This window comes from Lithobates pipiens, unplaced genomic scaffold, assembly GCF_037356315.1.
Source record: "Lithobates pipiens isolate NorthernLeopardFrog02 unplaced genomic scaffold, aLitPip1_a1.2 Scaffold_27, whole genome shotgun sequence".
NCBI classification, from domain to species: Eukaryota; Metazoa; Chordata; class Amphibia; order Anura; family Ranidae; genus Lithobates; species Lithobates pipiens.
In genome coordinates, this window is record NW_027507788.1 from 153,893,142 (window position 1) to 154,003,541 (window position 110,400).

General features: G+C 44.2%; 1 protein-coding gene, 1 long non-coding RNA gene and 1 pseudogene across 3 annotated transcripts; all 3 read right to left on the minus strand.

The window, feature by feature from the left end:
* Positions 1–976: 976 nt before the first annotated feature.
* Positions 977–74,599, minus strand: LOC143934245 (carotenoid-cleaving dioxygenase, mitochondrial-like). 2 transcript variants are annotated; one of them, XM_077457687.1, is made up of 12 exons: positions 74,477–74,599; positions 50,052–50,247; positions 41,548–41,762; positions 38,616–38,731; positions 35,881–35,983; positions 34,769–34,897; positions 29,327–29,487; positions 19,629–19,796; positions 13,818–13,946; positions 10,132–10,311; positions 4,972–5,082; positions 977–1,273 (listed from the first exon to the last, which is right to left on the minus strand). In XM_077457687.1, the coding sequence occupies exons 1-12, from the start codon at positions 74,514–74,516 to the stop codon at positions 1,154–1,156; spliced, it is 1,668 nt and encodes a 555-aa protein (XP_077313813.1). In that variant the 5' UTR covers positions 74,517–74,599; the 3' UTR covers positions 977–1,153. The 2 variants fall into 2 exon arrangements, with proteins under 2 accessions (XP_077313813.1, XP_077313812.1); XM_077457686.1 differs by lacking the exon at positions 74,477–74,599 and adding an exon at positions 69,212–69,404.
* On the minus strand, positions 19,805–29,320 carry LOC143934247 (uncharacterized). Its single transcript, XR_013263234.1, has 3 exons — positions 28,646–29,320; positions 24,317–28,452; positions 19,805–20,604 (listed from the first exon to the last, which is right to left on the minus strand). It is a non-coding gene; the product is annotated as an uncharacterized LOC143934247 (long non-coding RNA).
* On the minus strand, positions 61,938–65,243 carry LOC143933327 (uncharacterized; annotated as a pseudogene).
* Positions 74,600–110,400: the final 35,801 nt, after the last annotated feature.

A 110,400-nucleotide genomic window follows, 5' to 3' on the forward strand; every position in this document is an offset into this window, starting at 1 on the left:
CATGGATTGTAATAGGGATTTTTAAATAAAAGTGGGCTTGGGGCACACAGAGCACTATTCTCCCGAGTCCACCCAGCTGTGTGACCATAGCAAATTAATATTCGCTATGGTCTTCCTGATTCTCCTCCCAGCCAATCAGGAAGGGGGTCCTGGGACCCAATTGGCCAGGGAGTCTCAGTAACCATATCCTGTTCAGCCGGGAGGAGAAGCATTGCAACTCTAGCCCTCTCCGTACCTCTGCTGGAAAAGGGGGGTTCTCCACGGTCTGCCTCCACAGCTCATTCTTCATCCTGCAGAGGTCTCCATCCAGGAATCGGGACAGGGAAGTGGGTGTGATCGGCGGCCCCTCTGTCTATGGCAGTGAAGGAAGGAGGCGAGATGGAGACCGGACCCTTCTCTGGGAAACGTTGCCTTCTCTGCACTGCTTTCAGAGGTTCGGCCTCGGCTCTTCCTTCCCCCGCCTCCTAAAGTAACGAGTCTGATTGCCACCTTCCCACCCTTCTCCTGCCAGGGGGCGTGTTGTCAATTACCACTTTTCCATCCATCTCTTGCGGGGGGGGGGGGGGGTGTTGGTGTGATTGCCGACTTCCTGACGGTCTTACGCGGGGGGGGGTTAGCGTTAGTTTGCCACCCCCCTCCCCCAAAAATAATGAGCACCAGCCACCACTGCCTGAGACTGCTGCTGGGTGCCACCATCTTGTGTTATGTCAGCAGCCCCAGCTGACAGTTCAAAGTATTCCACTTTGCTACTCCCCCTACAGCTACCAAAAAAGTTTATGCAGAGAGGTGAGGGGTGTAAGAGTTGGGTTAGCATAGATGATAATCAGACACTCCCAGAGAGGAGAGAACTGTGATATGACAGGATGGAGGGGTTGTGATAGGTAACTGGCACCCCTGAAGAATTCTAATGTTCTCGCAAGTTCAAAGGTACATTGTACGCGAATAACATTTACAGAAAGGAAAACCACTACAAATAATCATTTCAAAAAGTTTATTTTCTATGCAATTTTAGTGACAGTAAGTAAACAATACAACTTTGTAATCCAATGTTATAAAAGCCTGTATTTGGTTAATATACATTATATAGTTATGTTCTTCACAGTTATAATTAAAAGTGCTATGTAATTATAAGGCACTATTCATATCTTCACATTCAGTTTCTTTGAGGTACAAAGATACCATGGAAACCATAAGGAATCTGCAAAGGCACTTCCGCTCTGGCAATTTCTGTGAAGTCTTTTGCATTTAAGATTAGAAGGAATGTACTTTTATCCTAAAAGAAAAAAAAAAGAAGAGAATAAGAAAATATAAAATAGGATCAGGTTTCTTGTTCACTGATGTGAACTGTAAGTTCCTACTTCCCCCTCTAGTGGAATGTAATGGAATGACACCATGCTGGCAGATAACAGGAACTCCTATGCGCTAGGGTTTTACAACGTTAATATGCGCTAAAAATAAGTAATTTACTGCATAAGAGGAGGAGACTGTCACATGCTCCCCCATACACAGAATTACAGAATATTTATTTATTGCAGGTATTTGCTCAGTGCCGACAATTAGTGTCTGCCCTTACAATCTAAGGTCCCTAGCTCACATGCATATATACACATACTAGAGCCATTTTGGAAAGGAGCCGATTTACCTACCATGCATTTAGATTGTGGGAGGATCATGGAGTACCCAGAGGAAACCCATATAGGCAGGAGAACATGAAACCTCCATGTAGATAATGTCCTGGTTGAGATTAGAACCAAGGACCCCAGTGCTGCAAGGCAGACGTGTGCTGCTCTACTTCACAGAGATCTGGCAGATGAACAGAGCTGTGGGGGCAGAACAGTAATGGTCCCCTCAATATAAAAAGAAAAAAGTGTACTATAAAGATCATTTATAGTAGCTTTGTACATTATTTCTTTTTAAATATGGTCAGGATTAAAAAAAAAAATATTAAACTATAAACATTTTTTAGTCACATATTTTAATTCTCAAGGACTTATACGTTGTCAAGTGGTTCAGTCCAATGTTTCAATTAGACAAACTGTGCTGTAAATCAGCAGCTGTGCTGTAACCTTAGCTAATCCACAGTGCTCTGGGAAACCTTAATCATGTATATTTTATTTATTAGTAAAACAAAGACTGTAAAAACAAGTTTAAGTATATGCTTGCTAAAGTTCTTTTCTTATAGTTGTATATTATTTCTTAAATTAATGTAATTAATTTATCTGTAATTCTGGTGGGCTCCCTCCAGGCTCACCTGCCCTCTGTCCATCCATTATAATGCATGGGCTTCTACTATGGAGGCTTTCAGAAATTGAAGTTAAGACTACAGATAATGCTGGGCTGCCATGAAGAAGCTCTGCAGCTTACACATGTATTTACAAATGTGTGCAAACTAAACCCCTGCTTTAACCACTTACCGACCGCTGCACGCCAATATATACATCGGCACAATGGCAACGGTGGGCAAATGGGCATACCTGTACATCCCCTTTAAGAGGCATGGCTAGAAGGCACGCACACGCCTACAGCGTGACCAGCAGACTCCAAGTCCGCCGGTCTCCTGGCAATTGTGTCACAGAGCCGCAGAACGGGGAAGTGCTTATGTTAACAAGACATTTCCCCGTTCTGGCTTGTGTCATGACAGAGATCTTTGCTCCCCATCATCAAGCCCCCCCCCCCCACAGTTAGAATCGCTCCCCAGGACAAACTTAACACCTTTATCCCCCCTAGTGGTTAACCCCTTCACTGCCAGTGTCATTTACACAGTAACCAGTGCTTTTTATAGCACTGATCGCTGTATAAATGACAATGGTCCGAAAATAGTGTCAAAAGTGTCCAATGTGTCCACCATAATGTCACAGTCCTGATAAAATTTGCAGATCGCTACCATTACATTACTAAAAAAAAAAAAAAAAAAAAAAAAAAAAAAAAAAAAATTATAATAAAAATGCCATAAAATTATCCCCTATTTTGTAGATGCTATAACTTTTGCGCAAACCAATCTATATACGCTTATTGTGATTTTTTTTTAACCAAAATATATGTAGAAGAATACATATTGGCCTAAACTGAGGAAAAACCTTTTTTTTTTAAATATATTTTTGGGGGATATTTATTATAGCAAAATGTAAAAAATATTGAGTTTTTTGTCAAAAATTACATTCTTTTTTTGTTTATAAAGCAAAAAATAAAAACTGCTGAGTTGATCAAATACCACCAAAAGAAAGCTCTATTTGTAGGAAAAAAAGAACATCAATTTTGTTTGGGTGCAACATCGCACAACCACGCAATTGTCAGTTAAATCGACGCAGTGCTGAATCGCAAAAAGTTCTCTGGTCAGCAAGGGGGTACAATATCCCGGGGCTGAAGCAGTTAAACACATACTGATAGACATGAAAATTCAGTTGGTTGCAGGCTGGTCGGTAAGTTGAGCTAGGAATTTTCTTTGGCTTTGTTTGACATGCGTTACCCTTCCATGCGTTCTTTGCTGCAAAGTTCAGTTATAGGTGGGGGCAGTGGCCATTAGTTTGTACTGTAAAAATACTGGTGATGGGACACACTGTACATCTTTGCTGCCAAACTATTGCTGGTTGTCCAGTGCACCCCTGCGCCTTTAAGGAGGGGTGGGCTGATAATACTGGCATGCCATGAAGAGCCTCTGGTGTATTTGCAAATGAGTGCAAATGAAACCCCTGGTTATAACGCCTACCGTTAGGATAATTTGTTTGGTTGCAGGCAGGTAAATTGAGCTGGTAATTTTCTTTGGTTTTTGTTTCCCTATCTGTAATCCTGAACTAGGATTGAAAAATACTGTCCTGCTTGGCTGGGCTGCTCTTATGGGCATCTGTCACCAAGGGCCAATTCACACCAGTGTGGTGTGGTTTAGGCACCTTACCATTGAACGCTATGATATGCATTTTCATGAAAACGCATTAATACCACTTCAGCCCCGGAAGAATTTGCCCCCTTGCTGACCAGGCTATTTTTTGCAATACGGCACTGCATCACTTTAACGTCACGCTGTACCCAAACAAAATGTATGTTCTTTTTTTTCCCCACAAATAGAGCTTGCTTTTGGGGGTATTTGATCACCTCTGCGGTTTTTATTTTTTGTGCTATAAACAAAAAAAATTTTTTTTTTTACTTTTTGCTATAATAAATATCCCTAAAAATTTTTTAAAACAAATTTCTTTATCTGTTTGGTTCCATATATATTCCTCTACATATTTTAGGTGAAAAAAAAAAAAAAAAAAAAAAAAAAGAAGCAATAAGCATACATTGGTTGGTTTTCACAAAAGTTATAACGTTTACAAAATAGGGGATATATTTATGGCATTTGTATTTTATTATTTTTTTATTTTTTTTTAGCAGGACTGAGACATTACGGCGGACGGATCAGACACTTTTTTGGGACTATTGACATTTATACAGCGATCAGTGCTATAAATAGCCACTGGTTACTGTATACTGGCAGGGAAGGTGTTAACCCTAGGGGGTGATCAATGGGGTTAAATGTGTGCCCTAGGGAGTGTTTCTAACTGTGGGGGGATGGGACTGCCTGGAGGAGGAGACAGATTGCTGTTCTTAATTACTAGGAACAGCAGATCTGTCTCTGTTTACATTGAGAGATCTCTGTTCTGTCTCTGTCAGGGGGCGATCACGGGTGCCCAGCGCATTGGCTCCCACATGTCGAGCTAGGGCGCGCTAGGGCGCGTGCGTGCCCCCTATACCCCTTAAAGTGGCCGCCGTACAGCTACGGCGATTCGCACAGGGGAGCCAACCTCCCATTGTATTACAACGGCGGCTGGATGACAAGTAGTTAAAGATGCACCCAACAGGATTTTTTTTAACACACTGTACATAACACACAGGTGTGAATGAACACCAAGGAAGTGTTACAGAAATAAGGAGACAGAGCTATGGTTTCCATTATCATACGATATGATGAAACGGTACAAAAGTCCAGTCACCCACCTGATGAGGTGTAAGGACAGCAGAAAGTAAGACTCCATCATCTTCTTCTACAGAATCTGGGGAAGGCACAAATATTGGTTCTGAAGGGTAAAATCCATCTTCTTTCCATATCTGTGACATTTAGGAGACAGACAATTAAGATTTCAATATGCACAATATAAAACATTGGCTAAAAACAGAAACTGTATGGCTCAGTAAGTACATATTTTGACTTATTATTAAAGTCTTTACTTATTAAGGTGGTTCTAAAGTAATTTTTTTTTTTACTTTAATACATTAGGTAAAAAATCTTTGTCACAGGATCTTCCCCTCACGTTATACTTACCCAAGTCTGATTTCGCTTCCTCCATTGGCTTCCACTGCTGACGATCAAATTCTGTGATGAGGGAGCGGAGGGTGGGGCCGAGCCATGGTCTGTGTCAATAGATGCAGGGAGGGTGGCTCAGGAGCAAGCCCTCACAAGTGCCCCCACAGAAAGCTGCTTTCTATGGGGCACTGGCCGGGGGGGGAGTGCCAGCAGGGAACCCCAAAAGAGGAGGATATATACTGCTCTGTGCAAAACTATTGCAGAGAGTGGGTGAGTATAGCGTATTTGTTATTTTATTTAAAAAATAAAAAACATTTACAAATCAGCAAGTTTCATTTTGCTTTCAGGGAAAATGCTCAATATAAATTCAGTATGAAGGAAAACAAAAAAAGTGTTCAAGCTCTTACAATTGTCTCTATAAACACTAAAATCTCATGCAAGGTTTAACATGCTAAATGTTATTTTAAATGTCATTTTTTTTTTTAACCACCTCAATACTGAACACTTAAACCCCCTTCCTGCCAAGGCCATTTTTCAGCTTTCAGCGCTGTCACAATTTGAATGACAATTGCACAGTCATGCTACACTGTAACCATGTGAAATTGTTATTTTATTCACACATATAGAGCTTTCTTTTGGTGGCATTTAATCACTCATGGGTTTTTTATTTTTTCCCCAAAAAAGAAAAAAGACCAAAAATTTTGAAAAATAAAAAGTTTTTTTAGTGTCTGTCATTTTGTAAATAAGCAATCTTTCTCCTTCACTGATGGGCACTGATGAGGCAGCACTGATGAGGAGGCACAAATATGCCGCACTTATGGGCACTGATAGGTGGCACGGATGGGCAGCAGTGATGGGCATTGATAGGCAGCACTGACTGGAATCATTAATGGCCACTGATTGCTGGCACTTGTGGGCCACAGCCAATCACATGGTTAAAGAGCCACGGCTCTTTACATAGATCGGGGTCTCGCCGCGTCCTAGCAACCCGGTGCGGCCGTGATCGCCGGGCACCCATGGGGGAGCGAGAGCAGTCGTTCTGGGAGGCCATCAGATGACATCCACCCAGAATGAGAGCCACACCACCCAGCGATCATAATACCTGGTAGTCCTGCCATGAAGTTCCTGCTTTAGGCACTTCCTGTTAAATGGTAACAACTCCTGCCTCCAATCTCCCAATATTACTCCCATGTTGACACCCTGTCACGTGGGCTTTCAATATAGACTACAAGAGGTTGTTCCAACATACATTACACAGGCATGTCCACTATTGTCATCATCAGGAAACTTAACCTGAAAAAGCCCATGCAGCCATCTTTGAAGTCAAGATGAAGTGAAAACAAGTTTTCTTTTCTTTTAAAGAACGATGGCAATTACATCTACAAACCAGTTGATGGGCTCATGCATGAGCCTTCTTACAGCACAGTCTTTGTGTCTAGCCACGATGGTTAAACCATTGACATAGTATGGTAATTTCCCTGACACTGCCAATGCTACCTGTTTTATAGGATTTATAGGCAAGTAATTTTAGAGATGCCTTCCCAAATAGGAAACAGTGCATGTTCGTGGTTGCTTTTACGAATATAATTTTCCTTGTAATAAGTTCACTTTCATCCTAATCTCTTTCACCATTTGCCGTCTGCCCACAGTACATTTGCTGCATGCAGGCGGCAGCTCCAGGCTGAGAGGCGGATTTGTCGAGGTTTACTTCCTGGTTTTTGGGAGCACTGTGCACTCTGATCTGTACTGTGACTGACCACAGCACAGGTTACTGCCAATGATTTTGGTTATGGCCAATCACAGCACAGACGTCTGTGTGTTTGTAAAGGATCTGGATGGTTTCTAACTCCCTGAGCTCTTTTCATTCAGGAAGAGAAGCCAGTCAGATTCAGTGTGAGTACAAGCAGCACATATATACTTGCATACACATGTTAGGCACATTTAGCCCCTCGATTACCCTCCACAGTTAACACTTTGGTTGCCCCGTCACCCAGCCAATGTCATTAGTACAGGGATAGAGCACAGTATCATCACAGATCACAGTATTAGTGTCACTAGCGATGTCAGTTTCAGTTAGTACTAGATTGCCCACCACAATCGCAGTCACATTAGAAGTCGCTGATCACCGCTATTACTAGTATAGGGTCTGTATGGATCAGTATTTTGCTCACAATTAGAACTATAATAGTGTCCCCAAAAACACTATAAGAAAATCGGGCATTTTTGTCCAAAAAAATTTCGTATGATTTTCGTATAGTGTGTACACAACTTTCAATAGCAGATTCCGAATTTCCATACGAAAAATCCCAAAGGGACAAACGCCAAAATTTTTCTCGTATGCAAACAGAACGCCCGATTTTCCTTTAGGCTGGGTTCACACCACAGCGATGCGGGAACGCCGCGAATCTGCGGCGTTCTCCTGCATCGCATGACTCCCGCCGGCAGTTCACACTGCCCTATGCGAACGGCTGGGAGTGTCAATGAAATGTTAATGACACCCCCAGATCCGTCCGCATATCGCAGTGCGATCTGCAGACTCGCACAGGAATCGGATCGCATGGTGTGAACACCCATGCGATCCGATTCTGCTGCGGACCAAAAAAAGGGTCCCGTGCGAGTTTGCTGCGGGAGCGATGCGAATTCAGCCATACTATCTGTATGGCTGAACTCGCATCGCTACGGAGATCGGATGTGATTTGCACTGCAGTGCGGTGCGAATCCCATCCGGATCTCCCCCCGCAGCAGTGTGAACCCGGCCTTAATGTGTACCGTTTTTGGACAAGAAAAATCTGAACAGAAAGACTGTGCTTGATCAGAAACAATAAACGACAAAAAAAAGCCTTTGTCGTACGAGAATATTCGTAAGAATTTCCATATGAATTTTCTTTCAGCAGTTCCGATTTGCTGTGAAACGTTCACCTGTTTGTTTTTATAGGGTGTACCCCACTTTAGATGTGGGATTTTTTATTTTTTTATTTTTTACCAAAGACATGTAGCAGAATACATTTGATTTTATTGGATATGTTTTATAACTGAAAGTAGAAAATTTTGTTTTTTTAGAAAATTTGCAGTCTTTTTTAGTTTATATAATTTGTGTATAGTGTTGCTTGACCAAGCAATTGCCAGGTAAAATTAGCGTAGTGCTGAATAGCAAAATATTTTTACATATAGTATTTTTATACAGACATTTTAAAACAGGAAAAAAAAAAAAAAAAAGAAAAAAATTAGGAAAAAAAATAGGTATAGGAAACAAACCAGAAAAACAGCAAGTTGACGTCTAGTTTGTTATTTAAACGAAATCTTTGATCAATAGGATACTTTTAAAAAAATCTGTACCATTTTTTGTCATTTCTTATGCCTGCATTGGTGGTACTATATTGAATGTTAATATAATTTTCCATAAATATATATCTCAATGTGATATTGTAATTCTAAAACTCTTGGTGCATTTCTCCCTGTCCAGCTGCTAATAATTACCCCAACGGCCATCAGGATCACTAGAATTGCTTTTTCCTATTTTTATTGCATCATCAACAGAAATAATATAACCTTAAACTTCAGAAAACACATCTATCTACTACACTACCCAACCATATAGCCTAGTTTTCCAAAATTTTCTGATTGCAAAACAGAAAGAAAATTCAAATCAGGGCATCCCGACCTGCATTTCAGCCATTTTCACTCCCATACTTCTGCAAATCTAGTATATCTATTAATGCAAATATACAACCTGTTGGTTAGTTTTAAATACCCTTCTCTTAAATTTAGCATTTTAGTTCTACTTCTATATCAATGTATGATTATGTAACTGCAATAGGTAAGCCTTCTATTTGTGTTCATAAAGCTTTTATCACTTTGTAGATCTTAAAACATATCAGACTCTGTGTACTAGAGCTGCACAATTCTGGCCAAAATGAGAATTACATTTTTTTTCCCCTTAGTACAAAGATCACGATTCATCTTTCACATTATACAAAAAAATTAATAAAAATGAGCTATCTTTACGCTTTCGTTTTTTATTAATTAAAGTGTATTAATTCCCAAAAAATTGTTTGAAAGACTGCTAAGCAAATACAGTGTGACATAAAATATTTCAACAACCACCATTTTCTTTTCTAGTGTCTCGGCTAAAAAAAAAAAAATATAAATGTTTGGGTTTCTAAGTAAATTTCTAGCAAAAAATACTGTCAAAAAGGTTTAGTCTTTAAGTGGCTAAACTGACCTAATTTACAGAACGAAGTTCATTCCTTTGATCTAAAAGAACTAAATGTTACAATGTTTCTTTTTATCTCAGTGATGTCAGCACTGAATTGGGATATACTCTATTAAGCTTGCTGGGGGAGGGGGGGGAAATCGCAATTTTGATCCCTTAACAATTAATCCTGCAGCTCTGCTGTGTACGATACTACCATGTGACTTATGAAACCATTTATGACCACTTAATACAGATCTAGTAGTTCACATAAAAAAGCTGAGTAATACAGGATATATAGAATCTGATTGGTAGTTGCTATGTTCATAAACTCATTTTTTTTTTTTTTTAACAATTCAGGATTTGTTATTATTTTGTGCACAGCATGCCTCCAGGTAGCCATATTTCATTGCATTTTACAGAAAATTGTACAGCTGCAGATTAAAAAGCAAAGCTTATATTTAATAGCATTCAATTGCAATATGACTTCTATAGCAACAGTATATGACATTTAAAAAAAAAAAAAAATGTATATATGTGTGTGTGTATATATATATATATATATATATATATATATATATATATATATATATATATGCAATATATTTTTCACCAACATTTAGTGCATCTTACCATATAACCAGTTCCCTTAATAACTAACCTTTGCTTTCTTTGTCTCCACATCAACTTTAATCAAACAATCCCCAACCAGGTGCTGAAAGCCACAGCCATAAAAGAACTGGTATTTTTTTGTGTTATACTTGGCATAATTTATCTGAGGAAATTCTAATCCACATGAGTCCAACGTGTGGTCATGGAGATTTTCATGGGTACACCACACCTACACAAATGACACAGGTTTGTATAAACAAAGTATCTACTGAACATGAAAAATACAGAGAAAATAATTTTGTAATCAATAAGTGGAAAAAAAAAATTGTGAACAGGCAGGATTTTTAGTGCAGAGTACATACTATGGGGTTGATTTTCTGAAAACATGAAAGTGCAAAATCTTGTGCAGCTGTGCATAGAAACCAATCAGCTTCCAGTTTTTATTTTATTTTTTTTGGTCAAACTTTAATTGAGCAAGCTGAAGTTAGAAGCCGATTGGCTACCATACACAGCTGCACACACTGTATACTAAACTGTGCTCACACATCTTGGTATACAATTTCAGCAAGGCCAAGATAAATTAAACTCCCGTGCATGCCAGAAAGTAAAATGGTTAAAGATGTCAGCGGCCAGCAGGGAGCTCCAGGACACCACAGTGCTAGAGAGAGGGGGAGTATATATCCACTTAAAAGTGAACCTACGCTCTTAGGAATGTCCAAGTGCAAACACCACAGGATCTATTAACTTTATTAGCCAAATATGCTTGTTAGTTGTAGGCCTTGTTTACACTAGTGGCGGCACAGTGGTGTAGTGGTTAGCACTCTCACCTAGCAGTAAAAAGGGTCGCTGGTTCAAATCCCAACCACGACACTACCTGCCTGGAGTTTGCATGTTCTCCCTGTGCCTGTGTGGGTTTCCTCCGGGTACTCTGGTTTCCTCCCACAATCCAAAGACATGCAGGTAGGTTGATTGGCTTCTGTCCAGGATTGGCCCTAGTATATGGATGGGGACCTTGGATTGTGGGCTCCTTGAGGGTAGGGACCGATTTGAGTGTTCAGTGTGCAGAGATAGGGGCAATTGTGGACACTCACTCAGGTTGAACTGGATGGACTGGTGTCTTTATTCAACCTTACTAACTATGAAACTATGAAACTATGAAACTATGAAACTAGTGGTTAGGAGGCAGTAGTAAAACCACACATTTCAGCTGTTTTACCACCCCCTCTTTAGCTACAAAGGCAGAGAAGAGGGGAATACATATGTTCACAAAGCTTTGTATCCCAGCGTCAAACATAATCACCACTGTCTGTATAGTACCATTTGCAGAATGCAACCCACTCAACTGAATGGCGATGTCATGCAACCAAATTCTATGGCCATAATTCCGGATAACTCTAAACTGAACTATAAAGGCTTTTAAAAAGTGACCTAGTGAAAATGTTGAGTACAAGCGTTTTTTTGCGATTTCATGGGAGCACACACATTTAGGGCTTGACATATTTGGTATCCATTTACTCAATTCAACCCGATCTTTTTTTTACCATAAAAATTGGTATTATAGTGTTTGTATGCAATAAAATCCATTTTAGTCTTTTTTTTGTGTGCACAAATAATATGCAACATTAAAAAAAAAAAACTCAACTGTTTATGCTACACGGCATTCATCTTTCCAAATATATAAACATTTGGGGTGTAAGATAATTTCTAGTAAAAAATGCAGATTTTAATGTGTGGCATTTTTTTTAATTTCCCTGGTAAAGAAGTGGTGAAACAATCAATATCTTAAAAATAAACAAACCTTTAGGATAATACAATTTTGAAGTCAGCTACATGAATAAACAAATGTCTGGCCCTGCCATATACAAAATGTTCTTTACAGCTGAATTAATTTCAATTATAGCCTGGCAAAATCAAAGAAGATTCAAAAAGGACCCCAAGACCCCTTTCACACCGAGGGCGTTTTGCAGGCACTATAGCTAAATGCCCCATACACACTATCAGATTTTCTGCTGATTTTTTCCTTCAGGTTTACCAAAACCATGTAGTGCAAGGGCCTGCCTGATTGCATTCAAATTGAAACGCCTAAGGTTTGACTTCATATTATATGGTTTTGGTAAACCTGAAGGAAAAACTCAGCAGAAAAACTGATAGTGTGTATGGGGCTTTAGAAATAGCACCTGCAATCCGCCCTCAAACTGCTGCACCATTGTCTCCAGTGTGAAAGCCCTCGGGCTTTCACACCGGAGTGGTGCGGTCGCAGGACGTCAGGAAAAGTGCTGCCAGCAGCTTCTTTGGAGCGGTGTGTTTACCGCTCCTCCACCGCTGCTCCCCATTGAAATCAATGGGGCAGCGCTGCAATACCGCTAGCAAAACGCAGCTATTGTGGCGTATTGCGGGTGGTTTTAACTCTCTCGGCCGCTAGCATGGGCAAAAGCGCCCCGCTAGCGGCCGAAATGTGCTGCAAATCTGACGGTAAAGCGCTGCTAAAAATAGCGGCGTTTTACCGCCAACGCTATGGGCATGGCAGTGTGAAAGCCCTCTAAAAGACTTGTTGATGGCCATAAGGCTGGAAAGAGTTACAAAAGGAATTCTAAAGCCACTTACCCCTGGTGAAATAGCTAAAATTCAGAGCTATTACAGATATCTCATCCTAGAAAAGGTCTCTTTGGGTGCTTGCCCTACAGTATAACCCTTGGATGTGTAACAAATGACCCCAGTAAGACAGCTAAGGTTTGGCAAATATCTGTAGCACTTGATAAGTTCTATGATCACAAGTCCACCATAAGAAAACCAACCACTGCTCTCCAATTAAAAAAGCACTGCAGCCTATGTGATTAAAGTGACAGGCAAACAGGGTAATTGCCCCGGCACTCCACTATCTATGGAAGAAGGGGGGGGGGGGGGGGGTTTCCTGAGTGCTGGAGAGCAGGGCAAAAGTCCAAGAATGCAAGAGTGTAATTACCGGTGATTTTGTTTAGTGCTTCCCTCACCCTGTCATTCCCAGCTCACACTTCAGATCCTCAGTGACCTAATAGATAATGGAAGCAGCCATAGGGGATTATTTAATAAAGGCAGATCCACTCTGCACTACAAGAGCAAAGTGCACTTGAAATTGCACTTGGAAGTGCAGTCACTGTAGATCCGAGGGGGACATGCAAGGAAAATAAACTGAATTTTAGCTTGCACATGATTGCATAATAAAATCATCAGCTTCCCCTTGTTTCAGATCTACCCCTTAGATTTACAGCGACTGCACGTCCAGTGAAATTTCAAGTGCACTTGTAATGCAAAGTGGATTTGCCTTTCGTAAATAAACCCCAGTGTCTTCTTCCAATTTCAGGAGTTGATGTTACTTACTAAACTGCCGAATGCTTAATAAAAGCGTGCAGTTGCAGCATAATAAATGAGAGGCGCTGTGGTGTCATCTGTGACATCATTAGTAATTCTTATGGTTGCTATTTAGCAGCATTTCATCAGCTTCTTTTATCTCTTTGGAACTTTGAATGCAAGAATTCTGCCCTAAAGTTCCTATTCCTCATAATATGGCAAGATCATAAAAACAGCGACACACTTTTGCTGCTGGATTTTTCATTTTACAAATAAAAGTATTTCATAAATAAGAGAATTCAGCAGGACTAATAACGACTATTGCAAGCTGCAAAAAAGAATATCTCAATGATCTCAATTTTAATAAAACAAGTAAAATGACTCCTTTCTGCACAACAGATTGCCTACCTTTCCATCAGCTTTTTTTTCAGCAGTAGCGGTAGAGTAGTTTAGGGGCTGGGTAAGGTCTCCTTTAGCACCAGTGTCCAGAGGAATAACAAATCTGCGTGGGTATGCCTTAGCCACACTGTTATACACCTGCAGATAAAAGTTATCACATAATATATCAAACAAAATTTTAATGATAGAGAAATGAAAAAGATTGTCAAACAAAACAGTTTATGGCAACATAACTGAGTGGGTTGCTAACCGATTCAGCCGCGGAAGATTTTACCCCCTTCCTGACCAGAGCACTTTTTGCGATTCGGCACTGCATCACTTTAACTGACAATTGCACGCTGTCATGCAACGCTGTACCCAAACAAAATTGACGTCCTTTTTTCCCACAAATAGAGCTCTCTTTTGGTGGTATTTGATCATCTCTGCGTTTAGTTTTTTTGCTCTATAAACAAAAAAAGAGCGCCAATTTTGAAAAAAAAAACAAAAAAACAAACAAACAATATTTTGTACTTTTTGCTATAATAAATATCCCCATTTTGTTTTTTAAAAATATATTTTTTTCTCAGTTTAGGCCAATATGTATTCTTCTACATATTTTTAGCAATAAGTGTATATTGATTGGTTTGCACAAAAGTTATAGAGTCTACAAAATAGGGGATAGATTTATAGCATTTTCATTATTTTTATTTTGACTAGTAATGGCGGCGATCTGCAATTTTTTATGGCAGACACATCGGACACATTTTTGGGACCATTGGCATTAATACAGCCATCAATGCTAAAAAAAAATGCATTGATTATTGTAAAAATGTCCCTGGCAGTGAAGGGGTTAACACTAGGGGTTGATCAGGGGGTTGAGTTCCCTAGTGTGTTCTAACTGAAGGGGGGAGGGGACTGACTAGGGGAGAGGACAGATCGCCGTTCATACTTTGTATGAACAGACGATCTGTCACTTCTCCCCTCAGAGAACTGGGATCTGTGTGTTTACACACAGATCCCGGTTCTCACCATGTTACGAGCGATCGTGGGAGTCTGGCATTCACAGAGACCGCCGGGCACTTGCATCAGCTCTGGGGGTAAGCTGTGGGCGCCCCTAGTGGCCGCCTTTAGGAGCGATGTAACATAACGGCGATTTGCCTGCCCGTGCCATTCTGCCGCAGCGGCGGTTGGTCGGAAAGCGATTAACAACAATACTTCCTTTAGTATAACCATGCTTGAACAGTATCACGTAGAGGAGGAGAGAACATCATTAACCGTGGGTAAAATCTGGTACTGACCTACATGGAGCTGACATGGGGATTAAACATAGAGCCTTCACACAGATGAATGAGCAGAGGGGGAGAAAGGCGAAGGAGATATCAGTGGTTTGGGGGAGCTAACAGGTTTTGTCATCTCACCCTGGGTGAACGGACAGAACCTCCCTTAGGGCGGGTTCACACTGGTGCGATGCGACACTCGTCCTACTTTGGATCCGACTTTGCCCTGTGACTTGAAGTCAGAGACATGTCCAACTTCAATGAACGGGGATCCGACTTGGATCCTTGCCAGTACCAGGAACTGTGTTTGGTATGAATCTTGAGGGGGAACTCCATGCCAAATTTTAAAGAAAAAACCGGCATGGGTTCCCCCTCCAAGAGCATACTAGGCCCTCGGTCTTATACGCATTTTAAGGGGAACCCCCTACGCTGAAAAAACGGCGTGGGGGTCCCCCCAAAATCCATACCAGACCCTTATCTAAGCATGCAGCCTGGCTGGTCAGGAAGGGGGGTGGGGACGAGTGAGCACCCCCCCCCCCCGAACCGTACCAGGCTGCATGCCCTCAACATGGGGGGTGGGTGCTTTGGGGCAGGGGGGTGCCCTGTGGCCCCCCCCCCACCCCAAAACACCTTGTCCCCATGTTGATGAGGACAAGGGCCTCGTCCTGACAACCCTGGCCGTTGGTTGTGAAGGTGTGCATGGGGGGGGGGGCTTAACGGAATCCGGGAGCCAACTTTAATAAGAGGGCCCAAGATCCCCACCCTCCGCTCTATGTGAATGAGTATGGGGTAAATCGTACTCCTACCCATTCACCTGGGGGGGAAAAAAAGTGTTAAAAAAAAAAGAAACACAACAACAACACAACAACACACTAGACCGTTTTTAAAGTAATTTATTAGGCAGCTCTGGGGGTCTCTTCTGACTTGGGGTCTCTCTTCCGACTTCTTCGCTCTCCAGGCTCTTCTCCCGGTCTCCAAATTTCTCCCGCCCTCCGGTGTTTTCTGCTGGGCTCCTCTGCTATCTGCTGCATTTTTGCCGCTCTTTTTTTTCTAGCGTTGGCCCGGTCTTCTCTGTTGTCTTCTTCCCTCCGGTCTTCTTCCGATGTTGACACGACGCTCACTCCCGATGTAATGCCACATGCGCAACAACTTATATAGGCACGGGGCGTGGTCACTGGGTGATGTCATCCGGTGACCCCACCCCTTATGACGTCACCACCCGAGGCATGATGGGGTAGTGACATCACCCGGTGACCACATCCCATGCCTATACAAGTCATTGCGCACCACACACACGGCATTACATCGGAAAACAGCGACGTGTCAACATCGGAAGAAAACCGGAGGGAAGCAGACGATGGAAGAAGAAGACCAGAGAGAGCATTGTGTCAACATCGGAAGAAGACCGGAGGGAAGAAAACAACGGAGAAGACCGGGCCAGCGATAACAAAAGAGCAGAAGATAGCGGAGGAGCCCGGCAGAAGACACCGGAGAGCGGGAGAAGAACCGGTGAGAGCAGAGAAGTCGGAGGAGATGCCCCAAGTCGGAAGAGACCCCTGGAGCTGCCTAATAAATTACTTTAAAAACTGGTTTAGGGTTTTTTTTTCATTGACACTTTTTTCCCCTAGGTGAATGGGTAGGGGTACGATGTACCCCATACTCATTCACATAGAGAGGGGGGACCTTATTAAAGGAGGCTCCCGGATTTCGTCCGCAGACCCCGACAACCAACGGCCAGGGTTGTTGGGAAGAGGCCCTTGTCCTCATCAACATGGGGACAAGATGCTTTGGGGTGGGAGACCGCAGGGCCCCCCCCGGCCCCAAAGCATCCACCCCTCATGTTGAGGGCATGCAGCCTGGTACGGTTCGGGGGGGGGCTCGCTTGTCCCCACCCCCTTTCCTGACTGGCTGGGCTGCGTGCTTGGATAAGGGTCTGGTATGGATTTCCATACCAGACCGAAGAACCTGGTATGCTCCTGGTGGGGAACCAATGCTGTTTTTTTTATTTAAAATTTGGTGTGGAGTTCCCCCTCAAGATCATCAGAGCACAAGTCGCATGCCAAAATCAGATCAGGCAAGATGGCGATCCGACTTCAATGATATTCAAAGGGCTGAAGTAGGATCAAAGTCGGACCAAAGTAGTTCAGGGAGCATTTTCAAAGTCGGACCGGCTTGTGTCGGACCAGTTAAGACGGCTCCCATAGGGAAACACTGATTTTCACACGTCATGCGACATGAGCTCCCAATGTCGGAGTGTTTGTTGCACTAGTGTGAACCCGGTCTTAATAAGCAAACCATTTTAATTTTACCAGCTGGAAGGATCTTTTAAATATATGATTTACCAACTTTTATACTGAAGCTCTTTGGTGAAAACCATGAAAAGTATTGTTTGATAATAACATATTTAAAAGGTCTGGTGTGGTGGTAATATTTAAAGCATACGCTTACTAAATAATTATCCCTTTTCCAGCCACTGCAGCAATAAAATAAATATAAGCCAGTACCTTTGTGCAGAAGAAATCTTTGTTATCACACCTATTAGCTCCCATAACCACGCAGAACCCAGACTGGACAAGGAAGGGCTAGCACTGTGAGCCAATAAGACTGTGCTGCAGTATGAATGAGCTGACAGGAAACATGTTGGCAAGAAGAGAGAGCAGACTAGAAAGCATTGTTTGCTGCAGCTGCTGATTCTTTGTTCAATCAGTCCTCTGGTTGTGTGTTCCTGACCATGCATTCAGCTCCTACAACAGAGCTCAAAGGCCTGGTTTTACAGCGTGTTCAGGATTTCTGGATCACAAACCTGGCTAGGAGCATACAGTGCATCTGGAAAGTATTCACAGCGCTTCACTTTTTCCACATATTGTTATGTTACAGACTTAATCCAAAATGTATAAAATTCATTATTTTTGGCAAAATTCTACAAGCAATACCCCATCATAATGACAATGTGAAAGAAGTTTGTTTGAAATCTTTTCAAATTTATTAACAATAAAAAACGAGAAAAAATAAAAATCACATGTACATAAGTATTCACAGCCTTTGCTCAATACTTTACTTTAATACTGTAGGGATGGTATTGGCCAGGTGATGAGCGGTGCCTGTTTTTTCCCCCAGATATGGCGCTTGCCATCCAGGCCAAAGAGTTCACCGTTTGTTTCATCAGACCAGAGAATTTTGTTTCTAATGGTCTGAGAGTCCTTCGGGTGCCTTTTGGCAAACTCCAGGTGGGCGGTCATGTGCCTTTTACTGAGGAGTGGCTTCTGTCTGGCCACTTTACCATACAGGCCTGATTGGTGGAGTGCTGCAGAGATGGTTGTTCTGGAAGGTTCTCCTCTCTCCACAGTGAACTGCTGGAGCTCTGTTAGAGTGACCATTGGGTTCTTGGTCACCTCACTGACTAAGGCCCTTCTCCCCTGATCGCTCAGTTTGGCCGGGTGGTCCGCTCTGGGAAGAGTCCTGGTGGATCCAAACTTATTCCATTTATGGATGATGGAGGTCACTGTGCTCATTGGGACCTTTAATGCTGCAGAAATGTTTCTGTACCCTTCCCCAGATCTGTGCCTCCGAACAATCCTGTCTCGGAGGTCTACAGACAATTTTTTAGACTTCATGGCTTGGTTTGTGCTCTGATCTGCACTGTTAACGGTGGGACCTTATATGGACAGGTGTGTGCCTTTCCAAATCACGTCCAATTTAAAGAATTTAGGTGGACTCCAATCGAGTTGTAGAAACAACTTAAGGATCATCAGTGGAAACAGGATGCACCTGAGCTAAATTCTGAGTGTCATGGCAAAGGCTGTGAATACTTATGTACATGTGAGGTTTTTCTTTTTAATAAATTTGCAAAGGTTTTAAAACAAATTTCTTTCACGTTGTCATTACGGAGTATTGTTTGTAGAATTTTAAGAAAAATAATTCATTTAATTAATTTTGGAAAAAGGCTGTAACATAACAAAAATGTGGAAAAAATTAAGCGCTGTGAATATGTCCCAGATGCACTATATTACTCCCTCCAAACTATACAAGCATCAGCAAGTAGGAAAGAACAGTAAAGAAGAACTGAATCTGCATTGTTTATCCAGAGCTGTAGCTGTTATGTGCATGGCTATAATTCTGGGTACACAATGCAGAGTTAGCATAGCAAGCTTGCAAATTAGGATTTACCTCCTAGCCTACTCTCTTCTACTGATACAGTTCCAGGCTTCCCCTTATTGATCTCCCACCACCACCTTCTCTTGTTCTTCCAGACCTGAGATTTTTTCTTCTTTGGCCATTGGTGAACCACTGATGCTGTAAACTCCCACCCATGCATACAGTTGTTAAATTGGAGCAGCACTCAGCTGTTACTTATGCTAGGACTGTACACTGCACTGGGCATGTGTCACAGGAATGGAAAGAGACATAGAAGTCTCTTCTAAAATAAAACTCCTCCTGCTTATTTTTTTTTTTTTTTTTAAAGTTTACTTGGGATCAGGAGGCAAGAGAGAACTGTGTTCATGGAGCAGAGACAAGGTTCTCCCCTGGACCCCTGCTAGAAATGTTCCCACCCTTCCCTGGTCACCTCATTTAATGCTTCTCCAGATTTGCGCAGATTCTGCAGCTCAAAGAGTCCCACTGTTTCTCCATTGTCCTGGCAGCAAAGATCAAGCACTATGCAGCCTTGGTCCTCGAAGGCATTAATTTGATGGAAGGTTGAAAATGCTTTGGTGTGAAAATTCACAGGGTGCTTCTAAAAAGACATTAAAATAAACATATGTTTTTAAAAACAACTTTAGTACAACGGCAGCAAGTATTTATTAGTAAGGTCTCATTCACTTGGGGTTTGGACCCGTAGTCTCTGAATGGGTTGGGTTGAGTCTCTTTAAATGCCTGATTAAAAAAGTCTGATTAGCAATTCATCTTCCCCAACCCTGGCTCAATATGGCTCTTTTTGGAGTTTAAATGCATGAAAGGCTGTCCTGGGGAAAAAAATGGTATTTAGAAAACCCAAAAATAAACATTTTTAAAAGATCAGTTTAAAGGAAAAAACAAAAAAACAAAAAAAAAAAAAAAAAAACAACAACACTTTGAAGAAGCTTGACCAAAATGACAATAGTTTCTCTTTACGGTGTAATTGTACTTTTGGTGCATGGAGTACAGAATACAAATTGCAATCAAAAATGAATGAGAATACACAGTGCATGCCAGCCCAGCTCAGAAGATTTTGAGAAGAAGCTCTACAGCATCAATGACAATATTGCCGGATTGGGGACAAAATGAGTGAGACTACCAGGTGGAGGCTCGGGACACCCAAAGCTACAAAATAGTGTAACGTCAAATTTTAAAGCGGAGCACCACCAAAAGGGGACGTTTTTCTTTAAGTACTTAACCCCCCCACTTTTGACATGTCATTTTTTTGGGGGGGTGGGTACCTAGTCTTGACAGTTACTCGCTACCACTTCCGCTCAGATCACCTCCCAGCGGAAGTTCTCTTCTCCAGATTCCCTCCCTGCAGTCATCTGGGAGAAGTCACAGATGACTGCCAGACCATTTAACCACTTTCAGACCGGACCATTTTGCTGGTAAATGACCAGAGGTCTTTTTACACTTTGGCACTGCGCTGCTTTAACTGGTAATTGCGCGGTCATGCAATGTTGTACCCAAACAAAATTTGCGTCCTTTTCTTCCCACAAATAGAGCTTTCTTTTGATGGTATTTGATTGCCTCTGCGATTTTTATTTTTTGCGATATAAACGTAAAAAGACCGCAAATTTTGAAAAAAAATGATATTTTCTACTTTTTGTTATTAGAAAAATCCAATAAACTCAATTTTAGTCATACATTTAGGCCAAAATGTATTCAGCCACATGTCTTTGGTAAAAAAAAAGTCAATAATTGTATATTTATTGGTTTGCGCAAAAGTTGTCACATCTACAAACTAAGGTACGTTTTCTGGAATTTACGCAGCTTTTAGTTTACGACTGTCTATCTCATTTCTTGAGGTGCTAAAATGACAGGGCAGTACAAAACCCCACCAAATGACCCCATTTTGGAAAGTAGACCCCCTAAGGAAATTGATAAGAGGCATGTTGAGCCCATTGAATATTTTATTTTTTTGCCTCAAGCGATTGAATAATGACAAAAAAAAAATTTTTTTTTTTTTTTTACACAAAGTTGTCACTAAATGATATATTGCTCACACATGCTATGGGCGTATGTGAAATGACACCCCAAAATAAATTCTGCTGCTTCTCCTGAGTACGGGGATACCACATATGTGGGACTTTTTGGGAGCCTAGCCGCGTACAGGGCCCCGAAAACCAAGCACCGCCTTCAGGCTTTCTAAGGGCGTAAATTTTTGATTTCACGCCTCACTACCTATTACAGTTTTGAAGGCCATAAAATGCCAAGATGGCACAAAACCCCCACAAATGACCCCATTTTAGAAAGTAGACACCCCAAGCTATTTGCTGAGAGGCATGTTGAGTCCATGGAATATTTTATATTTTGCCACAAGTTGCGGGAAAATTACAAACTTTTTTTTTTTTTTTTTTTTTTTCACAAAGTTGTCACTAAATGATATATTGCTCATGCATGCCATGGGCATATGTGAAATGACACCCCAAAATAAATTCTGCTGCTTCTCCTGAGTACGGGGATACCACATATGTGGGACTTTTTGGGAGCCTAGCCGCGTACGGGGCCCCGAAAACCAAGCACCGCCTTCAGGCTTTCTAAGGGCGTAATTTTTTGAGTTCACTTCTCACTACCTATTACAGTTTTGAAGGCCATAAAATGCCAAGATGGCACAAAACCCCCACAAATGACCCCATTTTAGAAAGTAGACACCCCAAGCTATTTGCTGAGAGGCATGTTGAGTCCATGGAATATTTTATATTTTGCCACAAGTTGCGGGAAAATTACAAACTTTTTTTTTTTTTCACAAAGTTGTCACTAAATGATATATTGCTCACGCATGCCATGGGCATATGTGAAATGACACCCCAAAATAAATTCTGCTGCTTCTCCTGAGTACGGGGATACCACATATGTGGGACTTTTTGGGAGCCTAGCCGCGTACGGGGCCCCAAAAACCAAGCACCGCCTTCAGGCTTTCTAAGGGCGTTACAGTTTTGAAGGCCATAAAATGCCAAGATGGCACAAACCCCCCCCCCCAAATGACCCCATTTTAGAAAGTAGACACCCCTAAATTTAGGGGTACACTAGTGAGACTAGGTAATAAATGGCGGGTGCCCTGAAACTATAAAAAAATAACTAACCAACCAGCGTCACCTGTAACAGTTATATGGTGATCACTGGTGAAAGGGTTAACTAGGGGGCAATCAGGGGGCTTTATGCGGTAGTATATGGGGGTCCCTGGCGCTATAAAAAGCTGCGGCGAACCTAAATACCTACCTGCCTAACTAGCGTCACCTGTGACACTAATACAGCGATCAGAAAAACGATCGCTTATTAGGCTGGGTTCACACTGGAGCGATGCGGGAACGCCACGAATGCGCGGCGGGTTCCCGCATCGCATGCCTCCCGGCGGCAGTTCACACTGCCCTATGCGAACTGCTGGGAGTGTCAGTGAAATGTTAATGACACCCCCAGATCAGTTCGCATATCGCAGTGCGATCTGCAAACTTGGATCGCATGGTGTGAACACCCATGCGATCCGATTCTGCTGCGGACCAAAAAAAGGGTCCCGTGCGAGTTTGCGGCGGGTGCGGCGGGTGCGACACGAATTCAGCCATACTATCTGTATAGCTGAACTCGAATCGCACAGAGATCGGATGTGATTTGCACTGCAGTGCGGTGCGAATCACATCCGTTCTCATAAACCGCTGCAATGTGAACCCAGCCTTAGTGACACTGGCGACGGGGGGTGATCACGGGGTTAAACCTTTATTGGGGGGGTTAGGGGGGTACCTTAGAACTAAAGGGGGCTAACCCTAACTGCCCTAACAGTTATTAGTCACAAATGACACCTGCCGGGTGATCAGGGGGTTAAACCTTTATTAGGTAATAAATGGCGGGTGCCCTGAAACTATAAAAAAATAACTAACCAACCAGCGTCACCTGTAACAGTTATATGGTGATCACTGGTGAAAGGGTTAACTAGGGGGCAATCAGGGGGCTTTATGCGGTAGTATATGGGGGTCCCTAGCGCTATAAAAAGCTGCGGCGAACCTAAATACCTACCTGCCTAACTAGCGTCACCTGTGACACTAATACGGCGATCAGAAAAATGATCGCTTATTAGGCTGGGTTCACACTGGAGCGATGCGGAAACGCCGCGAATCCGCGGCGGGTTCCCGCATCGCATGCCTCCCGGCGGCAGTTCACACTGCCCTATGCGAACTGCTGGGAGTGTCAGTGAAATGTTACTGACACCCCCAGATCAGTTCGCATATCGCAGTGCGATCTGCAAACTCGGATCGCATGGTGTGAACACCCATGCGATCCGATTCTGCTGCGGGCCAAAAAAAGGGTCCCGTGCGAATTTGCGGCGGGTGCGGCGGGTGTGGCGGGTGCGGCGGGTGCGGCGAATGGCTGAACTCGAATCGCACAGAGATCGGATGTGATTTGCACTGCAGTGCGGTGCGAATCACATTCGTTCTCATAAACCGCTGCAATGTGAACCCAGCCTTAGTGACACTGGCGACGGGGGGTGATCACGGGGTTAAACCTTTATTGGGGGGGTTAGGGGGGTACATTAGAACTAAAGGGGGCTAACCCTAACTGCCCTAACAGTTATTACAGTCACAAATGACACCAATGCAAAAAAAAAAAAAAAAAAAAAAAAAAAAATGACATTGGTGTCACTGTGACTGGGGGGCAGGGGTAATTGGGGGGGTGATCGGGGGGTAAAGGGGGGGTGTGAGTGTGCCTGGCATGTTCTACTGTGTGTGGGATGTGTTGGTGCAACTCACTGATCTGCTCTCCTCCGTGTCGGAACGAAAAATACCGACACGGAGGAGAGAATACATCACTTCCTCTCCTGTGTTTACATTACAGGAGAGGAAGTGATGTCACCGGGGATTTCCATTCGTCGGGAGCGATCGCGAGGGGGTGGCCATGAATGAATGGCCGTCCCCTCGTCCGGGATCGCTCCCGAACGAAAACCGACCGCCGCAGGCACCGGGCGGGGGCCCGATCGGGCCCCCGACCCGCGGGAGGCAAAGCACGTACATGTACGTGCTTATGCCTGCCCGTGCCATTCTGCCGACGTACATCGGCGTGAGGCGGTCGGCAAGTGGTTAAGACACACAGCATGACACGTACATACGCAGTGCATACCCAGCTGTGAAGCCGCAAGCTGTCAGAGCCCAGTGATTATGGATCAGCAGCCAAGATAAGCGTGGTCAGATTACAGAAGGGAACACAGGAACAGTCAGGATCAACCAGGTATTGTACAACATGGAAAAAGATAAATGATACTGCAAAAGCACTGTGCTGTATATTTTGCTTTAAAGTGATTGTAAAGTCTTGTTCTTTTTAAAATAACAATCATGTTATACTTACCTGCACTATACAGTTGGTTTTGCACAGAGCAGTCTGGATCCTCCCTCTTTGGAGCTCCTGGCCCCTCCTTCCTGATGAGTGCAGCTTGCTATGGGGGCACCCAAGCAGAGTCACAGCTCCGTGTGTCCATTCAGACACAAAGCCCTGACCCGGCCCTGCCCCCTCTCTCTTCAGATTGGCTGTCTGACTTTGCTTGACAGCTACGGAATCCAATGGTGCCGCTAAGTCTCAGTCAATCAGATGGAGAGTCCCAGATGGCTAAGACACTTGTGTACATTGCTGGAGAGAGATGGGGCTCAGGTAAGTAATTAGGGGGTGCTGGGGAGGCTGATACACACAGAAGGCTTTTTATCTTAATGCATATAATGCATTAAGATTAAAAAAAAAAAAAAAAAAAAAAAAAAACACGTCTGCCTTTACAACTCCTTGAAAGGAATAGTTCAATTTTTATTTTTATTTTTTTAGGGTTACAAACTCTTTAACTGAAAAAAAGTGTGCAGACCAGGAATTCTAGATTGCTAATCTGCATGCTTGTTCTAGGTCTGTGTCTCAGAACTGAGGACAGAGATGACCAGGTAACTAACAATCTTAAGCCACTTTCACATTATCGGACCTTCTATCCGTTTTTCATCCATCCATCAACAAACGACAATGCATTCCTATGGACAAACAGATGACCATCCATTCACCTCCACTTCCGATCTTGTCTGTTTTTTTTTTTAGCGTACAAGGATAAGTCGAGATCCGTGAAAAGAGATATTAACTGACGTTAACAATGTCCATCAAGCGTTCGATCAGTTAAGATCCTTTTGGAATAAATTAAGTTTTTTTTTTGTTTATATGTGAACTCAATCTATGACCCAGGGAGTAGTTGGACAATAGGAAGTACACCCACAAGGAGAAACATGGCCAGAGATGTCTCCCAGGAGCAACTAATAAACCTGGTGCATGAAAGGCCAGGCTTGTGGGACTCAACATGTTGGGACCAGAGTGACAGAGTGGCAACACAGCAACTATGGGAAGAAATCTATAACCTTGTGACACCAAATTGGTCCACCATGACTCCCAAAGAGCGTGAGGCACGTGGTAAGTGTTGCCCAACTGCAGCATAGTCAGTGTTTTTATGGAATTATGAGATTATGGAAACATGTGAGTAATGTACTGTTCAGAGCCAAAACATGTGTCATTTTGCTTTGTATGTATTGTTATTTACCGTTTGTAGTAATGCATGTGAATATGAGTTCAGTGCACATCCTTTCTGGCCTCTCTGAAATGTGCACCTTGTCTCAGAAGGACATAATTTCTGTGTCTATTGTTGTCCTTGTTGCACGCTGAATTTGTGGTGAGCTAAGCATAAAAATATTCAACATATGCCAACTTAGTACTACAATGATGCCTTGTTGTCATCTGAATATGTTGACAGCATTCTGTGCACATGATGTTTAAAATTGTGAATAGGCAAAGGGCATGCTGACTCCTGCACAGACTATGGAGTCCTATTGGTTGTAGGTTTTTTCTTTGCCATTTTACTCAAAATCCTTCTCAATGCGTGTTACGGGATTCGAAATTAACAGAAAGTGACATTCTTTTAGAGAAGATTTTCTAAGAGATTTGAAGGATGAGGCAGAGAGTGCAAGTGGTTCCAGAACTACCAAAAAAGAAAAATATGTCTTCTTTGAAATGTGATCCTTCCTAAAGAAAGTCATGGACATTACACCGTAATTGATGTTTGGATGTTCAATCTAGACAGTAAAAAAAAGTAGGTCTCCATATGGTAAGGTTTTGTGACCAAATGTTCTTTGTTTTTATTGTAAGACATCAAACATCTCAGAGTGTGAGGAGAACGCTGAAGAAAACTATAATGAGATAGAAGCAGTACAGAGAGGTGAGCAAGCCATTACTCGGGAGGGAGAAGGGCAGTCCCAGTCTGCGGATGAGACAGCACGTCCGAGTGCACGTCCAAGCCCTTCGCACATATCTATACATGTAAGCATACTAACAAATACTAAGCTTTATCAGACGTACATCAAAGCATCATTGCATTTCTCAACTGGCATATTATTCTCTACAGGTTAGTCATAACAGGCCAACAACATCAAGATCCTCACGACGTATCAAAGGCATAAAAATAAAAAGATGGACAAAGCCAAGTCCTTTCTGGACGAGATGACCTCCTTTATAAGACAAGGGAGTAAAGATCTCTTCTGTGATCCAAAAAACATAGTCTTTCCTGAGGACAATTTATCATATACTACAAAAAGCACCAGCAGAGAGGCTCGTGGAGATACATGGGAATATTTAATTATGTGGGGGGATGTATTAGAGATGCCGAGTCAGAAATGCCATTGCCTACTATTAGCCAGTATGAACCCCCTCATACTGGCATACCATCAATATCCGTATGAGTCCCCATGCCTTCAGGCCCAGTCATATCGGCCATCCTATCCACAGACCCCTTTGCATTCATACAGCTCAATACACAATACCCAGAGGCCTTATGTAAAAGTTCCTCTCCTTCTCAGCCTTCACAGGGAACATATCCTCCGAGTTTAAACACTAGCTCAAATTCCGCAGATGTTGCTAATAGCCAAACCAGCTCTAGTTCTTCTTCCCAACCTTCTACTTCAGATTCCCCATCCCCCACCTTTTTATCAGGATTTATAACCAGGTTTTCGTGTTAAAATCTGACTGACTTTTTGGAACGTTTGCATATTTTATGCTCTACTATTTTTTCTTTTTATTTCTCAAAGCTTTAATAAAGTGAAAAAAAAACTTGAATTTTTATACGTTTTTTGCATTTTGAATATACGTTCCTACGTTAACGGGTTATGCAGAATAATAAAACTAAAACTGTTTGGAACATATCATGTGCTTTTGTGTATTTTTATGCTGTCAAAATATAATGAAATAACCAAAAATAGCAAACATAGCACAACTAAGTAATTTTCATATGGCATCTTATGACATTTTTGTACAAGTATTGAAATTTGCACTGCATTACACATATTGATATTGCCATGGAACATCTCCTGATGGAGATAGAAAGTAGTACACATATTGGTCCCGCATAGTTATGTAGGATCTCCTTGCACATGCTCTGCTGTACTGTACAGCGGGAAGGGGGAACTCCTCCTCTTCCTCACATAGATGTCCTCCTTATCCCAGACAATATTATGCAGAATGCATCAGACCTGATTTACTAATCCAGCACTCTCAAGATTGAGTTGCACTAGTGTTTGGAAAACACTCCATTTACTAGACAATATGCCAAATTTACATTCAATGAGTTGTCTTGCGTGGCTCAGCCGATAGTTAAAGATCCTCTTCTTGTCATCTAGATTTCTTATGGCATAAGGCCTAAGCAGATATCAAAAAAGTGTGAAGGCCTCATCTGCAACAAGCATGAAATGCAGGTTTGGTCCTTCAGTTCCAGGCAGAGGCTGATCAAATGGTATGTTAAAATTGCCCTTCTCACAGTCTTTGACCCATTACAGACTCACAGAACACTCTGGAATGAGAACTGCTGCCATATGCCCCAATGTCCACAGCAATAAATGTATAATTGCTATCACAGATAGCCATGAGGACCAATGAAAAATATTTTTCGTAATTATGAAATCATGACCCGGAAGGTGGAGGCATTTGGATACAGATATGCTTCCCATCAAGGGCTCCGATTCATTTTGGAATCAGGCAAACTTTCCAAATTGTATCTGTTATTCTTCGCCACATATTTCCATCTGGTAATGACATCACTGCTGGACACAGCTTTTGCTCTATAGCTAAGCATGTATCATGTCCTCTCTCTGAAATAGTTAAAATGCCCAGTAAAAAATAATGGATTTAAAGAGGTATAGGACTGGCCAGTTGCAAGAAACCTAGAAAAAAAATTAACATCTTTTTTAGTAAAACAACATTCTTATGACACATAAGATGGATACAATATGCATTATCTATATCTACTGTATATACATGCACACACACACACTAGACCATACCAAAAAAATACACTTGATAAATGAATGACCTCTTAGGTCAAGGTCACTAAGACATTTATCTGCAGGTACACACCTTCTCATGTTGGTATGTCTCCGCAGCAGCCATGGGTGCAGCTGGTCCAGTAAATAGTCAAATGTGCCTAAAGTTTTTCTGGTGAAGTTGAAAAACTTTGTAGGATACTGTCAGAGATGAGTGTAGTGCAGAGCCACAAAACCTTCAGAAGGCCGCTTCAATAGCATGGGATGGGTCCAAAATCGTCAGTTTCCTATCCACAATCTTCTTTTTCCTTTTGCCAAATATAGACAAATATGACAGACAATGTCACGCTATTCCAAAAATTGTTGGAATCGATTGCACAACGCAGGCAGCACACACAAGGACAAAGCAAGGACACAGTAAGTTACTCACTGAAAACTGCAATGCAGCACCAAAGGAGTAGTGCTTTCTGGGTAATGTCACTAAAGCTATAGAAACTGCTGTAAGTGGATCAAAACAGAGGCAAAAACTGATGTAAACGTGTAAATGAATGGATGTTAACGTAACGGAAGACAGAGATTAACAGGATTTACGACAGATGAAGCAACGGATAACAAATGATACATTTTCAATTTATCTAAACCGACGGTGCCCGTGTAAAAGGGGCCTTAGAAGGATGTTGAAAATGGCTAACCCCTTTTTTTTATCATGCTGGCCATGAATTCTGCAATTATAGTGCAAGCCATTGTGTATTGATATTAATGGAAAACAATTTACCTTTCCTGTGTGTTTATTAATAACGTGGAAGACCGTGTTAAGCTCAGGCTCCCAGCTCATGGTCCCAGCAAAGGACTTTCCTCTAATTTGGTTAATCAACAATTTTATAATGTTCAATCTCAGAGGCTGTTCCACAAACACCACATAATTCTCACTCATTCCTTTGGAGAAAAGCAAAATGAAAGCAGAATGAAAAGCAGTGCCATAAAAAGCCCAACTTTACTATCTCAAAGCATGTAAAATTCTACAACTGAACTAATTCAAATGATCACACAGGTTACAAGATAAGTGTTGACTTAGATTGACTTGACTTAAGACTACATCTATCATACAGGGGTTGTTTTTTTTAATAAAGAATTGCATGGTCATTCACCAAGTGAAAGTGCATGTACATTCGTTTTGTGTAAACTGAGCAAAAAATAAATATTAGGCCTTTTGGATTGTAAATCATTGATTTTAAACAGGGAATACCACAAATGGAGATGTGCATTAGAAGGCATCTCCTATAATACTTGGCTCCATCTAATGCACAAATGCAGCATTTTTCATTTAAACTCAACGATTTACATCAGGGAAGTCCAACCTTTTGACCTTCCTGGGACACATTGGAAGAGAAATGGTCTTGGGCCACACATAAAATACACTAAATAAGGATAGCCAATGAGCAGAAAAAGTCGGACAGATCACAAGTTAACGACCATCGATATAGATCAATATAGATATGTATGTACGGTATATATCATATTCATCTGTAGCGCCGGTATTGCTAACGAGTACGCGATATGTGTTTAAATTTAGTTTTTGCCTAATTTGGGACCAATTGTGCTAAATTGTACTTTGGTATCAGTTTGGCTGGGCTGTATAGAAGTTCTGCCTGGTCATAGGTGGGGTTGTACACCTGTGGGAGGCTATAGAACACAGTCTGGTTGGATGCATTGGGCACCAATCTCTGTCTCGGAATCAATCAGTGGGAGTTTGTCTCACTGCATAATCCGGGAAGGGGTACTTAAGGTGCTGAAGTCACATGGTTCAGGATTCCGGTCGAGAAGCTGTTGCTGACTCCGTGGTCCTGGTCCTCCTGACCAGCCCCCAGGGGCCCTCGTGGCCTGGGGTGCTGATCCATCCATTCCCGAGCCTCAGAACTAGCTAGTTCGAGGCACAGTAACTGGAAAGAGGATTCTAAGGTGTTCCAGTGCCATCTCGGGTTTTGGAGAGGCCCAGCAACTCTACATGCGATCAGGGGAGGACTCTTCGGTAAGAGAGCCACGCACAAGGCTGGCTGCTCGGTAAGAGCCTGGAAGCTGAGCTGCCATGGACATTGATTGAATCCACAATTCTTACGGTATCGCCGAACCGGCTGAAAGATTCTGGTACAGTAAGAAAAGTTCCTACTTCTACCCTTCCAGTTGTAACTACGTTTCCAACCAAGTCTGCGCGAGAGACTTTCAAAAGCTAGAATTATCTGTTGGCTGCTAAACCCAGAACCTAAGGATTTATCAAACAGTTAAAGAGTCCAGGGGAGAGAGAGAGAGAGAGAGAGAGAGGAGAGGAGAGAGAGAGAGAGAGAGAGAGAGGAGAGAGAGGAGAGAGAGGAGAGAGAGGAGAGAGAGGAGAGAGAGGAGAGAGAGGAGAGAGAGGAGAGAGAGGAGAGAGAGGAGAGAGAGGAGAGAGAGGAGAGAGAGGAGAGAGAGGAGAGAGAGGAGAGAGAGGAGAGAGAGGAGAGAGAGGAGAGAGAGAGAGAGAGAGAGAGAGAGAGAGAGAGAGAGAGAGAGAGAGAGAGAGAGAGAGAGAGAGAGAGAGAGAGAGAGAGAGAGATAGCAGCAATTCTCAATGAATTCTCAAGGTGCTCATCAGATATTTTGGTTCTAATTTTACCCTTTGTGTGCTTTGTTCTTGAAAATAGCTGCTTGGTACTGCTGAAAACTGATGACATGAATAAGGTGCGATTGTGAATAATGGGAGATTTTTCTTTGTGAAACGTATATAAAAAAAAAGGTCCAGTAAATGTTAATGCATTTATACAAAAAAATAAAACAAACCATAATTTTTCAGCAAGGTAATGAATTTGTCTTCTGCTGCATTCAAAGATACTGTAAGTTGGCCGAAAGTTGGACACCCCTGATTTACATTGTTTGCACCATTCACACAGAACAAATGAAAATGTACTTTCACTGGATGAATGCCTATGTGAAGTTTTATAAATCAACCTCTTAGTGTAATCATGGAACAAAAATTAAATAAAAATTGCTATTCTATAAATAAAAATTGTTGCCACTTGTATGACTTGTCAGAAGGACTATGTTAAGAAATACCTCTATTGTGTTTATATTGTAGGCTGTAACAAGTTCAGACTGCTAGTGATTCATATTGTATATGTTCCTTTTCTCAGCTGTGCATATAAATACAGCAGTCACTTTTACAGTTCGTCAGTTGATTCCTGGCTAGCTCAAAATTATGTCATACATATGAATCTTGGAAACAGAAAAAAGCAGCCCCCCGTATATAGGTCCGGAGTAAAACTAGTGTGTTTGAAAACAGAAAAAAAGCATGGGGCGCCTCGATCTGAGTGTGGAGTATTGGAAATAACTTTTTGTTAGTGATGAATAAATGTGACACTCCAATTTGATGGAGGAAATATCAGCTTGTCATCTGTGGAAGTCTTGACATTGCTAGCAAAGATTGGCAGGCAAGCTGCTGGTGTTGTGCAGAGATTGGCCAGGAAGCTGTTGAGTGGTAAGAAGGAAGCGCTGGAGAATGGAGAGGCCAGCGGCGTGGTGTGCATCAGTATCTGGGTGTCCTTGGCTTGCCTGACACTCTTCTGAAATGCAGAGTTCGGCCAGGAAGCGGCTGGGCAGAAACAGAAAGGAGCGTTGTGGCCGATACCACAACCTTGATGGAGAGACGTCATCACCTCATCCTAGAGCAGATTGCCGAGCCAGCCGAGGACACTGAGAAGCTGCCGCTCCGCAGCACTGCATACAGTTTAGCTTCTCCAGCCACAACCGTTTCTGCCCAGCCGCTTCCTGGCCTAATTCTGCATTTCAGAAGAGTGTCAAGCAAGCCAAGGACACCCAGACGCCAATGCACACCACATTGCTGGCCTCTGCATTCTCCAGCACTTCCTTCTCACCACACAGCAGCTTCCCGCCAATCTATGCACAACACCAGCCAATTGCCTGCCGTACTCAACACTAGGTAAACACTCTAGGTTTACTCAGGACCTATATACGAGAGCTGCCTCTTCCCTCCATATGTTGATCCGCTTACCCCTCTTTTTATCCCTCACATCCACCTTGCTGTATTACTGGTCTGCCTACAGCAGCTCCACAGTTTTTTCCTACTGAATATCATGAATCTTCAAGGAAATTTTTTTTATTTTTTCAAAAAAAATCCATCTGCCCTGTGCTAAGAGCAGATGGATTCTGGGAAGAAAATGCTGCATGAATCATCTGCCTTTACTCAAGCTAACCATGGCTGGAAATGCTAGGGGCTGTTTTTCAAAGCAATTTATCAGCAAATTAAAGCATGGAGACATGGACAGATGGGTGAATTTTCTTTGTATATAAAAAAAAATGAATTAACCCCTTGCCGCCGAGTGTACGCAGATGTGCATACTCGGCTTCCGGGGGTTATACCGGGATGATTCCCGCACCTGCAGGCATCATCCCGGTACCGTTTTGCAGAGCAGGCGATTGGCTTTCCAGCCATAACAAACGATGCGGCTAAAAGCCGCTCGGCTGTTATGCCGGAAGAGCAGGAGGGGACTCCCCCCCCCCCCCCTCCCGCCGCTCTTACCGGTGCTCCCGCTCAATCGGGAGCACCGGTGCATGATCTGATGCCTCTGGCTGCTGGGCAGGGACTGGAATGAAGCCGTAAGCAGCTTCATTCCAGTCTCCTAATGGTAAACACGGAAGAAACGTCATGACGTCACTTCCCATTTACTCGGCTGCCAATGGCGCCGGATTTTAAAAAAAATACACTTTTTAAAGCGCCCACCGTCCCCACGAGCTCGGGAAGCAAAGAAAACACATATGGAAGTCACGCCCGCATATGTAACCGGTGTTCAAATCACACGTGAGTTATCGCCACGATCGTCAGAGCGAGAGCAATAATTCTAGCACTAAACCTCCTCTGTAACTGTAACCTGGTAACCGGAATTTTTTTTAAAGCGTTGCCTATTGAGATTTTTAGGTACCGTACTTTGTCGTCATTCCACGAGTGCGTGCAATTATAAAGTGCGACATGTTTGGTATCTATTTACTCGGCATAACATTATCTTTCACATTATGCAAAAAAATTGGGCTAATTTTACAGTTTCATTTTTTTTCAATTCATGAAAAAGTGTACATTTTCCCAAAAAGTTGCATCTAAAAAAACACCGCTGCGCAAATACCGTGTGACATAAAATATTGCAACAATCGCCATTTTATTCTCTAGAGTCTCTGCTAAAAAAATATATATAATGTTTGAGGGTTCCAAGAAATTTTCTAGCAAAAAATATGGATTTTAACTTGTAAACACCAAATGCCAAAAATAAGCTTAGTCATGAACAGTTCTCTAATGCCGTGTACACATAATCTGACTTTCCGGCAGAAAAGGTCAGGCGGAAACATTTCATCGGATATTCCGATCGTGTGTGGGCTTCAGCTGACTTTTTTTTTTTTTATTCTGACAGACCTAGAAATAGAACATGTTTTAAATCTTTCCGAAGGAATCAATTCCTATCGGGAAAATCGTTCGTCTGTATGCTATTCCGGTGGACTAAAAAACACGCAAAGGCAGCTATTGGCTACTGGCTGAATTTCCTTTTCTAGTCCCGTCGTACCTCATTGCGTTCTAAACAAACGGACTTTGGTGTGATTGTGTGTAGGCAAGTCCGTTTCAGCGGAACTCTGCCAGAAAGACCGTCAGAGTTTATTCAGATGGAAAGTCCGGTCGTGCGTATGCGGCATAAATGCTTGCAAACCTTCTACTAACCCCGTGCTACTCAATCCCATTATTTTGGAGGTAGATGGGGTGAACACAAGTCGTTAATAAAAAATGAAATTCAAGGAATCTTGTACCATCCTATTCATCTGCAATTCAAACTAGTGGTGTATACGTTGTACGTTTTAAAGTGATTATTATTATACAGTGTTTTAATTTTACCTGACTTATAAAAAAGAAAAAGCAATAACATTTTTATTTACAATAAAAAAAACACGTTATTTTATATTTTAACTTCTCATATTGGTGTCCTCATAGATTTAATCTAGGAACATATGTAATATAAATGTTTTCAGTAGCCAGTAAAATTTGTAATGGCAAATAAAATAAAAAAAACAAACAAAAAAAAAAAAAAAAAACACAAGCCAGAATTACATACAGCTCTATCAATAAGAGAGCAAAAGATTGAGAAAGTTCAACTATTATTCTCTTTTGGATACCCACAACCTAACTCACCGAAGCTGTGATAATAGGCAGGTTTCATTTTCTCCTCTGGATTTATGGAACATATGACTTGTGCTCCCTCCAGAGTTTCTCCCGAGCTGGACTTCTGAGGGGGAACTCTAATTATATTGTAACGTGTACCTATAAGGAAATAAACGTAATATGGTGCCAATAAGCTTTAAAAAGGAGAAGTTCAGAATAAAATAAATAAATAAGATCTACATACACACTTGCTTACCTGCTACACCATCAGTACAATGCTGCAAGCTGCTCCCTACTGGCTCTAAGCCAGGGAACTGAGCGATCACGTGAACGCTGATCGATCAGTTCTCGGTGTTCACTGAGCAGATAGCAGTGACTGTCAGATACCAGATCTCTGCTCTGTCCCTCCAGTGCTCACTGGGCAGGAGAGGGGATGAGAGCAGCTGGCTTAGGCTTTCAGCAGTGCACCGAGAGGCTGAGTCAGCAGTCTGTAAGGCAGCTGGGTGGATTCTGACATTTTCTGCATTATTGTCGGAATCCCTCCAGAGTCTATGTGATGTCAGCCAACAGCGGGCTTTAGCCTGCTGTCAGCTGATTCTGAGTCACTAGAGAGCACAAGTAAGTTCACTGCTGTGACAAACATGAGAATTATGTCCAAAAGAACTTTGACCATATTTCTCTTTTAACGAGCATTACCTACAGTGAAAACATATGGTAAAAATATGCTGACAATGGCAATTATTCAATACAATAAATTCCTTCTATTGAAAGAAAGCCTGTCATGACACTAAAAAGTAGCAAATTGCAGGGCACTGCAACATGAAAATTTCAACACTGCTGCTACTATGTGCTCACACACCCTTTCTATATTGTTGATTGCGAAGGACTACAACTAGCAACCTTACATTACATTATGCACTATCGCGCCACAGAATACTTAGCTGTCAGGCTGGTGTTCAATTTTAAATATGTCAAACAACAGAGACGTTATTACGTTTTAGTGAATTTGCCTGCTCAGTTCCTCTAGTAATTAAATGGTTTTATAAGTAACAATAGAATTTCATATAACTCCCAAGTTTTCTTTGCAAAGATCAGTTGTACACTAGCAAGCATTGTATGAATGAAGACATAATCACACATACCTTCTTTCCCATAAGAATTTCCCATATTGTACACAGTCCCATCAGGATCATAATGAGGGTGTGCTGTAGCACCATTTACAGCAATGAACTTGCTCCAGTCCACCTATTCATTAACAAATAAAAACGGTAATAAACCCTCACCTGCTGTTATCAAGATGGTACTGTATGTACAGTATCTCACACATGTTTTTGTAAATATTTTATTATCTCTTTTCATGTGACAACACTGAAGAAATGACACTTTGCTACAATGTAAAGTAGTGAGTGTACAGCTTGTATAGCAGTGTCAGTTTGCTGTCCCTTCAAAATAACTCAACACAGCCATTCATGTCTAAACTGTTGGCAACAAATGTGAGTACACCCCCTAAGTGAAAATGTCTAAGGTGAAGTAAAGGTGATTGACTGGCCAAGCAGGTCTCTATTGAGCATTTGTGGGACACCCTCAAAACGGAAGGTGGAGGAGCGCAAGGTTGCCAACATCCACCAGCTCCACGATGTCATTATGAAGGAGTGGAAGAGGACTCCAGTGGCAACCTGTGAAGCTCTGGTGAAAATAATGGTGGCCACACAAAATATTGACACTTTGGGCCCAATTTGGACATTTTCCCTTAGGGATGTACTCACTTTTGTTGCCAGCGGTTTAGACATTATTGGCTGTGTGTTGAGTTATTTTGAGGGGACAGCATATTTACACTGCTATACAAGCTGTACACTCACTACTTCACATTGTAGCAAAGTGTCATTTCTCCAGTGTTGTCACATGAAAAGATATAATATTTACAAAAATGCAAGGCGTGTACTCACTTTTGTGACATACTGTATGGGTCACCTTTATGTGCTTAATTTACTATTTAAGTTTAAAGCCGGGTTACAAGCACATGTACCCTAAAGCCCCATACACACTATCAGATTTTCTGATGATTTTTTCCTTCAGATTTACCAAAACCATATAATATAAGGTCAAACCTTAGGAGTTTCAATTTGTATGCAATCAGGCAGGCCCTTCTGCTACATGGTTTTGGTAAACCTGAAGGAAAAAAATCAGCAGAAAATCTGATACGTAGTGTGTATGGGGCTTTACTTGGATAGTCTTAAGCAATAAAGTTCATTTTATGTAGAATCCGATTTTTTAGCAATATATAAAAAAGGTCTTTTTTTAAATGATGAATTTTGTAAATGTGCAATAAACTTTATATTTTAACTGTTAATTTGTGTTGTACCTTCAAAGTCCCTCCATGCTTAGTTGTTTTAGTCTCTTTGAATTTAAAATAGGGGTGTGGCACTGATAGGCCAATTCAACATTCTGTTAATACTACGTAACTAAATTAAACAAGGGAAACAAGTTAAAAATAAAATCCACTGCGGGTTCCCACATCGCACCAGACTGGCACGGCAGTTCACACTGCCATATGCAAACTGCTGGGAGTGTCAATTTAATGTTAATGACACCCCCATTTCAGCTTGCACATCACACTGCGAACTGACAGTTCGGACATGAATCGGATCGCATAGGTGTGAACACAAATGCGATCCGATTCTGGCGCAGACCAAAAAACAAAACAAAATGGGTCCTGTGCGAGTTTTCTCTGAATGCGATATCAGAGATACTATATGTATGGCTGAAATCACATTCCACGGAAATCTCACTTGCAGTGCGGTGCGAATCACATGCGATCTCGCAGAGCGAGCAAGTGTGAACCTGGACTTGGTACTGATGTTCCTCCAGCTTAAAAACGGTTTCCTACATGAAAGCAGAATGCGTTGTCCCTCCCTTAGGGGCTTTTTCTAGAGCCATAGGACTTTTGGCACTTAACTTATACTGCTCAGGGTGAGCAGAGTGTGGGTTGGGCACTACTGTACATTAGCAACAATAAGCTCCAATTTCCAAAAAACATTTTCTCGAACAGAAGTGCACTACGTTTGATGGGATCATTTATGCTCCACATAATCTCAGCCTATTGTAGTTGCAGGTGTCTTATGATTGGTCTCTAATGTTTATCTGCACTTGGAAGAGCATGCTTCAGTAAAATCACACAAATAACATCATATAGATTCAGGCCAAATATATTTATAATAGTGAAGATGAATATCAGAGATGTCAGAGATGTCAGTGACATCCCAGCGCTTTTGGCAGTGGATAATGGGATGAGATATCAGAAGTTTTGGGAATAAGCAGATAGAGGATAGTGTTTGATAAACGCTCAAAAAGGCAGGATAGTGGCCTATTGGTTAGCATCCTATTTTGCAGCACTATGGTCCTGGGTTCAAATCCCATTTGGGACACGAACTGTATGGAGTTTGCATGTTCTCCCTGTGCTTGCATGGGTTTTCTCCCATTCCCGATAGGTTCATGAGCTCATCTAAATTGGCCCAAGTATGTGTACGTATGCAGAGGAGGAGGAGGGACCTTGGAGATTGTAAACTCCTTAAGGGCAAGGACTGATGTGAATGTACAAGTGTAAATTGTTAGGGCTATAAGAATACCTGTAATAAATTGCTGGGGCTATAAAAATATCTGTAATCATAAAAAAATAATTTAATTGTAATTAAATAATGCATTACTTTAGAACACATGATAACCACTGTTCCCCATAAATTTGAGTGACTAGACTAGTTAAAAACTACCAACATTTTTCAGTGTTCTGGGCGGATATTTAGAGTCAGGTGCCCTGCTCTTCATCGAAGTCCTTTGAATCTTATAAAATCCTTTCTGGAATATATTTTTTTTATATTACCTTGTCCAGTGTTTTTAGAGTTGCCGGATCCACTTTTCGCATAAAATTGGTCTCAGTGCTGACATAATAATCCCCTTTATAAATCACATAGTTTACGCTACAGTTGTCAGTGGATGCTGAAAGGGATTGAAAAAAAAACAAAAAACGCGAGTTATGTCTACTGAAGTAATAAAGCACTACAATAATACAGAGGCAACCTGCAAAAGTAATGATTATGTCTTGGCTCAGGGCCTGTTTGCATCATTGTGCTGCAGTAATGAAGTGGCATCCAAAGCACCTTGCCAACAAACGTGTGTTGTAGCGCACAGTAACACACGACTATGCATCGTACTGTGCTGCTTTACCATCAGCAGTACATGCACATTTTTGGAGTGTTTTATGCATCAGGCAGGGAACATATTTGGGGGGCACACCCCAATGCGTTTAGATTCAAGATGGTGCCGCTATAAGAACAACAACCAATACAGAACATATTACAGCGCACACATTCAAGAATTACATTTCCAGCAGGCTAGTTAAAAACACCTAAACATATAAAAAAAAATAAGGGGGTTTGGTCACACTATATGGTTATATAGTGCTAAGCCCACTTACTGTGTCAAAGTACCTCAAATTAGTGGGTCCTACCCTAGTAATAGAATGAAAGATCCTGCGTCTCAACCATGGGAGCCAAACCAATGTGGGAGAACTGAAGGGATTCCTCCTATGCACTGGAGGTCACTAAATAAGAGGTAATGAAGAGGGAGAGGGGTTCTCCATACCATTTTTTGAATATGTTCAGGTGTTTTTAACTAGCCTGCTGGAAATGTCATTCTTGAATGTGTGCACTGCAATATGTTCTGTATTATGCATCAGGCAGTCTGTACCAATCAATTGGTTGTCATAAAGGGATTGTAAAGGCAGAAGGTTTTTTAAAAAGCCTGTGTGCAGCAGCCTACCTCAGCTCCCCGAAAACTTACCTGAGCCCCCTCTAGATCCAGCGATGTTGTAGTAATGTCTTGTCTGCCCGGGACTCGCCTCCTCATTGGCGTCACGTTGCTGTCCCAGCCATTGGCAAGAACAGAAAGGGATCAAGGCCAGAGCCGCAGCTGCGTGTCTGTGTGGACACAGGGAGCTGCGACTCAGCTCTGATGCCCCTATAGCAAACTGCTTGCTGTGGGGGCACTCAACTGGAGGGAGGTGCCTGGAGAGCCGGCGAGGGACTCAAGAAGAGGAGGATCCGGGCTGCTCTGTGCAAATCCACTGCACAGGGCAGGAAAGTATTTATTTTACCTCGAGAAAAAAAAAACGTGACTTTCCAATCACTTTAACGCATTGTGCAATAATGTGTGTGCGTTAATGCAGTCCAACAATATGAATAGGGCTTGCATGTTATACCATAATTGCAAGTAAATCGAGACCATCGTGAATATGTTCTAAAAGAAATAGAAAAATAAATAAACAAAGTGGCATACTGGGTCTTGTAGCTTCACAGAGATACTGTATGAGGGATGCCAATAGAACATAAGAGGACTTTACTTGTCAAAAGAGATACAATTTAGTAAATAATAGGGGTGCACCGAATGGGTTTTTTGGTGCCGAAACCAATACCAAAAATGAAAAATACACTAGGCCGAAAACCGAAACAATACCAAAAGTTTTCAAAAATATTTTTATACAGGAGACAGTCACAGACTGGGGGCACGGTACAGGAGACGGTCACAGACTGGGGGCACGGTACAGGAGACGGTCACAGACTGGGGGCACGGTACAGGAGACGGTCACAGACTGGGGGCACGGTACAGGAGACGGTCACAGACTGGGGGCACGGTACAGGAGACGGTCACAGACTGGGGGCACGGTACAGGAGACGGTCACAGACTGGGGGCACGGTACAGGAGACGGTCACAGACTGGGGGCACGGTACAGGAGACGGTCACAGACTGGGGGCACGGTACAGGAGACGGTCACAGACTGGGGGCACGGTACAGGAGACGGTCACAGACTGGGGGCACGGTACAGGAGACGGTCACAGACTGGGGGCACGGTACAGGAGACGGTCAGAGACTGGGGGCACGGTACAGGAGACGGTCAGAGACTGGGGGCACGGTACAGGAGACGGTCAGAGACTGGGGGCATGGTACAGGAGACAGTCAGAGACTGCGGACATGGTACAGGAGACGGTCAGAGACTGAACATGATATAAGAGATCAATGCAGCCTCACCAGTGCCCGTCATGCAGCCTGCGTGTGCCCCTCAGATGCAGCCCGCTTGTGCCTAAAAGATGCAGCCTCACCTGGCCCGTCATGCAGCTTGCCAGTGCCCATCATGCAGCCTGCCAGTTCCCGAATCAGAGCGGCGATCTCTGTGTGTCACGGAGCTGCATTTGAATTGCCTGGGTCGCAGTAACGATGTCCCGCCTCCTGTAATCACGTGACATCGATTCAATGTCCCACCATTGGATCACTGTGCCGTCTGTCACAGGAGGCGGGACACTGTTAGTGCCGTCTGTGTAGTTAAGCTCTGTGACACACAGAGATCGCGGCGAGGAGGGAGGGGAGGGGAGGAGGAGAAGAGACGACTGCGGTGCGCCGCGCTAGAACGACACCCCCGTACTGGGCAACATCAGGGGTGGGCCCCACTCCATTTTCGGCACCGTTATTAGCGTGATTTCCTTTTCGCCATTTTTCTGAAAAGGCCATTTTCGGCTGATATGTTTCGGCGGGCAAAATTTTGGTGCATCCCTAGTAAATAAATCCCACAGTGTGAATGAAATAAACCAAATCATTTAACAACTAAAAGCCAGTAGAGAGAATATTTTGCTTTCATTGGTTTGAGTAAGCACAAAGTCACAGATCACTGTCTGTGGCCTCTGGGCTGCAGTTTGGGCACCAGAGAGATAGACACTACTGTTTCTATATAGAAACAGTATATAGCAAGATCGAGTATTTACCTTTTTTTAAATCGAATCTGGATTTCATGCGATCGTATACAGACATGCAGGGGTCTGGAGCTGCCAAAGTACCAAACTCTGAACATACGATCCGATTCGCTGTCTTATTCTTTATATAGGCGTCACTTTCCAGAAATTTGCTCATGTAGGTGACAGAGCCATTTTCAATGTGGAAGTTGTGCATTAAAGCCATGCCATCAAACCAGTGATTGTACCTGAAACAAGAGATGCCATTCTTAAACAAGGTAGGAAATAATACAAACAACCCCACTACATACAGTAAATTAGTGCTTGTTTGAAATTACATTAACAGCTTCTCTTAGGATCATCTATATTTTAAACAGGTATTATAGTCTAATTAAAACTGAACACCTGGCAGACATAAGACACTATTTATCCAGTTAAGCATTCATAAAAAATACTAATCAGGTATTGAAAAAAGTGAGATCTGGGAACACTGAACAACAGTAAAATATTAAATGTAAAATAAACAATAACTTTAAACAGGCCTAAAAAAATATTGTCATGTAACCCAAAATTGTTCCGTAGATACAAACAATATAAAATACAGTTGTGCTCAAAAGTTTGCATCCCCTGGCAGAAATGGGGACATTTTGGCATTGATATTGAAAATATGACTGATCATATCAAAAACGGTCTTTTATTTAGGAATAGTGATCATAAGAAGCAATTTATTATCACACAGTTGTTTGGCTCCTTTTTAAATCATAACAGAAATCACCCATGTGGCCCTGCTCAAAAGTTTCCATCCCCTGGAATGTTTTGCCTTAGTACAGACAAAAAAGGTGACACACACAGGGTAAGACTACAAATAAAAGGTTAATTTCCCACATCTGTAGCTTTTTAAATTGCATGTAGTGTCTGTGTATAGTCATTGAGTTTGTTAGCTTTCGCATTGGATGCACTGAGCAGGCTAGATACTGAGCCATAAAGAGCAGAAAAGAACTGTCAAAGGCCTGTTTAACAAGGTAATGGAACTTTATAAAGATGGAAAAGGATATTAAAATATATCCAAAGCCTTGAATATGCCCATCAGTACTGTTTAATCACTTATTAGGAAGTGGAAAAATTGAGGATCTCTTGATCCCAAGCCAAGATCAGGTAGACCAAGATTACAGCTACAACTTCCAGAAGAATTGTTTGTAATTCAAAGAAAACCCACAGGTAACCTCAGAAGAAATACAGGCTTTTAAGGCTAAGAAGTAAAGTTGCTTCGAAATGCGTTCCTGTTCCAGCATTTTCCTACAACAGATTGTGGCTTCATATCTGTTCCATCCATGGCTCTGGCTCTCCGGTGACAGTGGTTCCCTCCTTCTATTCCATCTCTGTTCCCTTGCCGGAGACCAAGGAAAGACATCCTGGTTGTGTGTCTGATCTCTGTCCAAGAGGCTACCCGATTGCCGTGCCGAGCTCTATTTTATCTTTGTGACTGCTTTTTTTACATTTTCTATTAAAATTACACTTTACGTGCTACACTACGATTGTTGTGCTTCTCTCCCCCTTCCCCAATTTTTGTTTCTTAAATTAATGGATGCAGAACATAAATATATTAACACAGTTCAAAGATCTATATTGCAAAGAGGCATGTAAACGCAAGTATATTTAAATGCAGGGGAACTTGACGTTTGTTTATATCCCCAGCTCAAATTTTCCTGCATTTAAATAAAACAAACACATATTTGAATGAAGGCTTATTTGTAAAAAAAAAAAAAAAAAAAAAAAAAAAAAAACAGGAAAGAGGTCATATTATCCTGGGACCATTCTTTCTACAACAGGGATCAAGCTGCAATGCTTAAAGTGGAGGTCCACCCTAAAGTGGACCTTCCGCTCATTGGAATCCTCCCCCCCTCCGGCGCCACAATTGGCACCTTTCAGGGGGGAGGGGGGTGCAGGTACCTGTACAGTACAGGTATCTGCACCCACTTCCGGCGTAGATTCTGCAGAAGGTACGCCCCTTTCCGCAGAATCTACTCCCCTTTCCGAAAGTCCCCCTCTGCCTGCTGGGAAACACACGGATCCCACAGACAGCGGCGACCATCCTTATTGCGCAGTGCGACTCGCGCATGCACAGTAGGGAACCGGGAAATGAAGCCGAAAGGCTCCACTTCCTGATTCCCATACCCAAGATGGCGGCAGCAGCACCCGAGAGACGATCGAGAGATCGGCTTCGGGTGCTGACATCGCGGGCGAGCTGGGCGGGTAAGTGTCATTATTCTAAAAGTCAGCAGCAGTATTTGTAGCTGCTGGCTTTAAAAAAACAAAAAACAAAAAAAAAACGGCGGAACTCCCGGCGGACTCCCGCTTTAAATTAGTATTAAATCCCAAACCAAAAATGTAATATATTGCAGTTTACCAATCATTAGATAACACACAGTGTATTGAAGTGCCTACACTCTGGATGAAGGAGTAAAGGCACCTTTGGATAGCAGCATTGTTAATTTGAGGGGGGGGGGAGGGGTGTTAGATGCATTAGCAGATTTAGGTACACTAACAAATTGAAGCCAAACTCCAAATGACACTTTACAAGCAGTTACTATTACTACTACTGTTTTTTTACTTTTACTTTTGGGATAAAGGTTCTAACCACTTCCCGCCAAATCACATACCTGTGCATCATTTGGCATCACCCCGATACCATTTTTTTAGAGCGGACGGTCATCTCTCTTGTAATAACTGGATGTGACTAAGCAGCTGCTCGGCTGTTATTACAAGCAGCAGGAGGAGACGCTCCCCCCTGCTCACCTGGGCTCTCCCATCCCACCAGGAGACCTGAGTGACCAGCCGAAACGTCCGCTGGCTGGCCGGAGACCCGAACAAAGCCGGGATAGGCTTTGATCGGGTCTCGGATGTAGTAACCCAGAAGCAACGTTACTTCTGGTTTACTCGGGAGTCAACGGAGCCAATTTTTAAAAATTGAAAGTAATCAAATACGCCAATGTTGGCATTTTGAATACTTTCAAGTGCAGGAGGAGGGGTTTCTGGGGTCTCCTCCTTTATGGAGGAGACCCCAGATCCCTCCATAAAGAGTACATGTGACTGCCTATTACTGTCACATTCCTTGTGACAGCAATAAAAGTGATCGTAAAAAAGGACAGTGTAAAAATAAATAAGGGGAAAAAAAAAAAAATGTAAAACGCCCCATCCATCCATGCTCAAGCGCAGAAGTGAATGCATGCGCAAGTCACGCCCCTTGCTGGCGGTAAAGCGGCGCTTTATTTAGTGGCACTTTACTGTCATTTTAGCTTCGCTAGCGGGGCAGTTTTAACCCCCACTAGCGGCCGAAAAAGGGTTAAAACCGACCGCAAAGTGCCGCTGCAGTGGCGATTTTCAGGTGGGTTTGCAGCGCTGCCCCATTGTTTTCTATGGGAAGGGGCGCTTTAGGAGCGGTAAATGCGGCTTGCAGGACTTTTTTGACCGCCCTGCAAACTCACCGCTCCAGTGTGAAAGCCCTCAGCAGCTGTTTCAGGGTGCTTTGCAGGCACTATTGTTAGCGCTAAAGCACCCCAGTGTGAAAGGGGCCTAAAACAAGAACGCTAACAACCTGAGATATCATGGACACAAGTTTATACAGTGTTTGATCATGGTGCCAGATGGGTGCTTGTAGTGACATCAGTGGATGGCACCACATAAACCACAGAATGATGAGCCATCACCAACATTCTGTTGCAATCATAAACATGGTTATTAGTGCGATGACATATCAGTCAGGTAAGCCTTAGTTACGTGACTGATGTGACATTTGTTTTAATAAAAATGAAAATGAGTGCAACAGAGTGCTGGTGACACATCATCGTTCTTCTTTAACCACTTTCAGACCGGACCATTTTGCTGGTCAATGACCAGAGAGGTCTTTTTACAATTTGGCACTGCGCTGCTTTAACTGGTAATTGCGCGGTCATGCAATGTTGTACCCAAACAAAATTTGCGTCCTTTTTTTCCCACAAATAGAGCTTTCTTTTAAAAGGTATTTGACTGACTCTGCGATTTTTATTTTTTGCGATATAAACGTAAAAAGACCGCAAATTTTGAAAAAAAATGATATTTTCTACTTTTTGTTATTAGAAAAATCCAATAAACTCAATTTTAGTCATACATTTAGGCCAAAATGTATTCAGCCACATGTCTTTGGTAAAAAAAAAAGTCAATAACTGTATATTTATTGGTTTGCGCAAAAGTTGTCACATCTACAAACTAAGGTACGTTTTCTGGAATTTACGCAGCTTTTAGTTTATGACTGCCTATCTTATTTCCTGAGGTGCTAAAATGGCAGGGCAGTACAAAACCCCCCCAAATGACCCCATTTTGGAAAGTAGATACCCTAAGGAAATTGATAAGAGGCATGTTGAGCCCATTGAATATTTTATTTTTTTGCCTCAAGTGATTGAATAATGACAAAAAAAAATTTTTTTTTTTTTATTTTTTTTTTTTTTACACAAAGTTGTCACTAAATTATATATTGCTCACACATGCCATGGTTATATGTAGAATTGTAACCCAAAATACATTCTGCTGCTTCTCCTGAGTACGGGGATACCACATGTGGTCGACTTTTTGGAAGCCTAGCCGCGTACGGGGCCCCGAAAGCCAAACACCGCCTTCAGGATTTCTAAGAACATACATTTGTAATTTCACTCCTCACTACCTATCACAGTTTTGAAGGCCATAAAATGCCAATATGGCACAAAACCCCCACAAATGACCCCATTTTAGAAAGTAGACACCCCAAGCTATTTGCTGAGAGGCATGTTGAGTCCATGGAATATTTTATATTTGGCACAAGTTGCGGGAAAATTACAAACTTTTATTTATTTTTATTTTTTTTTCACAAAGTTGTCACTAAATGATATATTGCTCACACATGCCATGGGCATATCTGAAATGACACCCCAAAATAAGTTCTGATGCTTCTCCTGAGTACGGGGATACCCCATATGTGGGACTTTTTGGGAGCCTAGCCGCGTACGGGGCCCCGAAAACCAAGCACCGCCTTCAGGCTTTCTAAGGGCGTTACAGTTTTGAATGCCATAAAATGCCAAGATGGCACAAACCCCCCCCAAATGACCCCATTTTGGAAAGTAGACACCCCTAAATTTAGGGGTACACTAGTGAGACTAGGTAATAAATGGCAGGTGCCCTGAAACTATAAAAAAATAACTAACCAACCAGCGTCACCTGTAACAGTTATATGGTGATCACTGGTGAAAGGGTTAACTAGGGGGCAATCAGGGGGCTTCATGCGGTAGTATATGGGGGTCCCTGGCGCTATAAAAAGCTGCGGCGAACCTAAATACCTACCTGCCTAACTAGCGTCACCTGTGACACTAATACAGCGATCAGAAAAACGATCGCTTATTAGGCTGGGTTCACACTGGAGCGATGCGGGAACGCCACGAATCCGCGGCGGGTTCCTGCATCGCATGCCTCCCGGCGGCAGTTCACACTGCCCTATGCGAACTGCTGGGAGTGTCAGTGAAATGTTAATGACACCCCCAGATCAGTTCGCATATCGCAGTGCGATCTGCAAACTCGGATCGCATGGTGTGAACACCCATGCGATCCGATTCTGCTGCGGACCAAAAAAAGGGTCCCGTGCGAATTTGCGGCGGGTGCGGCGCGAATTCAGCCATACTATCTGTATGGCTGAACTCGAATCGCACAGAGATCGGATGTGATTTGCACTGCAGTGCGGTGCGAATCACATCCGTTCTCATAAACCGCTGCAATGTGAACCCAGCCTTAGTGACACTGGCGACGGGGGGTGATCACGGGGTTAAACCTTTATTGGGGGGGTTAGGGGGGTACCTTAGAACTAAAGGGGGCTAACCCTAACTGCCCTAACAGTTATTACAGTCACAAATGACACCAATGCTATAAAAAAAAATGCAATTGGTGTCACTGTGACTGGGGGGGCAGGGGTAATTGGGGGGGTGATCGGGGGGTAAAGGGGGGGTGTGAGTGTGCCTGGCATGTTCTACTGTGTAGTGTCGTGTTGGTGCAACTAACCGATCCTCTCTCCTCGGTGCCGGAACGAAAAATACCGACACGGAGGAGAGATTACATCACTTCCTCTGCCTGTGTTTACATTACAGGAGAGGAAGTGATGCAATGCTTCACTTCCATTCGTCAGGAGCGATCGCGAGGGGGTGGCCATGAATGAATGGCCGCCCCCTCATCCCGGATCGCTCCTGCACGGATACCGACCGCCGCTGGCACCGGGGGGGGGGGCCCGATCGGGCCCCCCACCCGCGGGAAGGCAGGGACGTACAGGTACGCCCATATGCCTGCCCGTGCCATTCTGTCGACGTATATCGTCGTGCGGCGGTCGGCAAGTGGTTAATGTGCATCTCACCTGGTTACCATTACCTGTCTCATTAGTCCAGCCTACAGGCAGCCCTTTTTGGCTATTTAAACTGCCTTCGGTGCCTTTGCTTTGGTCAACATATCCAGTGCGTCTCTCTGCTGTGTTCCTGCTCAACTTTGCCTGGCTGATGTTTCTTCTACTTCCTGATCTTTGACTTCTAACTATGAAGATTCCTGGCTCTCCGATTACCCGTTTTGGCTTCCTAACCCTGGCTTCTGATTTTGACTATGTTCATGATTTGTATTATTTTACTATTACATTGATCACCTCCTGCCCACGCTATAACCGAAAGACAGCTACAGCGCAGGCCTCAATTGTTGGGAAGTTTCCATGTACATCCTCCCGAGACCATGCATTCTGATCAGCCAGTCAATGAGACTCAGACTAAGGAGTCGACCTCCGCCCCTTACCACGTGATCAGCTGTCAGCCAATGACAACAAAATCGGTAATCGGCTTTTCTTTTCCTCACGCTGACAATATCGGTCCGTAACAAGACCTTCACCGCCTTATCTGTGCCCACCAGTGCCACATCATCAGTGCTGCCCATCAGTGTCACCTACCAGTGTTACCCTTCAGTGCTGCCTTATCAGTGCACATCAATGAAGGAGAAAAATGACCCGTTTTCAAAATTGTATAACAAATTATGAAACCCTTATTTTTTTTTTTTTTAATCCCTTCCTGACCAGAGCATTTTTTGCAATTCGACACTGCATCACTTTAGCTGACAATTGCGCAACCGTGTGATGTTGTACCCAAACAAAATTTATGTATTTTTTTTCCCCACAAATAGAGCAATTTTTTTGGTGGTATTTGATCACCTATGCTTTTTTTTGCGCAAAAAGTTATAGCGTCTACAAAATGGGGGATAGATTTATGGCATTTTTATTATTATTTTTTATTTATTTTTATGTAACTAATGTCTGCCCTCATGTTGTAAAGCACTGCGCAAACTGTTGGCGCTATATAAAACCTCTATAATAATTACTGTGTAAATGACACTGGCTGGGAAGGGGTTAAACACTAGGGAGCTATCAAGGGGTTAAACGTGTCCTAGGGGGGTGTTCTAACTGTAGGGGGGATGGGCTACCACTGACATGACAGGGAGCAGTGGATCTCTGTCATGTCACAAGGCAGAACAGGGAAATGCCTTGTTTAAATAGGCATCTCCCTGTTCGGCCTCTCCCCACCGTAATCGCTGGCCACCGGCGAACATCGAGTTCCTTCCTGTCCTTGAAGTCCAGACTGAGCTTTTTAGGCTGGGCTTCTGCTCTGGGTCACAGGAGTGCAATTTGTTTTGTACTCCTGTGACCCGTTTTCAGCGGAGAGCGGTCTGAAGTCTGCTCTGCGCTGACTTCGCTGCCATCAGTCGAGGCACCGCGTCATCCCGACTTCCAAAGTATGAATCCGACAGCTTCCTTGACTGATGGCAGTCTCAGCGAGCCACTGAAATGGCTGCTTCCCACCCCTCCACAGATCAGCACTCTAATGAGTGTAGAGAAGCAGAGAGGAGAGACACTGACTGATAGTCAGCAGCTCTCCTCCTGGAGATGTGAGAACCAAGCCATCGGTGGTGTTCGGTGGCTCAGTTCTCAGTGCAGAGAAGGGGGGGACAGATGCAGCAATGCTCTCATGCTGCATCCTACTAGGCAAGTATGAATCTAAAAAAAAAAAAAAAAAAACACTAAACAAAAAAAACAACAAAAAAAAAAAAAAAAACACACATACTTCTGTTTTGAAGTGTTCCTAAACCCAGAGCCTGCATTCACTATATCTGGTCTCCCACAGTACACAGAATATGGAAATGTAAATATAAACTGATAAATACCTTTTCTCAAAGGCATTACAAAGCAGCCTTGTGACTTTTTCAGTGCCTAGTAAAGCTTAACCACATGACGGCCTCCCGGAAATTCAGGTCCATGCTATGGCTGTCATTTGGCTATAGTGCGGACGCCAAGAGGTTAAAATACACCTCTGATAAAAAAAATTATAGACCCTTCATGTATTTGTAAGTGGACAAACTTACAGAATCTGCAGGGGATCAAAATGATTTCCCCCACTGTACAAGCCTACAAACACCACACTATATTCCATTGCATTAACATCAACAAATAACATTCTTACTTGTCATTTCCGAATTCAAATCTGCCAGGTCCGTTACGTAGAAGACTGCCTTGGATCCATTTTGGGATGGTACCTTTGATCTTGGCTGGAATCGGCTGGGGAGTTTCTTGCACAGTTTGGAACAGAGGAGCTATGCATTCTACATTGGCTTGCGTGGAGAAACATACCCTCTGCCACACACACCACTTCTTAACAACTAAAACAAAACAGGGAGGAGAAGTGTTAAAAAAGGAAAATTGTAATTTATTTAGGTACAGAAAGAACTGCTTTAACTTTCAGATATATACTGCAACAATCTCCTAGCTGAACCGTCCTGCCCATCAATGCACTGTAGTTACTGTAACCGTACAGTTGCGGTTCATGTGATGCTTAAAAGCTCTGCTAGAGAAACACATTTTACTAATCTTTGCTACTGCTCTTTCTTTTGGATATGGCTGAGCAAGAGGATTGCTACCATAGATAGAACAAAATGCACTTCCTCTCCAGCATCAGGCACAGAATTTAGCCATTGCCTAGCTGAAGACTTAAACCACAGTTGGAATGGTATGATTTACATCCATGTCCTGGGACAAGTAAGTTTTTTTAAACACAGGCAAAAAAAAAAAAAAAAACACACACATTGATTTCCTATGAAGTACGACCAAAATAAAAATATAATCCACATTAATGCAATAAACAGTGTATACAGTATGTACAGCAGTGGGTACGCTTATCTTGTGCTTCCCACATTGCTTTTTATTTACTTTTTATATATTTTATGTGATCACATTTGTCACGTCTGTTTTTATGCAAGATGTGAATAAAGTTTTTAGTCGTTTTTGACCTGCACCATCGGAGTTCTTTTCCATTTTCCCATATTTCCTATGCTGTACTGGATTCACATCGAGCCATTTGGGTGCACCGTATCGGATTCCTGTGGATTTGTCCCATCGCAAGATCACTGGTATGGATAGGTGCTGCCTTTTTGTTGGCTGTCCTTCAGGCCTGACCACCTAGATCCGGCTTGGTTCAGTCTTCTCTTTTGCGCTAGTGGTTTTAGCGCTACAAGCTCGTATGATACATTGCCGTATGGTATTTGTATCCCACACATCTTGTAACAGTGTTTCATCTTTCCATACGATTTCCATCCTTTGAGATCCACTCAAGACCTACTGTGATTATATTATATTGGCTATGGAGTCATTCATCACCTGATTGGACTATCCAATCTGAGGGACTCTTAGTTATATGTTTTTTTGTGGGTGACATCTGACAAGACCCTGCATGCACATTTATTTATTTATTTACTTTGAAGGTTTCCGTTTTCACTTTCACGGTTGTTACTTTTGAATTCATTATCACTCTGAGTTTATTAAAAAAAAAAATTCTGGATGAATTAGCGCTACACTATTGTATCATATGTATCTTTGGACTTTGTTTGAGCGTTAGCAGCTTTTTTTTTTTTTTTTTTTGGTTTTAGCGCAGTATTTTTCCCTTTTCACAGGAAGGAGGATATAAAAAGTCCATTAATGTACTTTTTTTTTTTTTAAAGCTGCAGCTTTTGAAATGAGACTTCTATTAAGTGTATACATTTTAAAACTGTGACCTACTCAGCTGTCTGGAAGCTGTGTGGTGAACTAGGTTTGGAGCCATCACAGCTAATCAGAACAGCCGCAGAGCAGTGGGTAAGAGTAAGGCCCCATTTTACACCGTATGGGACCCAAACACATCTCCCCACTAGAGGTGCATTTCAGTAAAAAAGCTCATATAAAAAAAAATAAAAAATAAAAATAAAGGTGCAGGTCCGATTTCCAATTTGCTGAGGTGCATAGCATCCTATTCATTTTGAATGAGCTGATTAACGTTGTGCACATTAACGTGTGTGCAAAAACATGCATTCTTTAAGCTTTTCGCTGGCAGGTCCTGTGCTCCACTTTTTTAAACTCAGCTGCCCAGACCATTTTTGCAATTCTTTCATTGCTTTTATTTTTTATTTTTCCCTTACAGCTTTCAGAGTTTGTAAAAGACCCCCAAACCATACATTTTCTGAAAGCTCATGACCAGTAGGAAACAATTAAGGTGCTATTGATTTTGTAGGGCACAATGAAAATTTGTGCAAATGTTTACCAAAGCAATGTTTTCACTAAAAATACACTAACCTCTTTATTAGCAGATACAAACAGCAAATTTTACAAAATGTCTGCAAATTTCTACTAAATATAAAAGCTTAACCTGAATTAAGTTAATAACAAATATTGTAAATTTTAAAATTGCCCCTTTTTGCAAAACGGTGAAAATTGAACATACACATAAATAACCAAGTTTCTCTAAAAATCTGGAGGCTTTAATTTTTCATTTACAGCATTCAGAGTTTGTAAAAGACCCCCCCCCCCAAACTACAGTAAAACCTTGGTGTGAGAAGTGAGCATTTTGCAAGACGAGCAACATTTTTAAATACATTTTGACTTGATATACAAGTAGCGTCATGTCACAACTGAGTATAAAAGTGAGGAGAAGAGCCTCTAAATGTAGCAATATGGTTACATTTAACGAAGGTGCATCATTTAGCACCATATTGCTACCCTTAGAGGCGCCTCTCTTCTCTTTAATACTCTGAAGCTTCTGCTGGATTTTGCTTCTAATACCCTTGTAAAGGCTGCCATTTGTGAATGGACATTTTATGGTTACACAACCTGGTCACATTGCTATAATATTTTTATATGGACTATAAACTGAAGGGCCTATGAATAAATGGTTGTGGAATGAATCATTTGAGTTTCCTTAGTTATGGGGAAATTCGCTTTGATATACAAGTGCCTTGGATTACAAGCATGTTTCTGGAACGAATTATGCTTGCAATCCTAGGTTTTATTGTATACATTTTCTGAAAGCATATTGACCAGTAGAATAAAAAGGAAGGTGCAACCGATTTTTAACCACAATATTTGTGCAAATGTTTACCAAAACAATAGTCACTAAAATGCACTAAAATCATGATTAGAAGATAGCATATTTTACAAAATTCCTGCTAAATTCCTTCGAAATATAAAACCTATACTAAGTTAATAAATAACAAATATTTGTACATTTTGAATTGTGCCTTTATGGTAAAAGCCAGATGTCAGCAAACATGTCTAAAGAAATCTGGAAGTTTTCATTTTTCACTTACAGCTTTCAGAGTTTGTAAAAGACCCCCCCCCCCCCCCAACCATATATTTTCTGAAAGCACACGACCAGCAGAATGAAAACAAGGTGTTACTGATTTTTAAAAGGCACCTCCATATCTGTGCAAATGTTTATTAAATTAATATTTTTTTTAAAAGCACTTAGAGCTTTGCGGATTTGAAAAGACCCCCCAACCATAAATTTTTTGAAAGCAAATGACCTGTAGAATAAAAAAAAAAAGTGCTACTGTTTTTTTGGCCCCCACCATAATTGTGCAAATGTTTATCAAATTGCCATTTCACAAAAAATACACTAAAATCATTATTAGTGCACATAAACACAACATAACTTACACAACTCCTGCCAAATTGCTACTAAAGCATTGCTCACATGTGGAATACTAAAGTGTATGCTCTTGGAGGTCCACATTTACCTGCACAGGGATGCATGGAATACATGTGCATCCCTGTACAGGTAAACAAGGCTTTGCATGGGTGTACGCTGTGCATGTCCTGTGTAAACAAGGCCTTAGGCCCCTTTTACATGGGCAGACCGATTGGGTCTGCCTATACGTTTTTCCAGGCGGATCCGATCGGACCACCCATTGTTTTCTATGGAGAGGCTGATGTGAATGAATGAAATACTTGTATAGCGCACAATGCGAACTGAATCGCCTCTAGGCGCTGTAAATGGACGTGTGTTTACTCCTGCCTGCATCCGATTCAATCCAGTCTACCAAATACAGTTGGATGGGGATCCGTTCCCCATTCTCTAGCAGATTGAATCAGATAAGAATCAGATGGAAACAGACAAGTGGTGTGTTTCCATCCATCCACCCCCATAGAGAACAGCAGGCTGCGTCTGTGTCCTCTATGCATCAGCGGAGCACACGGACCTGTCATCCGCCTGCTCAGCGCCAAGACAGTCCCTTTCTCTTCAGCCTAAGCGGCACATTACATAAATGAATAAAGGAGTCACTCCTATTCATTCCTAAACTAACACATAGTAGACCAGGTTATCAATAGACACAGAAGCGATTGGTAGCGATAGTTGTCTGGGGGGGGGGGGGGGGGGGGGTTGTAAAACTCTGATCAGCAGATTGTAATCCACTGACCAGAGCTATAGGTTTGTTCAACAGAGTCTGCAGAACAATTTTGCTATAAGGTTATGGCCACTGACGTGACCATGAGGTTATAGCAGGAGGAGGAATCAAGTCCATACAACATAAGGACCTGGCCAGCTGGAAGCAGTGCTGTAGGTCCGTACACCATACAGACCTGGCAGCAAAGGGTTACGGTGCTGTACCTCCGTGGTTCGGTGCGAACCTAGCCTTAAAGTGATATATTTGTTGTTTTACTGGCCCATGTTCCTAGGTAACCCTGTATGGGAGATTGTACCAAACAAAAGTGCGTATTGAATTTGGACATGTGGGTTCCATCTTTCTGGTAAGACATTATCTATACTGTGTTACGGTCGTGGAAGACTGCACATGGAGAAAATCTCACTCAAAGTGCTGCACTTTATACACAATTTGATTTTATAATATGCATTTGACCTCTGTTGTGCAAATTTACCAGTCCAGATAGACATGGCGATGTTGTGTCTGTTAGCTTCACCCAATGTGTTGTCATATGTGACATCTTGCACCCCTGATATGACGAAACATGTTGGGCAGAGCTAACAGAACGCGACGTCTGGACTGGCAAATTTGTGAAGCATTGTCTGGAACTTTGTACCATGCATCCCAGGAATGTTGTATTCACAAAGTGCATACTTTTTTTATCTATGGCAGGGGTCTCAAACTGGTGGCCCTCCAGATGTTGCGAAACTACAAGTCCCATCATGCCATTGCCTTTGGGAGTCTTGCTCTTAACTGTCAGCCTTGCAATGCCTCATGGGACTTGTAGTTTTTCAACAGCTGGAGGGCCACCAGTTTGAGACCTCTGATCTATGGGGAGTAGTATTCATACTTTTAAAGTGCAATAAAAGATTTTTGTCGGATTTACACTATGTGGATTCTTCCATTTTGATTTTATGATGAATTTCGTGCATTATACAGAAAAACTAGATACACTGTGTAACTCCAGCCACTTCTTATGAGATGGCTTTACATTTTTCTGGGATTATCTTATACAAACTGACTTGACTCTGTAGTGGAGTCCTTATGTTCTGGTCTGGTCTAATGAAACAAATGTATTTTCTTTTATTTTAAGCAACAGACAGCATGGATTCATGAAAGACAGAAGTTGCCAGACAAACCTGATTTCTTTTTATGGGGTGGTAAGTAAAACCTTGGACAGAGGGGTGGCGGTGGACGTGATATACTTGGATTTTGCAAAAGCGTTCGATACAGTTCCACACACACGGCTCATGTGTAAGGTAAAGTCTACAGGTTTGGAAATATCAGTTTGTAAATGGATAGAAAACTGGCTAAAAGACAGAATTCAGAGAGTAGTGGTTAATGATTCTTACTCTGAATGGTCTAAGATTATCAATGGTGTACCCCAAGGTTCAGTGCTGGGACCCTTACTTTTTAATATCTTTATAAATCATATTGGGTCTGGCATCAAAAGTAACATTTCCATCTTTACAGATGACACCAAGCTATGCAGTGGAATATCCTCCTTACAGGATGTCTCCAATTTACAAGCCGACCTCAATGCTCTGTCTAAATGGGCGACTATGTGGCAGATGAGGTTTAATGTTGAGAAATGTAAAGTTATGCACTTGGGGGCTAAGAATATGCATGCATCATACATGCTAAGGGGAGTACAATTGGGGGAATCCATAGTGGAGAAGGATCTGGGGGTTTTCGGTAGATCATAAGCTCAATAATAGCATGCAATGCCAAGCTGTGGTTTCATTTTGCCCCTGTTCAAATCATTAGTAAGACCTCATCTGGAAAATGCAGTTCAGTTTTGGGCACCAGTTCTCAAAAAGGATATCGGGGAACTGGAGAAAGTGCAGAGAAGGGCAACCAAACTGATAAGAGGCATGGAGGAAAGAGGCATGGAGGAACTCAGCTATGAGGAAAGATTAGAGGAACTGAATTTATTCCCTCTCGATAAGAGGAGATTAAGGGGGGATATGATCAACATGTACAAATATATAAGGGGTCCATATAGTGAACTTGGTGTTATTCACTTTACAGATGGCCAGGCCTCGTGATCAGAACGAGGCTTGGTTATGACACAGGACGGATGCTAATTTATGCCCAAGATGTGGAAAATCTTTCATATCCAAATATTAACAGTCTCGTTTATATTTTGGATATTTGGCGGACATCTCTGATGGGGATGATTCTATATGTAAGGATAATAAATATATATGGAGGAGTTTTTAATATATACACTTCCGGAACATGTGACCGGAAGTGCCAAGTGCTTCCGGGGTCATTGGTTATTTTGGGGTCATTTTGTACTTATAAGCGATGCTGTTTGGGGGGGGGGGGGTCCACACCCCAGAGGATGACTGTTTAGTTGAAACGCGTCAGCTGGACCCCCTTACAGACATCGCTACTTTCTGACTATGTGATTACGATTGAACCAAATGTGAGTGTAATTTTATTATTATTTTTTAATAAATTGGATGTTAAAAACGGTATCACGCTATGCTAGTTTTCTACTTCCATGGTCTTTGATACCTGAGCCCCCTATTTTCGTGGGATGAGCAATATAGAAGGATCGCTACGGATGATTTCATGACCTGAAGACATGCGGGAGATTACATACTAGATGTATGATTATCTGGTTTGCTAACCTACAGACCCATATGACTCGAGAGGCGTAAGCCTTCCTCTGAGTCCACGTCATTTGGTAAGCCTCCTCTCCCCTTCTTTATCACGGTGGTGGTGGCATTATTCTACACATCAGAAGTTGAATTTCACCTTTTTTCACGTCACCTCAAGTTTGGAATTGTGATTGATATTACACATTTCAAGGACTGTTAGACGTTCACTTGATGGACTGTATATGTTAAATTAATTTTATTTACTTTAACCTTTTGTGTGCATGAGGTTCATGCACTCTTCCACCTGGGAGTAAGATCTCTTGATATACAACGGAATTTACACATATTTTCTTTTTTTTGAAGTGTATGTAATTTTCTTTGCTTGAATTAGTGCCTTACTGGTTCATGTGGCTTGTTGCAACCTAATCGCTACACTTTTTTGTTATAATTCACTTTACAGTCAACAAAGAGGACAAGGGGGCACTCTTTACGTCTAGAGGAAAAGAGATTTCATCTCCAAATATGGAAAGGTTTCTTCACAGTAAGAGCTGTGAAAATGTGGAATAGACTCCCTGCAGAGGTGGTTATGGCCAGCTCAGTGGATTGCTTTAAGAAGGGCCTGGATTATTTCCTAAGTGTACGTAATATAACTGGGTACTAACATTACCACATATAGGTAAAGTTGATCTGGGGGAAAATCCGATTGCCTCTCGGGGGGGGGGGGGATCAGGAAGGAATTTTTTCCCCTGCTTTAGCAAATTGGATCATGCTCTGCTGGGGTTTTTTGCCTTCCTCTGGATCAACTGTGGGTATAGAATTGGGTATATGGGATTGTATGATATTATTATTTTTGTGGTTGAACTGGATGAACATGTGTCTTTTTTCAACCTAACTATGTAACTATATCACATGGATGGCCGAATATGTGCTAACATAATAACTTCCTGGGGAAGAGATGGCACCAGGATGGGAAAAAGACAAAACTAGCAGAGGCAGGGGTTGTTTTGGAAGCAAATGAGGGAACATACTCAATATTAGGTGGGTGGTCATAATGTTTTGGCTGATCGATGTATATAAACAATGGTGAGCTGCATGTGTTATAACTGTTAGCCCTTGTACACACGGTCGGACATTCCGACACCAAAATCCAAGGGATATTGTCCAAAACTTGTGTTGCATACATACACACGGTTGGACAAAGTTGTCGGAAAATCCGATCCGATCAGATCATGTTGTGGGAAAATTTTATATCCAGCTCTCAAACTTTGTTGGTCGGACATTCCAACGGAAAAAGTCCGATGTAGCCCACACACGGTCGGATTATCCGACAACATGGTCCGAACGGACCATTCCCGTCGGAATTTCCGACCGTGTGTACAGGGGCTTAGATTCCCATGCTTCAAAACATCCAGCAGACTCATGTCAGTACATATGATTTACCAAAAAGGGAAGGAAAGGGATGGGATGGAAGACAGATGCATCGTCTTTATTCCAATATATATGTCACAAGAAACAAAGAAGTTTGGGGGGGGGGGGGGGGGGGGATTAACCCTTAAACCCCCACCCATTGTTAAAAGTCATGTGGCCTGGTATGATACAGGAAGGTCTGGTTTATTGGGAAACCTATATTCTTTTTAAACATCATGTTCAAAAGGAATATACTATAATCATTAAATGTTATCTTAATGTTTTTTGTTTTTTTTACCCACTGAATAGTACTTTTCACTACTTTTTTTTTTCTTATGGGTACATGTCCCCCATGACAGTGTCCAGCTACCTGTGCTTAACTTTTAGCTTTTAATAGCTTCAAAATGGGCCTATAAAATTGGACAAGTTTGGCCTTCCATACACCACACTAGACTTTGGTATTGTGTTCAAGGCTAACAACCATATATAATATAGATAGCTGAACCTTATCTACCCCTGCCATTACATGTTTGTGAGCAAGATATAAAAAGGCATCAGTACTTTTGCACAGCACTAATCAATCAATCATGCTTAACTACTTGACCTCCAGAAGGTTTTGCCTCCTTCATGACCAGGCCATTTTTTGGTATTTTGCACTGCGCTACTTTAACTGGCAATTGCTCGGTCACGCAACACTGTACACAATTAGGGCTGGTTAACACCACAAAAACACACTTCAGATTTGTTCTGGATGCGTTTTTGATGCATTTTGGTATGTTTCCAGATGATTTTGCTTCCTATTACCCCCCCACAAACACACACTATAGTAGATCCAGTGCATTCTGGTGGGATTTGATGCATTTTACCATGTTCCGGTACAGTATATTCTACTTTTTTTTTTCCTGGAACCGACCACACTGGTGTGACCTATTCCATTGGAAACCATATAACGGTTTTGATGCAGAAGAAAAAAAAAAAAAAAAAAAAAAAAACACTGGACTGCATGTGGTATGAACTGGCTTTTTTTCACACAAATAGAGGTATTTGATCACCACAGAGTTTTTTATATTATATAAAATAAAATATAGACCTACATTTTTTGATAAAAATAATATTTTCTACTTTGTTACACAAATATATATCTGATATAAAAAAAAAAAAAAAAAACACTCAAAAACAAAAAATTCTTTATAAATTCAGGCCAAAATTAATACTGTTAATGTCATTGGAAAAGAACAAAAGACAAAAAAAAATAAAAAACACAAGTTTACATTGATTGGTTCGGGCAAAAGTTATACAGTAGCATCTACAAAACAATGAGATATATACATACACACACAGCTATAAACCCTATACTGTAGTGGCGGTGATCAGTAAATTCTAGTGGAACTGCAATAGTGTGGCGGGCAGTCTGGCGCTAAAAGACACGGGCTGGGAGGGACATTGAAGTCATAAATACAGTGATATTACTGTACACTGAACTGACACTGGCTGGAAAAGGATTAACATATAGGAGCAATCAGGGGGTTAACTGTGCCTAACAAGTGTAATGCCGCGTACACACGACCGGACTTTCCGGCAGAATAGGTCCGACGGGATCAGTCCGTCGGACAATCCGAATGTGTTGGGCTAGTCCAATAATAAAAAAAAAAAAAAAAAAAAAAAATTAGAACATGTTTCAAATCTATCCGATGGACTAAAATCAGGAAACCGTTCATCTGTGTGCTGGTCCGACATACCAAATACGACGCAAGGACAGCTATTTGCTACTGACTGTTGAACTTCCTTTAGTCCCGTTTATGTAATCACGTTGAAAACGAGTCCGTTCATGTGTGGCCAAGTCCGTTCGTTCAGAAAGTCCGTCGGAACTCAGCCGAAAGTCTGTGGGGAAGACTGTCGGAAAGTCCGATTGTGCGTACGCGACATAATGTGTGATGCTTTTTACTTTTACTAATCTGGCTGTTTCCCCCCCTGATTTTTAAAGTAGAAGAAATAGACAGATTGCCATTCCTATGTCCACAGAGTTCTGATTGGCTACAACCGATCAGCAGGTTCGTGGCCAAAATCATTCTCTGAAATCTGCTGACAAACTCGTGCTATACTGAATCACAACACAGGTCAGCAGGTCCTTTCTGGGAGCCCCAAACCCAGACGTAAGGTGGCAACATTTATTTACGTTGCTGAGCCTGCAGCTGTCGCTCGGTCACATTAAATCTACTGTGACAGAGCGGCAAGGGGTTAATAACTGTTATATGAGCTGAAACGGTCACTTTAGTAATGAAAAAAAAAATGTTTACATTAATTATTTTTAAGGCGTCTCTGCTGCCTTCCTTCCTTACAATCTATGGACATAGTCATTTCAGCAAAAATATTAAATACCCATACCGTTATGTAGTGGAATTTGTGCAAACACTATACAGATTCTGAAAGGCAACAGAACTTTTTATTGTAGTAAAATGCTATGAAGGTAACCAAATGATGAGTTATCAAACCAAAAATGCAATTTTTTGGGTGCTACAATTGTTAATTTACTTTGTCAAGCTAAATTTGCACACTTTCAACCACTTGCCGACCAGCCGCCATCATAATACCGTGGCAGGTTGGCACGATCCCATGAATCGCCATGTACGTCGACTCATGAACTCGCTTTTGTGGGCATGCTCCCATTGGCCAACGGGAGAGCCAATCAGTGGGTCAGGTGTACTCGATGTCCCTCGGCCACCAATGATCGCTGCACTTTGGACTATATTTTATTGAGTTTGATGATCAACGAACTGTGCTGGCTGCTAATGTTCCTCTTTGTACAAAATATTCTAGCGCTGTTACCTACTTTTATTTATATCACCAATGATCGTTACCCGCAGTGACAGAACAGTGATCTGCCTTTGTAAACAAGACAGATCCCCGTTCTGACAGGGGAGATCACACAAATCCTGTTTTTCTGCTATGCAGGAAGATGGATCTGTGCGTTTCCCCCAGTCACACATTCCCCCAAACAGTTATAAATCACACTGAGGGAACACATTTAACCCCTTGATTGCCCCTGATGTTAACCCCTTCCTTGCCAGTGTCATTGGGACAACCGTACATATTTTTAGCACTGACTACTGTAATAATGGCAGAAGAAAGAAGAAAGAAGAAAGAAGAAAGGAGGAGGAGGTCGCTGCAATGTCGCAGTCCAGCAAAAAAAAAAAAAAAAAATGCATCACTGATTGCCGCCATTGATTGTGAAAAAAAAATAATTAATAATAAAAAAGCCATAAATCTATCCCCTATTTTGTAAATGTGATAACATTTGCGCAAAAAAAATCAATATACGCTTATTGAGATTTTTTTTCCCACAAAAAATATGAAGCAGAATACATATCGGCCTAAACTGATGAATAAATTTGTTTTTTTTTTTAATGTTTTTAAGCAGAAAGTAAAAATTAGTTTTTTTATTTTTTTTCCAAAATTGTCACACTTTGTTTATAGAAAATGGCCTGGTCGGGAAGTGGGTAAATCCTTCTGGGCCTGAAGTGGTTAAAATCTACAAATCATGCGATTGTGAAAAACACACATTTAGTAACAATTTGTGGCCCCTTCATTTTTATTTTAGTTCATACAAATATTGAATAATGGGTAACTATAAACAGAACACAAAAAGACGAAAAAGTTAAATAATACTTTAATTTTAACAAAAATAGGCAACACCAGATAAATGTAACATTTTACAAAGTAGTAAAGGGGTTGAAATAATTGTGCTCGGTTGCATCTTTCTCGTGTTTTACTATGGGAGCAATGTTACAAGGGAAACTAGTATTTCTTGAAGACCACGGAAATGTTTTGTTTCCAGCAGCCAATTCCATGATGTCAATCAATATGTCAAAAAGGAATTTTTAGTTAGTTAGTTTGTGTAACACCTTCACAACCCATTCATGCCTGGCCTTGCTGTAGACTAGGTTATGTAGGGGTTCCCCTATGGCAGCACTGGAAGAAGTAGCTTTTTCTACCATTGCTTGAACATGATGGACATTGTGGTTGTAAGCAAGTGCAGCTAGTTGTGATCTGGCCATCATAGTGTCCATAAAAAAATGATTTTGTTTAGGAAGGTATTTGAGCGCAATGCTATGGTAACCCTCAAGTTCCTCCGTATGGCAGAATTGAGAAATTCGGGGAAGGTCCCTCAATAGTGACTTGTTTTGCACAATGTCTTTGAGAAGATAAAATGCAGGGTTATCAATCTTAAGCCATTTTCTTTTGATCTTCTGTTAGTTCACCGTGGTTACAGGAATGGTATATGGCAGCATCATTCCAACTATGAATGTTTAAAATGTGATAAACAAGAGAGTTCCATTTCTCAAGTAGAATTTGTTTGTTCCCTTTGCACGTGCGAGCGCACAATCATAAATTATTTTCTATGGGGTTTACCCACTCAGCAAGTTCCTTGCATGACTTTCGGTGACTAGCTTCTAGAATTTCTTTGCCAACATTGTTTGCTAGGTACCAAACATCAAATTGATGCTCGATTCTGGGGTACTGTTCTCGCATTATGTTTCTAATGGACACATGTCGTCAGTACATATGATCTTTATGCTGATATTTTTCCTCCATTAGCTCATCAAGAGCAGCTTTAAAAAGCAGTCTTTCAATGACGTTGAAGAAACAATTCCACATACTTGCTGCACATTTTAGGGTCCTTTCACACGGGGCGGATCAGTTCTGATCTGCCCCGTGGATATCCGTTTGTTCAGCGGGGTTCACTCCGCCGATCCCCGCTGAGCAGGGAGATGACAGGTCTGTCTCTGCGCACTGCGCAGGGACGGACCTGTCACAGCGCCGCTCTCCCCTATGGGAGATCGGATGACGATGGACCGCAGTGCCCGTCGTCACCCGATCCGATCCGCAGACGGATGGAAAAATAGCCTTTTCCTCCGTTACACTTTTTCGGATCGGAGCGGGTCGGATGTCAGCGGACATGTCACCGCTGACATCCGACGCTCCATAGAGCTCTATGGAGCACCCGTTCAGGTCCGCCTGAAAAACTGACAGGCGGGCCTGAACGGGACGTCAGTGTGAAAGGGGCCTAATGCTTTTTTTCTTTTGGATAAAGACTCTATAAAAGAATAAACACAGTACTCAGCACTATTTCCACGCTTGTCACTCCGACTGTCCCCAGTTAGGCATAGAGGTTTTGCTCCAAATTCTTGCAGGTTTTTCTGAATGTCTATATTCCAGTGGTGGTCAATGGTTGGGAACAGATACTGCTTTTGGAATTTGTAGTATGTGTTCTTTCCAATAGTAAGGATAGTCATTCGAAAAATAAATAAAATTTCACCTTCAAATAACTGGACCCACTGCACAGAATTGCAGCAGATATGTGTATGTTCCCAGCCGCTCTACAACCTATTTTTGGTTGACTGTCCCACAAGTGTGAAGTATGTTCTTGAGCGCATTTCCCATAGACACTGATTGTTGAACCAATCACTTTTTTGGAAATGGCAACAATGGGTGAAGAGCAAAATGTGTAGGTTTGACAGGTCATATTTTTAAAAAGCATGTTCAAACAACTGTCAAATATTATGTATTTACGCTCCGATACAGGGTCGCATTCCGCTGGATGTGAAATCTTCCAGCACAGGAAGGTCTTTAGAATCTGGAAATTCTTCAGCATCTGAAATATTACTGTCATTTTGTGAGACTTGGCAGCCTAGGTCAAAGCTTCCTTTAGGAGGCTTAATATCACTGTCAGCGAATGAGGGCGTTATCTTGCTTTTCGAGCTTGAAGATACAAAAGCACTTGGAGTTTTACTTATGGTGTTTGTTAGCTGACTTGAACTGCTTACAATGCCATGGCTGGTTGTATTTAGATTAGTTAGCAAAACAGCTGGTGGCTAGCTAGGGTACTGCTTGGTAAGCAAGGTAACAGCAGGTGCATTGATACGGTTGCATTGTATGGCTATATTTCTTCCAGCAGAGGTTTGAATTGCATTATTCTTTTTCTGCACAGGAGGATCAGTGTCAGGATATCCACATTTGATGCAAGAATCTCCAGTATCCATTGCAGAAGTTCTTCCGCGCTTAGCCTTAAACATTCCAACAAGAAAAGCTAAAGAAAAATGTAGTCCTTTAAATTCTATGTACATGTTCACATGGGTCCGTTGTGCTTCCGTTGTGGTGTTAAAAACCATGCTTGCTGCATTTTTGGTACAAAAAAAAAAATAAATAAAACCACGCACACGCCAAAAACACACCTCTCCATTGAAATGCATTGACAATGCAGGAAGAACGCATCATTAACACACCCGTGTTAGGCTTTTAAAGCAGTTTTTGAGTAACATGGCCTATAAAAGACAAACCATAAAGCACAGTAAAATCCCGGTAAAAAAAACCTGCAAAAATCGCAGCAAAATCACGTGTGTTTTTCTGTACCTTTTTCTCTTATTGGCAAAACACAGATAACACCATTTTCGATATGTTTCGGCTTCCGAGATTTCGGTGCATCTCTAGTTTTTAGTTTTGCAATATTGCCAACATGCATTTTACATGAGCAATCCAACAATTCAACTACGTCACAACCAGCTCTGGAAAAAACCTGCATACCAGACAGCCAATGCTCCTTAACCATTTCGCTGCCAGAGCAGTTTTTGTGTTTTTTGCACACTTTTAAAAAAAATCATTTTAGGCCTGAAGATTACACAAAACCTACAATTATAATACATTTTCTGAAAGCAGACACCCCAAAGAATAAAATAGTGGTAGTTGCAATTTTTTATGTCACACGATATTATGTGTATGTAGTAGTAGTATGTGTATGAAACTCAAAAACTTGAATTTTAGGGCAAACACACACAATAAAATTACACACATTTTTGGTAAAATATAAAAAAGATGAGGTTGTACTGCATAAATAGCAACAAATCAAATAAATGGTGTTGCGCTCCCTTAAACTAAATAATATTAATCCATAAAGTGCTAACCAATAAAAACATAAATTATCTGTGCATAAATTCTGATTCCCGTGATAAATCGTGATCAGTGATCAAAGTGACTAGTGCAACAAAGCATTCCAAACGAATATATATATATATATATATATATATATATATATATATATATATATAAAGAAATAGAAACCACATATATAAAATCGCATAGACCAAAGTAAAAATCGCATAAAAACACCCAGTGATAGTGATGAATACCAATAAATAGATTTTCTTACTCGGTGTAAATAGAAACACATAAAATCGCATAAATAGAAAAGAAATCGCATATACCCATAAAGTGATAAATGCAAATAAATTAAAATATCACACAAAGTGTGTATAAAGCAAAATTAAATAGTGAAACATTCAGTGCAGACAAATGTAGAAGTCTCTCAAACTGCAAACAAAAATAAAAAAGTGGCAAAAAAATCCGTAAAGTGCTTCTCGTAGTAGCAGGTGCAATACAACGTAAACTGTGCACACTCTGGTGTCTCTTCAGTGTCCCGCAGTTAACATATAGGGTGACCCCTTACCTTACTGCTGTAAGGCAAACAGCATAAAGAGACCAAGGTCTCAGATGATGACAGCGGTGTACCCTTAGTTCCAAGCTAGGAGGACTTCTCCCCACATTAAGGCAGGATCTCACAGAGAAGGAAACAGGAGGGCTCCAAATGGTGAAGTATGTATACACTTTTATTACAAAACTCAAACAAATGGAAAGGTACTCCCAAACAAATCAGTTTAAAAACGCCAGATAGCAGTTTAAAATGTTTTTAAACTGCTATCTGGCGTTTTTAAACTGATTTGTTTGTGAGTACCTTTCCATTTGTTTGAGTTTTGTAATAAAAGTGTATACATACTTCACCATTTGGAGCCCACCATATGCGATTTTATGTGTTTCTATTTACACCGAGTAAGAAAATCTATTTATTGGTATTCATCACTATCACTGGGTGATTTTATGCGATTTTTACTTTGGTCTATGCGATTTTATATATGTGGTTTCTATTTCTTTATATATATATATATATATATATATATATATATATATATATATATATATATATATATATATATAAATATAATATTCGTTTGGAATGCTTTGTTGCACTAGTCACTTTGATCACTGATCACGATTTATCACGGGAATCAGAATTTATGCACAGATAATTTATGTTTTTATTGGTTAGCACTTTATGGATTAATATTATTTAGTTTAAGGGAGCGCAACACCATTTATTTGATTTGTTGCTATATGTTTCAGTGGTAGGGCTTATACCTCTGTTGGTGTTTGGCTGCAACCCTAATTGAGGCTTAATAGATTTTTGATAGCGCAGGGATACTTTTGTCTTGTACTGCATAAATAGATACCCAAACCTTAAATGTATGTGCCCCGTGAAATGGCGACAAACTTCAGTACCCTATATTTTCTAAGGCCCTCTATAGGTATCAATTTAGTGTTACGGAGGAGGTCTTGCGTTAGAATTATTGCTCTCACTCCGGCGTATGTGTCGATATGTAACGTGTGTAACGCAATCAACGTTTTCATGCATAAGTACCCTGGCGCATGAGTTTAGGCTCGTCCGTGTGTATGGGGGGGCTTTAAAATAAAGTGTTTTAGGGGGGGGGGGGAGATTTCTGTGCTTGGGTGTAACCTTTTTGCAAAAAAAAAAAAATAATAATAAATGTTCTCTTCATCACACATAGGGGACAAACTTTTCCCCATGTAATGATTTTTGTTCTCTTTGAGATATGCAGGGTCTAAAAAGACCCTGCATGTCTCCCCTGCACATTTTGCAAAACATCCTTTCTCTGCAAAGCGAGCCAGGGACACGAGAGCTTAACCCGGAAGTGACGTCAGAGACATCGCTTTCTGGGTCACAAGAAGAAGGGGAGGAGAACGAACAACCACTTTGCGCATGTCATATCGCTATATGGTTGGCCAGAAGTGGTTAAGGAACCCTTTTTCAGAGTGAGACCAGTGACTGTGCAACACTCAACACTTAGGGGTTCTTGACAACGTAACCCCCCAGGTGGTATTCCCGAGAATGGCTCGGGATGAGATTCCAGTACCAAAAGTGGCAACCCCGAGCTAGACTCGGGATCGCATCGCAGGATCCATGTAGAGGTTAATTACCTAGTTCCCTGATTCCTGCAATGTCTCCGCTCTGTGATCTGCGAGCCGCCATGTCTCGCTTGATCTGTCAGTGCCGGGCTCTGTTCCCTGCGAGAGTTGCATGGGGATGGAGTTTGGCGCCAAATTCAAAAAGTAAAAGACACTGTAAAAAGAGTACACTGTAATCTTACACATTACATTACTGTATCAAATAATTACACATCCCCTTTGTCCCTAGTGGTTTGTCCAGTGCCCTGCATGCAGTTTTATATTATAAAAACTGTTCTTTCTGCCAGGACACTGTAGATTGTCCATAGCAACCAAAAAGTTTCCGTTTACGTCAAAAGTGGTTATAGACCAGCTAGAAAAACAGCGATAACAAATTAGAATCACTTGCAGAATTGAGCGATAGTGATCTGGGGGAAATTCATCAAACACTAAAAAGTAATAACAGCGACAATTCTGCAACTCAGAATATTTCAGTGTTTTTGATTTGATTACATTATTGAATAATTTTTATTATTATATTATTTGTTATAATTATTTATTATATTTTATATTCAAGAGATTCCCTTAATTTCTAAGGATTTCCTCTCACTTCTTGTTTTAACTCCTTCAGATCCTCGTTGTAGCCGAATGACAGCTACAGCGTGGATCTGCTTTGCCGGGAGGACATCAATAGACGTCCTACGCTTTGCACGCCCCCCTGTGTGCCCTGCAGGCTGTGATCACTGAGACTTGGGTGATCACAGATCGGAGTAATGGGCTGATACCACGTGATCAGCTGTCAGCCAATTACAGCTGATCATGTGATGTAAACAGAAGATTGGTAATCTGACAGCATGAGGAGAAAAAAAAAGCCGATCACCAGCTTCAGTGCAAGGGACATCAGTCCCGAAGAGGAAAAGGCGAAGCTGCCTCATCTGTGTCCACCAATGCCACCTTCCAGTGCCACCTGCTAGTGCCCACACAGTGCCACATATCAGTGCATATGTGTCAGTAATCAGTGCCACTCATCAATGCCCACAAGTGCCACCCATCAATGTCCACCAGTGCTGCCAATCTGTGCAATTTAGCAGTGCTGCCTATCAGTGTCACCTACCATTGCAAAACAGTGCTCATCACTGCCACCTTTTAGTGCCCTTCAGTGCCACCCATTAGTGCCCATCAATGCAGCCTATCAATGACCATCAGTGTAGCCTCATCAGAGTAGATCAATGAATGAGAAAAATTACCCGTTTGCAAAATGTATTTATTTTTTAACAAAAAATAAAAAACCCAGAGGTGATCAAATACCACCAAAAGAAAGCTCTATTTGTGGGGAAAAAAATAACAATTTCATTTGGGTACAGTGTTGTATGACCGCACAATTGTCATTCAAACAGTGAAAGCGCTAAAAGCTTAAAATTGGTATGAGCAGGAGGGGGGGTTTAGGTGTCCAGTAAGCAAGTGGTTAATTATGTGACAGGAAGTGAAGGGAAATCACCTCATGGGGACACAGATGGCAAAAAAATAACAACAACAACAATAATAATAATAATACACAGCAACACTATGACCAAGAGCTGACAGACATGAGGATTTTTTTTCACTGAGGAAACCTTGCAGGCTGATATGCATGTACAGCACCTGAGATTCCCCTGTAATCCCTTCCCATAGACTTCTTATGCCAATACAGGTCCGACCAGGTCAAGAAGCCCATTCAGCCCCTTGTTGTATAACACTGAGCCCTCACAGCTTCCGTACACAGCATAGCACTGCCCCCAATGCTCCCAGTCCCCGGACACTGCCATTACCTGACACACGGAGCACTCTGGTAACCTCCACCACTCTCATCTTCAACAACAAAACTCCTATAGTCTCCAGACCCCTGCTCTTCACACCTATTGGGCGTTGCCTCTGTCAATCACTGAGATTTCCTCCCCGATTGGTCTTTGGTCACCATAAGAATCTTTCTGCCGATGTTTCATGAGATTTGGCGACCCGTCAGAATGTGCAACGGAGGTGACGTTCAGTCGCCACCATCTTGCTAAACCCCGCACTCATCCATAGTAAGGATAAACTGAGAAGGGGGAAAGCGGACATCTTGTTACACCCAACCGGAGTTTTGCATTCTTATTTTTAACAGTAAAGCGAGTTTATATAGTGAAATACAACTCCATATGAATGTTTAGATCTTGAATTTTAAAAGAAGCGGACTTCTGTAGGATTAGCAAACCTATGATATGACCAGGCTTGCCGCTGCTTTTGATGTGACTGTGTTCCTGCACTACGTTGATGTGACTCTCATGCAACTTGAATGCCAGTCGCATATTTACCACTTTCCAACCAGCTCCCATACATATATGGTGGCAGGTTGGCTCTCCTGCACTAATTGCGGTATATGTACGGCGGCTCCTTTAAGAGCCACTGGGGTCCCGTTGTATGATGTATGTACGATCATCGCCAGCCACCCGCAGCCGCGGGAACAAAAGCCAGAACGGAGACTTGTGTGTGTAAACACACAAATTCCTGTTCTGACGGGAGTAGAGACAGATCGTGCGTTCCTACTAAGTAGAAACAGCAATCTGGCTCTTCCTCTAGTCAGTCACATCCCCTCACAGTTAGAAACACACACTGAGAGAACACACTTAACCCTTTGATCGCCCCCTAGTGTTAACCTCTTCCCTGCCACTAACATTGATATAGTAATCAGTGCATTTTTATAGCAATAATCACTGTATAAATGTCAGTGGTCCCAAAAAAGTGTCCGAACTGTCCGCCGCAATGTTGCAGTCCCGTTAAGGCCGGGTTCACACCGCTGCGATGCGGGAACGCCGCGAATCCGCGGCGTTTTCCCGCATCGCATTACTCCCGCCGGCAGTTCACACTGCCCTATGCGGACAGCTGGGAGTGTCAATGATATGTTAATGACACCCCCAGATCCGTCCGCATATCGCAGTGCGATCTGCCGACTCACACAGGAATCGGATCGCATGGTGTGAACCCCCATGCGATCCGATTCTGTTGCGGACCAAACAAAGGGTCCCGTGCGAGTTTGCTGCGGGAGCGATCCGAATTCAGCCATACTATCTGTATGGCTGTACTCGCATCGCTGCGGAGATTGGATGTGATTTGCGGTGCGAATCACATCCGGATCTCCCCCCCGCAGCAGTGTGAACCCAGCCTAAAAGTCGCAGATCGCTGCCATTACTAGTAAAATTTATCTATTCTCTATTTTGTAGACGCTATAACTTTTGCACAAATCAATTAATGTACACTTATTTTGTTGTTTTTTTACCAAACATATGTAGAAAAATACATATTGGCCTAAACTGATGAAGAAATTAGTTTTTTTTTGGGGGGGGGGGGATATTATAGCAAAAAGTAAAAAATATTTTTTTTTTTTCAAAATTGTTGCTTTTTTTGTTTATAGTGCAAACAATAAAACCCGCAGAGATGAGCAAATACCACCAAAGGAAAGCTCTGTTTGTGGGAAAAAAAGGACTTCAATTTTGTTTGGGTACAATGTCGCACGACAGCGCAATTGTCAGTTAAAGCGACGCAGTGCCGTATTGCAAAAAATGGCCTGGTCATTAAGGGGGCAAATCCTTCCGGGGCTGAAGTGGTTAATGTTATCAGTGAAACAGTTGTGCAACAGTAAAAGTCAACAGTCAGTCGCATTCAAGTAGTAGTGCCAAAGTTGCAATAGAAATCGCACAACTTTGAATGAAACCCAAAGCCTCGTACACAGGATCGGATTTTCGGCAGGGAATTGTGCGGGAATTGTGTGATGACAGACTGTTGGCCTAAAATCAGACTAGTATCAGTATGCTCCTTCAGACAATTGTTATCCAACTTTCGACCAACAAAATGCTGGATGGCAGGCTAGTACATTTTCTGCGGACAATGGTCTGTTGTTAGATCTTCGTATCGTGTGTAGACAAGTCTGTCACACAAAAGTCCAAAGTACAAACACGCATGCTCGGATTCCATTCTCATCAAACACGACATTAGCAGAAGGTGCCCAAAGGGTGGCGCTCAAGAGCTGAAATTCCTCATAGTACAGCACTACGTTTGTGTTTGTTGGCCAACAATTGTGTACCGTTTGTATGCAAGACAAGGTCCTGGCACACTCCCTTCAGACAAAAGTCTAATGCTCTGTTTGCCAACAATCCGATCATGTGTATGAGGCTTAAGAGTCACTATACATGGTATCTGACTAGTAAAATCAACTTTTGATTGTAAGATGAGCACCTACCTAATCTAACAAATACATTTGTATCCAATCAGACATGCCCTTGCACAACACAGTTTGTTAGGGTTGCCATACTTATTACAATCTGATCGTACAATTTCTGTATGATCTTCTTTTAATTTACCAAAACCACAGTATGTAGTATGAGAACAATCCATTCAGTTTGCAATCAATGCACACAGAGGCAAATTAGGTGGTCACCTAAGGCCTCAAGCTGACAAGTGCTTCTCGGCCTCCTAATTTGCGCATTACCCCAGTTTTGAGGGACAGGGAGCCTTGTATCACACAAGAGCGGGCCTCGCGATGGCTGAACAGCTTACCAGTGGTCCGACCCCCCCTCCCCCCCCAAGCCAATCCTCATCGAGCCCAACTCGAACTCAGCTGATTACTAATCAGCTGGCTCTGGCACTGTGCGTGCACAGTGTATATGCACAGTTCTAGAGCCAGACAATTAGTAATCAGCCGTGTCTGGCTCGGCGGGATTTGTTGGCAGGCCGCTTGTCAAGTGCACGGTGATGTCATGGTGCTTGGCGACTTTTCAGCAAATTTAAAAGTATCTGCAAGGAGGGGGCACAGGGGAGAGAAAGACCAAAGCCTGCATGCAATTACAGGTTAGTGTGTGACACAGTCAGTTACTCTATATTGGGTATCACAGATGTAAGGGGCAAGTGGCGACCCTAAGGAGAACTCCTTTACCTTAGTGTATTCACTCTGCAGACTTGGGTGTAAAGGGGAACTCTGCTGACCCTGATGTAAGGGGGAATGTTGTGGAAAGGGGAACTCTGGTGTAAGAGGTTCTCTAGTCACCAGAGCTCCCCCTTACATCAGAGTTACAGTACAAAGGGAACTCTGCAGACTCTGATGAAGGGGGCTCTGGTGACCAGAGAACCTCTTGCACCAGAGTCCACGGCATTCCCCTTTACATCAGGGTCCACAGAGTTCCCCTTTACATCGAAATCCACAGAGTTCCCCTTTACATCAGGGTCCGCAGAGTTTCTGCTTGCACTGTAAGGCAAACCCTGCAGACTCTGATGAACTGTAAGGCCAGGTTTCCCTGCATACAATTCACATGACAGGAGACTGTGACCGTCTCTCAATGGACCAGGTTCACACCCCTCCGGGACGGCCGTGGTCCACATTGCAAAAAAGGTCCTGTGCATCTTTGGCTCAGTTTCAGGTGAAACTTCAGGCAAAAATTTGGACCTGATTCGTACCTGAGTCGGTGTACAGTGATGCACCGGACCCTCTGCTTGGATCCGCGGCCGCATCAGTGTGAACCCAGCCTAAGACACCATTCACACTGAGTCGCTTTTCAGGCGCTTTCATGTTAAAAAAAAAAAAAGCGTCTGAAAAGCTCACAAAAACGTATTTCCATTAAAATCAATTAATGCTTTCACACTGGGGCCTTGACGGGGTAGTGAAAAAACGCCCCTCTCCATTGAAATGAATCAAAAGCTCTTCAAAAGTACCTGAAAAGCTCTTCAAAAGCGCTCAGAGTTTTACTGGCAGTTTAGAAGTGCCTCAGTGTGAACGCACTGGGGCAGTGCGCTTGCAGGATGGGAAAAAAGTCCTGCAAGCAGTATCGTTGGGGTGGTGTAGGAGCGGTCAGGGGCGGACTGACCATTTGGGCACTCGGGCACTGCCCGAGGGCCCCATGCCACTAAGAGGCCCCATCAGGGTTGCCAGCCTCAATAAAACCAGGGACAGTATGTAAAAATCTGTGTTTTCTAAAAAAAATCCCAAGATTATAGCTGCCCCGCCTCTCCAGTACCTTTTCAGTGTGTGTATGTGTATTTTGTGTGTGTATACTGTGTGTGTGTATTGTGTGTCTGTGTGTGTATACTGTATGTGTGTGTAAGTATATACTGTGTGGCCCCATAATCTATTGCCTGGGGGCCCCATAATCTCCTATTGCCTGGGGGCCCCATAATCTTTTCCTATTGCCCGGGGCCCCATGAGTTGTCAGTCCGCCCCTGGGAGCAGTGTATATACCACTCCTACACCGCCCCTGCCCATTAGAATGAATGGGCACCGCTTCCAAAGCGCCTAAAAAGCGTTGCTTTTAACCGCTTCTTGGGGGTTAAAAGCACCAACTATCACCCGAAAAGTGGCGCCAAACCTATAACAGCGGTAAAGCGCTGCTGAAACGAGTGGCGCTTTACCGCTAATGCTGGTATCACCCCAGTGTGAAAGTAGACTGATTGCTTCAGTGGAGACAAGTCAAACCAGCAGCTGAGATGTAATTGTGAAGTGTGGCATCTGGTCTTGCCCGGAGCGGCATATAATAAATTTGACATTGAATGGATTCCCTATTGTTTCACACTAGTGCTGTATTGGTGTCCGCTGAAAAAAAACAAAAAAAAAAACATAGGATATATGGCTATATAGGATGTATATTTGCGCAGCACATTGTGGCATTTTTGTAATGCATCACAACAAGCTGCAGAAAATAGAAATAGCAAAAAAACAAAACAAAAAAAAAGTGTATTGCAGCATATTTACAAAATGCATTGTACTGTGGCACAATTTGAATATTTATGTTGTGAACAAGTACTGTAATAATCCATCCTGAAAGATATGAGACATTTCAATGAAAAAAAAACCTTGCAGGCCGATGCACCGTAATCAATTCTAATGGACAATCAGGATTGCCTATTCCAATGCAGGGCAGCCCAGGAAGCACATTCACCTAATCACACAGGCAGCCCTTGTTGTATAACACTGAGCATTCAAAGCATTTGTACGTAGCACTGTACTGCCCCCAGTGTTCCCAGTCTCCAGACTATGGACAAGTATGTAGGAGCATTGTATATACAGATATTACCTGACACACGCAGGACCCTGCTCATCTCCAGCACTCTCATCTTCCACTACAAAACTCCTTTGGACCCTATTTACTCCTATTGGTTGTTATCGCTGTCAATCACTGAGATTTCTGTCCTGCATTCCATACATAACGGAAGTGACATGATCAGTGTGATCTTTGCTATACTGGACTGTGTGAAGTTATGTGTACTACACCCACTGCAAATGTTTCCCTAGAAAAGCACAGTACAGGCCACAGCTCTGTGTACACGGCTCCCCAAAATAACAATGCATAGCAGACTTTTTGGCATATAGGTTTTTATTACTTATTCCATAAACACAAATTAGAGCAGCAACATTTTCATATAATATTTCAATAATGTGAAACGTGCAGCAGCCCCGGCTGAACGGTGGTGTCATGTCTGTCAAAGACACAGCATAGAATACGGAGTAGAGAGCAAACCAAGGTTGAGATCCCAAGGAGATAGAAGACGTTGAATCGGGGGGGGGGGGGGGGTTGTTCGAGCAACTCTCTGAAGAAAAGTAATAAGGGATGAAGAGAGGAGAATGGATAAGGCATAAACCAGTTCCTTAAAGTGGAGTTCCACCCAAAAGTGGAAGCTTCGCTTATCTGCTTCCTTCTGTTAAAAACAGGTCCCTGCTGCCACTTCCGTGTAAGGGTGCCACAGCTACCTATGTCATTTATGGCCCCTCCTCCTTTCACCCCCGCTGCCTTCTGGGAGACACAAGACAGCGGGACCATACAGAAAGCGCATTGCTATTCGCAGTGAAAAACAAGCTATGAAGCTGCTAATAAAGTATTATCTGGAGTTTGGCTTCAATGTATTAGTGTATTCAAATCAGCTAGTCCATCTAACATTACCCTCCCCTCAGACTGGCAATACTGCTGTCCATAAGTGCCCCTGCACTCCTTCATCCTTTAGTGGGGGCACTCTAATACAGGAGGCGTGTTACTGGCCAGATCACCAGAAAACAGAGAAAAAGCCTATTAAAAAAAAAACGAATGCAGCCACCACATCTAATGATGGGAAAGCTAAATTTAAGCTAAAAATATATTACATTTTTGTTTTAATCCTGCTGGAATAGAGAACCTTGGGCCAGTAAATCAGGTCTGTTTGAAAAAAGGCCAAGGATCATCCACCAGAAGTTTGAGTGGGTCTGTATACCACATTTTTCTGGGCCAATTTTGTGCAATGAGAATTACCAGAAACCTTTCATCCTCTGTTTGCACCGCAGTTGAGGTAAGGTCTTCATCAGATGGAATACATAAATCAGCCTAAATTAAGTCCAAGGAATCACTAGGGCATCTATGGCAAAGGCCAGATCTTGGCTACAAATCTGGTCAGCTTGTTTTTGACCCCAGGTCTATGCATTGGCAACTTAGGAAGTCAACCTCCCAATTGTCCACTCCAGGGATTTGGATAGCTGACAGAACCTGTAATGTGAGACTTTACCCAGGAGAGTATCAGACTTGTTTCTCTTAGCCCTTGTACACACGGTCGGACATTCCGCCGGAAAATGTCCGATCGGACCGTATTGTCGGATAATCCGACCGTGTGTGGGCTTCATCAGACTTTTTCCGTCGGAATGTCTGACCAACAAAGTTTGAGAGCTGGATATAAATCTTTTCCGACAACATGATCCAATCGGACTTTGTCCGATCGTTTGTAGAGAATTCCAAAGTGCCACGCATGCTCAGATCAAATTCCTAGACCAAAGCTATTGGCTACTAGCCTGAACGTAGTCCCGTCGTAACTAAATAACGTCATCACGTTGTGAACGATCAGATTTTCCGACAACTTTGTCCGACCGTGTGTATGCAACACCAGTTTTGGTCAAAATTGCTGTTGAAATGTCTGACCGTGTGTACAAGGGTGTCATTGTTCTGCAGTGATCTTCCTCTGGTTGCTTACCTCCCCTCATGTGTTCTGACTAAGAGGCCAACCACTTCCACCTGGTGGTTTTTTATAACCTCTCCTCTAAGCATGGCTCCACCCCAGGCCCTATCAGGGAACCCTATATTAACCTGTGCACTGCAAGCTAACAGTGCTGATCAACCATTGTGTATTCATTGTGTGTTTGGCTTCCTGTTTCCTGCTTGCCGTGTGCTCTTCATTTGTCTCTGTTACCGACCTTGGCATGTTCTCAACGATTCCTGTCTGCTTGTGACCTTGACCTTTTGGCATGTCCCTGACCATCCCTGTCTGCCTGTGACCCTGAACCTTTGGCGTGTACTCTGTTGTTCCTGTTTGCTTGTTGCCCTGACCTCTGCCTTATCCCCTTACTATTCTTGTTGTTCCAGCCTGCTGCTTCCTTCTCCTGTAGTCTGTGAGCGTGAGCTGTGAGACCCTAGGGGCCGCGACCTGGAGCCAGACTGCAGCCAAGTCCATCCTCACCACTGGAGACTCTGGTGAACACCTGCTGGCTCTTAGACCCCGCGCCCTGGGGAATCTATGCTCTAGCTCCTACTGAGATCTGTGTTAGGGATCCAGTAGACCTGTGTCCTGAATCTCCCTGGATACAATCCGCAGCAGTCAGTCCTAAGGTCCACTACCTAGCGGTGCGCTTCTGACTCCTACGAAGTGCATCTGTCACCTGGTCTCAGGTGACCTGACAAAGGGTTTAAACAGCTTTACTTCTGGTGCCCCCTTGGGGGTTATATAGACCACTAATGTGGCATTGTGAGATTGCACATGCTTGGGTGACCCTATAAAAGGGGGGGGGGGTGGTGTCAGTGATTTACAGTAAATCTGATATCTGTGTTCCAAAAAATTGATGCAAAGTCTTGACTCCTGTGAGGACCAAGTCAGTGGACAGGGAGTTCTAATCTGGTATCCATTGATGCCAACTTCCTGGGTTTGTGAAGTACACCTTTCCCAATTCCAGGGCAGAATTGGAGATCCATCACACAAGGGAGATCTTTGTCTGGCTGGACAGAAGTATTGGGTGATCAAGGGATTGGAATAGCTTGTTCGACATCATGATTTAAGAGGTCTCAAAATCCTGATGCAGAAGCAAACTGAGGGGTACTATATGGATCTGAGGGTCCACGTGTGGGACCATGAGGAGGTAGCTTTTTCCTGAGGAAGGACAAATCTTGCTTGAGCTGTGTTCAAAATTAGTGATGGCCTTGCGGTTCCCCGGCAGTCGGTTCGCGGCGAATTTTGCGTGTTCGCGATTCGCCAGACGGTGCACTATTGCCGCTGTTCGCCCGGCGGACATATGTGTTTACAGTGTGAAAGAACTTTGACCCATGATGACATATCCATCATGGGATACAGGACAGCCAATTGAGACATTTCAGCACATGGACAATTGGACATAACCCCTACCTTATTAATAGACCTGATCTGGCGGCCATTTTACATTCTGTCTTATGTCAGTGTAGGGACAGGACGCTGTGTGGAGCATGGAGAGACTGTAGTGACACAAATCACTAGCTATTAGGTCCACAAAAGTCCTTTTAAGAACTGGTATAGGTGTAGTACAGTATATAGTGTTCAGTGCACTGCTGTGCTGGTGATTGCAGCTGACTTTCGTCAGTGTAGGGACAGGATGCTGTGTGGAGCAGGGACAATCAGTTTAATCACTAGCTAGCTATTACTACTAGGTCCACAAAGGTACTTTTAAGGACTGGTATAGGTGTACAGTATATAGGGTGCTGGTGCACTGCTGTGCTGCAGATTACTGCTCGTTTCTGCAGCAGTCTTTTATCAGTGTAGGGACCGAGGGACAGTCTGCAAATCACTAGCTACTAGGTCCACAAAGGTCCTTTTAAGGACTGGTATAAGTGTACAATATATAGGGTTGTGGTGCACTGCTGTGCTGCAGATTACTGCTCGTTTCTGCAGCAGTCTTTTATCAGTGTAGGGGCTGAGGGACAGTCTGCAAATCACTAGCTAATAGGTCCGCAAAGGTCCTTTTAAGGACTGGTATAGGTGTACTATTTGGTGTGCAGTATATAGGTGTGTAATACACGTATAAAATACTTGCACATATAGAAAGCATAGTATAGTGCATTTCCACTGTGCAGCATTGTGACTGCTTAGCGGTTCTGCAGCGATACTACAAAGAGTGACAAACGCAATAAAAAAAAAAGTATTATAACTGGTGTGATAGACCAGTGGCTCCCAAAAACAACAGATTGAAGCGGGGTGTTATATACCTTCTTCCACATACATACTGCACTTCTCTAGAGAATTTTGTCACAGGATCATTTAAAAAATGACAGGCAGAGGAAGAGGCAGGCCCTTCCACAGGGGTGGTAGGGGTAGGGCAGGAGCAACAGGCTTGAGCCAAAGTGGCAAATTGCAGAAGGTGCGTGCGATTACGTCAAATGACGCACCAGACTTGGTTGAGTGGCTCACTCAGCCTTACTCTTCTGCACCCTCCTCATCCTCTCGATCTGCACCCTCTTCTTCACTCTCTGCTATGTGCACCCCCCAAAGACACTACCACCAACACCACCATATACCTTCCGCTTGAGTCACAGGAATTATTTTCCGATCCATATCAAGACATTTCTGATGTGCAGCCACTCTTAGCATTGGATCAGGAAGAGGAGGTAGCAACAACCGCCACTCAGCAATCTGACGACAGTACCCAGATCAGCCCAAGGAGGAGGTTGGTCCCCGCTGTTGCTGCCTACTCTGAGATCTCTAATTATAGCGGTGGGGAAGGTGACGTCGATGATGACGTGTCTAGTGATGTCACGTGGGTGCCCACAAGAGAGGAAGAGGAGGGGAGTTCAGAGGGAGATATGGACCAGCAGATAGGGAGGAGAAGCAGGAAGAACTTAGATTGCACAGGAGGGACAAAGCAGACTGCTAATGTATCAGGAGCGAGGCATCAACCATGTACGGTCACATCGCTCCCGGGACGCCGGCACATGGCTCCTCAGTGTGTTTTTTTTTTTAACATGTCTGCTGCTGGCAATAGTGTTGCCATCTGCAATCTTTGCAGTCAACGCATAAGTCGTGGTAAGCCCAACACTCACCGAAGGCACATGAGCTGCCATCACCGAGCCCAGTGGGAGCAACGGAACACACAAAGCCACACTCCAGGCTCTCACCGTCCAGCCTCGTCTTCTACTTCTCCTACTCCTCTCTCCTCACAATTGTCCTCCACTCCACCTTCCATCACGCCATCCTCACGTTTTTCTGGAAAAAGGCAGGCTTCCATGGGCCAAATGTTTGAGCGTAAAAAAATTATGACGCCGGATAACCCTCTTGCCCAACAGTTGACGGCTGGCTTATCAGAACTGATAGCCCGCCAACTACTGCCATATAAACTGGTGGACTCTGAGGCCTTTTGAAAATTTGTGGCCGTTGGAACACCACAATGGAAGGTCCCAGAAAGGAAGTATTTCTCACAGAAGGGCATCCCAGAGCTATATGGTCATGTTCAGCAGCAAGCACATGTATCTCTGGCACACAGTGTCGGTGCCAAGATACATCTGACCACAGACACATGATCTAGCAAACACGTGCAGGGAAGGTATATCACTTTTACTGCCCACTGGGTGAACCTTCTGACGGCCGTCAAGCATGTAACCCGTGGCACCCATGTAGATTTGGTTTTAACACCACGGATTGCATGCAGGCCTGGCTCTTCTTCTCGTCCTCCTCCCTCTCCTCCTCGGCTGACTCCTCCTTTTCCGCTGCTCGCGTCTCTTCCGCTGCGCCGCCCAAACTCCCCAGAACGAGACGTTGCCATGCTGTGCTGCGTCTGTTGTGCCTGGAAGCCAAGAGCCACACTGACCCTGCACTCCTTTCAGCTTTGAGTTCACAGGCAGATCAGTGGCTAACACTGCTCAATTTGACAGTTGGTAAAGTGGTGTGTGACAACGGTGCCAATCTGCTTAGCGCATTGAAACAGGGAAAAATTACGCACGTGCCATGCATGGCACACGTCTTAAACTTGGTTGTGCAGTGATTCGTTGTCAAATACCCTGGGGTCCAGGACATCTTGCGGCAGGCAAGGAAAATCTTGGCCCATTTCAGAGGATCTTACACGGCCATGGCTCGCCTTCCTGACATTCAGCGGCGACACAATCTGCCGGTCAGACGTCTTATTTGCGATTGCCCGACGCGATGGAACTCAACCTTCTATATGCTTGATAGGCTGCTCCAGCAGAAACGTGCATTTAATGTCTACCTGTACGAACTCTGCGGCAGAACATGTTCTGGGAGCTTGGTTTTTTTCACCGCGCCAGTGGCTGCTCATGCGCGACACATGCAGACTTCTGTGGCCATTTGATGAGATCACCAAACTGGTCAGTCGCAGCCATGGCGCCATCAATGACATGGTACCTTATGCCTTCTTTATGGAGTGTGTATTGCGTCGTGTCATTGATCAAGCCGTGGAGGAGCGGGAAGATGAGGAAGTTGCAATGCTGTATGAATTCCCGGGGGGGCTACTCTATCTGAGACAAGTCAACAACAGGAGAACAGGAGTCTGAAGAGGAGTCAGAGGAGGATGGTGCCGGGGCGGATGAGGAGGAGCAAGAAGAGCATGCTTTAAACCTTTCTGGGATCCCTGTTGTTGTGCGTGGATGGGGAGAGGAGAACGAGGAGGACGACATTATCCTGGATGATGAGCAGGAGCCAGGCCACCACACCACTTCCAGTTTAGTGCAAATGGGGGCCTTCATGCTCCAGTGTTTTAACAGGGACCCCCCGTATAAAAAGCATAAGGGTCAAGGACCAGTACTGGGTGGCAAAGTACTTAGACCCCCGGTACAAACACAAAATGGCGGGAATGTTACCACCGTCACAGAGGGCTGTCAGAATGGAGCACTTCCAGGCCTTGCTTCGACAAATGCTGCATTCTGCTTTTGCGTGCGCTGGCAGAGGAGGAATTCCCACTCCCAGAGAAAGAGTTGCGGGTACCAATCCAACAGCGCCTGCAAGAAGAGGGCGGTTTGAAGATGTGTGGTTGACTTCTGATATGAGGTCATTCTTTCAGCCGACCCATCGACAGGTCTCATCTGGATCCAGCATCAGGGAACGCCTAGACCGACAGGTGTCTGACTACATCGGGTTAACGGCCGATGTGGATGCTCTGAGGAGTGATGAATCCCTGGACTACTGGGTGGGCAGGCTTGACCTCTGGCCAGAGCTTGCCCAATTTGCAATGGAACTGTTGGCTTGCCCCTCGTCCAGTGTCCTGTCCGAAAGGACGTTCAGCGCAGCAGGGGGGATCGTGACTGATAAGCTCACTCGCCTAGCTCACAACAGTGTTGACTACCTCACATTTCTAAAAATGAATGAGGCATGGACCTCGGAGGAATTCAACACATGTGACCAGTAGATGTATAGCTCTATAAACTATTTATTTAATCGAGCACACAGACTTTTTTTCTACCTTTGGCTCACTTCCTTGTACAAAAAAAGCACACCGTACTATATGCCCGTACCTTCCTGTTTGAAGAGGTTGAGCGGTGTCATATTTTTGGGGCCCAGAAGCGAGTTGCTGGTATCAGTGCTACTGTCAGTGCTCTCTATCTCGGTGCTGGTGTCAGTGCTCTTTCTCTCTTGGTGCTGGTGTGGTGTCAGTGCTCTTGATCTCGGTGCTGGTGTGGTCTCAGTATTCTCTATCTCGGTGCTGGTGTCAGTGCTCTCTATCACGGTGCTGGTGTGGTAATAGTGCTCTCTATCACAGTGCTGGTGTGGGGTCAGTGCTCTCTATCTCGGTGCTGGTGTGGTGTCAGTGCTCTCTATCACGGTGTTGGTGTCAGTGCTCTCTATCTCGGTGCTGGTGTGATCTCAGTGCTCTCTATCACAGTGCTGGTGTCAGTGCTCTCACGGTGCTGGTGTCAGTGCTCTCTATCATGGTGCTGGTGTCAGTGCTCTCTATCTCGGTGCTGGTGTCAGTGCTCTCTATCTCGGTGCTGGTGTGGTCTCAGTGCTCTATATCACGGTGCTGGTGTCAGTGCTTTATATCATGGTGCTGGTGTCAGTGCTCTCAATCTCGGTGCTGGTGTCAGTGCTCTATATCAGGGTGCTGGTGTCAGTGCTCTATATCACGGTGCTGGTGTCAGTGCTCTCTATCTCGGTGCTGGTATGGTCTCAGTGCTCTCTATCAGGGTGCGGGTGTCAGTGCTCTCACAGTGCTGGTGTCAGTGCTCTCTCTCACGGTGCTAGTGTCAATGCTCTCTATCGCGGTGCTGGTGTCAGTGCTCTCCATCTCGGTGCTGGTGTCAGTGCTCTATATCAGGGTGCTGGTGTCAGTGCTCTATATCACGGTGCTGGTGTCAGTGCTCTCTATCGTGGTGCTGGTGTGGTCTCAGTGCTCTCTATCACGGTGCTGGTGTCAGTGCTCTCACGGTGCTGGTGTCAGTGCTCTCTATCTCAGTGCTGGAGTCAGTGCTCTCTATCTCGGTGCTGGTGTCAGTGCTCTATATCACAGTGCTGGTGTCAATGCTCTCTATCTCGGTGCTGGTGTGGTCTCAGTGCTCTCTATCACAGTGCTGGTGTCAGTGCTCTCACGGTGCTGGTGTCAGTGCTCTCACGGTGCTGGTGTCAGTGCTCTCACGGTGCTGGTGACAGTGCTCTCACGGTGCTGGTGTCAGTGCTCTCTATCACAGTGCTGGTGTCAGTGCTCTCACGGTGCTGGTGTCAGTGCTCTCTATCACGGTGCTGGTGTCAGTGCTCTCTATCTCGGTGCTGGTGTCAGTGCTCTCTATCTCGGTGCTGGTGTCAGTGCTCTCTATCTCGGTGCTGGTGTCAGTGCTCTATATCACGGTGCTGGTGTCAGTGAACTTTATCTTGGTGCTGGTGTCAGTGCTCTATATCACGGTGCTGGTGTCAGTGCTCTCTATCACGGTGCTGGTGATCATCTCCTGCACCCTCTTCATAGCCTACCCTGACCTTTCCTCTCCTCCATTGCCTTCATGCACTCCTGAGTCCTGAATTGTCAAAATTTCACAGATAAAAAAAGAATGCTTGTCGTTGTCGATCCCAGATTCACTTCATACTTTTGTTATGTCAGTGAGCATGTGGCGGGACTATGTGTGCACAGCTAGTAAGTATTTTGTGGCTGAAAATATGACCTGTAGGTTTGTAAGGTTCACCTGCCATTGAAGTCAATGGGCCCTGTCGTGAACTTTGCGGTTCGTGGACTTTTGGCTGCGTTCGCGGTTCGCATTCGCGAAACGTCCCGCCGGAAGTTTGTCCATCTCTATTCAAAATTAGCCCCAAGTACTCCAGACTGTGTGAGGGCTGGAGGGAAGACTTTGGAAAGTTTATTATCCAGCCAAAAGTTTGGAACTTAATTGTCTTCTGGAAGTTGGCAAAGTTGTGGCTGAGGAGTCCTTCAGCAAGAGGTCATCCAGATACATTGTGATTTAAAGTATAACTAAGGCAAACATTTTTTTTTTTGTGCTGGATAGAGTGGAGGTGGATTAGATCACCTGTCAGTTTTTATTGCTGTCTACAGTGCCGGACTAGCCTACCGGGATACTGGCACACTTCCCGGTGGGGCTGTTTTGAGCTACACTGTGGCTGAGTCCCGCTGTGTCACGGAGCTCAGTGTGAAGTTGCGCTGTGACAAAAGTCCTGCCCCCCTCCTAGACCAGCTTGCGTGATAGACGCAGTGTTCTGTCTATCACACAAGCTGGTCTACGAGGGGGGCAGGACTTTTGTCAAAGTGCAACTGAACCTTTCACACGGAGCTCCGTGACAGAGTGAGATGGGCACAGTAAGGCTGCAATGATTGGTATGATGAGAAAGCAATGATTGACATGGTAAGGTGGCAATGATGGGCAAAGTAAGGCTGCAATGATGGGCATGGTGAGGCAGCAATGATTGGCACGGTGAGGCGGCAATGATTGTCACAGTGAGGCAGCAATGATGGGCATGGTGAGGTGGCAATGATGGGCATGGTAAGGTGGCAATGATGGGCATGGTAAGGTGGCAATGATGAGCACACTGAGGCTGCATGGATGGGCAGTGAGGCTGCATGGATGGGCACAGTGAGGCTGTATGGACGGGCACAGTGAGGCTGCAATGAAGGGCACACTGAGGCTATATTGATGGGCACTGGTGAGGCTGCATTGACCTCTTGTACTATGTCTGCAGTCTGACCATCTCCTGTATCATGTCTGCATTCTCTCTGGTCACCAGAGCCCCCCCAACTTTGCAGAGTCCCAGTTGTCCTAATGCCACCACTTTTACTACTTTTAACTGAAATTTTCTGATATAGATAGAGATATATCTATCTCTATATAGCCCTATGTGCTTTCATATCTGTCTTATATAGTCCTATATATATATATGTCTTATATATGTCCTATATATAACATGTTCTTCAAATGTTAAAATGTATGGTTTTCCCTTTTATGGGAAATAATGACGCTATGTTGTTGGGCTGGTATAATAATGCTGTGGGGCTGGTATGAAATTATTTCCAGGGCTGGCTTTTATTCCCAGTCCAGCCCCGACTGTCTGCCTCCACTCATGGCAAGACCCTGAAGCTACTCCGCACCGCTTGAAAAGGTATCCTGGGGTGACCATGATACTTTCCTGCAGATAGATTCCATCCATCCTTCAATTTGGCAGCCCATGAGCCCGAAACTGATTCAGACATCCTCCTAAGTTTGAAATTGCTGTGAGAAGCAATGTAGTCTGTCTGTGGTTGGCCCCACCTGTGGACCAACTCATAGAAAACCTACAGTGCAGGGCTCACTCGTGCTTTGGAAAGTTTGCATGATGGTTAGTCTGTGTGTGTGTGTGTGTGTTCAATTCCCCTAGGAGGTAAACTGCTTTTGGAATTTGCAGGTGATTTCCTGACCCCGACAGCGTAGGGTTCACCTCTCTTAATAGAATATTGCCACAAGTTGCTCCCTGGTGATGAATATAGGCAACTGCTGCCATGTTGTTCAACTGCAGAGAGACTGATCTTCCCTTGATTCTGTGTAGTAAGGTAAAAGGTGCTAAAGAACTGCTTGGATTTCTAGGGTATTTAAAACTACCGTGTTTGGCTGGGAATCTCCTATTGGACTGAACCGACGGTTTCTCGCAGTGTGCCTTCCAGGCTCTCTTTGCCGAGATGAATAGTAATTGTGATCCAATCTAATGTTTCTAATGGGGCAACTTCATCAGATTCTCCCTCTTCAGCCACCACCGTATACTCCTACTCGTACTGAGTGACAGTTGATAACTGTGTCAGACTTTTTCCTCTATTGTGCTAAGAATCCCAGCTTAAATTGCCGAAGTCAGAGCACCCAAGGGATTATTGGTGACGACATTGTGCTCCAAAGATTGAGGCACTGAGAAATGGTCAAACAAGTGGAGATTACGGTCTTCAGCATTCCTTCTTTGATTTCCACAGTTTTCTCTGGTAGAAGCCAAACAGAGGAGTTGGCAGAGTACCTCCCAGCAAACTAACTGCTAAGTTAGAGAGCGTTAATAAACCAGCCATATCCCTGCAGGGTGTTTAAGAGAATCTCTTGGTGCATCAGCAATTAGGGATGAGCTTAGAGTTCGAGTCTAACGTAAGTTCGACTCGAACATCGGCTGGTCGATCATTCATCAAAGATCAAACATTATGGGCCATTCGCGCAAAAATTCGAGTGGCGCACCGTGGCCCATAATGCACTGCATCATCACAGTTGTTTGTTGGCTGATGATTGGTCAAGCATGCTCTATGACCCTCATGCTTTGGCCAATCACAGCACCGTAAGCAAAGGGTGCCTTTGGGCAATTATGGCTCAGCGGGTTAAGTACACGCCCCACACTATATAAGGCTGCCTGCACGTTGGCCCTGTGTAGTGTTGCTGGCATTATAGATAGAGCGATAGTGTAATTTCATTTACTTTGAGCAGGCAGTTTATTCAGTTAGGTACACCAGCACTGCAGACCGTTCCTGCTGTACTATTTCTAATCTACTTCAGGCAGGCATTTGATCCAGTTTAGCTAGATCTCACTGCAGACCGTTCCTGTTGTTCTGTTCCTAATATACTACAGGCAGGCAGTTCATTCAGTTAGCTGCAGAGTTGATTCAGTTAGCTTTGTGCAGCTACATCTCACTGCAGGCTATTCCTGGTGTACCTATTCAAATACATTACAAATAAATAAAATCAAATACAGTATGTCTGGAAGGCCAACAAGGGGAAGCAGACACTCACAGGCCACTAAAAGAGGGCAAGCAGGCTCTGTGTCTACATCCAACATTGCTGGTTGTGGACATGGTGCATCCTCAACACGTGGCCGTGGGGCACGCTTGTCTTTTTTCAGCAGCTGGCCATGTTGAGCCACAACATACAGAAGATTTGGTAGAGTGGATGACCAAGCCGTCCTCATCCTCCTCATCCTCTGTCACCCAGGCTCAGAGTACTTTGGCTGCCAATGCAGCTGCCAAAGCGGCCTCTTCCATCGGCTCAATGTCATCGGTCACTCCTTCCCTAGCCCCACCATCATGCCCTGAGGAGTCCCTTGAACTGTTCAACCACAGTGTTGGGTACATGCTGCAGGAGGATGCGCAGCGTTTTGAAGGCTCCAATGATGGTACCCAGATTGAGGAAGGCAGTAACATGAGCACAGAGAGCGGAGGTGCACAAGGAAGACAACAAACTGGCAGTTATGTTCCCCTAGCTGCAGCATACTGGCAGGTTTGCTCCAGTGATGAGGAGGGAGGGGATGATGAGGTTACTGACTCTACGTGGGTGCCCGATAGGACAGAGAAGTAGGATGATGATAAGGAGGAGGCACATCTCCAACGAGGCGGTAAGGTGCATATTACCACTGACTCGTGGTCCAGGAGGCATGGACAGGGACGTTGCCTATCTTTCATGGCGCAATGGGTGACCCTGCTGGCAGCTGGGAAGGATGCAGGACAGGGTTCAGTATTGTTGGAGCTTGTTCCGCCACCACACCTCCAAAATGCTACTAGTGGTGATTCTGACACACCTCTCTCCTCCACCCCCTCCTCTTCTTCCTCCATGGCATTTTCCTCTATAGATTTGTGCTCGGAACCAGTGGTGCTCCGTAGGTGTTCAAGGGGCTATGCAAGCACTCAGGCAAAAAGATGTCATGCAGTGCTTGAGCTGGTGTGCTTAGGGGACAGGAGCCACACTAGGGCGGAGATTCTGTCAGCTCTGAAGGGGCAGGCTCAGAGGTGGTTGGCATCACGCCAGCTTCAGGCAGGAATGGTGGTTTGCAACAATGGCACCAACCTCCTCTCTGCCCTCCAACAGGGACACTTCACCCATGTTCCCTGTTTGGCTCACGTCCTTAATTTGGTGGTGCAGCTGTTCTTGTGCAGGTACCCAAGCTTACAGGATCTCCCGAAGCAGGCCAGGAAAGTCTGTGTGCATTGCCGCTGGTCATATAATGCCAGTGCTTGGCTGGCTGACCTCCAAAAGGAATACAACCTGCCCAAGAACCACCTAATCTGTGACATGCCCACCAGATGGTACTCAACGTTGGCCATGCTGCAGCGGCTGCACACGCAGCAGAGGGCCATCAATGAGTACCTGTGCGACTATGGCACCAGGACAGGGTCAGGGGAGCTTGGCTTTTTTTTTCATGCCAGTGGCTCATGATCAAGGATGCATGCACTCTGTCACCATTTGAGGAGGCCACGAAGATAAGGAGCAGTGACAGTGCATGCATCAGTGATACTGTCCCTCTTATCTACCTGTTGGAGCACACGCTGAGTGGAATAATGGACAGGGCACTTGAGGCAGAACAGAGGGAGGAAGGACTTCCTTACCTCTCAAGGCCCCCTTTATCCAGACAGTGTTCCTGCGGGGCCCCCCCCCCCCGATCACAGAGGAAGAGCCTAGCACTCAGCAGTAGCCACAGTCTTCAAGGAATCGTTTACATTGGAGCCTCCTAGTCACTGCAGCAAACCTGGCATTATGCTGCAGCTGGGGGAACATGACTGCCAGTTTGTTGTCCTTCTTGGGCACCCCCTTTCTCTGGGCTCACATTACTGCCTTCCTCAATCTGGGTACCATCATCAGAGCCTTCAAAGCACTGCACATCCTCCTGCAGCATGTGCTCAACACTGTGGTCGAACAGTTCAGGGGGACGCCTCAGGGCATGATGGTGGGGCTAGGGAAGGAGTGACTTATGACATTGATCTGATGGAAGAGGCCGCATTGGCAGCCAAAGTACTCTGAGCCTGGGTGACAGAGGATGAGGAAGGCTTAGTCATCCACTCTACCAACTCTTCTGTGTGTTGTGGCTCAACACGGCCAGCTGCCGAAAAAAAGGACAAGCGTGCCCCACGGCCACATGCTGAGGATACACCGTGTCCATGACCATGTTGGCTGTAGACAAAGAGCCTGCTTGCCCTCTTTTAGTGGCCTGTGAGCATCTGCCTCTCCGTGTTGGCCTTCCAGACATACTGTATTTGATTTGATTTATTTGTAATGTATTTGAATAGGTGCACTAGGATTGGCCTGCTGTGAGATGTAGCTGCACAAAGCTGGGATAGATTGAGATAGGTTGTAAGGCTGGCCAGCCTGTATTTGTAGGAGGAGCCTGAGAGGGCTATTTAAACCTCCTCCTCTGTCAGGGCCAGTGTCGTTAGGATTTCTGGGTGGAGGCAGCTGGTGCTCAGGGGGGGAGGCCGGTCAATCTATCCTCTACTACTCTCCTCGTCCATGCCGGCTTCCAGGGTGGGGGGGTGATCCCGCTCGGCGTTTCTTCCGGTTTGGGAGGAGGGGAGGGTGTGATCGGCTACCCCCAGCTCCTCTCTCTCTCCCCATGTGTGTCGCTCCGTCAGCCCGCCCGTCGCTTTCTCCCGGTGTGGGGGGGGGGGGGGGGGAGAGGAGGGGGGTGATCGGCCAGCTCCTCTCTCACTCATGTGCATTGGGCTGTCCGCCCACGTTCTCCTGTCATTGCTCCTTTCTCTCCCCGCCCACCCTCTCCCCATGTACATGGCCCCACGTATGCAGGGCAGCCGCCGATTCTCCTGATGAGGGGAGGTGGAGGTTGTCGGCCGCCGCCGGTTCCCTTTCTCCCCTCACATATGCAGGGTACCCGCCGATTCTCCTGGCGGGGGGTGGTAATCGGCCGCGCCGCCCCCCCCCCCCCCCCCCACATAGGCGTTTTCGTCCGGCAAGTAGGCACGGTGAACACAAAATCAGCATTAAGTCAGGTCTGGCATCGCATTATATCTGATCATCTTCTAAATGTAAATGGATTGTTGTATTTACCTTGAAGATGTCTTTCTTGCTTCTATATACTTTGATGATGTACTGAAAACCTGTTTTTTGTAACATCTGCTGACATTCACATGTACACTGATGTTTTTATAGCAATAAACAAACATTTCTTCTGTTAAAGGAAAGGAAAAAAAAAAAAAAAGTCAGCAGCTACAGTACTTGTAGCTGATGACATTACATTTTTTTGGGGGGAGAATGGAGCTCCTCTTTAAGCAGTGTTATCAGCCCTTCCCAGTCCACCTGTCAGCACTACAGAACACCTCCCCCTAAGTTATGGAAATGAGTAGAGAAGGAGGTGTTTTGAAGCCCAAATCCAGAGCAAGTGGACTAAAGTGACAATAGTGCTTCCCTATAGATACAATATAGTAAAAAAAAATTCTGTAAAAGAAACTAAAGCAACCACCAGATTTATGAACTGATAGACAGAAATTTATTACAGTTTTGTTCTTGGGTCCACATGGTGGGTCCCCCCCTCCCCTCCCAAGCTCCACGTGGTGGGTCTTTTCCCCCCTCTTGAGCTCCACGTGGTGGGTCTTTCCCCCCCTCTTGAGCTCCACGTGGTGGGTCTTTCCCCCCCTCTTGAGCTCCACGTGGTGGGTCTTTCCCCCCCTCTTGAGCTCCACGTGGTGGGTCTTTCCCCCCCTCTTGAGCTCCACGTGGTGGGTCTTTCCCCCCCTCCTGAGCTCCACGTGGTGGGTGTCCCCCCCTCCTGAGCTACACGTGGTGGGTCTCCCCCCCTCCTGAGCTCCACGTGGTGGGCATCCTGAGCTCCACGTGGTGGGCCTCCCCCCCGCCTGTGCTCCACGTGGCGGGTCTCTCCATCCGCCTGAGCTCCACGTGGCGGGTCTCCCCACCCGCCTGAGCTCCACGTGGTGGGTCTCCCAACCCGCCTGAGCTCCACGTGGCGGGTCTCCCCACCCGCCTGAACTCCACGTGGCGGGTCTCCCCCCGCCTGAGCTCCACGTGACATTTCTGTCACAGCGCTCAGTCTAGCATTTCAGTCACGGCGTTCTGTCCAGCATTTCTGTCATAGCGTTCTGTCGCAGCGTTTGTCACAGCGTTCTGTGCGGCATTTCCGTCACAGCGTCCTGTGCGGCATTTCCGTCACAGCGTCCTGTGCGGCATTTCCGTCACAGCGTCCTGTGCGGCATTTCCGTCACAGCGTCCTGTGCGGCATTTCCGTCACAGCGTTCTGTGCAGCTTTTCCGTCACAGCGTTCTGTGCTGCATTTCCATCACAGCGTTCTGTGCTGCATTTCAGTCACAGCGTTTCTGTGCAGCATCTCCTGTCAGCGGTCTGTCCAGCATTATTGTCATAGCGGTCTGTCCAGCATTACTGTCATAGCAGTCTGTCCAGCATTACTGTCATAGCGGTCTGTCCAGCTTTTCAGTCATAGCGTTCTGTCCAGCATGTCTGGCATAGCGTTTCTGCCCCGGCATGTCTGTCGTAGCTTTCTGCCCCAGGACTTCTGTCTGCCCCTGGACTGCTGTCATAGCGTTCTGCCCCTGAAATGCTGTCATAGCATTCTGCCCCTGGACTGCTGTGGTGTTCTGAACCAGGATTTCTGTCATGGCGTTCTGAACCAGGATTTCTGTCATGGCGTTCTGAACCAGGATTTCTGTCATGGCGTTCTGACCCAGGATTTCTGTCATGGCGTTCTGAACCAGGATTTCTGTCATGGCGTTCTGAACCAGGATTTCTGTCATGGCGTTCTAAACCAGGATTTCTGTCTTTGCATTTCTGTCTCAGCATTTAGTCTGAGCGTGTTTTCGGGCTTTACATTTCTGGCCAGGATTCTGCTGTTGCGTCACTGTCTCAGTTTTTCTGTTATAGCATTTCTGGCCCAGGATTTCTGGCATTTCATTTATGCCTCAGCGTTTCAGTCTTGGTTGTTGCTGTCATTGCGTTTTGCCTCTGGTTCTGTCACTACGTTTCTGCATCAGCATTAAGTTTCAGCGTTTTCTGTCATGGTGTTTTTCATCATGGCATGTTGTGTTTCTGTCTCAGCGTTTTCTGTCTTTGTGTTGCTGCCAGCATGCCTGTCATGGTATTTCAGACTTGGTGTCTCAGACTCTCAGTGGGGCGTTGTTCACTCATTGCATACTCTGGTAGTCGTTCGTCTTTGTTGATTGTCATGTCCCATCGTCTCTGTGTCATGTTTGTACCTGGGTCAGGTAGCTAGGGCTCACACGTCAGGATCTGTCACGTCTATAGATCAATACGGGCTGAGGTTTCGTTTATTAATTGATTGTTGTCCACAATCTTCCCGCCCGTATACCATACGTCATACGTTGCATGTTCATTCACCACATCTATACGACTACCCACCATTGCCTGTGGGTACACTAGCCCTGAGTTTTCAGTTAATTACCTGTTTCTGCACTGCAGGTTACGTGGGCTCACTTACCACTTACATGTAGGTGGGGGGGTCCGTCCGTCAGGTTCTTTTACGCGCAGTGGTCTTGACTTTTCTGCTCATGTTTCATTCTTAGTTAGGCAGGGGGGTATTGTTGTTCTCATGTCTGGTTGTCTGTCATTTCTCTTTTTTGTGTTTCAGGTTGGGCCGTCTTGGCATCCATACCGATATCATCCATGCTTGCTATCACTTCCATCAGCCTGGCCGTTGTTGGGTGCTGATGTCTTTTCACCACTGGGCTCACCCTTGGGTCAGAAGCAGTCGAAAAATTTTCCTTCAGTTGAAGTCCTGTTGTGTTGAGGCCCTGGTTACTGCCCAGGGATGTATAGCCTCTCTCAAGGTGTTTGTTAAGCCATGTCCCCGTGATGGTCCTTGGGGGGTAGGTTGGGCAGATGTCATAATGGTTTTGGATTCCACTCTTGGCTCTGATCTTGTTTGAACTTATTGCCTGGAGTTCCACTTAGGGACACCAGTCCAGTCGTCTTTTCCGATCCCCAGCTTGTTCCAAGTAGGGGGGGCTTGGGTATGTCTGTATCATGCCATGGTGACTATTTCCCCGGGAGGGAGTTTGGCCCTCCTTGGTTCAGGATTCTGTCCCAGCTGTTGGGTTCAGGCTGTAGCATGACCGATCGCACACACAGTGGGACCTGGGTCCTGCATCCGGTATGGTTTCTCCAGGTTGACAGTATTATTGCCATGGTGCATGGGCCTTATCCGCTTACTCCATCAGGTTTCCAGCTTTTCGCACTCCTGCTAGTGGTGTTTTTGCCACTCACTGTCAGGGATCGGTCCGTTCCGTGCGAGCGGATCGCCGCTCGCGCATGCGCACTCGCGCCGCAGGTCGGCGCGTGCACGCGTGCCGCCGGGCAGCCCCAGGCATGCGCACGCCGTTTGCGTGCGCGCGCGCACGCGATTGGCGCCAGTGGCCTTTTTTAAAGGTACAGCTGCAGATGTTCTGTGCTATTCGGCTGCAGCTAGTACCTGAAGCAACCTGTTCCTCTGCCTGAAAGTTTACCTGATACCCGACCCAGCTTCCGTTTGACTCCGCTGCCTTCTCCTGCTCCGACCCCGGCTTGTTTGACCCTTCTCGGACTGATTATTATTGCTGAACCTCTGCTTGTTGACTATTCTTCTGCCTCTCCCCTGCTGGTTCCTGCTTGTTGCTGGTCCTGCTTATTCACCTGCTCAGAGACCTTTCTGAGCCTGCTACTGCCTCTCAAGGTCCGTGGACTGTCCATTCCGTCACCACAGTCAGCTTGCCAACCATTATCGGCTGCCGTCTGCTGCGGAAGTTCCAGCATCTGGAAGATCTCCATCTCATCAGCGTCCACCGCTGCATCTGGCCAGACGCTCCTACCCCGCTGTGCTGTTGTCCCTCTGTTCCCCACTTCAGGGGGACTTGAACCAGAGCCGTAAGAGAGGTCTCCTTCCACCAAGTCAGACTCGCCACCCAGGGACATAACAGTACGAACAGCCATGACTGAGTCTGTGGAAGGGGCCTCCGCCATGAAGGAGATCTGCTCGCACCTTGCGGCTCTCACCCAGGCCGTGAAATCCCTTCAGGACGGATACACCAGGTTGGAAGAGCGTGTTCAGCATCTATCTGCTTCCGGTCCAGCAGTCACAGCACCTCAGCCTCCTCCTGCTCAGCCAGCTACCCACTCTGCCGTTATGATGCTTCCACCTGAACCAAGGGTTCCCATCCCGGAGAGGTTTGCAGGGGACCGTTCCAAATTCCGGGCATTCCGCAACACCTGCCAGTTGTATTACGCCCTTCAGCCCAGGACCTTTTTCCTGGAAGCAACTAAAGTGGGATTCGTTATTTCCCTTCTGCAAGGAGAACCCCAGTCCTGGGCCCATCACCTTCTGGAAAACGACAACTCTCTTACCCAGACCCTCTCTTCTTTCTTCGAAGGAATGGCTCAGCTCTATGACGACCCCCAACGGACTGCCACCGCGGAATCTGCATTATCTGCGCTCCAGCAAGGCCGTAGGACTATGTTTCGGACTTTAGACACTGGAGCGCAGACACCCAGTGGAACGAGTCGGCCCTGAGACATCAATTCCGTATGGGTCTGTCTGAGGGTCTTAAGGATGAACTGGCCCGTGTTGGTACCCCAGACTCCCTGGAAGGCCTAATTGCTTTGGCCATTCAGATTGACCGGAGACTTCGTGAACGAAGGGCCGAACGCTCCTCTCAACCTCAAAGACCAGCCTGGATGACCGCTAGAACCCCTACTCCGGCACCTTTTTTCACCTCTTCCCCTCAAGGGGGGCCTGCCAGTATTGCTCAAACTTCTGAGGAGCCCATGCAGCTCGGACTACTGCGGCCTACCCTGTCACCTGAAGAGCGAGCCCGGCGCCGGCAGATGAACTTATGCCTGTATTGTGGCGGATCTGGACATTACGTGACCAACTGCCCTATTAAGACACGTAAGTGCCTTTCTTCTGTGTCCAACAGTTCTGTAATCTTGCCTGCCAACACTTCCCACATTGCCCTTCTACTCTCACTTCAGCTTCAGGAAAGAACAGTCCGCGTCAACGCTATCCTTGACTCCGGGGCCTGCGGTTGTTTCATTGACTCTGCCTTCACCGACTTGCATTCCATACCTCTTCGGAAAAAATCTCATGGACTTTCTATCTTCTTGGCCGACGGTTCTGAAATTAAATCCGGTCGAGTCACCCAGGAGACCTTTCCACTACTACCGTGTTTCCCCGAAAGTAAGACAGTGTCTTACTTTCTTTTTATCCCCAAAAGCCCCACTATGTCTTACTTTCGGGGTATGTCTTATATTGGAAAAAAATTGTCGAATTTTTTGTTTTAACCATAAAATTAACATTTATTAACAACCTGAACAGTATTGTATTCACCACAAAACAGTTTTATAAAAGGAAGTGCCAAGAATGTCTTGTTACAACATTGCATAACATGTAAAACAATGAAAAATGGTAAGAACGAACAGTGGAATACTGGAAGATAAAACAGATTTATGTGTGATACAGTACCACCTGCTGTATTTAATCCAGTGTGACACCTGCTGATACCCACTGGGTTACATACAGCAGATGATACCCCAGTATGCCAGTGTGTATGTTTTACTGATGTATGATTAATACTGTGTACATTACCATATTTTAAGCAGGAGGCGGCAGTGACAAGTGCAGGGGACGGCGCGGTGACGTATGGAGAGGGGGACGGCTCAGGTGTGGGCAGGAGGCGGCGCTCATTAAGATCAGAGGGAAATGGCAGACGCGGCGACGTATGGAGAGGGGGACGGTGCGGACGTGGGCAGGAGGCGGCGCGCAGCTAGATGAGAGGGAGGCGGCAATACCCCCGTGTTTCCCCGAAAGTAAGACATATGTCTTACTTTCGGGGTACAGCTTATATTAGCCGACCCCTCTGAAACTCCCGATACGTCTTACAATCGGGGGTGTCTTACTATCGGGGAAACAGGGTAGCTACCACCTCCTGCCAGCACACGGAACTGCTAACACTTGATGTTATCTCTTCACCACTATTTCCAGTGGTCCTAGGCATACCGTGGCTTCAGGCACATAATCCCTCCATTGACTGGTCCTCCGGGGAAGTGAGGTTTCTATCCCCCTATTGCCTGGATCACTGCCTTCCTGGGGTTCCTGCTCAGCCTAGAACGCTCCTCTGTCTGGACCCAGACCTGGACTTGTGCCAGTCAGTTCCTAAACCCTATCACAAATTTCTGGACGTTTTCAGTAAGCGGGGGGCTGACTCCCTTCCTCCGCACCGTCCTTACGATTGTCCCATTGAGCTTCTTCCAGGAGCAGAGATTCCGTTCGGACGTGTCTTCCCCCTGTCTGAGAAAGAACAAGAAGCCCTGAAGGTCTACATTTCCAAAAACCTCAAGAAGGGGTTCATCCGCCACTCCACATCTCCTGCTGGTGCCGGAATATTCTTCATCACTAAGAAGGATCAGACACTTCGGCCCTGTGTGGATTACCGGGAGCTGAACAGAATTACGGTTAAAAACCGTTATCCTCTACCTTTGATACCTGAACTTTTTCAAAAGCTGAGGTCGGCTACTGTCTTCACCAAATTGGACTTGAGGGGAGCTTATAACCTGGTCCGTATACGGGCTGGCGACGAGTGGAAAACTGCTTTCCGAACTCGTTTTGGGCACTACGAGTACCTGGTTATGCCTTTCGGGCTCTAACGCCCCAGCCACTTTCCAGCATCTGATAAATGATGTTTTCTGGGACTTTCTGGACATTTTCGTCATTGTGTACCTAGATGACATTCTGATTTTCTCCGGATCTCTGGAACAGCATCGTGGGCACGTCGGCAGGGTGCTGCTTCGGCTCCGACAACACGGGTTATACACCAAAGCCGAAAAATGCAAGTTCGAGCAGCAGAGCATTCAATTTCTTGGCCTTGAAATTTCCCCAGCAGGCATTAAAATGGACCCGCAGAAGGTATCCGCTGTTCTTGAGTGGCCAGCCCCCACAGATAAAAAGGGGATCCAGCGCTTTGTGGGCTTTGCCAATTTTTATAGAAAATTCATTAAGGGGTTCTCTCCCATCACCCAGCTCACTAAGCAAAATGTACGTTTCTATTGGGGCCCTGAAGCACAGGCTGCCTTTGAGAGACTCAAGAACTTGTTTACTTCTGCTCCCATTCTCAGCCACCCGGACCCGTCTTGACCCTATATCTTGGAGGTCGATGCTTCTGAGGTAGCAGTGGGGGCGGTGGTTTCCCAGCGTCAAGGTGATAATGATCTGATGCACCCCGTAGGGTTCTTTTCCCGAAAACTTTCTCCTGCGGAGAGGAACTACGACGTGGGGGACCAAGAGTTACTAGCCATCAAGTCTGCTTTAGAGGAGTGGAGATATTTACTGGAGGGGGCGGTTCACCCCTTACTCATTTACACTGATCATAAGAACCTTGAGTACCTCCGTACCGCTAAACACCTGAAGCCTCGGCAGGCCCGCTGGGCTCTCTTCTTCTCTCGGTTCTGCTTTCACATTACCTATCGTCCTGGTTCAAGAAATGTGAAGCCGGATGCGCTTTCTCGCATGTTTGATAGTTCCAAGGACATCGCACCTCCAGACACCATCCTTCCTGCCAACACCTTTTTGCTCGTCCAGCCAGACCTGTTGTCCCAGTTAAGAGGAGCTTCCCTCATATCCTCCTGTCCCCCAGGAATTACGTTGGTATCCAGAGAGGGGCTGCTATGGAAAGACAATTTAATCTTTGTTCCTGAAGACGTCTGAATGAGGATCCTGGGTTTTCTTCATGATCAACCTCTCGCAGGGCACTTTGGTTTCCGCAAAACACTAGAGCTTGTACAGCGTACCTTCTGGTGCCCAGGCATGAGGGAATTCTGCAAACAATATGTAGACTCTTGCCCCGTATGTAGTCGAAGTAAGGTTCCCAGAAACCGGGCCTGGGGTCTGCTTAAACCACTTCCCGCACCTGATCAACCCTGGCGGATGATTACAATGGATTTTATTGTTGAACTTCCTTCCTCTGAAAACTGTACAGCCATCTTTGTGGTTTGTGACCGCTTGTCCAAGATGGCCCATTTCCTACCCTTGAAGGGAGCTCCCTCCGCATCTGAGACGGCCCACATCTTCATTAGGGAGATAATCAGACTTCACGGGGTACCCGCTAATATCGTATCAGATAGGGGGGTCCAGTTCACTTCTCGTTTTTGGAGAGCCTTATGTGAGACCTTGAAAATAGAACTGGCCTTGTCCTCCGCCTATCACCCCCAGACCAATGGGCAGACTGAGTGTACCAACCAAACCCTCGAACAGTACATTAGATGTTTTACGTCCTTTGTTCAGGACGATTGGGTTTCCCTCTTACCCCTGGCGGAATTCGCCTATAACAACGCCAGTCATGCTACCACAGGGCAGTCCCTGTTTTTTGCTAACTATGGTTTTCATCTGTCTTTTCTTCCTGATCTCCTTTCAGAATCCCATGTTCCAGCAGTCCAGGACACGGTGTCCTTTCTCCATCGTAACAACCGGATCCTACAAGAAGCCATAGCTAAGGCTCAGGCGGACAGTAAGAGGAACTTCGATCAAAGAAGAAGAGGAGAATTGATTCTTCAAGTCGGGGATCAGGTATGGCTTTCCACTTCTAACTTGAAATTAGCCTGTCCCTCCAAGAGGATTAATGAAGTATCACATGAACTGTCCTTACCTGACTCCATGAAAATACACACAGTTTTCCATGTATCTTTGCTCAAACCTGCTGTACCTGATCCCTTTCCCGATAGAGGAACAAGACCGCCTGAGCCTGTGTTGATTAATGGCAATGAACAGTATGAGGTGGAGGCCATTTTGGACTTCAGAAGACGACAGGGACAAGGTCATTTCTTGATTAAATGGAAGGGCTATGGCCTGGAGAATCATTCCTGGGAACCTGCTGTTAACCTGCATGCTGATAGATTAATTCAGGCCTTCTTTTCTGCACATCCGGAAAAAGAGAGTCGCTAGGGGCACCCGGAGGTTGCCCCTTGTGGGGGGGCAATGTCAGGGATCCGTCCGTTCCGTGCGAGCGGATCGCCACTCGCGCCGCGGGTCGGCGGGTGCACGCCGTTCGCGTGCGCGCGCTAGCGCGATTGGCGCCAGTGGCCCTTTTTAAAAGGTACAGCTGCAGATGTTCTGTGCTGTTCGGCTGCAGCTAGTACCTGAAGCAACCTGTTCCTCTGCCTGAAAGTTTACCTGATACCCGACCCGGCTTCCATTTGACTCCGCTGCCTTCTCCTGCTCCGACCCCGGCTTGTTTGACCCTTCTCGGACTGATTATTATTGCTGAACCTCTGCTTGTTGACTATTCTTCTGCCTCTCCCCTGCTGGTTCCTGCTTGTTGCTGGTCCTGCTTATTCACCTGCTCAGAGACCTTTCTGAGCCTGCTACTGCCTCTCAAGGTCCGTGGACTGTCCATTCCGTCACCACAGTCAGCTTGCCAACCATTATCGGCTGCCGTCTGCTGCGGAAGTTCCAGCATCTGGAAGATCTCCATCTCATCAGCGTCCACCGCTGCATCTGGCCAGACGCTCCTACCCCGCTGTGCTGTTGTCCCTCTGTTCCCCACTTCAGGGGGACTTGAACCAGAGCCGTAAGAGAGGTCTCCTTCCACCAAGTCAGACTCGCAACCCAGGGACATAACACTCACCCTCTTGGGGGGTATGTCTCTGGGCTATTTCACTGGTGTTCATTGGGGTATTTCGCCATCTTTTGCAGGGGTTTCCTCGGGCCAGGCCTTGTTCCTTTCCCCTCGCGTATCCTCTCATTTCACTTCAGTTCATTCTCGGGTCTGGGTGTCACGGGCATCCGGCTCAATTCAATCTTTCAGGGGATGTTCAGTTGGGTTCAGGGTAGTGTCACAGGTTCGATAGGGGGTTCCTTCTCATCGCCAAGTCAGGAGTCTGTGTGTTCTTTTGCCATTGCGAACGCTTTCCGGTTACTTGCTGGATACGTACTGCTGCCGTCCGGGAGCACACCTTTATCCGTGATGGTTCATTACCTTCCCTTCTTCATCTAAATTTTGTGTCTTTTTGCCCTCTTCTCAGGCATACTGACCAGCTAGGCCAAGGCACACCTCAGGCCTTGGTTCTTAGGAGTATCGCATTTCCCGCTTGAAGACTCTGACATATATATATATATATATACATACATACACACACACACACACACTATATTTATATACAGTATATACACACACTGATTCTGAATATACTGCAGCTAACTGAATCAACTGCCTGCCTGTAGTATATTATGTTCATAGTAGTTCCAACTTTCTGCCCCTGTTTAACAGGGGCCTGTATATTTTTCAGCAGGGCTTGTTCCTGTGCTCAACTAGAGTATCTGCGAGGGGTTGCAGTGTTGTGGCAACACCACCACACCAAATGCCCAATTTTTCTGACCCTGTTCAACAGGGGCATGTAGTTACAATTCTTGATATAATCTTTCACAGCAAGGACCGTTCCAGTGCCCACCAAGAGTAACTGAGGGCTTACAGTGTTCTGGTACCAACAACACCTAAGGCCCAAATTTCTGCAGAGTATATAGGGCAGGCCCCTACTTGCAAATATCCGACACAAACGACTCCTACTTACAAACAGAGAGAGACAACAGGAAGTGAGAGGAAATCTACCCCTAGGAAGGGAAATTCTCTCCTGTAAGAGAATATGGCAAAAAGGCTTCTCATCCACTGATGCTTTATCACCAATCCTTGTTTCCCAAATTTTCAAAATACAATTGTTATTGGGACAGAAAGTGAGGTGCAATCTTCTGAATAGGGGCACAATGAGCAAAACTAATGTTACAGGGGTGATGATAACCCTTCCCTATATTTTCCAAAAAGCTTAAAATTAGATTTTTTGGTTGGAGCTACACTTACAAAATGTACCTGTTCCAAATTACAAACAGATTCAACTTAACAAACCTACAGTCCCTATCTTTCTTGGGACCACCTGTATACTGCTGTTCAGAGAATATAGGGCCTGAGGGCCCCACGCCTTTTTAAATTTGGGTGAGAGGTTCTAAATATGCATACAAGACCCAAAGGGCCTTGTAATGGGCTGGGGGATTACCCATGTCGTTTTTCTCATTTTTCATCCATATTGCCGGGAACTGATATTACATTACAGCTGCAAGCAGTTTTAAATGACTTATTCCTTTAGAAATGTAATTTTGTGCAAGGACTGTTCTAAACATGGGAAACACGCGCCACTTTACAGGCATACGATAGACACCCCACCAGGTACAATATTTAAAGGAATATTTCACTACTCCTGAACAACCGTTTTTAAAACTTTTTTGCATTGATACATGTCCCCTGGAGCAGGACCCGGGCCCCAAACCATTATTAGGACAATAACTTGCATATTAGCCTTTAAAATTTGCACTTTTGATTTCTCACATTCGAGTCCCATAGACTTTAAAGGTGTTCGAGAGTTCTCGCAAACTTTCGATCTGTTCGCGTGTTCTGGAAATTTTTTCAGACCTCCGGATAGAAGAATAATGTTGTCCAGGTAGAAGTGTACCCGGGAGTACTTTTTCTCTGAGTGGAGCCAACACTGCACTGAGAACCCTTGTGAAAAGTCTCGGAGACCTGCATAGGCCAAAAGGCAGACTGTTAAACTGGAAATGCGTCCAGGCGATCGCAAGCATACCAATCAAGAAAGAAAGAAATATTTTGGGCGGACTAGATAATTATCTTGTGGATCCAAAAATAACATTTTGCCATTTGGCTGCACTGGTTTAATGGATTCCCTTTTGAAGATCTCTAAGTGGATAAAAAAGTATAACTTCTTTAGATCTACAACTGGACGCTACCCACTATCCCTTGCAAACTACATACAGGGTTGAATTGAAGCCTGTATATTCTTTTTGTGAATGGAATCAGGACGAAAACCCCCACCCTAGGTCTGATATGTATGTATTATAGCAGCCCATCAACCTAGAATTGAACCTGCTGAGATGAGGAACATTTCCTATCCCTTCACTTCCCATCTTGTGGGAGCAAGACGGACTTCCTGTCACTCCTGGTATGGCTGTGTTAAAGTGGGGTACCCCCTAAAAAAAAAAATTAAAAGTCAGCAGCTACAAATACTGCAGCTGCTGGCTTTTAATAATCGGACACTTACCTGCCCCAGGGTCCAGTGATGCGGGGGAACGAAGCCCCCCCCCCCTCGCTCCCTGCTCCGCTCGCGGCGCCGTCATGCATACTGTGGGCACCCAACTGTGGCTTCACAGCCGGGCACCCACTGCGCATGCGCGAGCGGCGCAGGGCGCCGTGATATGCCGTACAGTCACCTGGGACACATGACAGGTCCCAGGTGAATGTGCGGCGCGAGGGGAAGTGATGTCACCAGCCCGGGGCAATGAAGAAGGCAGATTATGAGGGACCCCCCTAGCAACCGGTATTTAGAGGTGAGTAAAAAATTTTTTTTTTGCCAATTATTTTTTTTCTTTTTTTTACTAACTTTAAGTTTCCTACAAACAGATTTCCTGTTATAAGGTATCTTACACCAAACTTGCCTGAGAAAACAAAAGCAGCCCAAAGTTTCAAACATTGTATCTACTGTAGGCAGGGATTAAGGCGATGCTATCGAAGCTCTAACAAGAATAAATTCTGCATAGACGAATAAAGGAGATTTTCTCTCCGGACTTTGTCGCTCTGAAGAAAGGGTGAATATGACTTTACCCATACAATTGGCCTGTTTGACTGTCTGGATACATAGTTCAGTGGAGGGAAAAACTGAAGCCAAGCAGTTCCGGGCTTTCCTCTGATGAACTACTGCTGTCCGCAGGTTGTTCACTCGCCAGAGTAGTGGAACTAAGTGAATTAACACCAGGTGCCGAGGTGTCAGGATGCTGTTCTAGTGACAGGTAACTAGGTGTCTGCCTGGCCTAGATGATTGAAATAAGTACAGCATAAAATCTCGCACCACCCTCTTCAATAACAATGATATCTGAGTGTTCTGTCAACTGCAAACTCCTCCAGGCAGTCTTTACTCACAAGCCTATTGGGCATAGGTATTGCGCCACAGGCACTGCAGGAATTTTGCTGGGATGGTAGCGTTGCTCTAGGAAGAAGCGATAAAGACGTCATCCTTGGATCTTTCCCCTTGAATGGGAGCGGCCTCTAGGGCTATGTTCTTCCAAAGAATGTCAGCCTTCTGTGGCTCTTGAACTTAGAGAGCATGAGGGGCTGGAAAAAAATTCAAAGCAATCCGCAAAGGGAGGCACTCTTTTCCTGAAACTTACCACATGATGGTCTCCCACCTTTGAATTTGAGGGTCATTTGTAAGAATAGTGATTGACTCATGGTTTGAGGACAAAAAGGATAGCTGAAAAGGAAACTAGCAGACAATGAAAGGTTTAGAGATGAAAGAAAAATGTACATTGGTAACAAAAAAAAAAAGAAAAAGTGTTTTTTTCTTCTTTTAAACAAAAGTCTAAAAGGGAAATAAATTGCCCATACATACAAATATGTGCATACACATATAAAAACAGGGTTTTTGTGCCATACCTGAAACAAACAGCAGGGGGCATTGAAGGAAAGCTCACTTGTCATGAAGCTCAGAGGGAATAACGATCCAGAGCCAGGCAAAGGAGGCTGACCAAACCTCCAGGGCTGTTTGAGCCCCTCTAATTATCCCTGGAGATCTATAGATCTACCCTGTGACTTTGACCCTCATTATTATTAACTTTTCCCAAAAGAAAAATGGCGGTCAGTACTCCCGCCAGTCAGTGTGCAAGTGCAGACCGGCGCAGCCCAATGATGTCATCAAGAGTGCCTCCAGCACAGAGAAAACAGTCCAGCACAGGATAAAACAAGCAAAAGGGCAAACAATCAAAACATGGAGCCAAAGAAGGTACAAAAAAGCAAAAGTTCAAGGTAAAAAATAAAAATAAAAAAAAGGAGGAAACATATAGGGAGACAAAAGAAAAAACAAAAAAAGGGATAGGCAGCCCTGCGAGAGCCAAAGGACCAAAGTAGTGAAATGAATGAACTAGCTGCCTCAGCCCACAGACACTGGCAGATTTAGTTCCTAAATAGGAAACGTAACAGGACCCCATCAAGACCCACAGAAGGGGCTCCCAGGCTGTTTAGCGCAATTTAGTGGCCTAAGCACTAGGCCTTCACACTGAGCCAGATGCTGCATGGAGGCAGAGGTGGTAACAAAGTACTGCTTACTCTTCACTGGTGCGTGGAGGTATGAGGGGGAAAAAAAAGAATGGGGTGGGGCCTAACTAGGCCTTTAATTTATGCTATTCACTGGTCCCAAGGGAGTGGAAGAGAGGTGGATCCCATCACTAGCATGCTGCCATGGTGGCTTCAGGAAAAAGTTTTGCCCATAGTTCTACTTTAAATGCCCTTAGAAGAGCCAGAAGCTGGGTAAGCACTTTGGTGAACAATCAGAGATAAAGGACATCCTTGAGATGGTGAATTACTTTCTCAAGAGCTTCAACACAAAATAATAAAGCTGAAGGCATCAGCTATAATTGATGATGCCCGTAGGTCATCAAAAGGATTAAGCCAGTCCTCATAGTGCCTACTTAATTTGTGCGTGTGTGGGTAAAGTTTTTTTTTTTTTTTTTTTTTTTTTAACTTGGCCAACCTCTTAGTGCCCACAGGGGCTTATTTTGGCTCAGGAGAATCAGGTGCTGCTGGATAAAGACTAGCTTGCACCCTGTCAACTGTGTCCATTGGAGGGAGCATATGGTGTGGCTCAAAATGCAGAGGAAGAAAAATCATCTGCAGTCTGCTACAAAATCAGCATCAAAACTTTCCTTCATATTATTTTCACGTATGCTAGGAACTTCCACCTCAAACTCCTGAACAGGGTCAGCATAGTAGAGGAAGTGTAGAATTTCTGCCCTCTGAAAACCAAAGGTTCTAGAAATACAAAAAGTTTTTCAAAACAATTCAGACATAATGGCAGATAAATCTAGTTTTCTTAGACAGGTCACATGTTGCGTGCCTGAGAGGAAGATAATGTCAAATCAGGGGAGCTGTGAATAGGACATTGCTCTAGGACAAGGGAACAACTGATCACCCTGAGCAGTATTTTGAGTTTCCTGTAGGCAGTCTGCAGGACACATGTTATTTGTCCCTATTGTCTCAGTTCCCTTGTACCTATAAGCCACCATTGCTAGGTGAGGGGACCCTCAGTGTGGTACTTACAAAATTGAGATGTGGACTAGATGGGATTTGCATGTCCTGAGACAGGATAAGCTATAACCAGACTGTCTCTGTAGCATAAGGCAGCAACATGCTGTGTGCGCTTGTAGCGCTACCCCCGAAAGAGCCACTGGATTTCGGTCAGGGATGTGTAGGTCAGGAGGCTTTTCACCAACTGCATTCTTCTGAGATTAAGTCTAGATAAGAAAAGAAAAATAAACACACCGATTTTACATTTCTCACACCAAGAAATGTTGGTGGTAGATTTTACAGGAGTGCCACAATAAAAATACTGCCAAATGCCTCAACCTATAAAACTACATTGTGTGCTACACACTGGGGGTTGTTTTAATAAAAGACAGGAATCTGTGCCAACAGAGAAACCCTGTCATACCATATCAACGAGCCTGCTAGAGGTGCAGGCCGCACCTGTCACAGTGAGAATACCCCAGAAGGGGTCTTCAGGGTCTTGGGATTATAGAGATGCGCCACAGCCCTGGACCGGTATACCCCTCTATGGCTAACTACACACATTATATAAATCTAAAAATAATGTGGCGCTACCCAGTAATAAGTTGCAATCAATAGGACTGTGTGAAAAAAAAAAATGTATATAAATACTAAAGTTCATAAATGGTGTCAACCACAAATACATCACTCTAGTAGCTAAACATTTGTATAATTGGCAAAAATATAGATAGAAAATCCAAAATAGTTCAAAATATTTTTTCACAAATAGTTCATATGTGTAAAGTCCATGCATATGGAATTAAATAGTGGTTCCAATCAAAATTAAATAAATATGTGCATTCAAAACTTAAGCTTTATAAGTCCAATACACCATATGGTGATTGTGTAGCGCCACATGGATTAGAAATATCTTCTCCAAAAAGTGCTCTGTAAACACATACCACCGTACCCTTCACCCAACTGCAAGGGTGTCCTCTCACCTTCTTAGTAGGACCTTGCTATGCTAGAGGAAGTCATAAGTGCTTCTATTAATATAAGGGAGCACTGCTCCACATGATTATTCCATCCACCTTGGACAAGCAATCCTCAATCTAGATCATAGACTGTATAGGAAGCAAGGAGAAGGTCAAAATAGTGTAAATCGTCCAAGATAATTTTATTAAACCAAAGAAAACCACATATGATTACAGAAGACAATAAGCAAATCTTGTGTAATGGTGTTGATAAAGATTGCCCTAGTGATGAGGTCACCACCTACCTCTAACTACACACATTACACTTTATGGGAAACGTGGCATTTTTCCTTGTGAGATGTGACCATTCTTCAATAATAGCCTTTCAGACGACATTGGTGATCCATGGTATGCTGGGAAATATTAACATTGATCTATGAATGTTCCAATTTCCAGCTGGATATTGCTGCAACACCCGATACTTCCGAGCCTGATCCAGAAATGCATGGGATGAGAATATTGACATTAAAAAAAGGGAGAAGGTCCACTTTAATAACTGGTTGTGCTTTTATTTTTGCACTTATTTTATCCTTGCAAAATATAATTTTTTAAAACACATATTGTTAATGTTTTCTTACATTGTTCATTTATACATGTAGCACCCTCTACCATAGGTAGGTGCTAGAGTGAGGATTTTTGGTAAGGAACTGTCAGTATATGTACATTTAGGCAGGCCTATGCTTTAAGCTAGGCCTGTTTGTTTTGACCTGGGGGCAGGGAGTGATTATTGCAGCAGTGTGACCACCTGTGTTCTAGTTCTGAGGCGCCTCCCCTGCTTCCAGGGAGAATGTTCTGTAAGAGGTGCAGAGCCTAGAACTGGAGTGCCAGGCAGCTCATGAGAGGACCCTGACCAATCCCCAACTGGAATTGACAGGGGGTAGGCCTCTCATATAAGTAACAGACCACTGGGAGGAGTTGTCGGCCGGAGAATAGAGTACTAGACAGCAGGAGGGGACCCCCATATTTTGCACCAATTGCAGGAGGAGGCTCGGGAGAGCTGTGAGGGAGGTTCACCCTTACATGGTCATGGGTGAAGTCCTCATTACACATCATTGATTAGGAGTTCCTGGGCGTAGAGGGACAGGAGAAGCTGTTGGAACATATGGTCCGGTTAAGTTCTCCATCATGGACTCAGGGCAGAGAAAGGTCAGTGAGTCTACCACAGGGAGGTTTCATGGATGAAGTCCTCATTACACGCTCATTGATGAGTAGTGATGAGCCGAACACCCCCTGGTTCGGTTCGCACCAGAACCTGCGAATGGATGGAAAATTTGCGCAAACTTTAGAACCCTGTTAAAGTCAATGGGACTCGAACGTTCAAAATCAAACGTGCTCATTTTAAAGGCTAATATGCAAGTTATTGTCCTAAAAAGGGTTTGGGGACCCGGGTCCTGCCCCAGGGGACATGTATCAACGCAAATAAAAAAGTTTTAAAAACGCCCATTTTTTTCGGGAACACTGATTTTAATGAAGCTTAAAGTGAAAAAAAAAAAAAAAAAAAAAGTGAAATATTCCTTTAAATATCGTGCCTAGGGGGTGTCTATAGTATGCCTGTGAAGTGGCACGTGTTTACTGTGTTTAGAACAGTCCCTGCAAAAAATTAAATTTCTAACAGAAAAAGTAATTTAATGTAATGTCTGGTCCTGGCAATATTGATAAAAACATTGAGAAAAATGGCATGAGTAACCCCCCCCCCCCCCCCATTACCAGCCCCTTTGGGTCTTGTATGGATATTATGGGGAACCCCATACCCAAATAAAAAAAAAGCAAAGACATGGGGCCCCCAGGCTGTATATACGCAGAACAGCAGTATACAGGTGGTGCAAACAAAACAGGGACTGTGTAGGTTTGTTAAGTAGAATCGGTTTGTAATTTTGAACTGGTACATTTTTAAAGTGTAGCTCCAGTCAAAAAAAAATCTATTTTTAAGATTTTTGGAAAACATAGGGAAGGGTCATCACCCCTGTAACTTTTTTTTTGTTGTCTGGGCACCTCTTCAGAAGATTTCACCTCACTTTCTATCCCAATGACAAATGTTTTTTGAAAATTTGGATTTTTTAGTAAAACAAGGATTGGGATAAAGCATCAGTGGAGAGGACAGAGGAGACACACTTTTTCCCATATCAACTCTTACAGGAGAGAAATTCCCTTCCTATGGGTAGATTTCATCTCACTTCCTGTTGTCTCCTTCCGTTTGCAAGTTGGATGTTTGAAAAGTAGGGGCCTGTCCCTGTAGGTGCTGCCACAACACTGTAAGCCCTCACAGTTACTCTTGGTGGGCGCTGGAAAGCCCTGATGTGAACTATTATATCAAGAATTGTAATTACATGCCATTGTTGAACAGTGGTAGAAAAGTTGGGCCTTTGGTAGTGCTGGTGCCATAACATTGTAAGTCCTCACAGTTACTCTTGGTGGGCGCTGGAACGGGCCCTGCTGTGAAATCTATAAAGAACAGGGGCACAGAAACTGGCCACTGGTGCCACAACACTGCAACACTTCACAAAAACTCTAGTTGGAGAGCAGGAATGAGCCCTGCTGCAAAATATTGCATCAAAAATTGTAATTACACGCCCCTGTTAAACAGGGGCTGAAAGATTGAGCCTTAGCCACTGGTGGAGGTGCCCAGAACCAAAAATGTTCTTATAAGCTATCGCATGATCATTGAGGAGGAACAGGATAGTCACTCAGCATAGGCAGTCTTGAAGGGATCTGACATTTTAAAAAGAAATTATTCGGTTACATCACCATCAGGTGCTTGGTAGCTGTTGATCATCCAAGCCTTATTCATTTTTATGAAGGTCAGTCGATCAACCGAGTCGGTGGACAGGCACACCCTGTGATCGGTTACAAAGCCTCCAGCAGCACTGAATGTGCATTCCGAAAGAACACTGGATGCAGGACAGGTCAGTAACTCAATTACATACTGTGCAAGCTCTGGCCATTGATCCATCCTCAAAACCCAGTTACCCAGAGGATTTTCGGTGGGAAAGGTGTCCAAGTCTGATCTTGCCCCTACGTATTCCTGCACCATGTAAATCAGACCCTGGCAATGGTTGCTGGAACCGATCATACCTTGCAGCTAGCAGAATCAACTGCCTGCCTGTGGTATTTGTATAAGAACACCAGCAATTGGGGTAGCTTTATGTGCACACTGTGCAGAGGACACAACACACCGACTAATTGCTGCAGCTGCCTGTGGTATAGGAACAGCAGAACACCAGAAATTGGGGTAGCTTTAGGTGTACACTGTGCGTGGCACAATAAACCGACTGTATTTGCAACAGCTTCAAAATTAAATTAAATCACACTGTCTCTCCATCCATCTCTCTCCGCAACACTACACAAGGCTGCCGCGCAGGTGGTCTTATATAGTGTGGGGTGTGTACTAAACCCCTTGAGCCATAATTGGCCAAAGCCACCCTGGCTTTGGCCAATTACCACTTGCTAGACAGACAGCGTTGTGATTGGCCAAGCATGCCGGTCAGAGTGCATGCTTGGCCAATCATCAGCCAGCAATGCACTGCAATGCCGCAGTGAATTATGGGCCATGACACGCCACTCGAATTTGATGCGAACGGCCCATAATGTTAGGAATTCGCCAGACGATGTTAGAGTCGAACATGGGTTTGACTCGAACACGAAGCTCATCCCTATTGATAAGGAGTCCTGGAACAGAGGAGAGACTGTGGCAATAGTGCCACATTGATGCGGCCCGAGGGTGAAGGATTTGAAGTTTGGACTAGCTGGGAACAGTAGGCCACCATTAAGCACATGCTACTAAACTACAAGGCCCCCGGGGAGAGGTAGTGCAGACCTCTGGTCTAGTAGCAGAAGCTAATCAGTCAGCATTGGAGACTATTCAGAGTGGGTTTTTACATATAGAGAAGGGTGACCAGATGTCCCCGGTTTCAGGACACTGTCCCAGGACCAAGTCTGTCCCCGGATTTGACTTCAGCAGGAGCTGGGACAATTTTCAAAGACAGTCAATGCAGAATAAAAAAAAAAAAAAAAAAAGAAAAAAAAAAAAATTACACACCCCCACTCCTGCTAGCTTAGGGGGTGTATTGATGATGTGCTGGTCAGAGCGGACAGACTTTCTTCTGTTTCCGGCACATGCCCATTCAGCTTCACTCACATGTTCTTCTGCCTTGGCCGCAGCCGCCTGCCCATCTCCTTGCCTTCCCTGGCAGAGTAACTTTCCTCCGCTCCCCACCCAGTAGTAGCCAGGGCCCGGAGAGTGAGACCTGAGAGGCCGTCGGCAGCAGCAACAGGCAGCTGAGCTCAGCTGATGATGTCCAGCAGCAGGAATAGAGGGGAAGCAGATCCAATCGTGGGGCTGCCAGTGCCTTCAACACAGGTGTGCTTTGGGGGTTTCTGTGAATAGACTACATTGCACTGGGCCTGTCTCTGGCATAATGGATGGTATCAGAACTCAGAAGCAGCCGGCACTTATTTGTCATAAGTTAACAAAATCAGCACCCATGTTTGTGACACACTGACAGAGCAATGATAAAGTGCCCGCTGCCTGTGCGTTATCATAATGCTGATGATCTTAACCAGTTGCTGATCACCTGATAGCTGACTTACTGCTACAGGGTGGTCTCACTGTGCAGGATCTCTTATAAAGATGATCCTGCATTTCTGGGTATCAGTGCCAATCAGCAGATCA

What these genes read in the sequence shown, in the direction of transcription:
- LOC143934245 (XM_077457687.1), bottom strand. Translation starts at nt 74,516, where the DNA reads ATGAGAGTGCTGGAGATGAGCAGGGTCCTGCGTGTGTCAG. An exon ending in CTCTAAAAACACTGGACAAG is followed by an intron (nt 35,984 to 38,615) that starts GTAATATAAAAA and finishes GTTAATGAATAG; the next exon opens with GTGGACTGGAGCAAGTTCAT. An exon ending in AAATTCTTATGGGAAAGAAG is followed by an intron (nt 34,898 to 35,880) that starts GTATGTGTGATT and finishes ATTTCCTTATAG; the next exon opens with GTACACGTTACAATATAATT.